The sequence below is a fragment of the Cydia amplana genome, chromosome Z (assembly GCF_948474715.1).
Source record: "Cydia amplana chromosome Z, ilCydAmpl1.1, whole genome shotgun sequence".
In the NCBI taxonomy this organism is placed as follows: domain Eukaryota; kingdom Metazoa; phylum Arthropoda; class Insecta; order Lepidoptera; family Tortricidae; genus Cydia; species Cydia amplana.
Window position 1 is genome coordinate 9001091 of NC_086096.1, and position 144179 is coordinate 9145269.

Sequence of the window (144179 nt, forward strand, 5' to 3'; positions counted from 1 at the left end):
TTCTACAAGTACGCCGGGATTAACTAAACGTATAAAAGTACTCTATAACTATAATCATCATTACGAGTGTCATTCGTTTACGATAATATTTGAATGAATGACGGTCGACGCAGACAATACTAGAGACTGTGGTGTATTGTCGCCGTCTGTCAACGAATTTTCTCAGTCTTCCTCCCATAAGTAAACAGAGCTTTGTTTTTGCATTAAAAAAATCAAGTCATGCACGTAGCGAGCATTCTAGTTCGTGCACATTTAGGCTAAGGCCTCGCGCCCCCGCGGTCAACGGAGGAGCGGCGTCTCATTCAAGCAACATACTACCTTCAGTCCGAGTACTTAAAACTATTAAGTGTACCTCGTTTTTGTGGCGCAGCTAAAGGAAGCGCAATAGGTTTGAAGTGCTTTAGTCTAAGAAAAATGTGCCTTATGCTAACGGGAGACGGACTATGGGGCGGAGTTTGGTAGAGTGGTTTAACTGGCTCCATGCAGACTGGTACGTTATCGCGAATGATCTAATTGTCACGTGATATAATTCGTCTACTTAACTCTAATTATTACTTTATCTCCCTGTATAGTGATGGCCATAAAAGTAAATTAAATAATAAGGTACCTCTCATACTATTTGCCAAGACATAATTCAAAATTGTTTTGCGGTATTACAAATGGTTAACTTTTTAATTAGTTAAGTACTTATCAAAAAATATACTAACATAATAAACATTCTTTATGAACAAACATTATTAAAGTAGGTAATATAATTTATATTATATATTCATGGTAGGTATTGTACATATTTATCACATTTACATTTACATACATACATACATATTTATCTTAGTGCTGACACTTATTACGTTTACATAACTAAGATGTGTAAGATAACCTATTTATGCGAAAGAACAATCGGGTATATGATGTAATGCAGAAATGCTATATAATTTACTCCTGTATTCTGTTGCAAAAGAGGTTAATTGCGCTATGGAAACAAATCAATTATGCACAGCAATTAACCACCTCTTTTATAACAATTTTGTAGTAGTCTCTTGTAAAATTAATTACAAAATGGTTATTCAAGAAGCGTATGCGATCGGTATAACTGAAGGTTCACTTTTATAACTGAGAATTTGAGGAGTTCCAATAGCAAAACTCTACTTAAGAGGTAAGTTATATTTAGCCTAATTTATTAATCCAAGGCACTAGTGATTAGCTCCTCGCTGCGGCTGGTTTTAGTGTAACGCGGACCGTCCGTGCGGATCGCTCCGCACCGTCAAATTGTATGAGAAAGCTGTCTGCGCGGACGGTCGTCCGCGCGGACCACTCTAAAACGCTCCCTGAACTTAATACATATTGGTCCGGTGCGGAGCGATCCGCACGGACGGTCCGCGTGACACTAAAACCAGCCTACCAGGTGTTTGGGTAACGATACTAACGATTACCATTTTAAATGTTTAATTAAAGTTCTCAAAGATGTTTTGATGTTTAGCGCTTTTGTTTATGCCACGTATTATTACCTATGTTATTTTATGCACCATAAACCATAAACTACAATTATAATATCCGAACCCAAAGCCAAATACTAATTTCCTCAATTTAAGGGGAGGGGGTGGGCTGAGACCGATATGTAATCGGTTTTCTTACAAGAAGTGAACTTTATGTATTAACCCCTTTATTTTTCTACTTCTGCCACACTCCTGTTAAACGAAGGACGGCACGGTTCGCCCTTTGCACGAAGTGTCTTCCGTATGTAGGTATTATATAAGTTGCCAGAGCGAGTCAGTTATAGTTTCAATGTGAAATAGGAAGTCATCTGGTTTATTCGCTATCTGATTTCAAGGGTTTTGTGGCAAAAATAGGACGTTTTAATCCACCACAGCTCAGGGAAAGGTTATGGTTTAAAAAACACTAGCTATGCACTAACAGTTTCCTGGATGTGTGGCAACGTTTTCACCTGTTTACTGGATCGCAATCGTTTAGGTTTAGAGTGGGTATTTCCAGCGTATAGTTTTAGCTACGTGATCGCGGAGTTTTCCCCGCTGCAGCCCGCATAATCTCACCACCTTGCCGTCACCAGACAAATTTAAATTTATAGGTAAGTAGGTATATACTTTATCCTCGTGCCGCCCACCATACAAAATTATAGCCAAGGGAGTTTGAACCTTGTTGTATTGTCATTTGGGTTGAATTTCATTTGTTCGTAAATTTTACGAGATAAATGAAATGCTACCTTCTTTGTTATTATTAAGGTTGACATTCCATCGAAACTGAGTGTACACCCTAATGTACATTGGGCGGCACGAGGTTATAATAAGGGACATGGCGGTACATTTGATGCAAATACGCAAGGTCGTTCATTATTTATAAGTCCTGAGATGTATTTATAAAACACAAAACGAGTACAATATGACACTATTACCTATACGAACATCAAACGACGATAAGTACGTCAAGTACCACTTTTTTGAGTTACTATAGAACCTGTCTTCCGACCTCAGTTTACAATTTTAATATCTTCTATGTTCTTTGCTCTCTTTCCGAGCAAAACAGAAGAGATAATAATTTTCACATCACCATGCAGCTCAAGAATGCTTCCTATACCTAATCTTTAGTCTATGCTTACATAAGATATAACTAAATTTGCTTCGCCGAGCTGATTTAGATGAGACGTTCTTTAATGTGTAAAATACTCGCGGTAGTTTTTCCGCTTACTTTTCCACGCTGCGGATACATTTTCCTTTTGCGTGTTTGCGTGAATATTATTAATTATTAATTATCAACAGTGCTGCGTAATGTTTTTAATTTTCACCTACACTCCAAAGAGAAAGTCTATTTTAAAAGAAATACGAGAAGGTGATCCAGGTTTTCCGAGCTCAATGAATTGTATATTATTATTAATTGAATTCTTGTAACAGCTGATAATGAATATTTATTGAATTATTGTACGCATTAGTCACTAGCTGTTGTTATGAACAATTCTAATGTTGCTATGTTGGTGGTAAGAAGGTTGTGATTTACATTGAGCAGCAAAGTTAATCTTTGTCACTTTCATCATGTTTTGCTTTTGACATACAACTAACTTGTTTCTTTGCACATGAGCCTGCAGCAGCTGACCCAAGCTACCAGTTTTGTGAAGCCGGCGTTGGTGTTTGTCAGAAATAATGTTAAAACGCTTTTTATCGTTATTATTTAGGTACTGCTTTTGGGGATGTTGGCATCGTCGAATTTAAGTTAAAATACACATTTTGCACTTTGACCACCGGGCTCTTTTTAAAAATGTGGCACCGCAGTTTTTTCAAAAAGTTGCATTTTCACTTGACACTTGCGATTTTTAACCCATAGATTTTGTTCGTAATATTAGGTAATACCTAAAGGACATCATAAAAATATGCCCACAACATTATTTCTAGAGACGCTCGCACAAGTCGCACATACCGTAAAACGGGGTGAGTAATAGGTTTCGCGGGGAGAGGTGGGTTATGAATGGGAGAGAAGGTTTGAGAGGGGGGGTGAAAAGGGATTTTAAGGCTACTGCTACAAAAATAATGTATTCCAATTTAAAATGGAGCTATAGTAATACGCATAATAAAAAAAATCGATCCAACAATCTTCCAAAATCACCTTTGTATGAAAACCCCTCTCACCTCAAATACGAGGCACTACGTGGTGAGGTAGGTTTTCCTCTTTATCGTCAAAGTTATGAAATGGAACTACCCAAAATAAAATAAAAACTAAAATACAAACGTCCGGAACACTATTATTCACCATTCAGTTTTCATATGTAAAAATAAAATGTTATCGAGGTTTGAATTTCAGTTTTGAACCTACTCACCCCATTTTACGGTAATCGCGTGGCTTTTTTAGGAACAATATATATATCATATCATATGCCATGCCACCACCGCTGCGAAAGCTCATGTTTGTGGCATGAATAAAGGTTACATTCCAATTGCAACGGTGTTGCTGCACATTACATTGTGATATACTTTATAATTTTTATTTCTTGCACTAATGCAGTCTGGAGCAATGATGTTCAATTGTAATGTTACGGCCAGGCCACAACATCGCGCGGTGGCGGCAGCGGCGAGCGGCGGCCATAGCTTGGAGCGAGACAGCGATCGGACCTTTCGTTTCCACCTATGGTTGCCGCCGCCGCTGCCGCCTCCGCTGCTTGCGCAATGTCGTGGCCGGGCCGTAGCTTTACGGCGACACTTACGCTAACTCCGCCTCCGAGAGCAGTTTTAGCGATCTCATGGTTATGGCTTCTGCCCCTTGTTTGCGCGTATTATATGGACACTTAATATACCTATTAGCTATGCATTTTCATTTAATGGATACGGATTTTTATTATATAGGAAGTCACGCCAGTCCCATTAAAAAAGATTGATATCAAAAGTGAACAATACGCAATTTAATTATTTACTAGCTGTTGCCCGCGACTTCGTACGCGTGGATTTGTATATTGGTGGTTATATATTCTACATTAGCTTAGAACATTATGCAGCAAATGATCGCAGTAGGACGGTTAATCATTTGTTAATTATTAATATTACAACGCATGATACTTGTCTTTCACAACCTACGAAGCTTCAAGCCCCTAACTGAATAAAATTGTTCTCGTATAATCCCTCTCAACCAGAAGATTTTCATGTCCTGTATTTAATAAAACCTACTACTTAACTACCTATTTACGAAGTTTGAAGTTCCTAGCTTTAAATCAAATTTGAACCCTATACAAACTTTCAACCCCTTTTTAACCATTATAGGGGATGAATTTTTAAAAACGCTGAAATTACTTTTCTTGTATTTTAATAATATGCCCATATACAAAGTTTACAACGATTCAAGTCCCGCACTCAAATGAATGTTTGACCTCCATACAAATCTTCAACCCCTTTTTCACCACCATGGGGATGAATTATCAAAAACTCTGAAATTAGTTTTCTTCTCTTTTGATGAAATACCTTTTTACGAAGTTTCAAGTTTGTTTGCAACTTTACAAACTTTCAACCCCCTTTCGACCCTTTAAGAGATGAATTTTAAAAACGCTGAATTTACTTTTCTCGTATTTTAATAAATTGCCATTTTACAAAGATTCAAGCCCCGCACTCACAAAAATGTTTGATCTCCATACAAACTTTTTACCCTTTTTCACCACTTTGAGAGATGAATTTTCAAAAACGCTGAAATAAGTTTTCTTCTCTTTTAATAAAAGTTCCTAGCTTAAAATAAAATGTGAACCCCATAAAAACTTTCAACCCCTTTTTAACCCTTTTAAGGGATGTACTTTTAAAAACGCTGAAATTACTTTTCTTGTATTCTAATAAATGCCTCTGTACAAAAATTCAAGCCCCGCACTCACAAAAATATCTGATCTCCATACAAACTTTCAACCACTTTTTCACCACCTTCAGATATGAATTTTCAAAAACGCTGAAATTAGTTTTTTTTTTCAGTTTTAATTTAATACCTTTTTACGAAGTTTCAAGTTCATAGCTTAAAATAAGATTTGAAACCCGTACAAACTTTCAACCCCTTTTTAACCCTGTAAGGGGATGAATTTTACAAAACGCTAAAACTACTTTTCCTGTCTTCTAATAATATCCCCAAATCCAAAGATTCAAGTCCCGCGCTCGACAAAATGTTTGATATCAATACAAACTTTCAACCCCTTTTTCACCACCTTACAGGATGAATTTTCAAAAACGCTGAAATTAGTTTTCTTGTATTTTAATTTAATACCCTTTTACGAAGTTTCAAGTTCCTAGCTTAAAATAAAATTTGATACCCGTACAAATTTTCAACCCCTTTTTAACCCTGTTAGGGGATGAATTTTACAAAACGCTGAAATTACTTTTCCTGTCTTCTAATAATATCCCCAAATATAAAGACTCAAGTCCCGCGCTCGAAAAAATGTTTGATATCAATACAAACTTTCAACCCCTTTTTCACCACCTTACAGGATGAATTTTCAAAAACGCTGAAATTAGTTTTCTTGTATTTTAATTTAATACCTTTTTACGAAGTTTCAAGTTCCTAGCTTAAAATAAAATTTGATACCCGTACAAACTTTCAACCCCTTTTTAACCCTGTTAGGGGATGAATTTTACAAAACACTGAAATTACTTTTCCTGTCTTCTAATAATATCCCCAAATACAAAGGCTCAAGTCCCGCGCTCGAAAAAATATTTGATATCCATACAAATTTTCAACCCCTTTTTCACCACGTTAGGGGATGAATTTTCAAAAACGCTGAAATTAATTTTCTTGTATTTTAATTTAATAACTTTTTACAAAGTTTCAAGTTCCTAGCTTAAAATAAAATTTGAACCCTATACGAATTTATAACCCCTTTTTAACCCTATTAGGGGATGAATTTTACAAAACGCTGAAATAACTTTTCTTATCTTCTAATAATATCCCCAAATGCAAAGATTCAAGTCCCGCGCTCGAAAAAATATTTGATATCCATACAAATTTTCAACCCCTTTTTCACCATCTTAGGAGATGAATTTTCAAAAACGCTGAAATTAGTTTTCTTGCATATTAAAAATATATCTTTTTACGAAGTTTCAAGTTCTTAGCTTAAAATAAAATTTGAACCCTATACGAATTTTCAACCCTTTTTTAACCCTGTTAGGGGATGAATTTTACAAAACGCTGAAATTACTTTTCCTGTCTTCTAATAATATCGCCAAATGCAAAGATTCAAGTCCCGCGCTCGAAAAAATATTTGATATCCATACAAACTTTCAACCCCTTTTTCACCACCTTAGGGGATGAATTTTCAAAAACGCTGAAATTAGTTTTCTTGTATTTTAATTTAACACCTTTTTGCAAAGTTTCAAGTTCCTAGATCAAAATAAAATTTGCACCCCAAGACGAACTTTCATCCCATTTTTAACCCCCTTAGGGGTTGAATTTCCAAAAACGTTGCAATTACTTTTTTTTTGTAATCGGCTATTATGCCTTTCTAAGAAGTTTCAAAGCATTTGTAATGGATTCAAACTTTCAACCCCTTTTTAACCCTGTTAGGGGATGAATTTTCAAAAACGCTGAAATAATTTTTCCTGTCTTATAATAATATCCCCATATACAAAGTTTCAAGTCCCACACTCACAAAAATATTTGATCTCCATACAAACTTTCAACCCCTTTTTCACCACCTTGGGGGATGAATTTTCAAAAACGATGAAATTAGTTTTCTTGTATTTTAATTTAATACCTTTCTGCAAAGTTTCAAGTTCCTAGATCAAAATAAAATTTGCACCCCAAGACGAACTTTCATCCCCTTTTTAACCCCCTTAGGGGTTGAATTTCCAAAAACGTTGCTATTACTTTTTTTTGTAATCGGCTATTATGCCTTTCTAAGAAGTTTCAAAGCATTTGTAATGGATTCAAACTTTCAACCCCTTTTTAACCCTGTTAGGGGATGAATTTTCAAAAACGCTGAAATTACTTTTCCTGTCTTATAATAATATCCCCATATGCAAAGTTTCAAGTCCCACACTCACAAAAATATTTGATCACCATACAAACTTTTAACCCCTTTTTCACCACCTTGGGGGATGAATTATCAAAAACGCTGAAATTAGTTTTCTTGTTTTTTAATATAATACATTTTTACAAAGTTTCAAATTCTTAGCTTAAAATAAAACTTGTTCCCCATACAACCTTTCATCCCCTTTTTAACCCCCTTAGGGGTTGAATTTTTCAAAATCGCTTCTTATCTCTTGTACACTTTATAAATGCAACCTAGTGTGCAAATTTCAACTTTCTATCTTTTGTAGTTTCGGCTCTGCGTTGATGAATCAGTCAGTCAGTCAGTCAGTCAGTCAGTCAGTCAGGACACTTGCATTTATATATATAGATTAATTAGAATTAATTACACAGCTTTACAGTATTACTATCAAAATCTATCTCGCCGCGGGATACTTAATACTACCTGTATAGTGTAGTATTTTGCTATTTCGAGACCTTTATATTTATTTAGCATTATATATATATATATGTGGAAGCTTGTAATTTGTATCTAGTAGATAAGTCTATCAACCTATGTATAGGCAGTAAGCATCCCGAATAAAATAAAAATAAAAGGGACTGCGAAAGGTGTATAACTTGTTAAGGGGGCGGGTCGAGAGTATCAGATATTACCTACCTACATCAGAATAGTATCAGATGTACCTACATGAGCGCCGAACTTGTACATGCTAGAGGCGCTTCACTTAAGAGGAAATACCTGGGCTTCAAGATTTGTAAATTTTAGGTAAATATCTCCGTCGTTCTGACGGGAGCGGCTCTTAAAATTAGTGCGATAAGGACAACTGCAGCGCTTCCCGTCTGTACGGCTTAAGCCTTGAGGCTCCAGAATGCAAGGCACGTTCGCCGAGACCATGGTACCACGTATTAATTCATTGATCGCATGGTGTCTCGGGAACCGGCTCGCAGCCCGGGAGCAGCTCAGAAGGCCTACCGCGAACCACGTTCGACGTGTTGCCTCCCTGTCACACTTACGTACGAAATTACAAGTGCGACAGAGATGCAACACGTCGAACGTGGTTCGCGGTAGGCCCTCAGGCCGTGGTGCCCATTCGCTTCCACCGCCATTCCACATACGTTTATACAGCGATGGGGCTCGCACACTTTGGAACCCAGCCGTAAGGCGACTCCTACTCTCAGGGTGTCGTTGTCCAGTAGAGTCCCCAAATGTGGCGAAGGCAGTGCCTGCAACCAGGCCCCCGATTCAGGCTCTTAAACTAAACTAAAAAGTACATTGGCGTCATACATAGTTAGGGAAATCCCCATTTTTAGGGTTCCGTACCCAAAGGGTAAAAACGGGACCCTATTACTAAGACTCCGCTGTCCGTCCGTCCGTCCGTCAGTCCGTCCGTCCGTCCGTCCGTCCGTCCGTCTGTCACCAGGCTGTATCTCGCGAACCGTGATATCTAGTCAGTTGAAATTTTCACAGATGATGTATTTCTATTGCCGCTATAACAACAAATACTAAAAACAGAATAAAATAAAGATTTAAGTGGTGCTCCCATACAACAAACGTGATTTTTGACCGAAGTTAAGCAACGTCGGGCGGGGTCAGTACTTGGATGGGTGACCGTTTTTTTGCTTGTTTTTTTTTTGCTTGTTTTGCTCTATTTTTTGTTGATGGTGCGGAACCCTCCGTGCGCGAGTCCGACTCGCACTTGGCCGGTTTTTTATACTAGAAAACTTGAGGAAGCTGTTTACTTTTTTAATTCTAAGAAGTACCGCATTGTGGGTTGATTCATCTAGACGCCCGGCAGTGTGCCCGGTCAAGTAGATAGAGCGGTTTCGCACTACGTCCGATCCGATCTCCGTCATCCAATTTTGGAAAGAAATCAGACGGATCTAGTGCGTAAATTACCTAGAAATAGTTCTACGGCTACTTTCGAAGAGACACTAATGCCGTTATTCATAAACGGTTGCTAACTTAATCAGTTGATGATCGTCATTTGTCCCTATCTGTCCTTATGCCAGCGAGAGGGACAAACGATGGTGATCAATTGATTAACTTAGCAGTCGTTTATGAATAACGCCATAAGTGTGTATTTACGTATACAAACCCCTTCCGATCCTACTTCTGAACCAGAGGGCCGACCGCAAACCACGTTCGACGTGTTGCCTCTTTGTCGTACTTGTAAATTCGAACATAAGTATGACAGGGAGGCAACACTTATCATAATAAGAAACAAAGGACTACTTTTACTAAATAGGCACTCAAACCCTTACCTGACCAGTACCTCTACCCCCAGTTTGACACTGACATTTTATTGATGCTTATGGGTGACTTTTGTTTTATGGGTAAAAAATAAATGTTTAGCATTAGCATTTGATCAATTTTGATTTATTTCGAATTACTTCCCATCCTTCTGGATTATTTGCGCAATCCCAGTAGATTGGGAGGGAGGCAAATTAATAAGGGAAGTACATAACTCAAGAGGAGAAATATTGATGGTGGTAATCTTGGTACCTTGATGAGAATAGCCATCAAGGTTAAAGGTAAAGTTAACTTGGACATTTTTTGTGGGCATGAACCAGTCTAACCGTACCATTTCGTACCTTGCCACAGTGACAAACAATAATGAAAGTCCCTAGGGACCTCATACACACTGTGACAAAGTGCCAAATGGTACTGAAATTAAATTCCTTGACCGTACCTTAAATATAATATAATACTATGGTAATATTGATAATCAATCGATTATCTTTAATGTGTGTTTTTATATTTGTTGGCATGGTAACGAAGTCATGTTTTAATTGGTCTTGTTTTAATTTGAGACACACATAAGCTCGCGTTTTTATGTTTTGCGGCCTATCTAAATATAACGGATGACTTTTAATTTGTCACGATACACAATCTAAATTGGTTCGTTTTTGTGACAAGAATAAGATTAATGAAGTAGGTATTAAATTAAGTACACTTTTTACGACCACTCCTATCAGAGCTTGACGTGATTAAAACACTTTGCGCTAGCCTGCAAAAAATATTGATTAAAAAAATCAGTAATGTTACCTTAGTTCTTAACATGGAGTCCTTCAAACTGGTTAATTAATAAGTTATAAACTTTAAAGGGGCCTACTGATTAACAGTCCGCCGGACGATATCGGCCTATCAGTTAGAACAAAAAGTTGACAGTTCCGAACAACTGACAGGCCGATTCCGTCCGACGGACTGTTAATCAGTGGGCCCCTTAACAAGATGAAAAAAATCTCGACTTATTAAGCCTAAGATATTAACCTGTGTAACGTCAAGGACTTCTAAAGTGGTCATGAGCGGTGATGCCTACGACATCAAAAAAAACTTTGTTTGTTATTTGTCCATCGTGCTTTGAGTTAGATAATATGATGTCAAAATGAGTAACGCTTTGCATGAATAAATGGTGCCCAAATGATTAATGTGGAAGCAGTGTAGGTACTTACCTACACATCTTAATTATCAATTAGTAACAAAAGACAATGTGTATATTCGAATTTTAAATAATCGGTTTTCTTAATTCAACGAAAAGATAGCTTTGAAAATCTTAAACCTATATATAATAATAGGTACTTATGTTCATTTTAAGATCCGGTAAATAGTTTTGAAGCTATTTAAAAAAATAGGTTATAATACAGAAACTAGTTCCTTACCATTTAATCCATTTACCCAATATTGGAAACGCAAGGAACCTTTGGTTTACTGAAGATCATTATTAACTATTAGGTACTTACTTTATTACACTTAACCGGTAGTAACAATGCAATCTCAAGGTTCTACAGATACGGTTATTAACTATTATTATCATTGTATTACAAGTGACATTTTATGACATTGTTCAAATACTAAATTTGCGTTGTTATTTACTTATGAATCTTATAATAGACTTGATATCCTAAGTTGATGTTTCCGTTATTACTTAGAAATAAAACACAATTAAATTAAAATGGAAACTGAACGTAGATGTTACATGGCCGTGCTATAACGAAATTGGTCATATTTCCTCTTCAACATGCTATGACATTAGGCACTTTATGTTGTCAGAATATGATGTCTAAAGTAATTATATACGTACCTATCCCTCCAGTCCAGTATGCGATTCCGATTCGTAGACTTATCAAATCCACGCTTGTTAAATTGGTTCGTTTTTAGGGTTCCGTACCCAAAGGATAAAAACGGGACCCTATTACTAAGACTCCGCTGTCCATCCTCCCGTCCGTCCGTCCGTCCGTCCGTCCGTCCGTCCGTCTGTCACCAGGCTGTATCTCACGAACCGTGATAGCTAGACAGTTGAAATTTTCACAGATGATGTATTTCTGTTGCCGCTATAACAACAAATACTAAAAACAGAATAAAATAAAGATTTAAGTGGGGCTCCCATACAACAAACGTGATTTTTGACCGAAGTTAAGCAACGTCGGGCGGGGTCAGTACTTGGATGGGTGACCGTTTTTTTGCTAATTTTGCTCTAATTTTGTTGATGGTGCGGAACCCTCCGTGCGCGAGTCCTACTCGCACTTGGCCGGTTTTTTGTGAACACGGGACTCTACGGGAACAGAGCTGCCATTCATTTTGATATTGGATCAAAACTGAAACGATGAGCCGTGCAACGTAGGTACTCGTAGTTTGACATCCAACCTCAAATATACGGGGTCAACCAAACCTTGTCAGTAAATAGGAACAAAAAGTCTATACTCATCCTTTTCTTTTGGGTGCTAGTACTAGTGTAAGACAAAGATAGTATGATTCTCTCTGTCTATGTTAGAAATCAAACAGACCTTTGACACACTATAATACCTATAGTCCACAAAGCCCTACCTACCTAGGTAGTAGGCTTTGTTTAACTAGCAATACGATAAAAAAATGTCCTAGCATTTACCGTTCAAGAAGTACCTTTATTAGGTATGCAGTCTATGTAGGTACTTACTGCTGAAACCAGTCAACCAATGAATGAGCGAGTTGTTTTAATAAGTACATATTTTTTTCCCTGGCTCTCATCCTTCAGCGTGAAAATAATAACAATTAGGTACCTGCTTACTTGTTATTTCAAGTACAATTTTGGGAATTCATGACAGGAATTTTGATTTGAAGTATTAGTCCTCCATTGGCTATTTGGAAAATGTATTTGCTATCTACGAGGGGTATTCAAAATATTCTCGGTATGAGAATGAAAACAAACAAGTACGAAAAGTTTGATATTTTTATTTTTCAATATACTCCCCCCCTATGTTCATACACTTAAAAGATCGATCAATTATTTTTTTTAATCCCTCGTAAAAATATTTTTTATCTTTCGTGTAAAAATGCTCCTCCACTGCCGCCTTCAATGCTTCATCGTCAGAAAATTTATTTCCACGCAGATCCTTTTTAAGATTGGGGAGCAAAAAGAAGTCGCTGGGGGCTAAGTCCGGACTATACGGTGGGTGAGTAACAGTTTTAAACCCACGTTCAACAATAGCTGCCTTGGCAATATGAGCAGTATGGACGGGGGCGTTGTCATGCAGAAGCAGAATACCTTTGGTTAACTTTCCTCGCCTCTTTTCTTTAATTACATCCTTTAATTGACGTAGAATGTTAGCGTAGTACTGTCCTGTGATATTTACACCTTTTTCTTTATAATCGATTAGTAATACTCCTTCACAATCCCAAAATATCGTGGCCATGACCTTGCCAGCTGAAGGGATGACCTTCAACTTCTTGGGATGAGCTGAACCCTTAATGTGCCACTGCATGGACTCTTGTTTACTCTCTGGGTCATAATGATGAACCCAGGTTTCATCTCCAGTAACTATTCTTTGCAGCACCTCATCAGGATTTTCACCGCACAGGTCAATAAAATCGGAACAACAAGCTACACGCATGTCTTTTTGAAGCCGAGTCAGCATTCGCGGAACCCATCTTGCACTTACTTTTGACATATTAAGATGGTCATGTATAATATCATGTACGGTACCAATAGAGAGATTGGTTACTTGTGCTATAGATTTTACCTTCACTCGACCATCTTCCAATATAAGTTTTTCCATTTTATCAATATTTTCTTGTGAAGTAGCTACTACAGGCCGGCCAGGTCTAGGGTCATCTTCAATACTCTCCCTTCCGCGTTTAAACTCGCTTGACCACTTTTGAATGGTAGATAAAGAAGGAGCAGACTCACGGTAAACACAATCCATTTCCTCTTTTATGGTTTTTTGATTTTTACCCTGTTTTGTCAAGAATTTTATCACGCATCGATGTTCTAATTTAGTTAACATTGTCAATTCGCACAGGATGTTCATGTTTGTTCAGCAATTGCAGAAAAACAAAAGACTATCTCGGTTCGAATTATACTTTTTTTTAATGTCAATGAATAAACCTTAGCGGCCAGTAACGAAAGAAATTTTAGAAAGGTCGTAAGATATCAATACCGAGAATATTTTGAACGCCCCTCGTATCTACAATTGCCAACTATAGGCCGAAAAGCAGTCATTTTTGAAGTGAGAACTTGTTTAGCGGTGCTGGGCACTTTTTGAGGTGGAGAAAAAATGATAAACTCGAGACAGCGTAAAACGATCACGTGACCGTAAGGGGCGTAAGGCGATCACGTGACCTCGGGATCACGGGATACTCGTTACATAATTGGACAAACTTCGCTCGATAGAAAAAAAATCCAATCATACCCTTATTTTCTACCTTAAAACTTATTTCATTTCAATATTATACTACTTGATGTATTGAAAATCACATCAAAATAAACGTCTGTAATGATCATTTTATTAATTAATACTGATCGGCGTCTTGAGAACTAAGATACAATGTTTGACGACCGGTCTGGCCTAATGGGTTGTGACACTTGTGACCCTGCCTGTGAAGCCGATGGTCCTGGGTTCGAATCCCGGTAAGGGAATTTATTTGTGTGATGAACACAAATATTTGTTCCTGAGTCATGGGTGTTTTCTGTGTATATAAGTATGTATTTATCTATATAAGTATGTATATCGTCGCCTAGCACCCATAGTACAAGCTTGGCTTAGTTTGGGACTAGATTGATTTGTGTAATATTTATTTATATTTGATGTTGATAACTTTGATAAGAATAGCTAAGTATTTTGGTGCCTTCCAAAAAGATACTCGGAAATTTTCCACTCTGTTGGCTGCTGGTTTTACAGGCAAATAGTACATCATTCTGGTTCCAAAGAGTGCTCTCACGTGTTCTGGTTCGTTAACAGGCAACAAAAACTAGCGAAAAAATGCTGGCGACATTTCCCCTTTAGATTGCATAGTGATTCATAAGCAATGAACTGGCAAGATTCGGATATAATTTAACTTCCTAGTCGTCACATTGCAAGTGCAAGTAGAAATTAGGCAGTAAGATCTATGCTAAATAAGTAATTGCTGGTAGTACCAGACTCTTTTCTCTGACAGCTAGCCACCATTATCTAGCTAGGCGTTATTCATAAACGGCTGCTAACTTAATCAGTTGTAATCGTCCTTTGTCCCTATCTGTCGTTATGTCATGGAGAGGGAGAAACGATGATCATCAGATTTGATTGACTTAGCAGACGTTTATGAATAAGGGGGAAAGTGTTTTGCGCCACTTCCACAATCGTGAATCTTCGTTCCTTCTCACAAACACAACCACTATTGCTCTTAGGGATATTTTGATTCGTATTCTCGGTATTCTGGCAAACAACATCTGCACTGCCAACTTGCCAAAGTTCCTTCGCAATGAAGTCAACGACAGACAAGTCAATTTCCTCCTTTATTTTGTCCTATAAAGGCCTAACATTTTGATGATTTGGGTATAAAAAGTGATATTTTTGACACAAAACAGATTGAAATGACAGCCAGACCAGTGCGATGCAGTAGGCAGTTGCGTTCTCGCGCGCGAGTTCATACTTGAAGTCGCGCTAGAAGTATCTAGAATCGCGCGCGAGAACGCAACTCATGCTAGCAGGCCTGATTTCAAATTCCTTTCCTTAGAAAGAGAAAATGGGTTTGCGACTTTAGCTGACGAAGGAAAAACATATGCGACTTTAGTCGGCGAAATTTAACTTTTAATAAGTGATGGGTATTAAGTAACCATAATCAGAAATCAGAACTATTCCGAGTCAAGTACGGATATGATGGTTGCACTTATCTAAGTTACAGCTTGATAATTACAGCGTATGTCTCTTTCAATCGCGCGGTGTTAAACAGTGACGTTTATTTTATCACTTGGATATCGTCACACACGTCTGCAGAAAGGACCGAGGGGTAAAGTGCGTTTTGGGATTCGATGTCACATTCATCATAGTTATACCTATTTCGGTCACTAGTCTGCTTACTACGTATGACCATCGTACGCCATGTTACAATATAGGCAGGTATAATAATATTTCCTTGTTGTATCACCAATTGTCTATGATTAAAAAAAAGCTAAAAGTCAGTTGTCAATTTATGTCATTCATTCAAATTGTTTGCGGTTTTAATGGGGTTTAATTTAAATAAGTAATATTAATAATGTCTGTACCCAGTGAGGTCCGCAAACTATTATTATTTTAAGCTCGTACATAGTTACGACAATGTGCGAAGTCGACGTGTAGCGTTGTATAACGAAAATCTGCAATGTTTACAAGTCGTAAACAAATGTAAACAAATTAGGAGGTTGGTCCTCTATGAATATTTTGATACTTAGCATTTAGCATATTTGGCATAGTACTTATAGGTATGTAATTTTTTTGGCGATGGATTAATATTACGATATTATCGAGCTAGGTCTTATTTACACTACATTACATTTTTCGCCTTGTTACAATGGTATATGGTGCGAAAGTGTAAACATATGTGTTTATCGTTGACTGTAAGTACTTTACATCGTGGTAGAAATTATGTGAGCCAGGCGCGGATCCACCGTTGTGGGCACGATGGGCATGCCCACAACCCTAAATAGTATGTCCTATCGATTCTCCGACTAAAACTACGCCGATTTTTCGCAGACGCTTTGGCAGAGGAACCTTTCACTGAATTTCATTACGTAGTTGGCATAATACTTATTGATATATGAATTAACTTTACAAGAGTGATCGTTTGGTACTTATTAACTGTCACAATTACCCGAGTAACCATTGATTGAAACACAGTAGGTATTGTGATCTATTGGTACCTATGAATTAGAAATTCTCGTAAGTTAATGTTAGCTGACAACAGAGTCCTAATTATTTGCAAGCATAAAGATTTTTTACTAACAGGGGCAATTATTTTTAGCTTATGGGGTGTTAGAAATCTTAAAAATTCACAAATATGAGTACAATTTCCTAAATTAATAACGCCAGCTTTTAATTTACAGGTGTACTTATTTAATCAATCAATCAATCAATCAATAATTTTATTTCGTCATCATAGGTGTAAATACATTAGTACAGGTGTTAGGGTGTTTTTTCAATGCAGCAGCTATGATGTACCTTTCCCTTTCCCCCTTTGCCTTTAGGAGTTATTTTTCCGCGTAGTTAGCGTTGCATTTATTTTTATATTTATCTATGTATGAAATGGTTATATGAATCAATGTTGTAAGTAACGCAATTGCTAAATCACTAATTTACCTGTAACTTTAGTACTTTTAGTAGTCTAGTCTACAAGCTCAAAATGATGAAAAATAGAGATACTGCACCCAAAAATACGTGTGATACCCACTGTGATACCTGATTCGATTCGGAATAATGTCTAGAAAATGTATTCGAAGCGCACATCAAAAATTGCTAATAATTATAAACATGAAAAAATACATAGGTAAGTTACTTTATCCATTCAGTTACATGGGTGTCCATTTGGAAATGTCCCCTTGTTTTCAAAAATATTTATTATTGTTTATTTAATGTTTAAAAGCTAAAATATTTAATTTTTTTGACAATTATCACATGTTTTGTTAATTCTAATGATTGTTATTCGTCACATGGCAGTAATACCAATAACTATTTAATAAACCTAAAAATAAGGTACGATTTTGGGGCACCTCGTAACCAAACCACCTGAAGTTCCCTTTTATGAAAAATGTTTGTTCTTAATCGGTCAATGATGATTGTTTTTAGTTTGTTTATTAACAGTTCTAAGCTTTGAACATAAAAACATTTGCTTCAAGTATGTCCTTTATTTACTACTTACATCAAAAACCATTTGTAACCAAACGGACCACAAAAAACCTCTCTCATCCTATTAAATATTAATTTTAACTGCTTTATCCTAAAAATATGACGATTCTCTTTAGTGTTTGGTAAACTAGAATATATTTACTCATAGAATTACATGAAAAAGTACCAAATAATCCAAAATATATTTTCAACTCGTCAATTGAGTCATGGTACAACTTTAAATAGAAATGTCAGGTATGGTAGGTATTTCATTTTTGGCCAGTACATTCTCATAAACTAATTTAAGATATGAAGACAAAAGAGGAGGAAATCCCCATTAAAAAAAAATTAGCTCTAGGTTAGGTACTTACTCTTTATAGTTTTCATTTAACACTAATAATAGCCCTCCGCGCGTCATTTTCAGGATGCGCACGCGGCGTGATAAGGTAAAATGTTTTTTAAGGGATTAAATATTAATTTAAAAATTTGGAAAAAATAATGGTATATGGTGTATTTTAAACATGTCAATGCAGGTTACTATTAGAAATTTCTAGACATTGTTCCGAATTCAATGAGGCATCACACGTATCTCTAGGAGTAGTATCTCTACTTTCCACCACCCTGAACTTGTCGAATAGACTATCTACTTTACGAAATCTTGAAAAAAACCGGCCAAGTGCGAATCGCACTCGCGCACGAAGAGTTCCGTACCATTACACGAGAAACGAAAAAAAAAATCACGACTAAAAGTTCCATAAACGAGAAGATTACTCTGCCAAATGAAGTTCTTACAATAATTGTTCTGCTAATAAACTCAAAAGCGAATTGAACGGTATGTGAACTAAAACTAGAAAATGTCGTCTAAAAGTTAGACGTTCGGCGAAATGTAGTCTGTTAATCGATAATCTGCGAAAAATTGCTCGGACAATCATTAGTCACATTGTTTAAGGCGTTTTGCACTTCCCTCTACACCTGCAATCTGTGGGCGCAGTATAGGCGACGGGCATATAGGGCCCTTAGGGTCCAGTACAATAATGCGTTCCGGGTGCTGATGGGGCTGCCTCGTTTTTGTAGCGCATCAGGGATGTTGGCGACGGCGCGCGTGGATTGTTTCTATACTACCATGCGTGCGCGCGCAGCATCCCTGGTGCGCCGTGTGCGTGGCAGTCCCAACACCATCCTACGAATGATAGCGGACAGGGTTGACTGTCCCTACTTGTCGCACTGTGAGGGATTGCATTCCCCCATCAGTGTTGTGTTGTTTTAAATGTTTGTACCTACTAACCCCCTAGCTTGTAAGCTCTATTAATAAAAATGTGTCCATGTGTTACACGAAATAAAAATATATATATTCATTCATTCATTAGGTATCCCCCTAATAGACTTGTGACGTCATCACGGTCTATTGAGATCGGGATGGTCGTTCAAGAGTCATGATACTCATGATTGTTCATGAGCGAGTTCGACACCTAATACTCTGACTTGTAGGTACTTGAAGATTTTTGGGTTGCTGTGACCACAACCTTTTTTGAGGGCTGGATCCGCGCCTGATGTGAGCTGACTTTGAGTGCACGTTAACGTATAGTCAACTCATTTCCTTAATTAGGTACCTTACGTGTGCACAGAAAATCAAAAATATTTTCTATTAAGTACCTATCAAAACTATAATTTCTACTACACAAAGTGTGACTAGCCCAAGATTTTTTTAATTTCCCGCCAAAAAATTGTGTAATATTTCAGTAGCCAGACTCTCAACTACTATTAACTATTATATTATAGGACATTCTTAGACAAATTGACTAAGTCCCACAGTAAGCTCAAGAAGGCTTGTGTTGTGGGTACTCAGACAACGATATATATAATATAAAAATACATAGAAAGCTCTCTTAGCGCAGACAAAAGGATGTTTTGTCTGTGTCTCTTAGTAACCGACTCAGGAACAAATATCTGTGCTCATCACACAAATAAATTCCCTTACCGGGATTCGAACCCACGACCGCGGCTTCACAGGCAGGGTCACTACCCACTAGGCCAGACCAGTCGTCATAATTGATAGTATACTCTGGCAAGCCCGCTTTGTCACTAGAAAAAGGCAGCAAATTTGAAAAAAGTACGCGAGAAATGGGGTGAAGGATAAGACAGAATATACAAATAAGATCGTGTCATATATTTTTTACGTGTTTCTATGTGTAACATATATATAATGTTAATGCAGGAGACAGTACCAGTGATCATTGATCAGTAGGTATTTAACATATTTAGAGCTAAATTGAAATTATGTATTGATTTGCGTATTGTTATATGGGCGTTACTTACGCCATCTAACATTAATGTTGAGAACTGTTTACATTCTTAGTTCAAAAAGAGTTGTTACTAGTGTAACTAGTGGGCTTGGAGTGGTTCGCTCGTTCTGTATTATTGTATTATCATTATTAAACTTGTATATTTTAAATTTTACTTAAACATATTTATGACGCTGACGTTGTTAAATAATAAAATAGAACTTCGAATGACCTCATGACCTATTGAAAAGTTATAATTTTAGTGACATCTATCGGTGTTGAAGAAAACTACAACCGTATTTAGGTGGGACTTAAACATAAAGAAGCATCACTTCTCCGCTGAAGGGCGCTAGTGTAGTTGTTTATATAGTTATACAATGTTTTGGATCTTTCTGTTTCCCCAAAAAATAGCTTTACTTGAGTTGTGTAGGCAACAAAAAAAGGAGAGTGCTTAATAAATGCAAGTAAAATATCGCGTTAGTGACAGGTGGTATCACAATGGATGATGCAGCGTATGCAATTATAAAAACAAAGTGTGGACCGTATATTAATATAAATATGTGATGATTATGAAGCTATGCCGCTACAGGGTAAGGTGCTACTATTTTAATTTATCAAGATAAAACATTTAGCAATGCATCTTAATTTAAAATAAAACATTTTTACTATAAATCTAGTCAATGTTTAAATAAATGTTATAGAAGTGTTGTATAATCTATTGTAAAAGTTCAAGTGCAGAGCGAGGTGAATGACCTCTGCGTATGATTATAGATGTTTTGGTGTTAGAGTAGGGGGCGCACGGCACGGTGCAGCCGTTGTTGTCATGGTTACCGGGCTTAGCGGCCGCGGCGCGGCTGTCTGTTACCTCTTCACGCTTAAACCGCTTTAAACCGCTGAACCGATTTAGTTGAAATTTGGTTTTCAGATATCTTGAGTCCAGGGAAAGGACATTGGATATTTTCCCAGAACTCATCCCTCAAGGGGGTGAAAAATTGTATATATTTAGATGAAACTTGGTATGGAGATAGTTTGAGCTGTGGGAAAGGATATAGAATAGTTTTTTTCCCCTAAATCATCCCTTAAGGGTGTAAATAATGGAATGGAAATTTATAGAGTGGACCAATTTGGGGGTGAAAAGAAGGATGTAATAAACAGCAGATTTGTTTTAAAATTAAGTCACCGAAATTACTATTTCCACGCAGAAGAAGTCACGGGCAAACAATAAAACCGGTAGGTCTTAATTCATGATTATACGGATGAATTCTATGTTTGCCTATGATTTATCGTCCATAGGCATAAGTACTATGGGATCTTGATCGTCGCTTTGCTACAGGTAGTTAAAAGTACATCCGTTCGGCCCCAATTTTGGGGAAAGCCATAAGCCGCGCGTGGCGCTGTCGCCACCTAGCGGCCATATCTGTGCTGATCATAACAGACGCGTTTTGTTACAGAGTGAGTCTTCTGTACTTATAGTTCGTTTTTTTAGCATTAGGAAGAACTTGCAAGAAGGTAAGCGATCTTGACATGTCTTTTAATTGAAACGCTTTTTTTAAATCAAAAACTATTACTTATGAAAGCAGAAGAATATAAATGATCGTATTCGATTCATAATTGTTACATATTTGCCGTAACTTATTTTTAAATGTGTTTTTCAATTAAAAGACACATCAAGATTATTTACCTTATTTCTAATGCTAAAAAAACGAACTATAGTAATATTATTTATTCTGTGATATAGGTACTAATTACACCTCTACCTCGCTTGATATTTACCAGGCATCTCGAATGCATCCTCTAAAACTAACCATGATCGCGTGATCCCCGAATACATATAGCTAGTATGAATCAAGAGTTCAATTTATACTAATAATGAGCTCACAGTTGATACCAAATAATTGTGAATCAAGTACCTGCATAACACCACTTACATCGCGTCACTGAAGCGTGCTGAATTCGGTCCTGGTATAAGCCTGTGACGTTTAATACGGCCTTTGAGAACTTGGCGTTTGATGCAATATGTTGGTGCTTTCATCTGTATCAAACGTGGTTACATAAATAACTTTACAGGCAGTTTTGTTTGTGGCAAACGCGGAGCAAGCTTGATAGGCGGATAGGGAACTTAGTTTTAAGACTGTAATTTCAAGTTGATACAATGTAAATTACGTGACCTAGAGATGGCAAGAAATCGAACAAATGTCTACATTTAAAGAACTTGACCAAATTTTAAAAGACTACGATTAATGTATTACAAGCTGTAAGTTACTTTTGGGGTCGTGATTCAATAAGGACTGGAGTTCATAAACACGGTCATCAATTTTGAAGGTCTGACTCAAAAAGGGTTACCTATGAACTTATAAAAATGATTGTTATCGAAATACTTTGTATTGTTTGTATACCATATTCAAGCTTCGACTTATTTAGTACAGACTTGAGTCTTCGGGATCTGAAATGTATGTACTTTTGTTTTATTAATTCTGATACTTTTGCAGCGTGTACTGCAATTTACTCGAGCGCTTGTCCACAGAACCGGCAACCATGACGGAGGCGCCCCGGCCCGGCGTGATCCGGAGCACGCAGGAGTTCATCGAGGCGTCGCCGGCCACGTCACCCATATCTACCCTATCCGGAGATGACGACTCGCCCACCGCTTCTAATACCAGGTAACTCTCAACCCTATATGAGGCGGCGGGAGTCGGGCTGATCAGCATGTAATGGTTAACGAAAGAGTGGACGACAGCAACCCTCTATCCAGAAATGACGTCTTTCTCTAGCTAACCCTTAACATCATGAAATCCACCCCGTCAGTACCGGGGATGGGTAACGATCCCCAGCAGCCATTTCGTCCTCAAAATGACGAAGACTGACCCCACATCGGTGGGGAGCGACCCGCAACAGCCGCGCAGACGGAAGGCGGATACGGCCTCTAATACCTCCCTTCAGGGAGGTATCGAATGATATCCAGTCAGTGACGTCTCTCTCTCTCTCCACTTCCAACTCGGATAACTCAAACCGTAGATAGCTCTCATGACTGAAGACGGCAACCGTGATATAAAGGAGAGCCGAGGGGTGACCCAAAGCAGGCAAGAGCCTTGTTGCCCATTTCCACTCCACCTCGGCGAAAATTCGCCCTTCGCTTTCTACGCCTGATAGTTTTCCTTAACATCAAATACGCATCATTAAAAAGGAACAACAAATGATAGGTAATGATAGACCAGGTGAGAAATAATAGGTAAGTAATATAAAACATTTATAAGAATGTATGTACCTATAAAATGTAAATAATTATAAATAAATTCATAATTATGACATAATGTAGCTTGGTTTTATGAATAAAAATGATTATGATTATGATTAGTACCTGAAACAAATGTCATAACTGTTTACTGCTAAGCGGAGAAAGCAATATCCTATAATACTACTCAATACGCAAATTCCTAGATATGATTTACTACTTTCAAGTTAAAGTCATTTCAAGTACGGAACATGCTTACAAAAGTATGTCCTATAAATAGACATGAAGTAAAGTTAGGTGTCTACCTTCATAAAATTTAATGGGTCTGCTATCGTATCAGTATGCTCTCTGTTTCTAACCCTAAACATTCATTTTATCTACTATGCTGAGGATAATGAATATCACTCGCAACTTAGTAGCGAGTTAGACGTTTTGTTTACCTTTTTCTTCAAGGCGCAGTGGACTGATGTGGGGTCAAGAGATTGCTCGTCACCAGTGGAAAATTTAATATATTTTATAATCAATACATTTTCCACGTTTTACTTTAGGAGAAAGTACATATACACGCCCTATATGCCGTTTCGAAACCATTTCAAAAATGCGCGTGCAATGCTAACTATAACTACTACAGGCCTTCATCGCACTCAGCTGACAAGAGTAGCGCTAGTCCCGTTGTCCTAGCGTCCTAGCTAAACGTCGAAAGCGAAGCGACCCATGCAAGGTATCAAATCCAAATGGAACAATGAGGAAAAAATTAGGTCTCTAATTCTGTTAATGCGAACCAGGTGGCAATTTTTGGTGAAACAAAATTACTTAAATAGGTAAATACATGAAATTTATTGTCTACTCTTCTAAAAGCAGTTTGTTAGCTGACCTGACCAAACAGTAGCGCCGGAGCCAAAACCGACTCTATGTATTTTATAACGTTAACATAGGAATCAAACTTTTTTATGTTTCGTGCATCGTCTAGTAAAAACTAGTTTTCATAGAAATAAATTTAAATTTTGATTAAATTTATGAAATACCTAAAGACGACAAGATGTGAGCGACGAAACTTTGCATTTTCCATTGGTTGTAGATACTTATATTTATAATAAAGATCAATAGTGCCATATAAATTGCCAATAATTAAAAAAAAAAAACAATTTACCTTTTACTTACTTACTTCGTATAGTAACGCCTACTATAACGCCAATCAGTTAAGTTTTGATACTCAATGAATTCCATTGAGGGAACTCTCAAATCTTGATGGGTACAGTACAGATCCAGACCTTGGGACATAGGTACCTAATACTTACTCAAAGCGCGAAACTTTTTAATTATACATACTGTTGAGCCAGACAGGAACGAGCCCTGAACAATGCTGATTCACTCATAACAAAAACTTAAAATTAAAAATGGAAAGACAAAATTATGGGCCCGATTCAGATTTTGAACTAGACATCTATTAGATGTCTATTAGACATAACCAAGATACCCAAGATACGATATCGATATTTTTAAGATCTAGCCTGTCAAATTTGACATTTCCGCGTTTCTGGAGATACTCTTGAACGATTTCCACAAGATATTATGTATTACGATATTTTAACGTAAAAGTGACATTAGTTGCCCGAATAGAGCTGCGAAATAGAACTAGTTGAAATCTAAACTACAACGTATCTTGTACATATCGTATCGTTCTCTAGTCTATCTAGAACGGATCTTGTTTTCCGAATACCGCGGTTAACTTTAATAAAAAACCGACTTCAAGAGGGATATAATTATCCCTTTGTATGCGCTAGCAACTGATATGTTTAAAGTCGCTTTTGCTAACTGAATTTAAGCTGCTGAGGTGAGAAATATATTTCAGTACTTTAAAACTTTACTTTCTTCGTGGTTTATCAAGCCGTCCACCACAGCCAGTACTTTGTGACAAAGGCTTTTCATTAAATCCTGCCAAGTGTCAAGTGAGCCGCTAAGGTACTTTGTAGCGAAACGGCAAAATATAGTTATTTGTACAACAAGAGATCAAAGTTTGATATATTTCTTCGAGTGCTTATTTTGAGTCCCGTGCAAGCGAAAGATTCTATACTCTAATCTAATTTAGAATCTTGAGCGTAGTAAGGGACTCAAAAGCGCACGAGATGTAAATAACTTTGATCTCGTGTAGTTCACAAAACTTTTCACCTCAGCAGTGAGAACATATTCAGAACCCGAAAAATGTATTCCTTCTTCATCACTTACCTCTATTCACTCATGTTTTCTTAAGATATACCAACAATTAAGTTTTCACCTCAGCAGCTCGAACAAGGGTACTTTGCTACTTCAAAACAGTGAGCAAAATCGCATTTTGCTCATTGTGTCTCACTCAGTGAGCAAAATGCGATTTTGCTCACTGTTTTTAAGTAGAAAAGTACCCTTGTTCGAGCTGCTGAGGTGAAAAATACATTGTTTAATAAAAGTGCAACCGACAAGCGGCCACAAAGGAACCCTTTTTATGTCATTCTTACTAATTTCTTTGTTAATATAGGAATTTTTTTTAATGCACAGAAACCGGCCAAAAGCACGTCGGACCACGCATTAAGTGTGCTGTTTTGTGTAGGTACCTTCACACAATACAAAAAAGCCATGCAAACAAAAGAGCGCTTCTTCACATGTTCGAAAACTGATAGCAAAGTTGCATTTTATTCGCATGTGAGGAAAAGTATTCAAATGCAAATTTTGAGTTGTTTTCTTATGTTTGTTGGTAGAATTGACTTTGAAATAATGATTTGGAATGATAAATATTTAGTAACATTCATTTGGATTTGATATTTTACAGTTAGGTAATATTATTTACAGTACATATGGGGCTACTTTTCCGCACTAGTGCGTAAAATAGCACTTTTCGTGCGATGTCGAAACTTTAAAGTGCCATATGTACTGTAAAACGTTGTTCGATACACGTGCGAATAGGTAATTCGCAACTCGTGTCGATTTAAAACACTCCCTTCGGTCGTGTTTTAATTTATCGCCACTCGTTTCGAATTTCCTCTTTTTCGCACTTGTATCGAAAATAACTATTTCTTCGCGTTGGTGTGGTGAAAAATTGTGTCTTTCACTCGGCGTCAAATTTTGTTTAACCCTCGTGCTTTGAAACCCTCGCAACGCGTAAGATTCCAATATTGGAATCTTTAGCTTGCTCGGGTGTCAATATTAGCACGAGCTGTTAAACAACAACTTTAATTCATCTACTAAAGAGCTCAACAAAAAAAATTATATCCTGTAACATCGTGCAAAACTCCATATAATGGTTATTGAGAAGTATCTAATATGGGGCATTATCTATGAAAAGGCACCTTATTGTCGATGGCGCTTACGCCGCACAGCGTCGAGCGGCATTGTATTTATATCGGAGCATCGTTAATAATGGCGTAAGCGCCATCAACAATAAGGTCCCTTTTCATAGATAACGTCACATATTACCGTCAACGCACTCTTTAAATAGTTTATGCACGCTAGCGTAACAGGTCTAGTGAAATTTACCACGCTCATTTTGAATGGGAATAAATATGTATAGGTAATAATCGTTAATTTCGATGCGGTTTGTAATGTACCTACAGGCTTCGAATTTTGCAGGTTGGCAGGTTAAATGTTAGCAAACATAGCTAACTTAGCAAACATGTTGAACCTTCTATGATTATTATAAAAATCTTTTCACACCACCTATTCGGAGAAGAGCTTTTTGTTCCCTGCTAGGAGGGATCAGAGTGGCACTTTTTCTCCCTGCTAGGAGGGATCAAAGTAACACTTTTTTGTTCTAGCACAGTATTTTTACATTTTTTGAACATTATTTTTTTAGCTTAAATAATCGGTTTAAGCATCAGATTGTATCAACACTAAGATTTTTTATTTTCCTCATACATAGTTGATGTGAAAAGCAGTATGTGTCACACGGTATCAAAATGATTTCGTCTTGGGCGTTAACACTTGAATCCCTGATTACGCTCAGGATTCAATGTACACCCTTGACGGAAATATATCATTTTGATCCCTTGTAACACAAACTACTATTGTATTTCTCTCTACAATAAGCCTCGAGTCCCAGTAGAAGCCCGGTTAGAATCCTAGTCGAAACTTATGTATGATCATAATTTAAACATTGTTTAACATATTAAGGTAACCTTTTAATTACCAATTTTGACAGCTGCCTGTCAAAATCGGCATCTAGGGGTGAAAGATATCCTCCAAATCAATAATGCTACAAAAGTATAATTAAGTTTTATGCCTTAAAGTGTAACTTCCAAACAAGCTCCAAAATATTGGAATTTTTCAAAAAAAATAATTAAAAACACGTTTATTGCATACCTTTGTACGGCAAAGTGCGGACTTATTAGAACATTTATTTTTTCCACTTAAAAATCTTTGAAGTTTCGAGAAAATGTTGATATCCTCAGCTTTAACTGATCAAATTCCATTCCAATCTAGCTGCCCACGAATCAAAACTTGCCGAGACAAATGTAATTCTCAAACATGCAATGAAATAAAAAAATACACCACTCAAAAAAACTACTTCATTTATAATATTTATAATAAAAATCCAACTTCACAACAAAAGTTTTTTAATTTTCATTCCAATTCCACCATAATTGTTTTTTTTTTACGGAAGTCGTCCGTATTTCGCGTGTGTAGTGTTCGAATAGACCTTATTAGGGCCATTATACACAATCTGATAATAAGAATCTCAATTTCTATAAATAAAATAAAGCAGAGGATTTTAAATATTGTCTATGGTCTCTGGTGACTTACGTACCTATAGGCAAAATTTGAAATTTATTCATCAACACATTGAATCATACAGATTCGTATTGTTAATATCAGTACGTTCGTGTATAACAGGCGTTAACACGGATATTTTGGTCCGATAACCATGCATTCACTAAATATATTTAAAAAAAATATAATTCGGCTGTTTAGCCTGTTCATGGACACAGACCCCATGTTTACATTAGAAATAAAAAAAAAATTACTTCCCGGCGTAGGCCTTCAATTTCGTATGAAATTCCTTTACAGTACTGGAGTTGCTCCGCCCTAAACGTGATACTTCGAAGCCTGATATAACGCCCGGAGCGACGACATTTCATTGCATGTTTGAGAAAATATAATTTTGATTTGTCAAATTAAAGATTCACAGAAACAGGAGACGTTTTTATAGGCCTCTGTGCGGCTAGAGGTTAAAGTATCATGCATCTAAAGTGAACAGGGTAAAGGGTATAGCCGGGTAAGCATGGCCAAACTGCCCTTAGCGAAAAAAACAATTTCCTTTTACTGCATTATTAACCTATGTATATGTAGTGCTTTCACCAAATATTAAGCCTCAAATGCTTCAGATTAAAAAAAAATGCAAAAAAAGAAAAATCATTTTTATTTTATTACAGCCAAAGTACTAATCCGATTTCTTTGTAATTTGGGTATGTTGTATATACAATTAAGGTCGCTTTCTGAAAAAAAAAAATGTTTAACATATATTTTTTTCAAAAATTAAAATCGGGATTAACAGTGTTAAAAACTCGAATTTGTAACATCCCATAATACCTTCTCTTCATACAAAATAACTTGTACGTTATACTAGAAAGTTATATTCCCAACGCAATTTGAATTTAGAACGCGACTTATTTCGCTGAGCGCGGACCTTAAACTCCGTGGCTGTATGCGGCTAGGGCGAACGGCATTCAGAGATTTAAAAAGCGGCCAAGTGCGAGTCGGACTCGCCCATGAAGGGTTCCGTATTTAGGCGATTTATGACGTATAAAAAAAAACTACTTACTAGATCTCGTTCAAACCAATTTTCGGTGGAAGTTTACATGGTAATGTACATCATATATTTTTTTTAGTTTTATCATTCTCTTATTTTAGAAGTTACAGGGGGCCACACACATTTTACCACTTTGGAAGTGTCTCTAGCGCAAACTATTCAGTTTAGAAAAAAATGATATTAGAAACCTCAATATCATTTTTGAAGACCTATCCATAGATACCCCACACGTATGGGTTTGATGAAAAAAACATTTTTGAGTTTCAGTTCGAAGTATGGGGAACCCCAAAAATTAATTGTTTTTTTTCTATTTTTGTGTGAAAATCTTAATGCGGTTCACAGAATACATCTACTTACCAAGTTTCAACAGTATAGTTCTTATAGTTTCGGAGAAAAGTGGCTGTGACATACGGACGGACAGACAGACGGACAGACGGACAGACAGACAGACATGACGAATCTATAAGGGTTCCGTTTTTTGCCATTTGGCTACGGCACCCTAAAAAAAGTGCGGGAACAGGAAAATAGGCACGAATTGTATACAGAGCGTTAACGATTGAAAAATGTCTGTCCCTTTGATGAATAAAATACGTCACATTCTGAATTCAAATTCGTAAAGACTGCGTTCACAATATACTTCATTCGTTTATGACTATGAAGCAATTTGCTTGTATGAAGAGAGAGTATTATGGGATGTTACAAATTCGAGTTTTTCATACTGTTAATCCCGATTTTAATTTTTGAAAAAAATATATGTTAAACATTATTAAATTCTACATAAAATATGTAAATTTGGTAACTGTCGCTATCTCGCACGTATTTTTTTTATTTTTCTGAAAATTTTCATCTCAATTTTTTACTATTATTTTAAGAGATAATTCAATATTATTTTTTTCAGAAAGCGACCTTAATTGTATATACAACATACCCAAATTACAAAGAAATCAGATTAGTACTTTGGCTGTAATAAAATAAAAATGATTTTTCTTTTTTTGCATTTTTTTTTAAATCTGAAGCATTTTAGGCTTAATATTTGGTGAAAGCACTATATATACATAGGTTAATAATCCAGTAAAAGGAAATTGTTTTTTTCGCTAAGGGCAGTTTGGCCATGCTTACCCGGCTATACCCTTTATGGGCACAGTTCAGACTTACTCGCACCTCACGAACGACCGCATTTTCCCTGCCAATTTTTAGGGTTCCGTACCCAAAGGTTAAAAAACGGGACCCTATTACTAAGACTTCGCTGTCCGTCCGTCCGTCCGTCTGTCACCTGGCTATATCTCATGAACCGCGATAGCTAGACAGTTGAAATTTTCACAAATGATGTCTCTGTTGCCGCTATAACAACAAATACTAAAAATAAAATAAGATCAATATTTAAGGGGGGCTCCCATACAACAAACACGATTTTTTTGCTCTATTTTTTGTTGATGGTGCGGAACCCTCGAGCCCGACTCGCACTTGGCCGGTTTTTTTAAGCCCGGACTTTGAGCAGTTATACCTAAAGTAAAAACAGCATTTTGTATAATAAATATAACAAAAATATGTAGGTACTATGTACACTTCTTACCTACTTACTTATACATAATAACACCTATTATTAATAACAAGTAAGTACATAGTAAGTTATTGAACAAGAGTAAAGCAAAAAATAAACCGCCTAGGATTGATAAGTAATTGTCGAATAAATAGTCCGCATGCCAAATGCAAGTTATAAAAATTAGTTTACATCTTATACCTTAAAACGAGCAATTCTTGATTTATCTCTGGGAAAACGCGCAATTTTGAGTTTTTATAATATGTTTTCCGAGCAAAGCTCGGTCTCCCAGATATTATCCCTTAAACAAGCTATGCTCATAGATAAAAGGTCCACTCGCCATCCTGACTGCTTAACAATATCTCCTGTTTTATTTATAGGTAGGTAATTCATTATTTTTAATAAACAATATCGGCAGTGTACGTTTCCAAATGAGTGTATATCCCTCAACTGAACTAAAATCATAACTAGTTACGTCTCTTAGGTACGTACTAAATAAATTCAACAAGTGTGAAAACCTGCAAACATTGTTCTCGAGTGTATAATAGCGTAGGTAGGCATTATAATACGACTTGATGTGCAACAAAATTGCAACTCTAGGCACTTGAGTCAAATAGTACACAATAACTACCAACTTACTTAGTATACTTGTCAGCAGCGACTTGCCAATTAGCAGCCAACTCTCACTAAAAATATTGATCATGCTCGACTAGGGACTCTTCACGCTTCTTAGTGGTCGCTGCAATATCGTAGGAGTGATACATACTTTAGTGCTTTAACGCTGCGCTATCGGATAAACCATTTGTTTGATTCGTTAGTACATAGGAACCCGCTTACGCGAAAACTGTTCGTTCCGATTTAATTAGTCGAAGTGCATCGCGTGTCGCAACGGCGCGGACAAGCGAAAAGTCGGCGTTGACATCTCTTAATATACAAATTAAAAGAAGTGTGAACAGTGTATGACAGCCGTTTATCAGTCGCCGGCTAACTACGTAAATACATAGTGTACGTAGGAGTGCATCGTGGCCAGATAAAGGATTTGCAGTATGTTTATGCGTTGGGGAGACGAGGCGGGCGGGGAGCCGGCAGTGCGCGCGCGAGTTGCCCGCGATGCACGCGTGCCGCCCGCCGCTGCGTAGTATTCCTTGCACCACGAGGGGCACACCATGGCCGAGTGGGCTCTCAGTCGCGAGTGGCCCGATCGGTCCTGCCAGCCTCAGTTCCAGGGCTACGACTACTTCCAGCAGCTCCCGCCGCAGCCGTTCGAGTCGCAAGCGCAGGCGTTCGCCCCGATGCAGCACTCCGGCCAGCTCCCGGGCTTCATCGCGCCCGGCATTCTGCCGGTCCAACCCAGAGGGTAAGTTGTACGTTAGCCTCCCGGGGGCGGTTTCATTCGACAGCCGGGTTTTCCCGAAGGCAATGAATTTGGAAGGAAATTTTGTCGACGTAAAAAAGGTAACTTCGTAAAGATATGATTTTTCTCTATTTTACTCCCAAATGTCAGACAATTGTTAATAATCCATTTTCTGACGGCCTTGACGTTTAATTAATATTTTTACAATTGTTTGACCGAGCGCTTACTTTAATAAACAACGTTTTTGCTATTCCATGTATGTAGGTATTTTGTATTACTTATTTGTTAATAATTACTTTCACTTCAGTCATAAAAATATAATAAGTAATAGATTTATTACGACATGTCCCATAAATTATCAGCTCTAAGTAAGTATGTACAACAGTGAATTAGGTCGTTAAGTAGTCGCTACGGTGTGGCTTAGGTATAGGTGTTTATAATTGAACGGTACCTAACAATACTATTCTAATATAGTTTGAATGTTTAGCTGGTGTTCCTAGAGTGTCTCATTACCAACGTTGTGCAGGAATGTTGTTATTTATTGACCAAGCAGAGCGAAGGTCTACCTTTCAGTTTGAACAAAAATGATTTCATAATATGTCCGGATGTTCTCTCTACAGATCGCATTTCTCAACCGATGCTCATGAAGTTTTATTGTCAATTTAGTTTTTTTTTTTCAAAATGGCGAGGTGGGGGCTATTTAGCGCAGGTCATATTGGAAATATCGTAGAGGAGAGTTTATATGAAGGGTACACGGAGAGAACATGATCACTTTAAAGTAACAGTTCATTAATCGTGTTTTTAAAGTTTGGAACAATGTCAAAATGTGTGTTAATGCCACGACTAGGCTTTTTAAAGAAAAAAAAAGGTGTGTTAAATATAATATGGTAACAAAAAATGTAAGTAATCGTTCAATGCTTGTACATTCTGAGATGAAAATCTCATTTTCCGAAAAAAGTGACTAGACATATTCTTTCCGTGTACCCTTCATGTATTATGATCACGGTGAGAAATCGGAGTGACTATAAAACAGGAAGACCATTATGAACATAGACGCGGCGTCTAGGCGAAACTGGCCAGTGCTTGTTGCCAACTCCCGCTGTTTTGTATATTTTATCACACACCATTTGGAAACAGTTATCAAATACATTATTAGGTACCACGGGAATAAATTACTAAACTTCCTCCTTAACTTTTCGTTATATTTAGGTAGATGCACGCATTTTTTTATAATGTATAATAAATTAAAATATTATAGCTTAAAACGAGCAATTCTTGTATATTTATTATTTATTATTATTTATTTAATTAATAAAGTACAGTGATATTCTTAACTATAATCATAGCCCCGCAAAACTCAACAATGAGTTTGACTGTGGGGTCATCAGTCTCTGGTTAATATGTAACTTAATGTAACTTAAAGTAGGTAAATTAATTTATATATTTCGGGGATCTCGGTAACGGTTCTATTTCGATTAAATTTGCTATATGGGGGTTTTCGGCGGCGAAAAACCGATCTAGCTAGAACTTAAATATCTCTGGTACAACGCGCATTTATAAGTTTATATATGTTTCCTGAGCAAAGCTCGGTCTCCCAGATATTATCATAAATATATATTAATGTTAGTATAATTACTTGCTAATTAATATAAAACTGAAACATTACAGAGAAAAGAGTCATTAATCATAGAATCATACAATTATCTGTTGTCATACTACTTAATTGCTAACATACCGGGTGGTCCCTGTAACAGTAGAAATAAAAACTGTAGGCTTTACTCCTCAAACTGACCTATATTTTTTTAAGCGACTTTTACAGTGAGCGTGTACTGCTCGAGCGACTTTGTATGCTACCGTAGATATAATAACTTTTACTTTATAACTCTGTTCTCGTGTAAGTGACTTGTATGTCTTTTATGAGAATAAATATCTTTAAACCTAACCTAGGTAAGTAACTTAAATATTTTGATTTTCCCTAAACTTTAAAGTACTAAGATGCAATGTATTGCGAATGTTGTAATGTTTAAACTTAAAGCCTCACAAGCAACGTCAATTACTATGATAGCGTAAGTATGAAAAATAGGAAGTCTGAAACTTAACTTTTACTTTTATGTTAAAAAGACTCCATAATTTTTAAGTTGTTAAACAGTTTATTATCGTTGTAGGAGTACAATATATCATATTTGTGGCCCTGTAACACGAGCAAATAATTATATTAGCTCGTGTTACAGGGCCCATCCGGTATGCAACTTATGTATTTAATGAGGTTTCATTTGGTAGATAAGTTAACGACTCGTAGCTTGATGGTTAGAGATAAGTAAGTGTATTAAGCACCTACTTGTTGTGAATTACTTTTTTCACTGCAACTATAGTCTGTTTTTTTTTCTTAGCCTGTTATAGTGTCCCACTGCTGGGCAAAGGCCTCTGCCCTTGATCTCCACAACTCCCGGTTTTGTGTTACTTCCGGCCAGTTACTGATCTGTATCAGTAACTGGCCGGAACATGTGTGTCTAAAGGTGACAGTCCATTTCCAACCGCAGCTGCACTACTGTTCATTTTACTATGGAAATTGACAGTAACATCGACGCGTTCAGTACCAGTAGTGCAGCTGCGGTCAGAAATGGAATGTTACCCTAAGTCGTCCCGCCATCTCTGTCTGGACCTGCCACTTCCGCGCTTCTTTTGCGGTATCCACTCAGTGGCTATTCTAGCCCACCTATCTGGATGCATGCGGCAGACTCGACGTGGATGCGTGCGTTTTTTTTACAAGCTTTTATTTGTCTTGCCCTAGTATGTATGGCAAAATTTGTTTAGCCCAGTGCGGTATCTTGCCACCGAGTGAAACACAAATATTTTCACCACACCAACGCGAGGAAAATACTTACTGTAAAATATCAAGCGAATTCAAACCAAATCCAATCCAAATGAACGTTATTAAATAATTATCATTCAAAATCATCATTTGAAAACTAAATTCAACCTGCCAACAGTGCCAACTCAAGGATACAACTCAAAATTTGCAACAGATTACTTTGCCACACATGTGGATAAATCCAACTTTCTCATCAGTTTTTGTTTCAAGAGAGCCGTTACCAGGTATTGTGGTGAAAAATACTTTGTTTGGATTTGTCAAAGATATTAAATATTTGATTATTACCTACAAATCTCAACTAGAGATGTCGATTATGGAAGTAGATTTATTTATATTTCTCACATTCGTAAGTAGGTACCCGGTGACCGTGTGGATCTGATAAAATAACCGCTTCACCCTTTACCAGGCTGCTTTTATGATAACTGGCTGTATATCTACGAGATCAAGTTCTGTTAAAGTAAATCATACTAAATTAATTGTTTATACGCATTTTTATAATCAAACTCGCACATACCGCATACAGTCCACCACTAGCTATCAAAAGGTATAGTGTGAGGGGGGGTAGAAGTATCATATTTTGAATCCAAATACACCTCTAGATAGCTAGGTGCAGAGCGTCGCGTGAACAAAAACAAAAACAAAAACAGGCGTGGGTCGGCGAAATTAATGAATTCTGAGTAACGCTTCAATCTACCTACCCCTGTGCGATTGCCGTACAAGTTGCGGTTTGTTGAAATTGCAATGTGCAATCCTACTAATCCTACTACTACTACGCAGGTACTATAACTATAAAAGTTTGTGTATTTGAATGTTTAGAAATGTAGACGTTTGTTACACAACAACGCATAAACGGCTGCAGGTAATTTAAAGCAAGTTTAGTTCGATTTTTATTAAAAAAATATATTTAAACATAAAACAAGATAAAGGAATATTTAAAATATGTCTACCAATAGTTTATTATTATATACAATTATTTTATTACGACAAAGGGGGCGTTAAGCCAGGAAATTAGAGAGGAACAAAAGGGGGTACACTACATAATTCCGAAATATTTAATGCCGAATTTTAGAATATAGAACTTTATTATTCCGATTTGTAAATGCTCGATCCATCAAAATTCCGACTGTCATAATTACGAAGGATGAAAATCACGAAGGTATATATTTCCGAATAGCAAAAAAGCCGATTTTTTTAAATTCCGAACCACATAATTCCGAATATAAAAATTCCGATAGTGATAAACACCGAATTTAACATTTTCGATTTCTGAAATCACGAATTCCGAATTGTCATTATTCCGAAATTTTGAAATCCGATTTGACGTGATTCCTATTTTAACTATCCCCATTTTTAAAATTCCGAATTTATCGAGTCGTGTTCCGCATCTGCTCCGGCGCTACGGGCAAAGCAGCCCCTTCGCCCTTGCGTATCAAAGCGCAGGCACAAATGCTCGCCTCCGCAGCTTCGGCTTGCTCGGGTCGCCGAAGGCGACCAGCCTCAGCCGCTTCGGTTCACATTGTGCTCTGCGCTTTGCTACGGCGGGCGAGGGCTGCTTCCCCTCCGCGCCTCCGGCTTTTTACATACACTCTAGGGGTAGGACAGACAAGACCACGTGGATAGTGGGGTGCTCCGATTCGGATTTTCGTTAGTTATACATATAGACTTTTAAGTCTAAGTGCGTTTAAATCTGATGAAATCTTATTTTGAAAATCACGAATTTCATTATTCCGAGTTTACAAAAGATCGAATTTCTGAATACCGAATTACTTTTTTCCGATCGGTCAATGATTTTTTCGGAATAGACAAATTCGGAAAAAATATTTTCGGACTTTTTTAAAATCGGAACTTTAAGCTTTCGTGCATATGACAATCTGATTTTAAGTTTTCGGTAATAGCATAGTCGTGATTTTCTTCTTTCGTGGTTTTCAAAGTCGTAATTTCGATATTTCGGACATATATAAAAAATCGGGATTATGAAAATCGAGGTTATGAAAGTCGGAAAAACATATTTCGGAATATTTGGGTGTTCCCGAACAAAAGGTAGTGCGCGCCGCGCGAAACTTGCGACGGAAGATTTGGGGATCACGCGGATTTTAACGTTTAAACCTCAATAACTAAGAAAGTACTTCGTCGTAGTATTTCTGTTTAAAATTTTGCTAGTCGAATCTGATGGCTATATCGCTAGCTATTTTAAGTACAATTGAATATAAATAATATAATAAAAATTAGACATGTTTTCGTGATTTTTATACGAACCAAGTAGGATAATGAGTTTTTCTTTTAAAATACTGACGTTTATAAATTATTATTTTTTGTTTAAGTATGTTTGAATATATTTAATTTGAATAAATTAAAAGCGGTTTAAAATATTTATATACAATTTTCATGGTGGCTAAAAGCCGGGTGTGTAACATAGCTATAGCTATGCCTTCGAAGTCTAACCTGGGCTATAACCGTGAAAATCGAAATTGGCAAATTGTGGGCATTTTGCTCTGTCACTCTAATTACGCCGCAATTTTCGAAAAACGGTTTTCGCGGTAGAACCTCTGTCAAAAAATGACAATATATTTAAGAATCATTTCGCTTAAAATTTACTTTTTTCTTCGCAATTGTGATTAAAAATATTGTGTGTATCGCCGGGGGTAAGAATATTGGAAACTCGGGTCTTTAATTAACACCCTCGTGTCCAATATTTCACTTAACTCCCTCGTTGTAGAATGTACTATTAAAATAGCCCTGTTATTTTTAAATAATTAATGAAAATATAGGATAGGTAGATCATTTTAATCTGATGGTTTTAAAAAGGTAAATAAAGATAGGTACCTAACCTAATATAACTGCGAGTAACATTATAAATGAATTGAAATAGAGTAGGAGTGCACTGTGCTTATGTACCTATTTAGCGGCGCAGCAAAAGCGCAACCTTGCATCGATATTTCACCAAGCAAGCAGCCAAAACAAAGCTAATCGTTAAACAAAAATATCTGTAGGTCCATAAGTTATACGTGGGCCATTTACCTACACTTTTTTTTAAATTTATGAATTTATATGTTACTTTTACTCAGAATCACGAGCTCTTTCTATCCTAATAGGAGAAAAAAAGTGTCCCAAGGTTTTTTTCCATTCCGTTATCATTTTTCATAGACTTTGTATGGCGGTTTCGGAATGGAAAGATCGAAAAATGTATGGAAATCTTAGGACACTTTTTTCTCCTATTAGGATCAAAAGAGCTCATGATTCTGAGTAGAAATAACACAAAAATCCCAATTTTGAATTAAAAGTGTAAGGGACAACTGTAAATAAAATGGCCCACGTATTGGGGCTGTACGTGACCCCATCCCCCGAAACTTAAGTCATCGTCAATAGAGGTGACAGCAGGGGTGCCATCTATTGGGTATTAGCATGTCGAGCACTAGTACCTTACCTACATCAAAATGGCGCAGTATTTACAAAACGCATGCAATAAAAGTTCAAATATGCACCGACACGCAAACTGCTAAAATCATAGCCCCCGTAGTCGGATGACAATCAACTGGTGTTCACCAAAACGAAAAAAGTAACATATTAATAATGTTGCGGTTATGTATATACATATATAATATTATGTACCTACTTATTTACATTAAATAATAGTATGCAAGCTAAGCAATAAATAAACAGTTTAAATACGTTCGTTATTATTATCCAGTGTGAGTACCGTAAAATGGGGTGAGTAGGGGCAAAACTGACATTCAAACCTCGATAACATTTTATTTTTACATATGCAAACTGAATGGTGTTATAATAAGTGTTCCGGACGTTTGTATTTTAGTTTTTATTTTATTTTGGGTAGTTCAGTTTCATAACTTTGACGATAAACAGGAAATCCCACCTCACCCCGTAGTCTCTCGTAATTGGGGTGAGATGGGATTTCATACAAAGATGATTTTGGAAGATTGTTGGATCGATTTTTTTATGAGTATACTATAGCTCCATTTTAAATTGGAATACATTATTTTTATAGCAGTAGCCTTAAAATCCCATCTCACCCCCCTTTCACCCTTCTCTCCCCATTCATAACCCAACTCTCCCCGCTAACCCAACTCACCCCATTTTACGGTCGATGTTTGTACGGAACATTAACGGGGAAACTCCGTCTCGCGCTTGACACTTTTATTAATCAAACTGATTGTGTACCACCTGCATTTGCTGCTGTTTTATTCAACGCAATTCCATCAAACGGTTTATGTCCCCGGGAAATCTACGTGCATTTCCGGTGTATTTATCTATTCCTGTTTTTGATAGATATATATAACTATTAATATGGTAAAATCTTACACAAATCGGCCTAGTCCCACAGTAAGCTCAATAAGGCTTATGTTGTGGATACTAGACGTCCATATATATCAAAACATAATTATTATAAAACAGTCTCCTGCCTTGTCTGTCTATCTGTGTGTTCGCGATAAACTTAAAAACTACTGAACGGATTTTCATGCGGGTTTTACCTATCAATAGAGTGATTCTTGAGGAGGGTTTAGATGTATAATTTGTAAAGGTTTTGTGTAAATTGCTTGAACTACCCGTGCGAAGCTGGGGCGGTTCGCTAGTAAGTAATTATAGATGGGTATATATCTATCTAATCTAATACCTTTAAACGAGCAATTCTTGTATATTTATTTATTTATATATATATTTATTTATATCTATATATATTTCGGGGATCTCGGGAACGGCTCTAACGATTTCGATGAAGTTTGCTATATGGGGGTTTTTGGGGGCGAAAAATCGATCTAGCTTGGTTTTATCTCTGGAAAAACGCGCATTTTCGAGTTTTTATATGTTTTCCGAGCAAAGCTCGGTCTCCCAGATATTGAAAACTTAAATACATAGAACACATCCATAACTCAGAAACAAATCTGTGATAAACACACAAATTTGTAACCCATTAAGCCTTGCCTTGAATAAATTTCATTATATTGCTTTTACAGCAATTTTGTTTCAGGTTTAATGCACCTAATTATATTGACAAGGCATGAAAAGCAATTACGGCGTAGCATCAACAGAGATGGAGTATAAATCCAAAACTAAATGTTATGCGGATTACTTGTATTGTATCAGGAAAATCATGGCTTTATGTGGCGCGTGTTGAAAACAATGTTAAGAGGGTATTTAACATTGATTAATCGAGAACAAACTAGTACGTAAATTAACAACAGATTGAACAATTTATTTCTATATATATACCGGGTGTGGCCTGTAATACCAGCGAAAAATTAAACTGTAGGCTGTACTCCTCATACTGACCAAGATTTGTTCAGACACTTTTAAAAATAACTTGCATTTTGATTTTTAGTCACTTTGCTGCTTTGAAGTTTATTCTGACGTAATGTACTGCGGGCTCAGCAAGGTTCCATTTTTATCGACTATCACTAGGTATGCCCGTCACTTTCGCACTTACATAGGTACTTGTTAGAACGTGACAGGCATGGTGATAAACGATAAAAATCCGACCGTGCTACTAGGGCTGATTGCGAATTTTGTTATGTTTCAGGCATGACAAGCAACGTCAATCACTATGATAATGGCGTACATTGAAGATAATATTTATTGTGTATGAAGAATAGGAATTAGTAAAATAGTATCAGTTTATTATATTATGCCAAATACCACTGCCCAGTCAATTGTAGGGCCGTGATATGAGTACGCAGAACAAGACTGTTGCTACATGCTGGGATTAGCCTGGGTCGATAAATTTTATTTCTAGGTTACAAAGTAAGACTAACTTTCTAGAATTCGTAACGCAGCTCTCGAGCCAATTCAATTAAGTGAGCAAACAAATTGTATAGAATAGACAAATGTGTAGAAGCTTTTAACAAGGTATTGTCGAAGCTGTGAATTTACAGCAACAGTTGTATCCGATCTATCATTTTAACTTGAAATAGATAGCATGTAGGTGTATCCCAGGTAATCTTTGTTCCTCTTGTAAGAATGTGTTTATCTTATCTTATCTAAAGCAAAAATGCATTAGTAGTAAACGATATCCGACACCGGGTCGTTTGCTACCGAGCGGCATATCTGTTACATCAGAAGCTATTTAGTTTGTCTCAACTACTATTACTGTACCTACTTCATCTTTATACAGTTTTACGGCTCGGCGGCAAAAAGTGCTCATTCGGGAGGACATCATCATCATCAAATAAGTTTAACTTACAAGTCTAACAACCAATTTGCAAGTAAATTTTAGTCTCGTGAAAATTATTTCCGAACATTTTAAACACTTATAAAAATTAAGCAAACGTTTTATAATTTTAAAAATACAATATTTTTTTGCTTTTATTTAATTGTCTTGTACTCATATTCAAGGAATGTTCATAGTCCATGTATGGGTTTTATATAGCCCTTTGTGACAGCATGTATACGGCGACAGTACCTGGCACGTTTGCATATAAGTATAACGTGTAACAGAACATGCATGTGCAATCTTCATCGTCTCCTCGGCGCTGGCCGCATGACCACCAGTAAATCCCCGTTCCCCAACCAATCACTCTAAGTTTGTTTACAGCTCGCCAACTCCCAGACCATCATTTCTATGCGTTTATAATTTATAAATTACCTGCTTAGATTGATCAATTAACTTCAATTTTCTTATTATGAAACAATTGTTCCTACTCTTTTGAATCATAAAGGGCCAATTAAGCCTCCAGGTAAAAATTATAGTTAACAAGCGCATTCTGTGCTAATCACTATGACATTCTAAGCATGTTTGATCAATTCGAATGTTATTTATTTTCGTCAGATAAACTTGAATTTATTTCGTAATGTTTTTTAGCAAATAAATGTACCCACAGCGTACGAGATGCTAAGCCACGTAGCTATAAGGTTGTAGTATAGCTCTGCAAATTGCAAACAGTCAAATATCTAAGGATTCTAAAACATCCAAGTATTTGTTTCAGGGGTTAGTGGACGGCCGCTTCTCCTCACAAACGTAGCCTGTTTTTTCTCTTTTACACAATTGATTGTGATTTTATCCATAGCTAATTATGCTAGCTACAAAAAGGGTCGTTTGAATTTGTTTGATTTAATATTTTTTGAGTTCTTAGGAGCGAAAACAAGCCATACAAGATTTTCAACTCTTATAATAATTAATTAGAAATCTAACAAAATATATTGAAGAGGCATCAGAGGCATGCAGGCAGCTGTGGTTTGAACACCCCAAATTACGTAAAAATATTTTCTATAATGTAAATATCTTGGAAGGAAAATGGGGACTACGTTTTTTACGAAGAATTTATTCTACCACTCATTTTCACAGCTTAATCTGTAAGCAGGTTAATAGATTAACTTTTCCATGTTTATCTTGTACTTATTGTATTGTATTGTATCGTAGCACGGGCAGATTTTCGCAACTTGGCGACTGGCTATTTTTCATAATTCATAAACTATGCTTATCTTATTTTTAAATGATTTTAATCGCTTTAAATGTAGCTTATATTTTTCTCTTTCTATTCCAAAGTATCAATAATGGAGTAATGAAGGATTAAGTCAAAATATTAGTCGAATATACTCATATGCCCTGAAATGACTTGGAATGACGCCACGCTGCCGTCGCCATGACATCCCAAATTTTACGAGTGATCAGGCGAAGATTCAGTGAGCATTAAATTAACATGCTTGTAAGACAACTTTAATTATCATCTTCCATCATCGCTATGCGCGTAATTGATGGCCAATTAACATTCGACAGTTCGCGATGGTGATGAGATGACGGCGGGTTGAAAGCGAACGTTAGGGCAGAGTTACAGTAGCCGCGGTAAATATTAAAACCGAGATTATTTTTATCGTTATTTTGGTACGAGTATTATCAATACCTATATCACACCAACGTCATAAAATTAATATATGGAGTCATGTGATCGTAATATTCGTAATCCGCGAGTAATATTTTTTGTTTGGCTGATTGCCTTGGTTACAATAGTATGTGTATCCGAATCGCAGCAACCTACATACCATTACATACAATAAATAATACAAAAACGAAATATCTCAAAATTTCTTCTTTAACTTTTAATCTTTATTCTCAACAATCGAGTGAATGCGCTGTTCGTTTCCGCTATGAAAATAATAAAATGTAAATCTGAAATTCCCCCGATAGTATTGCCATGTATTCCGCCTCCAGCGTGTTAACTGTTAACCCTTTACTGAACATTGGCAGCGTGTTTGCAAGCATACACACTGCATACGAGTACATTACATTTTAGGTACAATACATTGTAGCCTCGGCCTTTCGTGGGTCTAAAACTCGATAAAAATAAACTATCTGAAGAGGTTTTTTTAGGGCTCGAATATCCAATTATCCTTTTTCTATGGGGCTATACGAGAATTGTTTCAAATTTCAAAGTCCTACCTTCAATGGTTTAGACATTGCTTATCTGTATCATAGAGTTTGTAAGGTGAAGGACGACGGCGCCTATAGGAGAGACGGCGTGAAAGATGATGGCGTCGGGGCGTAAAGCGCAACGACGCAGTCAGTGGGTGTTCTGCCGTCGGAGAGTGTATCGCAAAAAAAGCGGCCAAGTGCGAGTCGGACTCGCCCATGAAGGGTTCCGTATTTAGGGGATTTATGACGTATTAAAAAAAACTACTTACAAGATCTCGTTCAAACCAATTTTCGGTGGAAGTTTGCATGGTGTATATCATATATTTTTTAGGGTTCCGTAGCCAAATGGCAAAAAACGGAACCCTTATGGATTCGTCATGTCTGTCTGTCTGTCTGTCTGTCTGTCCGTCTGTCTGTCCGTCCGTATAGAATAGAATAGAACCGCCGGATTATTATTATTATTATTGGGGTGGTATCGGGCCTTTGAGTGTCACGTCGACCAAGTATTGATCTATTGTGACGGCCCTTTAAAGTTCATTACTAATGCCCGTTGCATCCAGAAAATTACAGATGCTTTGGGCCGTAACGTTCTGTACCTCATAGGGTTGCAATACATGCCGCCCTAAGTAGGTACTTCTTTTTGACATTAGTGGTCCACAGGAACAGAGAATGTGCATTGCAGTCTCCTCTGACTCCTGGCAGAACCTGCATGTCGTATCTTGTTTCTTGCCAATTTGAAACATGTGCTTGTTCAACTTACAGTGTCCAGTCAGTATTCTAGTCACCGCGCAAGTTTTGTGCCTTTTGAGCCCCAGAAGCTCCTTAGCGATTTTGCTGTTGAACCCTTTGATTAGAGCTTTCGAGTGTACTTGTCCTTTAGCGAACTTCCACCAATCGATTGCTCTCTTTTTTTCTAAGTCGCTGAGCAGAGAATATGCATCCCGTTTTGTGATTCCACAGAACGGTTCTGGGCCGACCAGGGGTGTGTCTGCGCCCTTTCTTGCAAGTTCGTCTGCTTCTTCGTTTCCGTTAATGTCGGAGTGCCCTGGTACCCATCTAAGTGTGACTTTGTTGGAGTTAGCCAGTGCATTTAGGTTTGTTTTACAGTTCTGGACTAGTTTTGAGTTTGACTCAAGGGATTCTAGTGCCAGCAGAGCAGCATGGCTGTCTGAGTTGATGTAGATATGTTGGTGTCTTAGGTTTCTGTCCAGGTTAATCTCCGCACATTTGTTGATGGCGAAGACTTCTGCCTGGAAGATTGAGGCCTTTGTGCCCATGCTGACGCTAGCTCTGAGCTTAGGTCTCTCACCATAGATCCCACATCCTACATCATTTCCTTTCTTTGAACCATCCGTGTACCAGATGTGGCTTCCCTCTTCAACGTACATTTGGTTGTTAGTCCATTTGTCTCTAGGAGGTATTTCTACTGTGTACAGTTTGGTGAAATGACATTCGGTGTGCGTGCCGCGTGATAACCGCCGGATACCGCATTAAGATTTTCACACAAAAATAGAAAAAAAAAACAGTAAATTTTGGGGGTTCCCCATACTTAGAACTGAAACTCAAAAAAATTTTTTTCATCAAACCCATACGTGTGGGGTATCTATGGATAGGTCTTCAAAAATGATATTGAGGTTTCTAATATCATTTTTTTCTAAACTGAATAGTTTGCGCGAGAGACACTTCCAAAGTGGTAAAATGTGTGTCCCCCCCCCCCTGTAACTTCTAAAATAGAGAATGATAAAACTAAAAAAAATATATAATGTACATTACCATGCAAACTTCCACCGAAAATTGGTTTGAACGAGATCTAGTTAGTAGTTTTTTTTTAATACGTCATAAATCCCCTAAATACGGAACCCTTCATGGGCGAGTCCGACTCGCACTTGGCCGCTTGTTTTAGTTTTATTATTCTCTTATTTTAGGAGTTACAGGGGGGGGGGACACATTTTACCACTTTGGAAGTGTCTCTCGCGCAAACTATTCAGTTTAGAGAAAAATGATATTAGGAACCTCAATATCATTTGTGAAGACCTATCCATAGATACCCCACACGTATGGGTTTGTTGAAAATATTTTTTTTGAGTTTCAGTTCTAAGTATGGGCATATTTTTCTATTTTTGTGTAATAATCTTCATGGGGTTCACAGAATACATCTACTTACCAAGTTTCAACAGTATAGTTCTTATAGTTTCGGAACAGACAGACGGACAGACGGACAGACGAACAGACAGACAGACGGACAGACGGACAGACGGACAGACATGACGAATCCATAAGGGTTCCGTTTTTTGCCATTTGGCTACGGAACCCTAAAAAATACTACAACAATACTCCATTATGCAGTAATTTGATGCCGCAATCAAAGCGAATATGTAAATAGGTAACCAAATTTTGAAGTGAAAACTTCGTTAGCGGCGCTGGGCACTTTTTGAGGTGGGGAAAAAAATGATAAACTCGAGACGGCGTAAGGCGATCACGTGACCGTAAGATTTAGATGGCCACTCATTTAGATTGCATTTAAATCAATAAAGAAAAACTCAATGACATTAAATGAAAAAGGTTCTAATCTTGTACGGGCTGAAATACGAGGATCTCACAGTTACATTCTAACTTTATATCACTCAAATATAATTCAATAAAGCTACATCTTGATGAAATCGCTAATAAAAGTGAACTCTAGTACTGGTGAATAAAACTCAAAACATCATGACCAAATATATTTAGATGCGAGGTATGCAAGGTAACTTTACAATTTCTATTCGAATTTTAAACAATTAACGCTACAAATTTTAATTTCGAATTTTAAACAAGCTCGATTACTGACCAGCAATTTCGGAAGTACCTAAAGTTTTTCAATAGAAAGGAGGATGGGTCAATTATACATAGTGCTTCAGACATTTTGGACTAGTCATTGAGTTTTCACTTCTGTCGGCACTCCCGGAGTGCAACCCGTTGTTTTTTTTAACATAACTTATCACTAGTACATAAATTAAAGGTAATTTAGCTAATTACATAGATCCTATAGACAAGAGGAATAGTGAAGTGACACGCCATTTGATGCTTTATCGATATTACAGGCTTGCTTTCCTGAAATGCTGTGAAGAATTTTAGGCTGCATATTTAAGGTGCAGTAATGCCGTAGTTTCAGCCACCAGAGTTTTCGAAATATCGTATCGCTTTTTTAGATCATAATACGGTTGCCAAAAAACACTTAAAGCGATCTTGAAGCATTTCTCTAGTAACATCATCAATTCGAAACCTGACTTATAAACGCACCTTAAAAATTTGTAATAATTTTTGCACAAAAGCTACGATAATAGCTTCTACAAATGCGCAATTTTCTTTTTAATTTAATCGAACTTATCGATTACTTTTATTTTGTTAACACTCACTAAAAATACCAATTCTAAAACATGATATCTGCGATCACGCACATACCTACGTCTCCCTCATGCTTATACGCTTAGTGAGAGTGAGAGAATAACCTTAATCCACGGGGCCTTAAATGGTCTTTGTTGAGATGTTAAAAGGTTTAAAGATTAGAAAGAATTAAACACGCGAGAAAATTACATTAAATTGAATCAAAATGTGATTGGCGTGACACAACCCTCCAAATAATATTACTGCTTTAGATTTGCGTTTAAGATATGTATAAGTTATAGCTTACATATTTAATAGTAAAATGGTATTGTCTAGGTACATCGAGACATCTAGGTATACCTACGTCCTGAGTCTAGTCAACTCTATGAAAAATGGCGTCGCTGTGCAGGTGCGCCAACGTTGCGTCGAGCAGCAACCGTAGTGTTGACGACGCTGACGCTTGGGATACGCTCCTGTGGGGTGGCTCTAAATGTGGCTGCGGGGTAAGTGTGGCTTTCCATCACTTTGGGACCCTGTTTACACATAACATTCATTTGTGTTTATTGTGAGTTCATTTGATAATGATATAACACTAATGAATGTGTTATATCATTATCAAATGAAGGCCCGGTATGAAGGCCAGTTATAAAAACCAATACCGCAACCACCCTTACCCGAATTTAACATCAGACACAGAATTATAATGACAATGATTATCCATATTAGTTATTGCTCATTAACATTAACACGTTTATTACCTAAGTATATTACCCGTAACGATGAAACTATAAACATTAATTGATTGTAATAAAAATCCGGCCAAGTGCGAGTCGGACTCGCGCACGGAGGGTTCTGCACAATCAACAAAAAATAGAGCAAAACAAGCAAAAAAAAACAAGCAAAAAAACGGTCACCCATCCAAGTACTGACCCTGCCCGACGTTGCTTAACTTTGGTCAAAAATCACGTTTGTTGTATGGGAGTCCCACTTAAATCTTTATTTTATTCTGTTTTTAGTATTTGTTGTTATAGCGGCAACAGAAATACATCATCTGTAAAAATTTCAACTGTCTAGCTATCACGGTTCGTAAAATACAGCCTGGTGACAGACGGACGGACGGACGGACGGACAGCGGAGTCTTAGTAATAGGGTCCCGTTTTTACCCTTTGGGTACGGAACCCTAAAAACATGTACCTTAATATAATTTCAGTCCAATTTGTTCTACATTCTATAATGGAGCCATGAATTTGGGCGTTTTCTAAAATAAATATTGAAAACCTGATTCTTTCAAATCTGGACGTTCTTGGGCTCATTCTACTCAGAATCGACAGCATTCTCCATCCCGCCATTAAAAAAAGATGTCCCAAAATGTCCATTCCATTACGTCACGTTTTAGTATGAGAAAATTTTTCACTTGTATGGACGTGACGTAGTGGAATGTACAATTTTCATACAAATTTTTGTGACATATTTTTTTATCATCAGAATTGAATATGTTAGTGATTCTGAGTTGAAAGAACCCAAAAACACCAGGATCTGTGAGAATCAGGTTTTCGATATTTATTTTAGAAAAGGCCCATTTAGGTAATTTACTAATTTCCCTACAACCAATAATCGGATATGAAATGTACAACAAAGTTGCAGAAAACCTATTTTTTCCATGTGACTTGGCGATCGGCGATCGTAAACGGCGATAGCGAGTGGCGTGCTATATTTATTCTTGGCAGTGATGGCAATGAGATGCACTCTGCGTAAACGCAGACCGGGCGGCGTATGCACTCTTTTCTTTACAAAAACTCACTTAAACCTAATTAATTGGTGAGGAGACCTATTCGAACACTAAAAATCAGAATATATAACTACATATGGTGACTGTAATCTTACGAATAGTGAAAACTCGCTCGCGATTATTGGTGCGCGATGCACTGTAAGTCCGAGATGTACTTTCGAGTCGTGTCACGTTCGTATAATGTAATCATATCAATAACAAATTAAATTCTAATTTTAAACAGGATTCCGATTCAGATTTAACAACTTGTTGTGGTTTTGATCTGGTATTGATATGATCTTGACGATCGTCTTGGTGATTGCCGTGCATCTCACGCAGGACTTTCACTTCATTTCGCATTATGGCTTCCAATACCGGGATCCCGGGATCCCGAAATACCGGGATCCCGTGTGTTTTTGGTCATTTTTCAATACCGGTATTTTTAAATGCAATACCGGGATCCCGGTATTATTAAAAACAAGCGAAATGTACAGAATAAACGCTCTATATCCATTAAAATGATCAAATTCGGCTGCATTAAGAAGCCCAATACACGTCAGTTGCATCAAACTAGTACTAATCTCACTTTCATTTCATAATTTGTACTACCTATCTGAGTAGATCGGCTTGAGATAAATATCTCACGATTAATATTTCTGGAAATCACGGTAGTGACATGGATATGAACATAATTACGAATAGAGCAACGAACTGTAGTAACAGTTTTAAATTCACTAAAAAACGAACTATATGTACCAATAATCAAATCAGCATTTTTTCATATATTCTACTTAAATAAAGCAATAAAGTTCATAAAATAAGTAGTTTCAACGTTTTTCTGATTTATCAAAACATGACTTTTATAAAGTTCACAAGCAACGGCATTGTGTTATTCTGTATATTTCATTGCCACCCATTGTACCGACTAAAATAAATATGTAAGTGATGTAAGGTGTTATTATTATAAGGTACATTAAATCAGTATAATAATTATAACACTTATAAAGTGGAACTGGAAATCCGTAGCAGTGTCCGGTGTCACTTAAGTGTCCGGTGACTGTGACTAGCCGCCCTTACAATCAGCAAAATGCAAACTGTACCTAATCATTGCAGATAGCCACATTATTTGGTTGTCTATTGTCCTTTAGACTATTAAATTTATGTGGTGTGGTGTTGTGTGCCTTTTAAATACCCAATTTTTAATAAAACCCCGATATCATAATAAATATCGGGATCCCGGGATCCCGGGATTGATGAAGAGAGTTTCGGTATTAATACCGGTATTCCGCGAGGCCCGGTATTTGGAAGCCCTATTTCGCATGCAACAATCAGCGCGAGCGTGAGCGATCTTCAAGGTCGTATCAAAACCAGTTCAAACATGTAACAAGTTGTTAAATCTGAATTGGGTTCTAGGACATCTAAACTCATTAAACTCAACAAAAGAGGACATAATCCGATCATCAGCGTTCTAGTTGCATACCTAATTAATGGATGCATATCTGAAAACTGTCATATTATGAAAACTATTAAATATATTATATAATGTGTGCAATAGAAATCGTAAAAGTGAACCTGTATGTAGGTCCTACATTCCTACAATCGTCTTCAAAAATACATACATACTAACTTTAATACCATGTGATGCTGTAATTGCAGTAACACTACTATGTATATAACAATGTGCAAAAATAAAATCATTTTCTTGACAACGACTCAATACAACAATTTATATTTCAATTTCAAAAGCATGTCTCAAACTCAGCTTAAACTTTATCACTTCTCATTTTAGATTTACGAGCAAAATTAAATTTGTTACGAAATCAAATCCTCATTCTACTTTCTCTCACGTATTCAAGTTATACACGACCTTTTTTTTTTAGAGGGGAAATGCTTTACCCATACCACCCGGCGCGGGGACGAGCCGGGATGGTTATGTGGGACTCCCTGTTGTGGGCTAATGAGACCCCAGGTTTACCCACTAAAACCCCTCTGTTGCCGCCTCGCTGCTATACGGCGAGGTCCCAGGAACGCCGAAGTACTCTTCCGCAACCTCGCCAGAAGTTATACACGACCTCACTCAACATACAACTAGTACGTTTCATATATATGCCATATTATTTCAAACAATAGACCCCACAATGGTCTGATTATGCACCATAATTTATAGACGGTGGATTTCAAATACAGGTGACGTCAACAACGCACCTGCTGACAACAATGTGAGTTGAAGTTATATATACGCCGGTTGGGAATCTTAAAATACTATCTATTATAAAAATACCATAGCGGATAACTTTGAATAATCGCGTAATATTAAACAGCCTCTTGAGCGAAATTTTATGTGACGAAACATGTTCTTATTACTAGAATTAAATTCTAAAATGACCATGAGTAAGTATATCAAAGCCCAAATCCTGCTATCACGAGTCGAGTTATTTGGGTTATTTCCAGCTGTTACCTCCATGTTGTTACCCCTGGTAACAGTTGAGGGTGTATTACCATCAAATACACTTTGGTGATCCCGCTTGGCGCTTCTTAAGTACAATTCTCGGAGCAGGCAATAGGTTTTACCTACATAAATCACTGCCATAATTTATTAGTCCTAGAGCTATGACAAATTTAATTCTATTAGGGCCACTTGCACCATTAATTAACCCGGGGTTATCCGGTTAAACCTGGAGTTACCATGGTTATCAGTACAATTTGATACTGGGTTAACGGTTTAACCGGTTAACCGAGGGTTAGTGGGATGGTGCAAGTGGCGCTTAGTAAATTTTCGGCAAAACGGAATGCCTAATTGGAAATATCTATATATGTAACATAAGTAAATATTAATATGCTTGCTTAGAACGTATTTTTTTTATCTTACTCATCAATTAATCTAATAATAAGAACGCTGGTGGACGAAAAAAGCTTTTGTGTAGGCCAGGACGGAAATTATGCATTTTCTTATAATTTACCCAACCAGACAATACATATTAGGTTTATTCGGGCCCTTAAAAGCCGGTAGTTAACGTAGGTCAATGTTAATGCATCTATCTATTTCAATCCGATAAAACGGTCGGCGCAGGCGCCGGGTACTAATTTAGCTGCACTTTACTTTTAAGTCGAGTTGTGCCTATAAATATATAGTCGTACCTATCCATTTAAAGAACGTGAAACTGATTCCAGTTTATAATTCTCAGAATAGCATTTAGAAAAATTCCTTCGATACAATTGTAAAAATAATTATGAGACCTAACTACTTGTAGTTTTTTTCTGTAAACATAACACGAAAAAGAAATTACCTACCTACTCTTAACTGTCATTACAGAATCTGAAAAACTTGAAAATAAGTACCTGATGTCGCTAGCAATTATTTTAATTAAAGAAACAGCTGAACTAGTTAAAAGTCACTAATTATATTGGAAGTTAATTAACGTACCTAAATGAAATCGAAACTAGGGATAAAATAATTACACCAACAATTAACAGAGCCCGTACCATGAGTCACTAACAGTGTCAAAACTGACATTTACGCTATCGAGAACGTAATTTACTTTCTATACATCTCGTTTGCACTAATGCGACTACGAGCGAGATGTATAGAAAGTAAATTACGTTCTCGACGGCGTTTATGTCAGTGCCAAACTGATGGTAGCCGTACAGCATGGCAACGGTAAAAATTTAATTTTCGTTAATAAAAATTGTAAGTTATGTATTATGTAATATTAATTTTCTGTCCAAAAATTGACAGATCTTTTACGTTTTATATTATATCTTAATTTCAAAATATTACACTTTAAGCAAAATGTTATTGTAAAATATTTTCAGCCTTAATTACAGGCGCCATAGCCTCAAAGGGTAAGTAAAAGAGACTAGTAAAGAGTTTATTTTACCCTTTGAGGCTAAAAGTTTAACCGCTCTACATTACCCAAGTACATAACGGAAAATGTTGATAGTCACACATAACGTAAGTCAGCCGGGGTGTAAAAACTAATCATAAAAGGGGGTTGTACTTAAATCGTAGTCACAAAATGACATGATTAGTGAAATTTAATTTCTATACACCGTGTTTTTTTTATTTCCTTTAATTTCAAGGGTGCATTCCTGAGCTTAAATTAAGTAACTTTCTCAAAGACACCGATATTCTAATTAACTCCATTTCGGAGATAATCAGTAATTAATATTTTTCCTATAAGGCCTCTACAAGCGTGTACACTTGCCTTAGGGCCGGTTTACATATTGATTAGTGTTTAGAATGAGTTCATACATTTGCTACTAAACTTAAGTACAATCTCGGTCGATAGATGTTCGAAATGACATTGATATGTCACAGATTTCAATTGTTTGGTTGAGTTAAATGTAATGCCCGTGTTACAACAACGCTAAATGCTACATTTAATTACTTTTTAAACTTTTTTTTTTGTAACAAAAACAAAAAAAAAATTTTTTTTAATTAACTATGTCATTTAGTTCTCTTAAACGTACTTAACCATACTCCGAAGTTAACGGAATTCAATAAAACACGGTGTATAGGTACCTAATAGTTTTGGTTTTACAGACCTGTACAGTACCTATAGCCATATTGGTACACAAACATCATTAATATGTCACTTTTTATTAATAATTTTTTAATAAAAATCAAACAAATATATTTACAAATGTAATTCGATTCTAAAATGGGATCTGTACGGCTACCATTAGTTTGGCACTGACATAAACGCCGTCGAGAACGTAATTTATAGAAAGTAAATTACGTTCTCGATAGCGTAAATGTCAGTTTTGACACTGTCAGTGACTCATGGCTCAGTGGCTCAGATTTGGATTAAGTGTTCATACATTCATCGATCTTATCAATAACATGTTGCCAAGCAAACATGAGTTTGTCTGCTGCATTTTGTTTGAATAATAACAGTTTTAGTGTCTATTTTATTGTATAAAAAGTGTGTCAATGTCATGCGCGCTAAATGTTTATTTTTTTCGCTCTGTTTAGTTCAATATATAATTTTACGATTATCAATTGCAAGCCATAAAATTTGATTTTTGTATTTTAAAATTTGAATATTATTTTAAAAAATTAAAACGATATAAAAATGTTTAATGGATGTTAGATTGATACCCACGGAGCGAGTCGTAGGTAGGTACCGGGTATTCGGTAAAAAATATATAGGTATATTAATATTGATATGATTACGTTCCTCTGGCACCAATTTTGGTGCGAGAGGGACCTAAGGTCAATACGGGAAACTGTGGCCAGGATAGGATAGGTTTATATTGTTTACAGTTTACACATTGATTAGTGTTTTTTGTGAGTTCTGTTGCGCGAATATTTACTAAACGATGTAGATCAGTCAAATCTTACAAAAAAATCTGCTAAAAAAACAATGCGTGATGTAGTTCTGTTTTTTTTGTATGTTGTTTGGAGTCCTTAGAGGAACGTGAAACTATATTTTGCAAGCAAAAAAAAGTTGTGTTGTCATGCATGAGCGGTTGTGCCGATATTTGTCCTGAAATATTAAAAAACTAAAAATTTCATTCTAAGGAAAAAAATACCCTTTTTTAAAAGTTCCATATCTCATGAACTATTTGACATACGGCGTTGTGAATGCTTAAATTGTTCCAAATTTAATGTTCTTTCAACATTACATAGCAAGCTTTGACTAAAAACCCATAGTTTTATAATAAAAGTGCAAAAACTGAAAAAAGTCCGAATTTTTTTCAGTTTTATTGCAAATTACGAAGGGAGCACAACTTTTGTTTGCTTGCAAAACATAGTGTCACATTCCTCCGAGGACTCCAAACAACATACATAAAAATATAGAACTACATCACGCAATGTTTTTTTATTGTAAGATTTGACCGATCTAATGTGTAAACAGGTCCCAATGAGAAGGCCAGAGACACTATCCCGCATGGCATAGTAATGCGATCAAAATTCCTCCATTTTTGAGCCTCTATGCGTGACGCCTGCGTTTCAAGGCCGTCGCATTTTTTAACCCTTTAAATAAATAGCAAATATAACGATTATCATAATAATATTAATAATGTGCGAAGAGTCTCGACCAACATCTTGAGAGTCTCGCTAGGTGGTTGGATCAAGGGCCAGATGCAGAAGGCGGTATCTTGGACACGACACGGCGCGGATAGTCCGCCGGTTCCTCTCTGCGGCCCTGACCACCGGTAGCTTGGGCCCTGCCCCGCTGCCGGCGGCACCCTAGGTTAGGTTTTTTATAATGTGTTTATATGTATTTTTTATTGTTTTGTAAGTGTTTTTATATTTTACTTTTAAATTCATATTATAAAGAACCTAACGTAAGACGAAAAATAAATAAAGTGAATTTAATATTGTCACACTCTCGATACAAATTTGCTTATACTTATGCGCGTACATAGCGTTAGTCATTGTAACAATATCCTGGAGTTAATTCACTTGGGGTTTCTGTTATTATAAAAGTTCTAGTTAGGCAGAAATAACATATAATCTAACTTTAAAAGTGCCTTCGTAATAACTTCATGCAATGTGCAGTTGTGATAGTAGATTAATAAAAGTGGAGTTAAATTAACTTATTTGCATTGTAAAATTATACGCCGATTAGGTATTATTAGCTATCGATTATATGTATAAAATTGCATTGTTAGCTGCATTGATTATTTTCAGCCCTGATAATACTATTACTCATTCTGTGACAGACCTATTAGCTTATTCATATTTTTTTTTAACAATTTTGATATTCTCTAATTTAAATTTTTCTTTAATTTTTTTATCATCATCATCTTCCTCGCGTTGTCCCGGCATTTTGCCACGGCTCATGGGAGCCTGGGGTCCGCTTGACAACTAATCCCATGATTTGACGTAGGCACTAGTTTTTACGAAAGCGACTGCCATCTGACCTTCCAACCCAGAGGGTAAACTAAGCCTTATTGGGATTAGTCCGGTTTCCTCACGATGTTTTCCTTCACCGAAAAGCGACTGGTAAATATCAAATGATATTTCGTACGTAAGTTCCGAAAAACTCATTGGTACGAGCCGGGGTTTGAATCCGCGACCTCCGGATTGCAAGTCGCACGCTCTTACCGCTAGGCCACCAGCGCTTTTTCTTTAATTTTTTTATCATTGCTGAATTTATTTTAACTATAAGTTATTAAAACAGATACGATTCTGTTTTAGGTTAATCATTCATTCATCAGGTCATCAGTCGCTATCAATACTATTGCCTGATTTTTGCAGGCAACGGATACAGTCTAGAATGCATTCAGTTAGCAAGGTATTCAGTAGTTACTTTTAGTTTTATTCGTGAGAAATCGAGTTCAGAACATTGTAGTTATTATTAAACAGGATGTTTAATTACAGAGAGGTGCATGAACTGCACAAAAGGAACGTTAGAAATAGATTCCTAGCGTTGCTTCAATAGGTACCATAATTGTTTTTCATAACATAATATGAAAACTTACCTTCGGCTCTACAGGCTCAAATATGAGGCTTAGGACCGTTTGTTGGTGTGTTTAAGACGAGCTATAGTACTTACACCGTGTTGTTTTGAACTCCGTTATTTCAAGGGTAGATTTCTGAATGTATGTTAACACGTTCACTGACCCATGCCCCACATATGGGTCACGGCAAGCCTCTATTAAAAGGCCGTAAGGTTGACAGTTAACAGTTGGGACTGTGAACGTGTTAAGAAGAAAGGGGACGACCGGCTCTCCATACAAACGTAGTCCCCAATTTTTCTCTCTGTACATTGACGTTATGTAAAATATTTTTAATAAATTAGATGTCTATTAACTACAGCTATGACCCTTCTAGACTTCCCTTAAAGTTTTCTTTTTCATCTTTTTGATTAATATAAAAGCTCCAAACACATATGATAATTTAAAAATCCAAAATAATCAAACCAACGAGGCATATTAATGGTCAGTATATAATAAGTTGCTTAATATTATTTTCCATAATCTAGGGAGCAAAATTATGTTATGTTTTCAGTAGGTACATAAATGCACAGTTTAGTTTCGTTGGATTTTAAAACAAAACGAGTACAATCCTATTCGTTCTAAAACTATCGATTCTCACTGCCAATTTTTCTAGTGTGATGTCCCGCCATTTCCGTCGGAAGCATACACAAAGCCTTGACGAGTGGCGGAACCCACAGGAGGCCTTTGCCAAGCAGTGGGACACTTTTCTTTAAAATTTTCTTTCGGTAAATTGAAAGAATATGTAACAAGAATAACTTTTAAATACATAACTGGGCTGTAATAGAGGTTACTTGCTTAGTTTCACTCGTGTTGCCTATTGCATGTATCTCTAATAGTTGTCTATTTTCATAAAATAAAACACCATCTTGCAATAAACGGATATATAGCGGGCATAATACTTTATGTCATAAGTGTGCACCTTTCTATGTTATCTGTGTTTTAGATTTACACATATGAAAAAAAAAACAGATTTATTTATTGATTAAAAACATATCTTTGCATTTGCGCATTTTAAAACACCAGCACGGCTAGTACTTTCATGAAATGATATGTTGCGAATCCGGGCAAAATGGCTAGCACTAGTATACAGGGTGATTCATGAGACGTGAGCAGGACTAAGCCTACTCAATCAGTAAAATAATCGTTCACCACAATATTTAAGTAAAACAATCACGCTTTTTTCTGTTGTTATACTTTTTGGTAAGGACAAATTTAATTATCTACAATCATGGATACCCTACACCATTAAATTAACTAAGATAAAATCTTTTTAATCGTTATGACAGCACTTTCAGTATGAAGAAAATAAAATGTCACTTGATTGAGATACGATTTTTCAAAAGTAACCAGACTCCAATGACATTCAATTTGGCACTTGTTATGGATAAAACAAAGAGGGTTTTAATTTATTTACGACATTTATGGTCATAAATGTCGTAAATAAATTAAAACTTTTATTTAAACAGTATAAAATAAAGTTAATCTCACAAATACTGGTACGAAACAGTTGTTTGTAACTTACTTTATGCGTAGGCTTGATCCTGCTCTCGTCTCCTGAATCATCCTGTATTGTACCTATACTAGATAGGGTATTTCTTAGAGTCACAACACAAGCATTATTGAGTTTAATGTGGGAATAAGTTGTCGATTTGTGTAATGTTATCCAATATTTATTTATTATTTATTTATTTAGGTATATTGCACTGATGATTGGTATTTATTTAAACTAAATTTACGAGCAGTCATTACTTCATTAGGTTGGTATAAATAGTTTACGTTATCGATAACGTTAGGTATTAAGCAGATTAAGTCTAGTATCTCACCTCCCCAGCGTCTCGACAAAAAAGTGAGCGTTAACACGTTCACTGTCTTGTGTCACACATATGGGTCACGGCAAGCCTCTATTAAAAGGCCGTAAGGTAAGGTTGACAGTTAACAGTTGGGACAATGAACGTGTTAAAAACTAGGAATACAAAATTTGTACTGAGAAGTTGTTTTTTTAACAGGGAAAACCCGCGGGAGATCCGCAACAGGGCCGAAAAGCAGCGTCGTGACAAACTCAACCAGAGCATTTACGAGCTCGCCTCGATGGTGCCGCCCGTAGTGGCCTCAAGCCGGAAGATCGACAAGACCGGGGTGCTGCGCCTCACTGCGCACTTCTTGAGATCTCATCAGTACGGTACGGACTAACTCACTTTTTCATAAAACTTGTGTCTAAGGGGCTCCATACATGGTACGATTCATCTTTACAATCCGTCGTTACAGAACGATCGAAACAACGTATATCGTTAACGTTTTACTTACTGGAAAACGATATCAGAAATCGCAACAAAAACCCGTGCAATCATCAATATCGTAACGATACGAACGATGAATCGGCATCGTAAAGCTCTTTGCGATTAACGCGATTATCAAGTGATCGTACGCGCTGCATCCCTCAATTGCGTATCAATCGTAACGATCATACTGTGCTCTGTTTATTGACTGGCAATTTCGAAGCGACCGATCGTCACGATTATCGTTAAATTAATCGTACAATTTATGGAGCCCTTACCGATCCGCAACAGGGTTAAGAAAATATCGACGTGATGCGTCTAACTGCGCTCTTCTTGATGTCGCTTCGATACGGTACGGACTGTCCTTGTTTTATAAAGCTCTCGAAATATACGCAAAAGATCTGAACGTTGCACAGCGCTGAGCTGTGCAACAGCTAACTGCGCACTTTCTGAGGTCGCGTCAGTACGGTAAGGACAACCCAGAAAAAGTATAGGTACTTTGTTTAGTACTGCGTTAGTGTATGTATACGACACGCCTCCGAGCTTTTTGCTGTTCATCTCACTGTACCTATACATCTGAACGTTTTAATCATTTTAAATATGTACATGTGATAAAATAAAAAAAATAATGTGAACAAATATGATTAAGGTATTGGTTTGTTTACATTAGGTATTTGCAATTTCTATTGAACTTCACTTTACTTTATTTTAAATGTCCTTTACGAAAAATGAAAATGGTAATATGAAAGCAAGTTTTCTGTGCTTTCTATAATTTTCAATTTTCATACAGACTGTCAAAATAATACTATGTTTACCTACACACAAGTTTATTAAAATAGTATAAGTAAACAACGTTTCCAAGCAAACCTGCAGATAAGCACTTAAAAAAACATAAAAGAAGCTCTGAAACTCCTAGTATTGACCCGGTAAAGACCGTTTTATTTTGCACATCGCTCCCGATGCTTTGTACTCCTGACGTGTGCTATGATGCTCGAACAACCTTACTGAATGGCTAAAAAATGTACTCTGAATATCATGGCAACTCTTCTAAAAATTCCTGTTTGATGCCGCTTAACTTTATAATATGCTTAATATTAAAGATTAATGGCAATACTTTTATTATAGTTCGTTTTTTTTTGCATTAGAAAGAAGGTAAGCGATCTTGACATGTCTTTTAATTTAAAAACGCTTTTTAAAAATCAGTAACTTATACTTATGAAAGCAGAAGAATATAAATGATCGTATTAGATTCATAATTGTTACATATTTGCCGTGACTTATTTTTAAAACATGTTTTTCAATTAAAAGACACATTAAGATTGTTTACCTTTTTTCTAATGCTAAAAAAAACGAACTATATACATACATTGATTGCGCGGAGTTTGAAGATAGAGTTTAAGTCAAAGAAACAAACGATAACTCTATCAGTATTTTGAACGAGTTATTTAAAAACCATATAAAATATAATATATTCACTATTTTGTTGATCCTAATAACAACATCACACATCACACCACAACAAACGAAATGTCATGCTCTACAAATAGGAACTTGGAGTATGTAAAACAAATGTAAACATAATGATTTTCAGATTTGTGTAACCTGATTACGATTTTAGGAGTCTAAATACCTATGTTAGAATGTATATTTATTTTTGTCTCGCAAAGGAGGCTACATTTTTAAGGTAAAATTTCTAATTTCAAGGCTTCAGAATTTGGTAAACAGGTAGTTTTATCGCTATTTGCTCATGACCTGCCCGTATTGTTTTAAACAGTAAATAGTGTTTTAATATATTTTTACGGCGGTATTATCCTACATAGGATTCGTGTTTTCAGGAACATGCGAGGGATTTCTCGATCGAGCGACTTGTTTTTCTGTGGTATCGAATCAACGTTTGCTGTTTGCTGCGCTCGAATATCGTTTACTAAACTATTAGATTACTACTTGTAAGTTGCATAACAAACATAATTATGACTCGAGTTTGGTAATACAAATTAATTAAATTAGTGTATTGTAAGTTAGTGTGAGAGAACTAATAGAACTTAATAAATACATAAAGTTTAAACTCTTATCTTGTAACGTTTAAGTTCAAGGAGAAGTACTTAACATTTTTTTTAAATTATAAAAGTTATTTAAATTTAACGTTAAATAAAAAAATAATTAGTCGAGTATTATTGAATTACTCCCGTTCTTTATTCTACATACATTTAGCATTACTTTGTTTAAATTTTCGTACTGAGTTATTTAATTTTATGTCTTGCTACACTCTGAATACAACTTACTTCTAATAATTAAATTTTATGTTTTTGTGGGTTTATTTAGACACACTTAATTACTTCCTTCCATACCGTTACTTAGACGCAATCTACGTCTGATACGTTTTTGGAAGTACCTATATACGCAGTAGTGGCTAGAGTGATCTAGTTCCACTATATTCATTTGCAAATCTTCTAGTTTCACCACATTCCATTGTATAATTGTATATGCCGCGGAATATTACACCCATACCAATTACCCGAGTATCCGACCGAGTAGAGAAGCTGTGGCGAGTCCTTGGGCCGCTAGTGGCCGAGGGACATCCTCCGCGGCCGAGTGCTCCACGTCACCGCCGCCTCGCCGCAGGTGCGATGCGATCCATCGTTTAATTGTATACTTATGGCAGGACGCAATTTATATTTATTGCATCAATTACTTTTCTCACCTATTATTAATTAGTGATATATACATTGATAATTAACTAATAAACCAAATATTTAATGTTTTAATAGGTTTCAGCTTCCTGTCTCTTTTTAAATAATAAAATAATGTAAAAAGGAGTTCGATATTTACTTTATGAGTGATCGCACTCTATTAGATAATATAAAGTCATTGTTTTATTTTGTCGCTAGTTTATGTGGGTACATAATTAACCACCTAGTTTACATAATTAACAGTAAGTAGAGGTACTTAAGAAATGTAATACCTACATATAAATTGATATTATTAGGCATACTTTATAGGAAAAGTTCATAAATTTTGAGGGTGTGTTTTCCATAAATATAAGGCCAATGTGAATCGAATCCAAGTATTAGCAGCTCGCAACACGTGACTCCCGGCATCGAGTTCGTACGAATTGTAAGAATCGGTCTGCAATCTATGACCGCAGCGCCGTATCGCATTAGTGTCTCATCGACATAAAATATTAAAGTCCTATCGTGTACCGTAACGTGATTATGAATATCAAGCACGTGGGCAGACATGCTTTTCGCATTTAGGGTGTCAACACATGCATCGAGCGACACGCCGGTATCCTAATATATATTGTATTGCCTTCGCCAATTATATTCAAACGAAAGATGCGTCATTCTCATAGGCGAAACGGCAGCCGCGCTTTTGTATCTCATGTGGCGCCGACCTAACCTTATCCAATGCTACTTTGTAATGTCATATTGTAGATAGGTTATGTATGTAGGTACGTATTGTTTACCACTGTTCTCACAGTTAGGTTGTGCATGCATATTAGTAATAGGTGTATTGAAATTATGTGCAAATTGCAAATTAATGATTCCAAAGCTGTTATTTACTTTATCCGCAAATAGGAAGGACATCCTTACGCATGAAATATCAAAAATACCTAACTTGAATTACTTAAGTTACAGCATTTCTCATTTTGTTATACACGTGAGCGAATTTACTCGTATGCCTTATATGGGTGCGATAGAGTCGTCTTTCTGTTATTAAGACTTGTGGATAAAACCGAGAAATAATACTTCTACAAGTTAATTAGTATTAATTAGGGTAATGTGCAAATGTATAAAGTCGATATTTCGGAACAAGTTAGGTTTAGTATACTGGTGGTACTGCTTTTAATAGATAATATCTGGGAGACCGAGCTTTGCTCGGAAAACATACAAAAACTCTAAAATTAGCGTTTTCTCAGAGATAAGACCTAGCTAGATCGATTTTTCGCCCCCGAAAACCCCTATATACCAAATTTCATCGAAATCGTTAGAGCCGTTTCCGAGATCCCCGAAATATATATATATATATATAAATAAACAAGAATTGCTCGTTTAAAGGTATTAAATAAATAGATAGATAGATATGTTACTCGGTGTAACCACAGACTTGTAATTGTCGCTCGCGCTTGACAGACAGCTGAAGTGTGCGAAAGGGAAGCCCTCGCGTATATGAACATCGCATGAGTGCGAAAGAGTCAGACTACAAATGAGAAAACGTGACCATTTTGGAGTTTGACAACGGCCGCGGACGGCCAAGAGCGTATCACCGTAATTTTCAATTTGAAAAATATACACAATTTCGGAAGAAAACTATTTGATTAAGTAATACAATGAAGATAGTGTCTTGTAGTGTACCGGATTTCAGTGTCACGGGGCCAAATAAACCTAGCAAATACTCATTTCAGAGGAATTATGATTTTCCGAGCGAAATTTTCTTGACGATATTTTGTCAAATTAACAGCATAAAAAGTGTAAGAAGCCGGTTTATACAGTTAATTATAAGTTTTTCTTCCTTTGTGTGCTAATATTTTATCATATTACTCAATAATTTAAGATATTTTGTGTAAAAACATAAACGGTTACTTTACGCTAGGGCTTGACAAAATGTTCAGATGACAGTATCGATAACTTGTCGGTATATTAATAGCTATGTAATAATTTCTTCACATCATTAAGATATTAACCTTTATAACCGACTTCAAATAATAACGATTGTTATACCTTTTTGAAGGTGCACATGTTTAGCAGTAAATTTAAACTTCATTTTCCAACACAGTAAGAGTTAGACTAAGATAAGTCTGTAACGATTTTGATAGCACACGGAGTTCAAGTGTTATTTATACGTCATAATGTCGTAAATTTTAACGTTTGAAAAAAAAACCGGCCAAGTGCGAGTCGGACTCGCGTTTCAAGGGTTCCGTACATTAAGACCGACTCACGCTTGACCACATTTCTGATAGATTTTCCTGTCATCTATAGGTAAAGAACTATTTTGTGTATTTTTTTCAAAATTTTAGACCTAGTAGTTTCGAAGATAATGGGGGGGGGGGGAATGGTCATTATTTGCCTATTTTCTTGAATAACTGCGAAACTATTAATCCTAAAATTATAAAAAATATATATTTGAGATTCTTACAATGAGCTCTTTCATCTGATATGTAACACGATATAGTTTGAAAAAACTTTATTTTTTAATTTTCTCATTTACATCCCAAAAATGGCCTCCATATTTAAAATTCATTTGTTTACGTTACACGTTCATCTTTGGGTCATAAACTTACATATGTGTGCAAATTTCAACTTAATTGGTCCAGTAGTTTCGGAGAAAATAGGCTGTGATAGACGGATGGACAGACAGTTAGACAGACGCACGAGTGATCCTATTAGGGTTCCGTTTTTTCCTTTTGAGGTACGGAACCCTAAAAACGGTAATTTACAAACAAACAAACAAATTTACAAACTTATAACTAGGTAAATATAAAAATTAAGGGTAGGTATATAATTATATGCTATTAGGCCATAGGTACCCGGCTAAATGTAGTACCTAGTACGCTGCTGGCGTTTCCTCTTTGCACCGCTAGCGAAATACGCTGGATAATACGTTTAAAATAACACATTTGAAAAAGTTGTCGATAAAGCAACCAAACACCGACAGATTATTAATATGTTGTAACATGACATCACTATTTTTGATCTCACATAGACAATTTACGCACACACTTGCATTTCATTTTTGGTCGCACTTTTGAGGATTGACAGTTGTTCTTGTCTATTCTAATTCTATGGGTGTAACACACTTAGAGGACATTCAACTGATTTAACGTGTCACACGAAAATGTGAAGTGTCCGCCAATCTAAGAGTAAAATTATAAAAATGAACAAGGGATAGCCACGTCCTCTTTGTCATTCTGTTTATCAAAATAAGCCCTCGGTCTGTCATGTAGGTACCTAATTCAGAATAATGTAGGAGTTGACAGTAATTTTTCGTGTGTTGTTGTGCAGTTCAAATTAGGTTATTAACATATTTGCGAAACCCTATATATTGACTCATGATACGGGTATTAATCTCATGTAGAGCCAAGCTTTTAACGGCCCTTTTAAGCCTTTAACTTTTACACGGCCCACACCACCGTACCCTCAGATTTAACAAAGAGGCACTGACCTGAAATATGATGTTTATGTTTAGTTCAATTGATGACGGCAAAATTGAGGTTTCTACAAAGCAGACGAAAGCACTGAAACAAATACATATCCATAAGTTAAGGAAGATATCATACAATACTAACATTAGACTGTAATGGCGTTATTCATAAACGGCTGCTAACTTAATCAGTTGATGATCGTCGTTTGTCCCTATCTGTCGTTATGTCATAGAGAGGGACAAACGACGATCATCAGCTGATTAACTTAGCAGACGTTTATGAATAAGGGGGTATAAATATACACGCTAGGTACCATATTTAAGCGCCCACTGCACACAATTTGAGATTTCTAGATAGGTAACGCGTACGCGTACGTGATCTTGTATTAATGTGAACCTGATCGATTTCCACCAATCGCCTACCTGATTTTTCTGTTTATGCATCAAACATTAAAAGTAGGCAATAAAAAAATACAATAGCTGGCGCGAATGAATGGAACGACTGAGTAATTATAGCCGTAGGCGTTGTATTTACTAGGTACTTCTTTTCATCCACTTTGCACTTTACTGAAACGTTTAATGAGGTAGGTATATAGATCAGTGGTTTTCTGGTGGGCTTTTATGATTAAGGACTCATTTAGACGGCGCGCGAACTCGTATACGATTTTAGTTACATTGCGGACCAGTGAGGTTACATCAATTCAGGCGACCGAACAAATGACGCAATGTAATGAAACTCGCATGCGAGTTCTCGCACCGTCTAAATGAGCCCTAAAGGGCTCGTTTAGATGGCGCGCGAACACGTATACGATTTTAGTTACATTGCGGAACATTGACGTGACATCAATTCAGCCGACCGAACAAATGACGCAATGTAATGAAACTCGCATGCGAGTTCTCGTACCGTCTAAATGAGCCCTAAGTCTAGTTTAAACATGACACAAATCAGTTGACTATAGCCAAACCTGAAGTGTTGAAGACACACCGTAGTCAGTCACACAATAACTTTTCAGAAACCCTCTGACTCAAGCAGTATAGCGGCGTACGTCTTTTATAGCCCAATGGTTGACTTAAGTCCGCCATTTGTGCCATTTTATGTGCAGTAAATGGTAGTTATAAAAAACCTATGTAAATATAAACAGAACTTAAATCTGTATTAGGTAACTAATGTGTAACTTTAATATTATTATTATGTCAAAACTGTCAAAATGATACTAGAGTATGACCAAAGAAAGTCTGCAGCGCTAGATTAAAAGTAGTTTTTAAAAATCAGTATACGACAACACCACAGAAAATGGATTAAATAGTCTTGATACTTGTGAAATTTCTACCATATTTACCGTCTATGAAAAAATTTAGCTGTATGCACAGCTTAATTTTTATGGTAAAATAAATTTCATTCAAACAATAAAGTGTCATTCAATAGAACTTGCTATGTAAACAAAAGTTACTAGTAAATTGACATTCACTGTCAATTTTAGTATGGCGGTTTGTTTACATAGTTAGCAAGTTCTATAGAATGACACTTTAGATGTAACTATTAATATGTAGACATATACTAATATTGATAAATAATATTGGGAGAATGTGACATTTGGCTTCATCAAAATTAATAAGCTTTTGTAATATCCGCGACGGCGGTAAATAGGTACAGAGGGCCTACCGCGAACACCGAAGTTCTCAATATGCGAGCATCTTTCTCTTTTACTCCCATTAAGGCGTAATTAGATTGACAGAGAAATTGCCCGCAATTTGCGAACTAAAGTTTTCGGAAAAACGAAATAAACCATTAAAACAATACCTAAACATATATTAAAAATAAATTTTAGCTTTAACTAGTAGGTACCCATGCCGTGAGCATAAGCATGGAGGTTGTGGGTTCGAGCTCAAAACCCGGCTAGTACCAACGAGTTTCTCGAAATGTTAGAGGAAGTTCATAAGTATGCCTATACCTATTAGGTGTGTTCAATTTGCTGTGAAACCTTAGTCTAAACCAATATTATATTATCTAAGTAGGTACATATGGTGAAGTATTAAGATGTTTCATTCCACTTACCCGTCATCAACTCCAAATTTTGTAAACATTGTCGTTTTTCAGCTTGAATCGCCTCGTGCTGACTTTTTACAAGTGAAAAATTATTCGTCATGCGGCAAAGTAACTCCCGCACGCCGGTTTTGTAAGGTTTCACCATGTTTATTCCGTTCATCACAAAACACAACGAATATTTAAACGATTTTGACAAACACATACCATAGTGCATGACGTTTACTGACTGCTAAAAAACATTGCCATATGTAGTTTTTTAATTCGATGTCAAATTATTGCGCTGCAGACTTGCTTTGGTTTGACTCTATACAGGGCACAGATAATATTAGTATATGTTATTCCCATGGTTGACATTTTACAAGTCGACAATCATTCGATAATCACGCAATAATGGGTGAATAATTGATGAATGACGTTTGTAATTTTACAGTACATATGGGGCTACTTTTCCGCACTAGTGCGTAAAATAGCACTTTTTGTGCGTATGTCGAAACTTTAAAGTGCCATATGTACTGTAAAACGTTGTTCGATACACGTGCGAATACTCGCTTAACCAGCTTTATATAATTTTTAAAATATTTGACTTTCTAAAAAAACGTCCCCAGGTGAAAGTTTCAAACTATTACTCGAAACCTGGCACTCAAATTAAAAAAATTCGATCATTTCACTGCAGCACCACCTACGTTGAGCTGTAGTATGGTCGTAGTCTTACTGGCGGCCTAGCCAAGGTGACAATCGCTATCGCTTCGCCATCGAATCGCTGTCTCTCTATCACTCTTACATATTAGTGCGACAGTGACAGTTGCTTTTCGATCGCTACGGAGCGTATGCAATTGACACGTTGGCTAAGCGGCCTGAAATGTATTTGTTAATTCACAGTATTCGGTGAGACGATTGGTCGCGCGCCCACCGAGATCAACAACGCATCTGCCCAAGCGCTGTTGCAGTTTTTCAACGGGTTTTTACTGACTACCACGTACAAGGGAATCGTAGTGGTGGTGTCCCAAAATGTGCAGCAATATCTTGGCTATACTGAGGTATGTATCAAAATATATAACTTCAATACCTGGTCGTCTAACATCGTGTTTTTATTTATTTATTCGAAAACTCATTCATTTTTTATTAACCATATTACATAACCTACTTCCGCAACTTTCAACTAATCCTCCAATGTCACTTACGGTTGTTATGATGAGAACTTATTTTGTATCACTGCTTACCCACAAACAAATGTTATTAGTGGAGTCAATATAAAGTTAAAGTTACATTAATTGCACAGTCAAATGTTTCTACACGGGTGAATTATATATCATATTGAATACCCGGCTGCGAATTAACAACTTGATATCTGTTCCCGTTTTTGAGAAATAACATTTTTTTTATTTTATATTTTATACTACCTAAACAGTAATTTCACACTAGAGATTTTTTGAAGAATGGGCTATGAAGCTTACACGACTACACGGTCAAAATTTCTCCCGACAATAATATTAATTATAGATTTAATGAAAAAAACAATAACTTTGTAAGTTTTTCATGACCGAGAATATCCCACACTGAGAGAAAAGTTTACTATTGTGGTTAATAGTATTTGTTTCGATCATGTTTAATTTATCTGCCTGAGGAACTGCTATATTCGCAGAATAGCAGCATGATATTGGAAACAAACAGCAAATAATGTTCTACACAATTAATGGACACTTCTAGTTTTTTGACAGTAAGTGTACAAGTTATTGAAGAATAACATACTTATTTTTCTCGCAATTATTAAATCAATTTCCAGCATAAAAAGTCAATGAAGTATGCTGTATTTCCAGGCTTCCACAGAGGCCAAGTCAAACTTTGTTTAAGATGTCAAAAAAATATCATTTTGTTATCATTCGCCCAACCGTCTCGCTCGCACCAATACATATTTCATCTAGTACGAGTGAAATGCACGCGCGAATGATATAAAATGACATCTTTTATAACAAAGTTCGAATTAGCATCAAGGTATATTAGGAAAATATACCTTATGACATATGGCATTGCGTTAAGGTTTAATAATTCAATGCATAAAGTGTCTGTGTTTATGTGAAAAATGATAGGTGTCAATTTTTATATCTATTCACAAAACGTTTAGAATACAGGATGCACAGTCAGATATAAATAGACCCTTGAAGTCTTACAACTATCTATGATACTGGATCTCAAGCTTATTTGGTTAGTAAGTACCGTCCACCAAGTTATACTTCGAATAGCCACCCGGACAAATTCCAAAGCTAATTTCGAATTTTAAAATTTGACAATTCACGAGAAGAGTAACGTAACGTCAAAGGATATGTTTGTCCCTTTCCAACGATCCTGTCATCCGATGCTTGAGTAGAGTGAAACTAAAAGAAGCAAATGTCAGCAATTCGTAACGCTTAGTTTTTGTTAGCGTTAGCGCATCGCGACATGAGAACTAGTATGAGCCTGGCCCTCGATTACGTATAATTGCAAGGAAACTTGGGATCAAGTTATCTTAGTCAATTTAGAGCAGTTGGAATTCAACTCATTGTGAAATTTTTGAACGTTTTCAAATAATTTGTTGGATTAAGTAGTAAAAGTGTTACAGTGTGTTATATATTTGTGATCTACTTACAAGGCCCTTTCATTTGGTACCCCACATGGTATGTTTAAAAGAAAAATGGTAAAAACTTTGCGTCATAGCAACTACCCTCACCACTTTCGCGCTTGTCATCTCATATATTTGTGTTCAGGATATTATACTGAATGCACTGATACCAAATATACTCATATCCGAGACGACATGAGCGTAAATTTTTCTAGAAGACTTTTCGAGAAAAGGCCAGGCTACAATATCTTTACAGGTTGATTGATACTGAGTGTATTAACACCATGTTCACCCATATCCAAGACGATATGAACGAAAAGTAACCTAAAGCCACCCTACCAACATTTTCGTAACAATGAGAGATTATTTCTTGGAAATAATGTTGTAATATAAACTCCTTGTAGAGCACCTACCTGCGAAGAGATCGTGCTGTCAAAGTTGTTAATGATTTAATATAATATTGTTAATTAACTAAAGTTTTATTAATGCATCATTTCATTTTATACACCGCGGGATTTAATAACCCGAAAGATTTAAATCACGTATTTTTGACGACAGTACGAGTAAATAATGTTATATCAACATGGGTCCAATTATATATTTTAATTAAACTACTATTTCAGTACAAATTAAATCATATTAATTTACCGCTTCTTTGTGAACAAACCTTTATTCAGAGAGTGAGCGAGTTTAATTAATCTCAAGTAGAGAAACAGAGAGCGAGCATGACATTTCATGAATCACTCCGATATCATACGATGCACGGCGAATGCAGTGACATGTGTTCCATGACAAGAAGTGTCAAGTTATGTCTAGGATCATGTTTACGTTAAAATTATTTCAATTGATTGGCACCTCAAAATACCACAAATTGTATCAAAACTTTATTAATTACTACAACAGTAGGTATAGTGCAGTTATTATTGTTGAAACTTTGCGATAAAATCTTTTCCTTTGAGGTAACCAAAGCCATTAACCATGATTATATCCGAAAGAAATCACGCTTTTTTATTAATTTAATGAATTAGGTTTTCGAAGTGTGTACCACCGTTTTCAGCACAAAGATTTAATTTTAAACGGATTTCATTATTTAGGTTTACAAAAGTGTTCTTTATTTCTTCGGAAGCCGTTCGAATTTTTATTAATAATTCTTCTCCAGAGTTCACTGGTGTTGAGTATTCCTTCCTTATCTTTCAGAGTTCCCCATAGAAAAAAACCAATGGCGTTAAGTCGGGTGACCGGGCGGGCCAGATTAGGACGTTGCTTCCACGGCCAATCCACCTCTCAGGGTATTGTTCGTCTAGCCAATTTACGAACTTCTAGGCTGAAGTGGGTCCGTCGTGCCGGAAGCACATAGTTCTTCGGGTTTCCAAATCCGTACACAAAGTGAATATCCGCTAAATGAATTTTATTTATTACAGTCAATCAAATTTAAAGATGTTATCTTGCGCATATCTTGTGTGACATATGAAATATGTCATTTTATTGACATCAATTTCGTCATTTTCGTCAAACTATCAGCCAGTTATCATAAAGGTAAATAGTTTGTACTCTCGTGATTGAGAACAGAACAAAATTTCGGTAGTGAAACCTTTTTGTAGGATATCAAACTTAATTAAGTGAAACTGGCTAATAACCATGTAGTTAGTGCGTCTGCGTGTAAAATTAGTTGGTGGCTACGTCACGCATAAGGGTGTGTTAGAATTGAGATTTTTTTACTTGTGATTTGTTTTAAATAATTAATATCTCTTAAATTAAGGGTTTTTGGACTATGTGTTATATAACTTTATATACTCTAATTAGGCTCTAAAATCGTTGGTTTAAATCTTTCGGGTTATTAAATCCCGCGGTGTATATAACCCTATTACCCTTTGAATGACCTTTTTCACGTTTTCTACAGCAATGCAGTCGACTGCAGCAATTTTGAAGCGCGACATTGCTACCGACTGCATTACTGTGGTAAATGTCAAAATCGAAGTTCCTATCTGGATTTTGGCGTCCATTAAAAATAAATAATCAAAGGAGGTCATCGATCAAATGGGCCGGAGGACAAGCCATCGTTAACTGGTAGAGAATGCCTTATGGCATTAAGTCCGCCTCTTGTACTATAAGGTTTTTCTTTTGTGCAATAAAGATTAACCACTTTATTCATAAACTTTACGGGCCTGATTTAGTTCAATTATGTTTATCCCTTACTTACAAATACATAAGTTAAAGTGACAGATAAGGACAAACGATTATTACTATTATTAGCTAATTGAGGTTTGTAGCGCGTTTATGAATAACGGGGGTTAAAGAAATAAAATAAATACAGATGATGACAGTAATTATATACGCATTTTATTACGGAAAAAGATTTAATATTGGGTGTAAATGAAACGGGAATTGGAAATATAAAATAAAATGATATTATATTATTCATTTCCGTAAGTCAAACCATCATCTTTATTAGCATTGACATAACGCTCAACTTCGCACAAACCGTATGGTTTTTCACTAAGGAGTGATATATTCTCTTTACGCTAAACTTTATGGTGGGTAGACAAGTCTGTATACTTCTTTGGAACTAACTGCCATAGTCTGTCATAGCCATGTCATAACCTCATAGCTGACATATGTGACGTATAGGAGATACCGCAATGCATGCATGCATTGCGCGTTTTATAGGAGCTTGGCCTGAGGTGTGTTAAGTAAGCGCGCAACGCATACCGATGAAACTGGGTAAGATAGTCATGGGAGAATTAACGGTCGACCGGATCGCGAACTCTCGGCTGTTGAAGCGGAACAATCGTCTGCCGCGAACATTGAAGTGAGACGGAGATATGGAAGTCGATAAAACGTTCTCTACAGTGAATCAGTACCCGCCATTTAGGGTAATTTAAATAGCTTGGATGATTTAATAATGGTTTTATTCCATACAATATTACATATACGTGGGAGATTTTTTGTTGTTACACTAACATGAGAAAGAGATTTGAGAAAGTGAAAAACAAACCCACTGTCCATTTTCTCGAAGCAACGAAAACATTTTCAAAACAAAAATGGTTAATAGTAATTAAATGGATTAATTTACGTGAGAGATTTTTTTGTAGGATATAGTAAATATACAGAGCTTAATTAACATGTAATTGTTATGTACACATAGTTGTTATTTTTATATAAAAAAATATTTTTAATAAAGAAAATTATTGGGAGCTGGTTTTGGTGTCAAGCTGGGAGAAAATATAAATACATAATGAGTATATGTTTGAGAACTGCATATTAAAAAATCTCGAGTGTCGGATTCATGTTTTGATATATTTTTTCTATTTTAATAATAGTTTGGATTTATTAAAACCATGTGACATATTTTGTGGAGATTTTTTTTTTAATATAGTATTTGCAACATAGGTTATCACATCTCAAAAAATCTCTAGTGTGAGAATTCATGTAGAGCTCTCATACATTATGAACTGTGCTGACCCGCCTATATACGTTTGTCTATTTTTGTAACTGTTTCATAAGTAATTTTATACGTATCTTTATGATTCATATTTCAAAACATAACCAGTATGAAAACTACGAGAATGATTTGGAGTGAATTTTAGTACAGTAGGCTTAGCACAGGAGCGCTGCGACAGTATCACGTGCGCGAGATAGGCTACCGAGTGTACCGGTCTTATTCTAACTGTCAGAGATGTGAAAAATACTTTATAAAAAGTATTTAAATACAAAATACAAATACTTCCTTGATATACTATTTCAAATGCAAAATACAAAATAGTTTTTGAATTTGTATTTAAAATACAAAATACGAAATAGGTATTTTCAAAATACTTTTTAAAAATACAAATACTTTGCGATAAAAGGTACTCTGAATAGTGAATACCTAGTCTGAATTAAAAAGTATTACTCAGAATATCCGAATTGAAAAGACTCTTTATTCTTTGAAAACAGTGTGTCAATCAGTCCTCTATCTAAAGTGCAAATTTCTAGTTGTTTGCTCATATTAACCGGAAGGATGATGGTTTATAACAGACAAATTTTAAAAGCATTCATTTGTATTTGTAATGTTTTACAGCTAGTATTATGCCTCTCGTTAGTGTGATAAAAGTATTTTTTATTTTGAAAATAGAAAATAGGTCCCAAAAACTATTTCAAATAAAATACAAAATAGTTTTTTTCAAAAGGTATTTAAATACAAAATACAAAATAGGTATTTTGCATTTTGTATTTGCATTTTAAATACAAGTATTTCAAATAAGTCACATCTCTGCTAACTGTATTATTTACAGAGGGACGGGTATTCTATTACGCGGGCAAAATAATGCCGCGGCGCGCCGTTTAATACAAGGCGTGTGGCAGCCTTAAGGCTGTTTCAGTACAAGTAACATATGTTTACTCGCCGTATCTTACGGGTCACGCTAAAAAAATCCCAGGCTCATTGTGTGATTTTTTGCCGACAGTTGGAACTCCTCGGCCAGAACTTATTTACAATTACTCACAAGGACGACCACAAGACACTCCTTTACCAATTAAAGCCCAGGAGCCAAATCTTGGGGCCCAACGGGGAACTTCTGATCCCTGATCGGCCGGACGGGAAGTCACTGGTGGCTAAAGCACTTGCTGGCGAGAAAAGGCGATTCGTAGTAAGGTAGGTACGCAAAACGCCTCCAGTTACTTGGTATTTGATACCCGGCCGATGGAAGAAAGCCAAAGCCATCGCGAACGGCTCTAAATAGGAATGATAAGTTATTCTCGACTTTTAAAATGAGATTCGACGTTTATATGTACCTATATAATAATATAATATATGCCAGAATTATAATAATAAATATACCGGTTATATTGCTTACAATCAATTTATAAAGTAGATAGGTACCTTTTTTAACGGCATACCTGACGATTATAACCAAATGCTTTAGCAAATTGTTTTGCAATGACACGTGGACCATTTCGTGGCTCTACAGCGTAGTTTGTTTGTAAAACATGAAAATTGTTGTTCGGTAATAAATCAACTTTTACTATAAAAGTTTTCAGACATACAAAACGCATTTCTCATATACCGGTTACACTGTGAAGCAGATTGACCGGCCGTAAACTGAACTTTTGTAAGTAGTGTTCGATACAACGTTGTACTTAGACAACACAAATGAACAATGACTGATAATCTTTGTTAATTGTCTTACACGCGAACGTGATACTCGTTTGCTGTAATATATCAACATTTCAATTTTTTCAAGAAGAGTCGATACTTGATAGGTACTGTGACCTTATACCTAATATTTAAGCAGTAACTTTCGTATAATATAAAAACTTACTTACCTAAGTAAAATATAAGATAGGTAACTTAATTGTAATGTGAAAATTAGCGAAGTCAAAAATGCAGTCGCGTAAAGTAACGAAAGGAACTCCTCGATGGAAAAACATTAACACATCGTCTTTAACCTCATTAGAAAGGAGAATGAAGACATGCAAATTATAAGGAGTACAGTCAGCAAAAAACAAAAAGTGTGTACAAAAATATTGACAGTAACTTGTACTCGTATATATGTATAGGTGTGGTTTTTTGAACTGAGTATGACACGCGTAAGAACAATGTTAATTTATTAAAATTTCACACGACACAGGTTTAAAAAGCACACGCAGCGTTCAGAGCCAATTCAGTACGTCGCCTGCTTGGTGGAGGGTTCCTTGCGCAAGTCGGACGGCGCCTGCCGCGGGAACAACCGCTGCTGCCAGATGGTGCGCCGCGCGCGCGCCAGGGGCGACAACCCGTGCTCCAGCGGGAATGACGTCGTGAGTGCCCCTTCTTGAAGTCAGTGCCTTGTTCGTGTGCGAGTCTGATGTGGCAACCGCTGCTGCCAGATGGTGCGCCGCGCGCGCACCAGGGGCGACAACCCGTGCTCCAGCGGGAATGACGTCGTGAGTATCCCTTCTTGAAGTTAGTGCCTTGTTCGTGTTCAAGTCTGATGCGGCAACCGCTGCTGCCAGATGGTGCGCCGCGCGCGCGCCAGGGGCGACAACCCGTGCTCCAGCGGGAATGACGTCGTGAGTGCCCCTTCTTGAAGTTAGTGCCTTATTCGTGTTCAAGTCTGATGCGGCAACCGCTGCTGCCAGATGGTGCGCCGCGCGCGCACCAGGGGCGACAACCCGTGCTCCAGCGGGAATGACGTCGTGAGTACCCCTTCTTGAAGTTAGTGCCTTGTTCGTGTTCAAGTCTGATGCGGCAACCGCTGCTGCCAGATGGTGCGCCACGCGCGCGCCAGGGGCGACAACCCGTGCTCCAGCGGGAATGACGTCGTGAGTGCCCCTTCTTGAAGTTAGTGCCTTATTCGTGTTCAAGTCTGATGCGGCAACCGCTGCTGCCAGATGGTGCGCCGCACGCGCGCCAGGGGCGACAACCCGTGCTCTAGCGGGAATGACGTCGTGAGTGCCCCTTCTTGAAGTTAGTGCCTTGTTCGTGTTCAAGTCTGATGCGGCAACCGCTGCTGCCAGATGGTGCGCCGCGCGCGCGCCAGGGGCGACAACCTGTGCTTCAGCGGGAATGACGTCGTGAGTGCCCCTTCTTGAAGTCAGTGCCTTGTTCGTGTTCGAGTCTGATGTGGCAACCGCTGCTGCCAGATGGTGCGCCGCGCGCGCACCAGGGGCGACAACCCGTGCTCCAGCGGGAATGACGTCGTGAGTGCCCCTTCTTGAAGTTAGTGCCTTGTTCGTATTCAAGTCTGATGCGGCAACCGCTGCTGCCAGATGGTGCGCCGCGCGCGCGCCAGGGGCGACAACCCGTGCTCCAGCGGGAATGACTTCGTGAGTGCCCCTTCTTGAAGATAGTGCCTTGTTCGTGTTCAAGTCTGATGCGGCAACCGCTGCTGCCAGATGGTGCGCCGCGCGCGCGCCAGGGGCGATAACCCGTGCTCCAGCGGGAATGACGTCGTGAGTGCCCCTTATTGAAGTTAGTGCCTTGTTCGTGTTCGAGTCTGATGTGGCAACCGCTGCTGCCAGATAGTGCCGACAGCGGATACCGCTTGTTGAAGCTGGTACCAAATTCAAGATAGGCGTTGTAAAAATACAGCAGATGGTGCCTGCATAGGCCCAACAACAGTCAGTGCAATTTAAGCAAGTAGCAGGAATAGTAATTTATTAATAACTAAAGACAATAAAATATGTATTTTGAGTGCGATATATAATCACATATTATACCTACTTGCAAATGCATGCGTCTTTTATAATTTATAGTTCTAAGTGATGTCAAACGCGGGACAAGTTAATTACATAAAACGTAAACTACCTACATCAAATGCACTCAGACCACTCAAGCTCGCAGGCGTGCTAGTCAAAGCGTTTTCACCCCGGTAAAGTTTACATCGAACTACCGAGCATTTCATCAGAATACTTAGGTACGGGAAAGTCGTGAGACAAGTTTTTCTGGCATCTTTGTTGAGTTATTTAAGCACTTAGGACATCGTAAGCGATTTGAACTTAATAATTTAGAGATTAGGTACGTCGTAAATGAGTTAAAAAGATTTAACTCCACGCTTTTCAATTTTTTTGTACCAGTGAACCTGCAACTACACAACACACTACTGTCCAAAAATATCATAAATATCATGATCGAATGATTCGAAAATATATGTGCCAAAATAGAGTTAAATTTTATTTCAAACATTTATTCCTATGAGCTATTATGACATTCTGCGGCCTTAAAAATAAAGTCACATTTTGCTTGGTGAAATTACTTTAAAGATTGACTGACCGTTGAGTCAATCTTAGTTCATAGTTCCCCCACGTCACGCATTTTAAAGCCCATCAATGCTATATCTACTCAGACAAACAAGCTAAGTTACACATCATCTATTTATAAGAGAATAATGTGAAGAAATATTTGTTTACCCACGCTTTCTCTACTACTAAACCCGTATAAAATTTAAAATGCAATTTGAGATTTTACGATGTGGTTTTTAAAACGAAAGAGTTCCTTGTACAGCGAAAACAACTGCCATTAGGTTCCTAATTTCTTTATGATTATTGAACCGTTGTTTTTTTGGAGAAGGGAGAAGGGAGGGGTGAAGGGGGGGCGGGGGGGCATGTACATAGTGTACACTTCGGGTTAATAGCCTCTGTACTAACCAAATACATTCTTAATTTGTTCCCAAACATTTATATCACAGTCTGGCAAAAAAGAATAGAAATTAAAAAGTGGCAATACTGTAGTTATCGTCCCTTTCAAATCAATCTAAGAAAAACGGGACGACACTACAGTGTTGCCACTTTTTAATTTCTACTCTTTTTTGCCAAGCTATACAAATCGAAAATCAACCTCCAGGTATTCATCGGTATCGTGCGTCCCACAGTGGAGACGTTCAAGAAGGAGCAGCAACTGGAGCAGTTCCGCATGGAGTACCGCACTCGTCACTCCATCGACGGGCAGATCATACAATGCGAGCAACGCATCGGCCTGGTCACCGGCTACATGACCGACGAGGTGCAGGGCGTCAATGCTATGAACTTCATGCACCGCGATGACGTGCGCTGGGTCATCATAGCTCTGCGGGAAAGTAAGTGAAAAACGTTTATGTTATGTTTATTTATTGCATAAGGGTTCATTTAGACGATGTGAGAACTCGCATGCGAGTTTCATTACATTGCGGGTTTTGATCGGTTGGTTGAATTGGAAGTAACCGACAGTCCGCAACGTAACTAAAATTGCATGCGAGTTCGGGCGCCGTCGGGCTCATTTAGACGGCGCGCAAACTCGTATACGATTTTAGTTACATTGCGGACCATGGAGCCGACCATCAATTCAGCCGACCGATCAAACGACGCAATGTAATCAAACTCGCATGCGACGATGAGCCCTAATCAGCCCTAAACTCACCGTCCAATGATCTTCATATTACGCGTGACTCTTAAAAGACTCAAACCTTACCTCATTTACAAGTTACCTCTAGAGGATAGTCTTATTTTAATAAATATGTACTATATACCTACACTAAACTTGGATTGATTTGACCTCAACAGATGCTACATTGACCTGGTGTTCTATAGGTTAAGTTACTTATCGATTATTGTGATGGGTTGAAATTAATTATTATAAGTACGGTACCTACTAAGTATATCAAACTCTAGCTAATCTTTGTACACTGTGTAAACAGGGGCTATTAAATATACCTACCCCGTGTATTAAAAAACGTTTGTAATTGCACTCGGTCAGATGTACTGATACTTTTTTCTATTTAATAAAATATTTTATGTCGTATGTTAAAATTTTAGTATTTTGTAAATTTGTTTACATAATATACAAACTAAATGAAGTAATCAGTTGAACCACCTGTTATTATAATTTATAATAGACTTCAACTACAACGCCATCCATTTTGTACCATCAAAAGTGATATTAGTTACGCTCAATCCGTTCTTCTGAATCCACCTAGGGGTCATCCATTAATTACATCACACGTTTAAGGGGAGGGAGGGGGTCAAGAAAATGTGACATATTGTGACATGGGGGAGGGGAGAGACACAAACTTTGTGACGTCACTTTAACTTCATCAGTAACCGAAAATTTATTTAAATTATTTTATTCGCTGTACATTTGAAATAACAAGTTTTTAAAACGATAATCGTTTTTATTCGTTTAATTTTCTTTCCTAAGCAGTTTTGGGTTATAAAATTACTAATATTTATATCGTCAAAAATATTTTGATAAAATATTAATAATACTTAGGTACTTACTTAACTCGATTTGGCGAAAAAAATGTGACGTCACACTAGGGGGAGGGGTTTGCCAAATGTGACCAAGTGTGACAAGGAGGGGGGGGGGGGGAGTCAAAAAACCTAGAAATTCGTATGACGTAATTAATGGATGAACCCCTATAGGTATATGTACCTACAGTTTTTAACCGACTTCAAAAACAGGAGCATGTTATCAATCTGGGGGCACGGCAGTGCCCCCGCCAAGTCGAGCGCGAAGCAAACACTGCCGTACCATCCTTTACTGGAACCATTTCGCCGCATTTTCAGGCCCCTATTTGAGAACCTCTGGATAAGACCAGAACGCAGAAATTTTCGTCATCCAGTAAGCTATAATCACATACTTAAAATCCAAAATTTCAAGTCTGTAGGTCATTTAGTTCCGAAGTTAAGCGAAAGCAAAGTTTCGCATTTATGACACTCATTCATTCACTCACTCATGATCATCAGAATAGAATTAGTACTTCCCATAAACACAGAGAGCTGAAATTTGGTACAGAGTTAGGGTTTAATGGCCACATAAAAGGTAAACCTAAAAATATTGCAATATCAGTCACGTCTTAAAGATCTGAGAACTGCATAAGTAAGTTTGTAATCCCATATTAATATATGATATTACAAAGTTACTGTTGCAGTTCCTACAAATAGTAGGTAAAGTAAAGGTACACTACGATGTACGATGTGAGTATGAATGAAGATATGTTTAGTTATGATATGTGTATACATAGTATGGGTATCAGTACCCGAAAAGAAGGACTGCCTACAAAAAGAGATGAGATCCCATCAAAAACATTACATGTAAAAAGGTGCAAGTCTCGCAACGCTTTTACTACAAAAAAGTTTTGAGATGTAATGTGAAACCAAGTCGGTTATTTTAATCAGTGCCAGGGGGTGTTAAAACCGTATCAATAAGATATCTTTAATTTGTAATACATATAATGACTTGGCAATCGCACATAATGCTTTACTCGTACCGTACTCGTAAATATGTGTAATGTTCAAAGTGTTATGTTCAATTAGAATTATTTTTAATAGGTGACGATGATCCTTTTGTCATTATGCAGCCGTGCGATGGCCAAGTTATTATACGTATTACGAATTAAAGATATCTTATTGATACGGTTTTAATACCCCCTGGCACTGATTAAAATAACCGACTTGGTTTCACATTACATCTCAAATTTTTTTTGTAGTAAAAGCGTTGCGAGACTTGCACCTTTTTACATGTAATGTTTTTGATGGGATTAGACCTTTTTTATAGGCTTTTTAGGGGAACGAATTTTTGACAAAACCTTACATGTTTATTGTTTCTACAAACACTAGATGGTATCTACCGATACATAGGTATGAAAAAAGTTGTTATATACAACAGTTATCATCAACACATCTAACAAGTATCTATTCATAGATACCACTTGTTTACTGTCTGTGCATCTGGCATGTTATCACTTCAATTACTTTTGATAAACATTTTCCACATTTCCATTGCTTTGCATAACGACAAATTATAAGTACGTAGGGTCTTAGGTAACCTACAATTCACTTTATAATTTCTATGTCTAACCCCTGACATGTCATAAATACTGGAAGATTAGTACATATAAATATAATAAATATACATAGACCCTGGGTAAATATGAATTCTCACTTAAAAAATATACTCTGTCTGGTTTTCTTGATTCTTTAATTTGTTTGTTTCATGTTTTTTTTGTGTATCCTTTGTCTAATTCCTTTATTGTTATTATATAAAAATCCTAAGTATTCTATACTTACAACGACTGCATTATACACTTTGCCAGTAACATATATTATATATGTACAAACAGTACAATAAACCAGAAATCTATTATTACGCATCTACACGTTAATAATATTTTCCAATAGTGTCTTAAAAAATCCTTTTGTAGTATCACGCGTGGCCGCCTACGCGGATATCATGTTATACACTGGTATAGTCGAGAACCTGAGTATAATCGTTACGATGTGGGTTTGTTAAAACACATTTTTTCCTTTTTCCATGCTATTCGTAAGCCTCACAACCGATTTTTTTTAGTGAACGTGTCGGTTCTGTAAAATAAACAAAATGTAGAATAATTATTAAAATTTTAAACGAACCCAAAAATTAGGAGTTTGCCGGATTTGCGGAATTGTTGATGTTTATATACAAATTTGCCGACAATTTTTTTTGGCGTTTTCAAGATTTTGATCTGATGATATGATCTTGGTGAAAATCAAAGGGAACTTTAAATATAAATCGCATCTCTTTGGTTATTTTAGGTAAAGCCTGCATTTGCGTTTAAAAATAATCACTTTAGTGCATAAATTTAGTATATTTTCTATAGATATGCAATACGTGTGCACTCGTGAGCGCGTGCGCACATGTAAAAAAAAATGATCAAAACAAATTAAATTTCATATTCGTTCTTCTATGTTTTGTTTAAATTTAACTTAACTGTTAACACGATTCTTATATTTTATTTTCAAAATATTTCTATTTCAGTGTACGACCAGCACCGCCTCTACGGCGAGTCGTGTTACCGTCTCATGATGAAGAACGGCCAGTTCATATACATGAGGACCAGGGGCGCTCTCGAGGTAAAAATAAATATAATAGGTACACTAGTTAAGCGCGGGTGTAAAGGCAGGAAATTAGAAAGGAACAAAAGATATGGCGCGCCGCGCGAAACTTGCGACAGAAGATGAAAGTATACTTTTGTTTAAAGCTTTACTATTCAAATCCTTCGGCTATGACAATAGCTATTTTATACTAAAATTACATTACTATGGCAGGGTAGCGAACGACACACAGTTGAAGATGAATGAAACTTAGACATGTTCTCGTGATTTTTATCTATCGAGACAATTTTAACCTTTTAAGGTTTTAGCTAGAGTCTGCCCTTGCAAACATAGTCTAGTTAATTTCCTTGTTATTTTTTAATTGCATTTGCCCTTAAAGGAGCCCACTGATTAACAGTCCGCCGGACGGTATCGGCCTGTCAGTTAGAACAAAAAATTGTCAGTTCCGAACAACTGATAGACCGATACCGTACCGCGGACTGTTAATCAGTGGGCCCCTTAAAACATTCAATAAAATTACAAATTAGCATTAGCCCCCTCTTAATAAGTATAAACGAAGAAGACTTAAGTAACTGGGTAATTTGTAACCTAACATTTTTCATAAATAATATAATTTTATTTATTGCAAGGTTTAAATAGTTTTTTTTATAATAGGCTACATGACTAATTTTCATTTATGGTATCAATCGATCGGGTTTGTTTTTAGGATTAAATGTCTATATGGGACCCATTGCATTAAAGTAACACAAAAGTCAGAAATTGTAGTCAAAGGCCGACAGTCGCACTTCACTCGCGAAACGCCCTAAACAAAACGACAAGGGAACGTGACGTCAAGGTTTCTGGGAGCCCATCTTGTAGTATGGACAAAACAAGAAAATTGCGTTTTTGTCCGTGAAATATTGCGTTTATGTATATAGTTGCTAAACAATATTTTTTTGGATGAAATGTAAGGAATCGAACGGTACCCTTACTTTTATCGTTTTTGGAAGTTAAAAAAAACTAAAAATTTTGAAATTTTCAGGTTCTGTATTTTTGTAATTTTTCAATACGAGGGGTATTCAAAATATTCTCGGTATGAGAATGAAAACAAACAAGTACGAAAAGTTTGATATTTTTATTTTTCAATATACTCCCCCCCTATGTTCATACACTTAAAAGATCGATCAATTATTTTTTTTAATCCCTCGTAAAAATATTTTTTATCTTTCGTGTAAAAATGCTCCTCCACTGCCGCCTTCAATGCTTCATCGTCAGAAAATTTATTTCCACGCAGATCCTTTTTAAGATTGGGGAGCAAAAAGAAGTCGCTGGGGGCTAAGTCCGGACTATACGGTGGGTGAGTAACAGTTTTAAACCCACGTTCAACAATAGCTGCCTTGGCAATATGAGCAGTATGGACGGGGGCGTTGTCATGCAGAAGCAGAATACCTTTGGTTAACTTTCCTCGCCTCTTTTCTTTAATTACATTCTTTAATTGACGTAGAATGTTAGCGTAGTACTGTCCTGTGATATTTACACCTTTTTCTTTATAATCGATTAGTAATACTCCTTCACAATCCCAAAATATCGTGGCCATGACCTTGCCAGCTGAAGGGATGACCTTCAACTTCTTGGGATGAGCTGAACCCTTAATGTGCCACTGCATGGACTCTTGTTTACTCTCTGGGTCATAATGATGAACCCAGGTTTCATCTCCAGTAACTATTCTTTGCAGCACCTCATCAGGATTTTCACCGCACAGGTCAATAAAATCGGAACAACAAGCTACACGCATGTCTTTTTGAAGCCGAGTCAGCATTCGCGGAACCCATCTTGCACTTACTTTTGACATATTAAGATGGTCATGAATAATATCATGTACGGTACCAATAGAGAGATTGGTTACTTGTGCTATAGATTTTACCTTCACTCGACCATCTTCCAATATAAGTTTTTCCACTTTATCAATATTTTCTTGTGAAGTAGCTACTACAGGCCGGCCAGGTCTAGGGTCATCTTCAATACTCTCCCTTCCGCGTTTAAACTCGCTTGACCACTTTTGAATGGTAGATAAAGAAGGAGCAGACTCACGGTAAACACAATCCATTTCCTCTTTTATGGTTTTTTGATTTTTACCCTGTTTTGTCAAGAATTTTATCACGCATCGATGTTCTAATTTAGTTAACATTGTCAATTCGCACAGGATGTTCATGTTTGTTCAGCAATTGCAGAAAAAAAAAGACTATCTCGGTTCGAATTATACTTTTTTTTAATGTCAATGAATAAACCTTAGCGGCCAGTAACGAAAGAAATTTTAGAAGAGGTCGTAAGATATCAATACCGAGAATATTTTGAACGCCCCTCGTACATATTTTAATATCCACATTATTGTGATAAATTGCTCGTTTGCTATCTATTTTACTAGATTTTGTTATAAAATTCAACATGTGTCATCATCCCTATTTCTAGGTGGAGTCTGGCACCAAGGCGGTGACCAGCTTCGTTTGCACGAACACCATGATGAGCCCGGACGAGGGCCAGCACCTCATCAGGATGATGAAGAAGAAGTTCACCATGCTCGTCAACAACAACCAGGAGCCGCCGCAGGAGCCTGAGGTCACTGACGTGAGTCCTAACACTAATAGGATTATGATAAAAGGGTACTATACTACACTACTACTACTACTACTAGGGGATACTATATTTAAAATAAATTATTTTACACCATGCATGTATTTCATACCAGGAACCAGATAATTATTAGAAAAACACAGATAGGGGTTATTTTTAAACACAAGTTCTATTTAATAAATCGGATAGAAATACAAAAAGTAGGTGAGTTGACCGTGACGTCACGATGTAATGTTTCATATAAATTCCATATTAGCAAATCGTTTTGACAGTTCTAAAAAAGTATAACTGATTTGACTAGTAGGAAAATATCCTATTATAGAATTTCAAGCCAATATCTACGTAACTTTTTTCATCATTACTTCAATTACAAACGGGGTGCCGTGAAATGTGGTGACTTTAAAAAAATGGGGGTTGACTTTTAAAAAACTTTTGCTAATATTAAAAAACCACAAAATTAACATCATTCATTATTTACTCGATATCCATGTAACTAATTAGAATACTATCCATTTATATTTAGGAACCTACTACGAAACATCCCGATTTCATAATAACCCCTGCATTTCAAAGCCACCCTGTTTTATGGTATTTTATTTACTTTCCTAAGATATAAGTGACTGTTTCTAGAAAAAATGCTGTATTAATTCGATGAGTGTTGTAAATATGTCGTTTGTAATCTTAAACAATGTAAAATTCATTCAAGGTATCCGGGTTATTTTATTTTTATTTGTGGCAATCTTATCTTACACAATATTCTTCGTATTCTAAATTTATTGCGAGTCACAGTACTATTTTATGTTCAACCATCATTAAAAAGTTAGCATAAGTTGACAACAGTATTACACCATTGCAGACAAACGACGATTCAATACCGGTCGAAGATCCGAAACAGCTCGAGAAAGTCATCCTCCACCTGGTGACCAACCTGCCTTCGCCCCAGCCCGACGAGCAGGACCACAGCTTGTCGCCCGAGAGGGACGGCCCTCACGTACACTTGGCCATCATACCACCCCGCAAAGAGCGCATAGTAATGGGTATAGAGAAGATATACACCGTCATTAAAAATTTCAACAATCCCAACATCGACGAACATATTGACGTTAAGCGTATAAGAGCTTCTAGCGTAGAGGCAACCACGCCTTCCCATACTCCCCGTTTCGAGGATGCATCTCCGGAAAACACCCACGCGACGCTACCTACAATCTCGACTATCACCAATAAACATTATCGCACTAAAACAAACTTGGACGACTTTGGAGAAATATTTCAGAACCTTAAACCTGCTCTGACAAATATAGAAGAAACCCGTGAAGTAAAAACACCGACAACCTTCGCTGAATATATAGCTAAACAACCGAACAAAAAGACCAAGTTTAATTTCACAAAAACTGAAAAGGTTTGCGAAATTGTGAATCTGGAAGAACCCGGTTCTAGTTTTAGCGTCACTGGAACGAAACGCTCTATGGATTTTTCAGCTGACGACGATATTTCTAAAAAGAAGTCTGCTCAGAACGAACACGAGGAAGCAGTAAATGGACGCAGCTCTCCAACGTTAGAGAGTTTCTTCAATGACGCCAGTAAGTATAATTCCAGAGGGGCTACCGCGAAAACCGAATTTCGCAAATTGCGGGGATCTTTCTCTTTTACTCCAAAGAAGGCGTAATTAGAGTGACAGAAAAAAATGCCCGCAATATGCGAACATCGGTTTTTGCGGTAAGCCTTAATTGCTGCTCCGAACGCTATTTTTACGTACGTTCGAATCCTGAGTGCGACAAGTTTCGAATTTAAATACAAGGATTTCAGATTAATCTACACTTTAAAGTTATATTAGGTGGATATTATTAAAAAAAACTGCAGTTTATTGACTTTGTCTATCCATTTTGCCGGATAAGTGGAATATGCACGAAATGACGATTAATAAATAATTAAAATTTTATTATTTAATTTTTAACAAAAGTCAAAATACAAATCCAAAAAACAGTAACAACTTAAGACTAGCTTAAGCCTATTTCTAACGAATTGATATTAAATGATTTGGACACTGTATTTGTAACTGTTCTGATAGAATAACAATGCTAAACTATTTCTGTTTTAGTTCTAAACACACAAATTTCTCAGCTTGGTGATGCCCTGATATCTTTGGAAGATACAATCGATCCGTTCCCCGATCTTTTGGTGAGTTTGTGTTAAATTCTTACTTAAACAATCTTGAACGAAAAACATTACCTTCGATAAAAAAAAACATATCCGTAACAAAATGGGCTAGAACTCACACTGGACCTGCGTCCACGCTTTTTTTTACTATACGAGTACTTATATTAAATAGTGGGATTAATTTTCTTATCATTTACCTACATTAAGAGTTTAAACAATTCCAAGTTTTTGTTTACTTCCATTTCGTCAGGTAACAAGCAAAACTCACTAAGTACCACCACTAGTTCATAGCTATAGTGAACCATAATAGTACGAAAAGAAGGTTGTTTTTTGTTTAAATATTTTATAGTAGGTAATTAGTGACTTTTGCTTATCACCTGACGATTTGATCCTCAGAAAAACAAAATTGATACTCGTATTGAACTTTTTAATAAAAATAAAAATTAAATATAATATACAGAAATATATATTTCATGAATTAAAATGCATCATATTAAAATTATAATTAATAAAGAGTTATAATTAATTAATTATTAATAACGGGACTTATAAAATTAAACGATTTGCCCGTAAAATCGTCATGTTTATGTAAATGTCAACGTCATGTTTGTTAACTCTAAGTATCTAATTCTTAATATCACTGTAGGTGTAGATAATATAACTATGACTAAGAATGTTTATCATCTACATTAACATTAAATATGATTTGCAGATATCCCAGGACGTACAAGATATATTGGGTGGCCTAGACCCGGACGAGCAGCCGGAGCCAAATTAAAAATAAACCGTTCAGCCAAGCTGCGACACCAACCGGATCTCCTGTAAATATGACACCGTTACACGTGAAATCATATTTTCCGTGAAAGGTAATGCAAAATCGATAAATCCTGACTTTAGAGCAAGCAGATTATATGTAGATTATGTAGTTTGCTGCCGCGCACACGATATTCATATACTAGGTTCTAGGTATTGTACTCGTACATGTAACAAATGGTATGTTAAACCTGTCGTCTATTTAAATGTTTAGTCAGGGCTTGATAAGTGTACTTATAATTATGTGATATAAATACCTAAAAAAATGTTTGTAACAAGTAAATAGGGCGCATTAACATTCTGATCAAATGTAAGAGATTTTTCTCATATATACTCTGTATCTTATACAGTTTCTACTTATACACTTATCAAGACCTGACATAATCATTATTATTTAGGTCTCTGAAACGCCATGCGCCTAATGTTTTAATAATTCACACCTACCGACGATGACATAGCTTCTGAGTCCTGTAACATACTTTGGTTAGTTTTGTATGTGTAATATATTCATAACTATGTTCTTCAAAGATATTACAAACTTATGCTTATTATGCTATTTTTGTATTGAATGTACAGTTTGCTGCAGGAAAAAGTAGCCTCCATCTAACAGTTTCTATTAAAAAGGTATACATTTCTCTGTAGCTGGCCGAACTTACATTCCATGAGTGAATAATACTTTACAGCGAGTATGCGGAAGAAGGAGCATTCCACGGAAATGTCCCGTATAAACAGGATTTTTCTGGAGATCATGGGTGAACGAATTGATTACAGCGGAGAGACATGCATTTGATGGTCCCGTGGAATCCTCCAGAAATGATCAATCGAACTGAGAATTACTCTTTAATAAACATGTAAATATGTACACATATTTTACTTTCGTGTTATTTAGGAATGGCCTAAAAATCACGAATAAACACAACTAAGCATTGCGACTTGCGAAATTCCGTATACCATCGGCATATATGTATGTATTATATTCTTTACATAATTATAAGTGGGCTTTTTTGTGCGTTGTATAAATTATGCGCTTTTATGCGAAAGCTATTAACATATTCTAAGCGAAGTAATGTATTTGTTTTACGTATTTTTAAGTCTAAGATCTCTAGAATTTCAACCATGATCTTCTTCGTTGTGTTTATTGAGTAAGATCAGTAGGTATGTTTATTCGCTGAGGTTATATAGTTATATACGATTTATATTATTCGAATACTTAGTAAGTGTAGATAATTTATAGAGTAGGGTTTTATGAGCCCCAGTTTATTGGGTAGAAATAAATATTATATTTACGTAGACATCTATATTTTTGAAAAGCTAATTTATTTTTAATGTGCATGGCTATACAAGTTGTTCCATTGTCTTGTCTGTTCTGTTTATCGTAGCAAAGAAAAAATAATTTCATGTAATAAGAACGAGTGTTTCCGAGAGAGTTTGAGACAGAAAACAAGTGTATACCTAGTTTATATCTGTAAATAACTGCTTCTGCATTAATATATATGTACCTATACTTTATGCCGTAGAAATATTTTAAATGGGGAGTTAAATATATTCACCTCCTTTCAGAAACCAATTAATGAGTGGAGCTTGGATATTGAATACATATATGGCACCCACATGATTTCAATCTCTTTGGAAGAACGTAACCTGACGAAGCGGTGTAATACAAAGAAACAATAACTGAAATTGTATAATATAAGTACGTAGTTGAAGTGTAAGTAGTCTAGGTGTAGATTATGTATGGAACTCATATTTTCTACTGAACTTATGTATAGATATAATTATGTAAGTATGAATTTGAATGTGAAAGAGTATATTTTTAATCTAAACGATAGGTACCTAGTTTTTGATATAAAGAGTACCTAAAGTAAAAGTGTAGTAGCAATAAGAGTATAGGTCCGCAAAATCCGTTAGTAGCATAACTTTCGTGAACGGGTATACTTTGCCATAAGGTAAGCATTAGAATTTCGACAAGCCATGAGTGAATTTTGCACATACGTACATCCTTTTATAGGATATGGACGACTGTATCATGACACACATTTTACTTACATATACTGTGGTAAAGTACTTGTTATTATAATTGTAATCGTAACTTAAAGTATATTTCTGTCCAATCCAATCTACGCATAGTATGTATAGTAATTCCATTATCTTGGCATGTACTCAGCAAGTATATTTTTGTGTAGGTGTCTAATGGATTTTGATGAATGAGTTCATGTTCATTGTTATGAAAGAAAGTCATGTTTACTTTAACTTCATTAGTTTTATAAGTGCGGCGTGTGTAGGTTACGATTACGTTGTTTTTTGATAATGTGAGAACGAAAACTTCCTTGCGTTGTGGTGTAAATAGAATTCTCGATACCAATTCTGCCTAATACTACTCGTACCAACGTACGATGCGTTACGCAAAACGCAATTTTCCTTATGGCTCGCACATGGCGCATATATCCCGTGCAAGTTGAGGCCCGGGCTACATACGCAAAACTGCATGCTTCATTTACTCACCTATACGTTGTATATCATGCATATAACTGTCGCAAGTTACTTGCACAAACGGTACGCGCATGCCGTTCATATTACCCCGCGTTGTCCTTACTTCAGCCACGCTGGTGACCTTTTTTTGCGGGGGTAGCTTGCGGACATGCTCAAAAGTTGCTCATTAGACCAATGATATTATATAACCATAGATAGGTTATACTCATACTTGAGGCGCACAAAAAATACTTCCATATTTATTTCTGTGCCTACGAAGAAATCTGTTATTTTTGAATAGTTTTTTTGATTACATCCATCTTTGTCACACTCGTTGTTAAACATAAGGTCGTCTCTTTCTCTTTCGGTGTGCGGGAGCTCGTTAGCACGTGCACAGTTCTCGCTTGTCCAGCCGCGTCTAAAGGAAACTTGTCCAATTTGTCACAAGTTAACCGCTTCAATTTTGGAACGCCTATAACCTATCTTGAGTTTATAAATCATTGAACATTACCTACTTAAAACCTGCGCGTGTTGCGTGCGCTATTGATGAGTAAAGATAGGTTGTTGTAGGTTGTTGACGAGATATTTTGGCGCTCAAACGAAGTTTGAATTGGTGCCTTTCACCCGATTTAAACACTCTACTGTTCACTAATTGAATACGTAATACATATATTTCTTGAGGGTACTTTCAATTAACAATTTAGGTTTAAGATCCTTATTTATGGAATCGAAAGTAAAATATCAGAACGAATATTATACACAAAATCCATTTAAAATCTAATTTTCATTGTTAAAAATAACAAAATATTAAAAAATGAACTTGGAAAGTAAAGTGAGCCACTTTCAGAGCATGAGAAATGAAGAAGACATTATATATCTATAGGTACCTAAGTAGGTACCTACTTTTGGCCTCTTACTTATATGTAACTACTGCAATGCCGTTAGGTGCGTAATAATCATATCAAAGCTTTTTACTCAATAAAAATACTGAATGAACTCATGGATGGAAAAGGGGTTAGGAGCTTGAAAGTTACGCCAATAAACTAAGCTTCCACTCAGGAGTGTGTTCAAATAACACAACGAAATTATTTTCTAAATAAAAACACGTGCGAGTCTAATTCAACTTAAAAACTTTATTTACACAACTATGTATCTGGTCAAGCAAATCTCGTCAGTAAAAAAAGGCGCGATGTTCAAATTTTCTATGGGATGATATCCCTTCGCGCCTACATTTTTCAAATTTGCCGCCTTTTTCTACTGACAAGATCTGCTTGACCAAGTATAGGTAATCGAATCTGCGAGCGGTTTAAGGTGAAGTGTAGCTGAACGTAAGGAGGTAGGTTACTATTTAGTAAGGCCCAAGATACACTTATAAGTTAGCCTGACCAGTAATATATGATAATTGTCAAGAGGGCGCTGTTATTCTCATGTATAGGGTGACAATTCAGTGTAGTATGAAAAAATTAGTTCCAGTGAAATTCCGCAACATGGCGCACCCTCAATAGATCCTGGTTCACCTATACGTAAGTAGACTAAGTAGGGACACAGGTACAGTAGAATCCGCTTATAATAACATCGAAGGGAACTGACAAACACGTCATACTAACCGGATGTCATATAGGTAAAACATATTTGTACAACTTCTTATTTTTGTTAAGTTTTCCAAATTAATCTCAAATTCCTTTGTGAGAGACCAGTTTTATTAAACTTGTAACAAATATCAACTTGTCACTGAGAATCAAAATTAAAATACCTTACACGCCACGAACGCACCTAACGTCCTCGCAGGGAAAGACGTGGTGACGGTCACGAAAACCAGCGAAGGTGTCAGTATAACCGGACATAATTTCATGGAAATAGGATTTTTAGGTCATAGTAAGGATATTAAGCGGTTTGTCACTATAAGCGAAGTCATCTTATCCGAATTTGTCACAAAGAGTTTTGTATGAAAACCAAACTTCGCACAGTAATTACGTCATAGTAAGCGGTTGGTCAGTATAAGCGGAGTCATAATAAACGGATTCTACTGTATATTACAGAATGAGAGATGAATATCGTTGTCTCATTCTAACAAATAGTTTGTCCCTACTTATGTACTTAAGTAAACCTTACAAGTGTATCTTGCGCCACAGTATGTCCATGATCTCAAACCTTCCAGTGTACAACAAATTATCATTTATTTTAATAGATGGGGAACATTATTAAAAGCCATATTTTAGAAGACACAGACACTCATAAAATAAGATCTTATACTAGGTATATGACTATATGTACAGAAACAATACCTTCATACTGATATCCAGAATTAGAAAAGGTAAACTATACTTCGTTTTTATAGCATTAGAAAAAGCATATATGATCATTCACATTTTTTTCGTTTCAACATTTTTTTCGTAATGGTTACTTTTTTTTTCTTTAAAAAGATCTATAATTTAGTACGAGTATACTTCTAAGATTTCTTGGATATTGCGGTAGGGCTGATTTAGACGGCGCGCGAACTCGCATGCGATTTTAGTTACATTGCGGACTGTTGGTTACGTCCAATTCAACCGACCGATCAAAAACCGCAATGTAATGAATCTCGCATGCGAGTTCTCGTATCGTCCAAATGAGCCCAAATCTCAGGAAATAGGGTACTCGCCCGCCCGTAACTGTCAGTTTATTTTTCCTTATTCTGTATACGAGTTTCATACTGTACTTATACATACTGAGAGCCTACCGTTCAACGTTCAACGTGTTGCCTCTCTGTCGGCTCTGTCGCACTTGTAAATTCGTACGTAAGTGTGACAGGGAGGCAACACGTCGAACGTGGTTCACGTTAGGCCCTCTGCAGTCGAAATAATTTTGATCACTTACGCAACGCTATGAGAGAAGGTAGAGTGAAGCTAACAATGCTATTAGTGGAGTCTGACCAAGCTGTGTCAATGTCTAATTAACCGACTTTTTATGTTTGTTACTCCATATCTCCGTCATTACTAGACCGATTTTGAAAATTCTTTTTTCGATTGTATGCATACAGATTGGTCCCGTTTTTATCAAAACTCAGTTCTGATGATGGAATCCATGAGGAATCGAGGGAACTCCTCAAATCTTAAAGGCATACATATAGTGATTTTTTCTGTATTAAAAGATCCATATTAAATTATCTATTTTTAATTCTCCCCATCTACTTTAAAATACAAAACTTAGTAATAGTTATACCTAGGGTATTTACGCGTGTAAGAATGTATACGGTGTATATATTTAGATTATGTTATTTTCTGAATTTGTCTACGTAATGATATCGCAGGTACACAACTACTCGTACAGTCACCACCAATTATAGCGAATTCTCTAATAGCACTTTTGAACTCGAACTGAGGAGATATAGGTATATCTACTTATATTTATGCAAAAGTATTATTTATGATCAGATAGTTTTGGCGAGTTGTGTTATCCGCTACTATTGAAGTTGACAGAGCAGTTAAAATCAAACCACTCAGGTTTTAATCCATCAATTGTATATTGTAAACGTTTGCTATAAATATTCGTATTAGTTAATTTCCTTGCGAATGTGTTTACCAGTTGCCGAACGATATTAAATATATTTTTGAGCATGGTACCACTTGTAGCAAATAAAGTTGGTATGCATTACAGGTTATTGATTAGTTTTTCAATTTATTTTCAATTTTCACGTTATTTGAAAAGTCAATTTGTTCGTAGGTATTAGATAGGTGTTGATATTGAGACTAATTATGGCTGAACAATTATTTTTGTGCGCACTTTTTCATTATCCTTTTTGACATTAGTTTAAGTGGTTAACTTAAATATGTCTTATAACAACAATAGATTATGGATTTAATATTGTTTTAAATGTCTTTTTAAAACTTGGTGTTTAATATTTATGGACATGTCAATTTTACACTTCTATACACCCAGTCCAGGAGTAAATAGTTTTATAACAGTGCCATCTAGTTTTAAACATTTTTCTGCATAAATAGATTTACCTCTTTTATACAGTAAAATGACCTGCAGTACGAATACAAGGGTTGTGTACTATTCTGCACATGAATTAAATCTCTATTTACAAGGTCCCAATGTGTTAATGACTTGAACCAAAATTATTCACAAAAATATGCTATATATACCTACGTTACTGCTACTACCCCAAAATTTATAAAATAAGTGTTTTATGCTTGTCCTTTTTGTAAGGGCTTGAACTTTGTTGTTTCCATACTAGGAAGGATATAATTCCGATTGGGAAGTCAGGCCAGTCCGGCGGCTTATTAAAAGCATTTTTTATTAATCGTGGTTAAAAATCTGTGCCTTCTTATTTCTGGCTACGTACAGGAGTCGGGCAGACTTTCCAAACGGAACTATACAAGCACAATAAATAAGTAGCAAGAGTACCATTCTACAGGGGAATTCGGGAGAGATGAGCAAGACCAACGAGTTAATAGAACCTGTACCATAGCAATTAGGTTTTATTCCTTCAACTTTAAAAAAGTTAAGTTTAATTCTCTACAATCATCGTCACCCTGCAATAAGGAATTAACGTAAAATTAACGATAAAACTTCATTAACTGATATGAAAACATTTTATGAAGGAAGGAATTTATCACACTTCTGTAATAGACTATATTTCAAAAGTAACCAGACTATTGCCTATCTTCCGCTATAAATTGCATGATGAGTATCGTATAATATGAAAGTATTTTATATAGAACCATATATGTATATGCACGTCATAAAACATTTAAAACATATTGTTTTTAACCCTTTACCGCATACGAAGCCATATTCAACTCTATTGAGAGCTATTAAAGTTCAAATTTAAACAAATATTTATCCGATTTGCAAGACCGATGTGATCCCATACTAGTAGGTACGAAACAGTAGCTTATAATTTGCTCTATCTGTAGGCTTGATTCTGCTCACGTCTCCTGAATCACCTGTTTAATGTTGACATTAATGTTTTGGATCTATAACTATTAAAACGGTGCCAAATATTTCATGCACGTCAGACGGTAAAATCTAGTCAAAGATAACAGAAAATATCAGAATACGAATTATAACAACGTACACGCTAACAATGCTTAGTCAAATGCGTTACAAAAAATGGTAATAACTAAACATAAAACGCAATTATTTTTTATTTATTTCAACATAAATCTCTTACGATTCACGATACCGAAGGAATGGATAGGTAAATCGGAAAACTTTTGGTATTAGTCCAGTCATAGAAGTAGATGACGTGCATGAAAAATAAAATAATTATGCATATCGTGAGACTGAGTATTTTAGTGGATATGTTCTATAAGTTTAGCAGCTAGAGTCCCCTCTGGGGCTGTTATTTAATCCTTGAAAATTATTATTAAAATTAAGTAAATAAAGACTTTTACATTTTATACTCTCTAGGTGAGGTAACTAAAATTATTTTTTTCGAGTTAAGTCTTGAATGAGGTTTTTTTTTATGTAGATACCTAAATTTAAAGGTTGACTCACGTAACGATCTTCTCATTTTGCCAATTTCGTAAGATATCCCAAATATCCCAATATAAATTCAAAATGGCGGCAGTCCAAGTCACACACATCGCAGATTTTTTAAATGTTGTGTCTACTCCGTGATTTCGACTATTTAGTCGCACCATTTTCTTGCACTCGGACAGGGTACGGTCAAGCCGATGTGAAATAATTTAAATGACTCATGAGTGTCACAAGACTCGCGCCGAGCGTGGTTTGGGTTGTCGTTACGTGACTCTTCCTCAACACATGTGTATACTGTCGTACGTGTAAGCACGCAATTATAGGTAGGTATTTATGTACATAGTTTTATGTTTTTTATTACTGAATAAATGTAGAAAAGTATGTATTTTGTAAACAACGTGTATTTATGGACTGGAAAAATATAGTTTTTTTTATGATGTTTACATACCTTTTCCTACCTACGCACACTACCACTCATAAGTATTTGCCCACTCTGTTTTACACGACACAGGCTTCTACAGGCTTGTATATTAAATGAGACTTCACTAACAGTGTGCCATTTATAGGGATATATTAGTTAGATTTCAATTAGATATTCGTCAAATGGACAAATACCTAAGAGGTAGTGTATATGTTGTCATTTTTATATAGGGTATTTCTCACTTTGTATAATGTTCTTTAAAAACTGACTTGGAACAAGTTACGTTCATAATAATTACGTATTTGATCGTCTTATTGGCAATTCGGAGCACATTAAATCAGTTGAAAAGATCTATATACATAGGTAATACATATTTTGATATTTAGTGATATGCAAGTAGGTGCAGAACTGCTTCGTAGTCTATGTTGCCATGAATATACTTGTTTTAGTTCTAGTTTGTGGGTAGATTACTATGTGTATGTGTATTAAGATTCTATAGTTTCTGTAATAGCATAAAAATAATAGTGTCGCAATCCCAGTCAGGTCATTTAAAAAGGACTTAATAGGTACTTGATCATTTGAAAAGGTTGGGCCGGTACGTCTATGTTCTTTAACTAGGTATATAGTTACTACAATTAACTATGCATGTTATGGATAAAATGAACCACCTATCTATTACGGTTAAGTATCAGCGTTTTCCAAAAAAAGTGTACATTTCATTCATGTCTTCAAAATATTGACTTTTTGGGCTCATTTTACTCAGAATCATTTGCACATTCACGCCTCATACATGAAAAATAGTGTCCCAAAATTTCGTATGTTTTTTTTTTCCAGTGCGTCACGTTCATACAAATAAAAAAAATTTTCATACAAGAATGTGACAATCTGGAAAGGAAATCTTTGGAAAACGCTCATCTAGCAAGGGATAGCCTTTCAAAGGTCACACGAATAGAAGGTGTGGGCATACGTGTTTATCGTACGCCGCTCAGACGAGTGAACGCGACAGCATAGGACGTCCCGACCGCACAACAGAGCGGGATGCAGATCCGTATCCAATATAGCAGCCACGTTAACTACACTAGGTTCCAAACATTATTTATTACATTAAAATTTATGCAAAAACTTTCAAACTATACGTGGATCGCAAAAGTCACAAATAAGTTTTGAGATATGCAAAACCAACCTGAGAATATAAATGACATTAAAACACTAATGATGTTTCACAAATTACTATAGAAATCAATTTTGTTTTGACTAGATCTACCCAATCAATATTGGACGCGCTTTCCTGATGGCCCGTGCAAAGCCTCGCCGCTAAAGGTTTTAGTCTAAACTTAGTTAACTCTGAAACACTATTGCACTTAGTCTTAGTAGGTACGCCATCAACGACACCCCATGCTCACACCATAGGGTTGAAGCGAAAAAAAAAATTCACGCCCGCTTTACGTGTAGGGACGGCACAAAAAAAATATTTTTTAGATTTTATTTTACCATTTTGTCGGATTGATTGATTACAGCTTGACCAAATTGCAGCTTTTTATCACTTACAATCATCGAGCAAAGCCTCTGACAGACAAATAGACAGACACGGCAAAACTATAAAGGAAGGGTTCCCAGTTGACTACGGAACCCTGAAAATGTAGACTGAATTCTTTAAAAAACATGTGTGAGAGGCAGCCAATGTTGGAAAAAAGCTACTATTTTAGCTGACTTTGTTAATTTTAGTAGCTTACAGATGTGCTGGCCTATTTATTGAATAGGTATCTCAAATCTTATTAAGTGACCTATGTAGCAACGATGTTAATGTTTACAGGTGTTATCATTTTGATTGATGTAATAAAACAAATAAATGACTAACAAATTAGTTTTATTTTTTAATTACTAGTTTTTTCGACTACCTGACAAGTGACAACACATCAAGATATCGTGCTTATTTCCGACCAGTAAGTCCATATTTCTAATTTTACAACAAGAGCCTGACATGTAGGCTTTTGATAGTTAATATCATTTTTGAGCACCTTGATTATAACTGCTAGTGTTCCAACGAACGAAGCTATGTCATAGGGACAATTCTGTACACTAGCTGAATAAATGTGCTGAAATAAATGTCATTTGTAACTTCGCAAAGTTATAAATCACAGTTCGATAACTAACCAAACTTCGTGAATCAGTGGTTTAGATTTCCCAAACAACATTAAAGTTTAGAGATCACATGTCCTTAATTCACTAAAGAATATGACTATATGATATGACCTACGTAACATCTTGATTTGGATATTGCACATTGCAATAGTTCACGCGACCAACAACAGGTTTTCTTTATAGTCTCCTAAGCCCCGATGTCCTTGTAAGAGGACAAATTCAAAAACTATAAATACTATAATGGAATAAAATACGGTTCCAAATTCAATATTGCAAAAATGATTCTGGGACTTAGGAGGTTAGACATAAAATCATTACTTACTTTCTATTAAAATTTAGAATCCCGTGACGTGTTGTTCAGATTATTTTAAACGTCTAGCTCGCTAAGCTACTTTTGAGTTTAAGTCTTAAATCACGTAAGGTTTCAATCTAATTACAACCTTTAATAAACCAAATAGAGTCAGACCAAGAAAAGTCTGCAGCAGATTTGATAGCCCACGCAGTGCAAGTGTTATTTTAAACGTCAAACTTCTATGAAATTATGACGTGTAAATAACACTTGCACTGCGTGGGCTATCAAATCCGCTGCAGACTTTTATTGGTCCGACTCTAGGTGGCTTTTATTTTGTTTCATTGCTTTCCCAAACAACTTCTAATTAAAAATAGGAAAATTGTGTATGATAGGCGTTGTTCTCATGATGCGAAGGAAGCCTTTCACAAAACATAGTCAATCACAAATTCAAGGGGATCATACACTTTTGTCTCAAAAAATGTGTGTAACACTGTATGATGTATAAAGTTTATCTTAGGGGGTAATATACATACTTATCTACTTAATAAATGTACATATGGTATCTACATTCCAAAATAATGTATTTACAAAATAACTAAGTTATCTAGCCCTTTAAAATATCGGACCTAATAAAGTATAATATTCCTTAATCACCAAATGAAGGGTACCTACACGACCAGACATGTCTTTCGCGGTTTGAAAGAAACGATGTACATATTGACATAATTAACCATATAACTATAGTATGTAGGTGTTTTTAAAATGAAAAAAAGGAGTTATATTTATAATTACAGAGGTAACAGAAGCTTAAAAGCTCTACATTTTGAGATTAAAATCTCATTTTTGATAAAAAAAATTACCTACTAGACATGTTCTTTCCATGTACCCTTCAAATATAATGTGAGGAAAAGAGAGCAAAATTATAGCGGCAAACATATCTTGGAGCCAACCAGAACTTACTTACACTCACTTTTCAAAAATAATTATAGAGTGAAGTAATTTAATTGAAATAGGCAAACCGTTGGTAATTGAGTTTATGGTATCTTCAATATCTTCATCATCATCATTGGCTGCAACAGCATCTGTTGTGGATGTTTGTTGCGGCGCTTGTGGGTTTACGGGGTCCGTAAACATATAGGCTGTGGATGGATGGATGGCTACAGAGTCCTATAGCAGCGCGGTATTTCTTGCCAGAACGATCGCACACAAAACGTGAGTCCGCAGGAGGTGATAGAGCACGACGAATACGTTTCTGCCTAAGGTTCTCCAGCCAGTCAACATCGTGTTTTGAAGTTCCTACTTTAATCGGTTCGAATGCCAAAACTCTTCATGTCACGTGTACAGGAGTCCTTAACACATATTCACTACCAGACAAAAAACGGCGCACTACCCCAGAAACCGGTCGTCTATAGCTGTGTATAAAACAACCCGCCCAGCGGGTTGTCCGGCATCTGAGCAAAGTTCACGAGTGCCCACCAGGCGGGTTCTCGGTAGTCAAAGTGTTAAACCGTAGAGTTGCATGCCCAACAGGTCTTTTCACGTGTATCTGACCCCGCATTGCTTTTCGTGGTAGACTTGGTAGAAATCTTCTCTGCTTTAACATAGCAGTTAAGCTGCAGCAATGCGTTCTTGAAAGTAGGTACTAGCAGTAGGTCGGTACCTTAAAACCGATTCTACGATAAATAAAAAAAGCTTAAATACTATAGTTAACTCATTCATAAACTACTCAAAATTGAAATAAAAACAATGACTTTTCAAACAAATAACGGTTACGTAGTGCGTCGCCTTTTTATTTCAGCATCTGTACAGCTAACCTGCAACAGTTGAAAAAAGTGTATTTGTAAATGAAGGATACTGTTAAGAAAATACAGATAGCTGCAAAATTTGTTTTATTATTGTACGTCCGTGACAAGAAGGAACCAATATAATCTCCTCTTTTTCATGAATAGGAAAATAGAAAAGGCCAAATACCAAAAAGTGTTGCCAAAGCTCGAAAGTTAACGAGTTCCTACTCAATATAGGACTCGGGGAATGTGAGCAACAGCCATGGTTTATTAGGTGGAAAAAAAAATTGTATCAATTGTGGAAACATATAGCAGCAACTTTACCTCAGTTCTCGACCACCGCTGCTGCAGGCACTCCTGCTTGAGCTGCTCGGTGGCCTCGCTCAGCCACACTCGGTCCTGCTTCACGCCCTCTTTGTTGTTCTTCAAGAAATAGCGGCAGTTACCTCAGTTCACGACCATCGCTGCTGCAGGCGCTCGCGCCCCTGCGTGAACAGTTCCGACTCCTGCTTGAGCTGCTCGGTGGCCTCGCTCAGCCACACTCGGTCCTGCTTCACGCCCTCTTTGTTGTTCTTCAAGAAATAGCGGCAGTTACCTCAGTTCACGACCACCGCTGCTGCAGGCGCTCGCGCTCCTGCGTGAGCAGTTCCGACTCCTGCTTGAGCTGCTCGGTGGCCTCGCTCAGCCACTCCCGGTCCTGCTTCACGCCCTCTTTGTTGTTCTTCAAGAAATAGCGGCAGTTACCTCAGTTCACGACCATCGCTGCTGCAGGCGCTCGCGCCCCTGCGTGAACAGTTCCGACTCCTGCTTGAGCTGCTCGGTGGCCTCGCTCAGCCACACTCGGTCCTGCTTCACGCCCTATTTGCTGTTCTTCAAGAAATAGCGGCAGTTACCTCAGTTCACGACCACCGCTGCTGCAGGCGCTCGCGCTCCTGCGTGAACAGTTCCGACTCCTGCTTGAGCTGCTCGGTGGCCTCGCTCAGCCACACTCGGTCCTGCTTCACGCCCTATTTGTTGTTCTTCAAGAAATAGCGGCAGTTACCTCAGTTCACGACCACCGCTGCTGCAGGCGCTCGCGCTCCTGCGTGAGCAGTTCCGACTCCTGCTTGAGCCGCTCGGTGGCCTCGCTCAGCCACACTCGGTCCTGCTTAACGCCCTCTTTGTTGGTCTTCATCTTCGTCAGTACGAACACCATATCTAAAATTTATTTAATGTCATATACCTATGTATTTTCATCTTCGTGAAATTAAAATATATGCGATATAATTATGAGTATATACTCCAAGTAGCAGGAATCATAAGTTTCTACATATATGTAAGTACATCCAACTTTCATATCGTTTTTACTATGTTTTAATGATTGGCTATTTACTTATAGGGGGATTTATCATTAGGTACTTTATAAATGATTCTCTCACGTAATAATTATCCAATTCTAGTGAAGGAGTTTGTTTCATAAAGTTGAGCAACCATTTAAAGATTTTAAAGCAATGGTGCATAAGAGTGTCAATTCTTGCGTAAAATTAATAAATTCTATTTCGCAAATACCGAGCATATTGCAGCTTCCCTACGTTGCATAATGCCATTGAAATTGTTTAGCATAACCTGACAAGTGTAAGTTACTTGGATACTGGAAGGACTAAACCACCTAAATATTACAAAAGTTTCTCTTCGCTGGCACCGGTATGAACACAGCTCTATACTTCCCAGATAGATGTAGCATAGTTATTAAGTAAAGTCCTCTTTCTTGCTTCCTACTCAAAAAGGATGAATGGATGGATGAAAAGGATGACCGTTTTCTACATGATTTCTATGACGGGGGTGATCACGTGATCCATTTTAGAAAACTGAAGTGTCGGACACTTCGGTTCAGACCCGGATTGTACTAGCATGTCAATGAGTAATTCTTACAAGTGCGCTACAGAGTACCACACCGCGAGTCATGTCGTTGCGTCCCACACTACTTTATGCTGTGTATGTACAACATTCCCTCTTTAACCTAGTTTTTCTGGACGTTAGTGGTGGCGAGCGGCAAGGTGATCTACGCAGGTACTCTCAGGCCTCTCGCATAATCTATCTTGCCCACTTGCACCATCCCTCTAACCCAGGGTTAAGCGGTTAAACCGTTAATATAATATCAAATTGTACTGGTAACCATGGTAACTCCTGATTTAACCGGTTAACCCCGGGTTATTGAAATGGTGCAAGTGGCGCTTAGTATCCAAAACGCACGACCGCGGTCATGACTGATCGTCACAAGAAATTTATCGAGAAACCTCAAGCCGTTGTTATGCCTGATATTGGAGGATCTGGTGGGTATAATCTGTGGGTATTAATGAATAAGTAAGCAAGACGCACGTATCGCTGGAGCTGGCTTTCGCCGCACTAATTTTACAAATCGCTATGCAAATTTACCTGCTCACTCGCGTTGCAGGTGCTAGTTGCATATTTAATATAGCTAACTGAAATATTGCAACCTAAAGGGCAAGTATATCGTAATATTTGTAAGGTACTTTGAGAATGCTAATACATTAAATGCTTTACTGACCAGGCAAGGTAATGATGCTCGGTACTTTAGGAAAATATAATTAAGGATGACTCACGTTAGACCGAGCCGTGTCCGGGCCGGAGCTTCCGGAGCTTAGTTTTCTACGGAAAGCATCACGTGATCACCGGTCATGTGTCATAGAAAAGTAAGCTCTGGAAGCTCCAGCCCGGACACGGCCCGGTCTAACGTGAGTCATCCTTTAATGTGTTACTGGCATTCAGCAATTTTACTGCTCATTACTCATTTATTTTTATTTTATTTTAGACTTAGGTAGGTATACGTTGGAGGGCATAATGCCCCCTTATGGCCTGAGTCGGAAACATAAACTGTACATTGACACTTCATGCCAAAGCAAGTGCTGCCCCCTACAACGATCTCATCAACCGTTTCATAATTATTCATTTGTTAAATAAGTCATTTCAAAGGCTTCTAACTTGTTTGTAACGCTTGCCTAATATTTTGGAACACCTGGCCGGAAGCTTAATTTTGCAAAATTTATAAGGTAAACGTACTAATCCTCGACATGCTAATGCCCAATAGATGACACCCTGCTGTCACCTCTATTGACAATGACTTAAGTTTCAAGATGACATGTACTGGTACCGCGTCGAGCACGTACGTTTACCTTACTTAAGTATTTTCGCCTTTGAGCCAAGGCGATGTTCTGATTATGGTTAGGAATATACAGCACACTCGTACTGTATATTCCTAACCATAATATCAGAACATCAATAATACGCCATGTGAATTTTAAAATAATATGGTCAAAAAAATCTACGTATCTAAATAAAATAAAAATAATCATCGTTATTAAAATAAAATGCATGTGAAAACAACGCATAATTTTGAATTTTACACATTAATATTACAAACTCTATTAAGAGTTTAAAAACTGAGACAATTCTTAAAGGCGAAAACTACAAAGACAAGGGTTTGTTAACACTACATTAGACTGTAATACCTAAAGTGTCATTCAATAGAACTTGCGAACTATGTAAACAAAAGTTACTAGTCATTTGACATTTAGTGTCAATTTTAGTATGGCGGTTTGTTTACATAGTTAGCAAGTTCTATTGAATGACACTTTAGTGTCCCATGTACATCACTGCTGCCTGCAGGCCTAATTAGCAAGGTAAATGGAAGGTAGCTATATAAATACAACAAGTAAACAATAATTACTTCTACGAAGTCTCTAAGTAAGTACGTTTCATAGACTAATTAGTTCGTTGCTAAAATGCCAATAATACAGCTGGAAAATAAAAAGCAAGAGGAATGAAATATTCAAACTGTAGAAAGCGTTTACCTATTATATACTTTAATATTATATAACATTTATAACACTTTAAACTCTCGCGTTTTGTACACACATGTATTTAATTTCTTTATGTCTTTCCGTGACCACAGGGTGCAACTCAGCTGAAACGTCGGAATTTAAGGTAAAAACAATGAAATTATATCGCGTAGACCCGTTTGTGAAATTAAATATGTGTACTTTAATATTATTATATTCAGTAACAAAGGGGCTTTAAAAAATACTTTAAACATAAATAAATTAAAATAAAACCTAAAATAATAGAAACTTACCTACAAAATAAAATAAAAACATAATCACCCCACTATACTCCCTTATGAGCACAGTGTGATGAAAAAAAAATCTTGTTTAATTTAATCAAATCACACCACACCATTAAAACCTATAAGTAAGTAACTGATTTATAATTGACTAGCTACCCGCCCCGGCTTCGCACGGGTTACACAAAACCCCTAAACCTTCCTCAAGAACCACCCTACTGATTAGTGAAAACCGCATGAAAATCCGTTCGGTAGTTTTTCAGTTTATCGCGAACATACATTCAAACAGACAGAGGCGGCGGGAGACTTTGTTTTATAAGGTGTAGTGATTGCATCTATTTTCATTTTATAGCAAAAATATTATTACTAATAAATTAAAGAAAGTAGCGCACTATGTAAAAATGTAGGTAAATCAATAAGTATAATATAATACTTTTTTAATTACCAGGTATGGCCGGGAGATTTGAGACGTGGTTGACACATTTAATGCAATACCTATTTATATTTGCGCTAGTCGATGGTCGATGAACTTCCAGGTGGCAGATAAATTTAAAAATATTATTTTTTAATTTGTTTAATTTTACCACCATTTAGCCTCCTAAGGCCCAGCCATACAAACGAAACATTCAAAATTTGCCACTGAAATTTGAACCTAAATTGTAGGAAATAGAGTTGGTTTTGCGTTGATTGAAAATTGAACGAAACAAAGCAAAAGCGACTGTTCCAATTGAACATGGTTTAAATTACAACGAACTGAATAGGTACTATACGTAGGGCCTTAGGAGGTTAGGGACATTGTACAGTCAGCAGCAGAAATTGCTAAGCGGGCCAGGTATTCAAAATGATCTTGAGGCGACTTTATTGTTTAGAAATTAGGAGCGTGTCAAGGTAATTTTGAACAATTCACCAGCTTAACAGCTTTTGCTGCTGACTGTACCAAACTTGCACGCCATGCATTACTACGATAACTTAGTGTAAGGCCTGAGTGGACGCTCGAGTTGGGCGTGCAGCTGGGCGGGGCGTGCGGCGTGCATGTTAAACAAATGCAAACGTATAGGAGCGGCCTTAGTGCACGCTGCTCAAATTACTTGTGAGCCCGACGCCACGCTGCACGCCCCGCCGAACGCTCCGCTTCGAGCGTTCACTCAGGCCTTACACTTACGGTCTAGCTCGAAGTACAAAGCTTCGTGTAGCAGCAAATCCAAGTTGGGGAAGTCATCAGGCAGCAGCAGCTTCTTGTTGCGTAGGAAGTTGAGGATGTGCCGGAACATGCCGCCGTCGCGGTCGATGAAGTAGTGCTGCTTCAGCGTATCTAGCACTATGGGGATGGTTCCGTTGAACATCTTCCCAAGCCTCGACTCGGGGTAGCTGTAATGGATGAAGAAATAGCTCAATATTTTAAGCTTCCCTATATATCCTATATTGGAATACCCTCCTCCAATTGAGGGGGATCTAAATCTTCTCGGGGCAGAGGTGTAGGGTTGGAGCCGGTGTAACTTTATTTCAGCGCATTGTAATTATGCCTACTTGAATAAACATTTTTTATCTTTATCTTTATCTTCGAACGCTAATATTTCATCACACTGCTTTCGTTTGGTAGACTCTTTTTGCATTCGTTTCAAAGCTATACATACCATTATTTAGGTAGGTACAGTCAGCAGCTGAAGTTGCGTCAAGATGATTTTGAACACCTCGCCCGCTTAGCAACTATTGCTGCTGACCAACTGCTGACTGTATGTAATCATTTATTACTATTAGAGTACAACATCTTGATATGTTGTGTTCGTTCAATGTTAGTTATAAAGTATTAACAACACAGATAGCATTGCATCGATTCGACTCAACGAACCTGTTCGAACTATTGGCATCAATAGATAGCAAAATTGTAAAGCTATAATGTAGGTTGCAGGCTGGTGATAAGGACAAGTTAATTGTTTTTAATCTACTTCACAAGGTATAATCTTAAATAATAGCGTAGGTACGTATTTAAAAATTTCGTAGGTATTTAAAAAATCTCCTCTAGGTATCTGGTACATATACTATGGTATATGGTATGGCAGGTATATGGTAGTTGATACGTATCCTGTGAAAACGGAGCCCATGATTTATCGCACAATGGTGCGATGTCAGGTAATGACCTGACAACATTACTTAAAGGAACTGGGACATAAAAAATGTCCAACATGGTGCTTACTTTCATTACAGCAAGAGAGAGGTGATTTGCCCGTTCCGCTTGTAAATTTATTGTTCGATTGATTTTGTCGAAGCGAAAACATGAGTAACGGTCTCTTACAGATATACAATTGGCAGGATATTTATTTTTGTGCCCTCAAGTGAGTTGATTAAAAGAACCGAACGGGGGCGGGCTGCGGGCGGCGGCACGGCCGGAGCGGAGCCCAGCGCCCGCGGCGGCACCGCCGGCTCCTCGCTCGCTCGCTCGCAGGAACAACACTCCCCGCAGATAAAACGTGCTTATTTACTACCATACCTACCCACGCACATACCCCTATATAAAACATGTACCGTAAAATGGGGTGAGTAGGCGCGAAACTGGCATTCAAACCTCGATAACATTTTATTTTTACATATGCAAACTGAATGGTGTATATAATAAGTGTTCCGGACGTTTGTATTTTAGTTTTTATCTTATTTTGGGTAGTTCCATTTCATAACTTTGACGATAAAGAGGAAAACCCACCTCACCCCGTAGTGCCTCGTATTTGGGGTGAGAGGGCTTTTCATACAAAGGTGATTTTGGAAGAATGTTGGATCGATTTTTTTTTATTATGCGTATTACTATAGCTCCATTTTAAATTGGAATACATTATTTTTGTAGCAGTAGCCTTAAAATCCCTTCTCACCCCCCTCTCAAACCTTCTCTCCCCATTCATAACCCACCTCTCCCCGCGAAACCTACTCACCCCATTTTACGGTACAACGTGACTTCACTTGAATCTCACAGCAATCGAAAGGAAATTATAATCACATGCGACTGCCAAGAGAGCGCAAGAGCGAAATTTAACATTTAGCGTAGGTACATAATCAAATTCAAAAAGAGGCAATAATTGGTAAGTGAGTTTAGTTACTCACTTATGGTCTATGTCGCTATATTGAGTGCTAGATTTTTTTTTTCACTGATCTTAGTATGACTAACTGCTGGAGAATGCCTCGAGTCATGAAATCGCTACCTATGTGTACTTTTTAGGGTTCCGTACCCCAAACGAAAAAAATGGAACCCTTATAGGATCACTCGTGCGTCTGTCTATCTGTCTCTCCGACCATTCCCCTGAAACTACTGGGTCTAACATTTTGAAAAAAAAAAACACCCCATCCCATACATTTTGTCAGGGATGTAACGGTTAGACGTTACTGAAACACGACTTAAGTCGCGCTTTAAGGTGCACAGTTAAGTGAAAATGCCCACTTACGCGGTAAGCGTCTCCAACGATGAGGTGTATATGGTGCCGCCGACGTCGATGTGCACGGGCGCGTTGAACTTGGTGGTGGGCGCCACTCGCGGGATCCCGGCGATCGGCTTCTTGTCCATGGAGCTGCCGTCCGGCGCGGGGCTGCCCGGCTTCACGGGTAGCATCCTCGACTGGAGAACAAAAAAACTCAATCACTATTGCAAAATGTCTGCAGCACTATGTATAATAGAGGTTAACGCCATCTAGCGTTATTTCGTCGCATTACTTGAAACCCCTAAGCACATCACTGTTAGTACTCGAGTTATATTAATACCAGTTAGAGGGAAACTCACTAGATGGCATTTAAATCAATAAAGAAAAACTCAATGACATTGAAGTAACAGTTTTTCGATCAGGTCACGTGTCCGTCTTACGTCTTACGGTCACGTGACACCTGTTACGAATTTAACATTTTTTCCCCATCACAAAAAGTGCACAGCGCCGCTAAAGAACTTTTCACTTTAATAACAAATTTTGTAAGACACGAATTAACCACAGTTCGGCTGCAAGTCGTCTAAAAGAATTAAACATTCATTAATTGGTATCCATATAAGTAAAATAAGTTTTTAACAATTTAAAAAACCAAAGACTGTGTGGAAATATTCTACTATACAGAGGTAACGAGTAATGACTATGGTGGGATTCGCGGTAGACAAAACTTTAGATATTATAAAACAGCAATCATATCGGCTCACCCATTTGGGTGCTACGACGCCACGAAAGCAGACTCAGATCCACACAAATTCACACATTAAACTTAGGTATAATTTTTTAACGTCCACAAAAATCTAGAGATTCATAATTATATCACACTGAAGTATTAATAAACAGCATGGATACGGTGACACATATCATCTCCATACAATTTATAAAACGCAAAATCTCTCAAAATTGTATTGAGATAAAACTATAACGCACACCCACATAGGTATTAATTCGTTTGTTTAGAGTTGCATTCAGGTAGTACGTTACACAACACATAAAGTCTTCAAATATGTAGATACAGCCGTCTTGGGGAAACCACTGGAACGAGTAAGTAGTAATATTGCTGCGTCGACACACTTCTCATCTGGGACTTTCTAGGCGAATAGGTAATGGTTATTCGCAACACTCATCTACAACTAACTGTCGTAATTAACCTTTTAACCGCCAGTAATTTTTGATCGAGCGTTCTCGTACTTCTCGTGTCGCCACCGACAATAATTGTACCACGCAGAGTAAGGTTGGCATAGTTACGGGAGTTATAAATGTGCTGTAAAAAACAGATCTTTGTCTTATTTATCAGGCTGTGGCGAAATGAGCTGGATATGTAATGTCTTATACGAGTATATCAGACTCTGGCGGTTAAAGGGTTAAATGAGAAGAACGTCCGACATCTTGACTTGACTTTGTTAACGAACTATGTAACCTTCATAAGTTCTGTATTTTTTATAGAGCAAATGGGTAGGCGTGTTTCTCTAATTAAATAATTAAGACATTTTCCTTTGACTCATTAGTCAAAAACACTGAGATTCGTTTATACACAGTTTTTATTGAATTCCGTTAACTTAGGCCTTAGGGCTAAGTAAGTGAATTTAAGTAAACTGAATATTAAATTTTCAGAAAATTTGTTTTTTTGAAGTGAAAACTTCTTTAGCGGCGCTGAGCACTTTTGAGGTGGGGAAAAAATGATACACTCGAGACAGCGTAAGGCGATCACGTGACCATAAGGGGCGTAAGGCGATCACGTGACCGTAAGCCCCGTAAGGTGGCCATTCATAATTTAAATGGCGTTTAAATCAATAAAGAAAAACTCAATGTTATTTGACATTTATGTTGCGGACTCCTTTTCAAGACTCTTTACCTATGTTCAAATAATTTGACGTTGTCATGGCAGTATGTAAATAAACATGTCAATGAAAAAGTATGATCTTATTTGAGATTGATAATAATATATAATAAATAAATAGAATACCTCCGCTAAACCTATGTATCGTGCTACTGGGCGTCGGTAACATAGTGAGGTGAGTTTTCACTTCTATCGGCACTCCCGGAGTGCAACCGTTGTTGCTTGTTTTCTATTTCAGTATGTAATTACAGTCCCTAAGGCAAGTTTATACGCTCGGAAGGGCCTTATCAATCTTATCAAATTAATTTAAACTATTGAATGTCTTAAAAATTTAATTAATTAGAATACGGGTGTCTTTAATAAATCAACTTAATTTAAACTTAGGAAATTAACTGAGTTGAATAAATGTTGAAAATGTGCGTTGTTTAATTTATTAACGAACAGCGATGGTGTACTTTCAGTAAAAGGGAAATTTTCAATAAAAACAAACACATTCACATCGTGTAAGTCCTGAATTATTTTAGAAAAAAGTCGAACATTTAACCATAGAGAAATTAAATGACTTATTGAGTTATGTATTCCACTGTGATTTACCCAACGTACGAATGTTCATTAGGGTCTACATTAACCCTTATAAATTTGTTCATATCGACATTATCGACTAAAATAAACGCTGTCATTAAGAAAACCGTTAACAGCGGAACCCAGTAGCAGGTCGCATACAGGTTTAAATACGCGTTGAACTCGGTAGCGGGAGGACGCACCCGTCTGGTTTCATTATAAACACGCCGCCGGCTGTGTGGCTAGCGACGTCGACTAAATACCCACAAGGAATGCCGACTCAGCCGCGAGAACCACACGCAACTAGCAGATCGTGCCCGATACGCCGCACGTCACTGTTAACGCTTTAATAAGTTGCTAAACAATAATCCTAAAGCCGCCCAATTCGGGCCTGAACGATCACTAAAATTACCAAAACAAGCGATGCAACAGATACGAATATTTGTATTCGCCGAATAATGAGCCTTTGAGAATGTATTCGCGGTATATTCGTTAAAAAGGTACGTCGTATATGGTCAGTTAGTAAGTAATTATTTTAGTCACGTGTGATTTCATGAATTTCGGATCCCTATTGGGAAAATGACTGTACATTTTTCACATTTTTGGGATTTTTCACACAAATCGGGGGATGCAGTAATTCTCCTTAGGAAAATAAAACTGTTTTCTGCCAATATGTCAAATGGCAATTCCAACGCTTGTTTATCTATCTCTTCCACCGTGTGGAAAAGCGACATGAAAAAAAAAGGTTTTCAATAAAGCTGTCTGACGATATAGGGAAGCGAATGCACTGCAAATCAAATTAAGAAGATTATTAAGTAATTAAGGATCCAATGAATTCCTTAAATAATTATAAACCATAGCGCTACTAAATATGATATTACATAATCTCACTTGACAAACAGCATATAGATGTGCCTGTTCGTCTTACAAATGCATAAATCTACACGTGAAAAGACCTCAGGTGTGAATCCAGGGAGATAGCCCGCCGCCAGGCGGCTGCGCGGGAGATGCATTCGAGAGATAAAAAATTATTGAAGTTGGACTTCGTCCGGCAAAGGCCCTCGGGGCTAGAGGCTTGGCAGTGCAGTCCCCAATGAAAAACAAGGTAGAACTATAGCTTATACCCTCGGCATAAAGTACAAGCCTAGCTGTAAGGGGCTTTCTGAGAGCACCTGCAACGGTGGCGTGTACTAGTGACATTGTGGACGGACTTCCCGCGAGAAAACATTTGCGAGGCCTTTTTGCCTGAAAATGCGTGCGTTAGGTTACACGGCTCATGTTATGATAGCTTAGTCTAGTGGTAGTTTTGGTAAAAAAAATGCATTACATGTATATTATTATCATGTATACAAACTATATTTATTTCGATATTTTTGTGTATAGACTTAATTACCTATTTGATACCACTGTGCATAGAATAATTTTCCTAAGAATTTTTGTGACATTTCATATTTCTATAGTCACTAAAAATCGGTATATGTTTTAAGTATCATAATTGGAACGTTGATTCAGTTAATGCCCGATTAAGTCATAATGTGTCTGTCGACTGTGCAAATCCACAGAGAAGCCTTACACATTGAAATTGATTCGCAATTTCTATTCTAATTTTTCGTTATTTTGGTTTACACCGTAAGTATATTCAAATCCATTTTTTTCTTTAAATGCAAGGTATTCTGACACATTATAGATATATGTAGCAATTACACATACATGTAGTGTAAAGGTCCCTGGGACGCTGTGGCCTCAGGCTTGTTCATAAACTATTGATAAAACGGAAAGGGCGCTCAGCGCCGCGGGCCGCGCCGTCGGCCGCACATTGTGTTGGGCACCGTCTATTGTGCCCGCCGTAATACTAGCCTTCTACGACCACGAACGTTTCATATTAAAAAATCTTAATGCCAAATTTCTAGAATAAAGCACATTATGGTGGTATGCTAGTCTTTACATGGTTGCGTCTTATTCGTTTACAATTAACTGAGCGTTTTCCAAAAAAAGTGTACATTTCATTCATGTCTTCAAAATATAGACTTCTTGGGCTCATTTTACTCAGAATCATTTGTACATTCACGCCTCATACATAAAAAAATGTGTCCAAAAATTTCCTTTCCTGATCGTCACATTCTTGTATGATTTTTTTTTATTTGTATGAACGTGACGCACTGGAAAAAAAAATTTTCATACAAAATTTTGGGACACATTTTTTCATGTATGAGGCGTGAATGTACAAATGATTCTGAGTAAAATGAGCCCAAGAAGTCAATATTTTGAAGACATGAATGAAATGTACACTTTTTTTGGAAAACGCTCAACTACTACTTAGTACGTTACCTACAAAGGAACTTGTAAGTCTTGTAACATTATTTTACGTACCTGGGAGACCGAGCTTGACTCGGAAACATAAAATCTCATTGCGCGTTTTCCCAGAGATAAGACCTAGGTAGATCAATTTTTCGACACGGAAAACCCCATAAAGTTCTGGGACCTGAGTGCGTAGCCAACATCCAGAATCGTTTTACACCCCGTTAATGAAACGCAACTGTTGTCGCGCTAATAAGGGCTATAACCGCGAAAATCGAACTTCGCAAATTGCGGGCATTTCTCTCTGTCACTCTAATTACGCCTTCATTGGAGTAAAAGAGAAAGATCCGCGCAAGTTGCGAAAAACGGTTTTCGTAGTAGCCCCTAAGTTTGTATGGTATAGTGATAGAGAGACACAAACCGTTTTGTTCGTAGCGCAAGCAATTGTCACCTTGACACCCTGTACTGACTATTTAATCGGCTTTTTGTCGCAGATTTTTACAAGCTTTCCGCTTGTGCTACCGTTGTAAGTATGCACACTAAATTTTCAACCAAGTTACAGGTTCGAATTTAAACTGTTGTGAGACATACTAACATTGAATAATTTTACGGTTTAGACTCACTTGTTTCCTAGGCTAGGGTGTATTGCCTAGGCTCTCCGAAACATGTCGCGCGAGTGGCTTAAAACAAGTGAGTCTAAACCGTAAAATTATTCAAAGTTACAAGTTTGTATATTATTTAGTTACATATGTTACCTTACTAAGTGACATATATTATCACGAGATCGATAATCTTTAAACGCATCGTGACACCAACAAAAAATAATATTTGAGTACTTCGTACCTGTTAAGTATCCAATACTTAGGACGCTACAATAGCGGGGCCTACTGTATAAATATTTTTTCTGTGGTCTGTGAATGGTCGTACGTACCGAATGCAAGTGGACATTTTCAGAAAAAAGTGTACCATATGTGTATATGGTAGGTAATTTTTATCGAAATAGCATTACCTTTTGGGTTTTCTCTACTAATCGCGAGGACTATCGATTTAAAAAGTCAAAAAAGTGTCCGCCAACAAAATGTCAGTTTTGTGGCATTTTTACATAAGTAGAGTCTGTGCGGAAAGAGAAGAGTCGTAAAATGTATTGGGACCCATACATTTCACGACTCTTCTCTTTCCGCACAGACTCTACCTACTTTTGTGTGGACAGTTACAAAAGTGACAATCCAATATTTGTATGAAAAACTAGGGACACTTTTTTTTTTCTTTTAATAAATAAGTAGTCCTCATGATTCCGAGTCGAAGTAATAACCCAAGAGTTGTTAGTTTATCGGAAAAAGTAAATGGTACACTTTTATTTGTGGCTCAAAGGCGACTATTAAATATGCAGACATATAATAGAATTTGTTTTTCGAACTTGTAGCTGTGGAATAAAATTCAAAATTGTATACATATTTCTAGAATGAAGTGTATCTGGGCGCGCTTGGCGCCCGCAGCCAGTAATTACAAATTTGAATGGATGCCTGGAAGGGTCGCGCCCGCGGCGGCGCCTCGAGCGCGGCTGTTGGAGCCGGCTCACCCGACTTTAGTTTTTGTTCCATGTACCAACGTATCTCCTCTAGCGATCGTGTATACATATAGAAACACTATACGTTTTTAACGCTGCTGATAGATGTATTCTCAATCGGATTTAGTAGTGCATTAGCGCTGTAAAGGCTTTGAATTAATTTACCTACTTGTCAATCAAATTACTTATTTTTTTACTAACAGTTATTAGGCCAATCAAATTAGATAAAACACGTTTTAAGGAATGAATTCGGCGAAAGCTGGCGTGATACCGCTCTGGACCGAGCAAAGTGGCGTGCTCTTGTGTTGGAGGCCAAGACTCATTTTATGTCATCGCGCCAGCCAAGTAAGTAAGTAATAAGGAATGAATTCGCAGCACGAAACGATTTCCAGCTTGCTGTGACATAATTCCTCGAGAAAATCTTATTTGATTGGCCTATATACACTTTTAATTTGTTAGTAGTTCGGCGGTATGTAGGTAGTATACAATATCAATGGACAAAAGAGCCAATAATTTAATTGATCCTTAGCTTTACCGTATCTACTTATAAAAAACAAGGTAGGTACAGTAGCATTGAAATAAACCGTCACAAAGAAGGTACACAGAATAGGACTCTATTGTCGCGGCGTTAGGGTGATTATTCAGATATTTTGAACCAACCTGTGTCATCCCTACAGATATATTTATGGCAACTGTACAATCGTACAAAACCGAGCTGGTATTAAAATTTCACAATGCTGAGCCAATTTTTTGGATTGATTTATGTCATGCACAGAAATGGTCAGAATTGAACATTCAAAAGCGAGGAAGTTGGTAAGTACTGACAGAATAACGGCGTCGAATACTTATATATCTACATATATAATTACGAGTAAATACATAGGTAAATAGTCGACGTAAAAGATATGTTTACATTTTTCGCCTTATTACAAAGGAGTAAGGAGTATTAGGTGTAAAAGTATAAATATATCTTTGACGTCGACTGTCCCTATCTTTTCTATGGTTTCTTAAATTGTAATATTAGACAAGGATCAGAAGTAAAACTGCTGTCTAACAATTATGCATACGACACTCTTCTAGAGATCCCGGTCTATATAGACAGTTTCCATAAGCAAATAGATACGTACGCCACGTACGGCTACCACGAGCTTGTCACTGACCTGACACTATCAAATATTCGCTAACGTCTGCGTAACTTGGCGTAACTTATAAGTACTTTCTATTGTATCTCGCTCGCACTAATGTGCAAGTACTAACGAGACATAGAAACTGTTACGCACGCTAGCAAATTTATCAGTGACAAGCTCGTGGTAGGCATACTGATGGTTTGAATTTAAACTATCACTAACTAAACTTTAGCTTGAGCTTTAATAATCATTATACCTACCTACAGTTTTTACATGCATTCCGTTATAAGATAACGAAAAAATTCCCGCTTAATACTTAAACGTAAATGATGTGAAGACCATGGGCCATGTGCTACATCACGATCTTACCATCGCCGTGGGCCTCTACGGATACTGCACGGAAGTACGACCCAAGTCAAAGATATGTATACATCTTTCATTCTTATATCAACGGAGCAAGGCACAAACGCCTCAACGGAATCTTTGATGTCAACAGTACCTTATGTAAATACATCCGAACGTTGGGAGGTCATAAACTATTATTTAGCTACAATGCTTACACGATACATACATATACGATAAGCAAATTATTATTATAAGAGTCTCGATTCTGTATCGATATAGGTACCCTTCGTTTAAATCTAATTCAGTTCGATGTAACAGGATCTGAACGGTACATGGTGTAACGAATGAGTTGGAAGGCGACAGACACCGTTAATTAATACAATTTCTTAGCGACTAAAAATCAGATGTTTCACCCCACAGAAACTACATGGGCATAAAGTCTCATATACCCTACATGTATGTAATTATGATATAAAAATTCTATCTACTTAATCGTATAATATACATAAGTATCTTATACATAATATGCATTTGATGAAAATTAAATATTAAAATTATAACATAATTTCGTAGTGCTACCGTTTTTAAATTATTTAACAGCAGTGTGAGGCCGAAAATGGTTTTTTAGGTAAATGTTTCCACCTGTTAACATCTTAACAATAAGGGTTTCAGTCGTAGTTAAATCATAGAGAAAAAAATACATAGAGTGCTCACTCCATACATCAGTTTTAGTACCAAAAAGACTATTAGCATCTAGCATCGAGTAGCGGAACTATCAGTACTGCTACTTGACAATAGATGTAGCACCGACCAGAAAGTTTTATCTCAACAGCATAAGACTTTCCGGTCGGTGCTACATCTATTGTCAAGTAGCAGTACTGATAGTTCCGCTACTCGATGCTAGATGTAGACACTGAAATTAATAGTCTGAACTGATGTATGGAGTGAGCACTCGTGTCTTACTATATTTCTCTATGGTTAAATGTAGGCGGCTTAGCCAAGAGTCAGGGAGTTTCGCTAGGTAGGTACGCAAGGAGTGGGCGCGGGCGGCGTAGCCCGCAGCGCGGCGCCGCCGCGGGCGCGCTCCGGCGATATTATGGCACACCTAACGCTCGCTACCTCGGGCTACCCCAACGGGCTCTCATCTACAGAACAATCATTTCGAAAAATATTTGTTATCCCCTTAGGCAGCTTCACCTAAAACTTTACGCCGCTGCTTATCATTATTCCGTTGCCACGATATTACGAACGTGTTTATTGGAGAAAACCTGAGAAAACCGAGACAGCATTCGATCTTCTCACGCTTGCTTCCTTACGAAGATTTTAACAAAAAAAAAAACAAAATAGACAGTACAGTGATCCCCACACTAGGCTCAGCCTGTAACGTGGGAATCTTAGAGAAATTGTAACACATTTAGGTAGTGGGGTTGAGCCTCTGCCTCCCGAACTAAATAGGCTAAGCCTGACTCGGGAGTCAGTCAGTGATTTTATCACAAATCTACTAGAAACAGAAGTGGCTATACGAACCAGGTATCTATAAATATTAAATACAGATGTACACACACGCTCTTATTTTTATAATAACAAGACCGCTTGGTGTTCATATTTTCATATCATTGTAAAAACAACGTCTGGTTAGCAACTTCTGCTTGACTTGACCACACAATCAAACACGTACAGTCACCTGCAATAATATGTTACTCTTCGAAGGCCGCAAAAATATGTGACACGCTCTTATGGCTCTACAAATAAGATCGTGTCAGATAATTATGCGACCTTCGTTGTGTAACATAATATTGCAGGTGACTGTACTATAATATCCTTCCTTCTTAACAAGTCAGTTAAAAAGGTTAGGTAGTATTTTATTCTCATATACTATTCCACGATTCTTCTCTTTCCGGACAATTGGTATTTCCGTTTTTTACAGAAGGTTTGAACTTCGATTTAGATACAATTTTGAATATTGAAAATTTAATGTAGGTACCTACTCAAAATTAGGAACATTATCCGGACATAAAGTATCCTCAGTAAAATGTTTGACATTTTTTACTTAGTGTTTATCACGTGTTTAGCCAACATAAAGATAACAAGTTTATTTTAATTGTAAAAAGCTTTTTTTTTATCTGGCCCTTTCATGCAACTTCCTCCTAATTGTCCCCTGTACGGATATGATGGTCGTTCTTGTCTACGTGACAGCGTGATAAAACGGTGTCCGTCACTTTCTTTCCCACGGTGTTAAACAGTGACAGTTATTTTATCACGTGGATAAAGATGGATAAAGCTATCCATAATAGGCTGGCTGAACTAGTTAAGTTGCGCCAAACCCTCTGTAGTCATAATCATATTTCATGCGCTAATATTTTATTGTACAGTCGCCATCACGGCCCATCAGATATAACGTAGCGACTGAGGTGCTCAAACATATCTGAACACGCACTCTAACGCCTTGACAATAGAAGCATATTCAGATATTTGTGAGCCTTGGCCGCTCCGATATTTCTGATGGCGACTGTACTTATCTTGAGTTACGTTCATCAATCCGTGGTAAATGGTGCAATCGGCCCTAAATATTTAATTAACATATCAGTACATAAAATACCTAATATAGAATTTCATTCAGGCATGAATCTATAAAATGTGCTCTTCGGGGTAATCATTTGTCGCCCGCCAATTTTTGGTCCCTACTTAAAGTTAGTTCGTATCCAATCAAAGGAATAGCAAATAATCTGTCGTCGATAAATTCTATCCAGGTTCGGCACAATAGGTATAGTTAAAAGTCCTTATGATATCGGTATAAATATCCATACTAGCAGACTCTGTAGACTTCGAACTGAACATTAAATATTATAGAATCCCACCAAAAACTATTTCATGTAAAGTGTGGCCATATGGCTCGCACTGTCAAAAAGTTATCAGATCTCATGTAGAGCTATGTTCTAACACTTCTAACTCCTCTACATACCAACCCTAACTCTACCAGCCCGAACTTCACAAACTCCACACCTTAGTCAAAATACGTGGCTTGGCGTTTCGTTTGAGCGAAAACGTTATTAAAAAACATTAGAACACGACACCCTGCATTTTGGGGGTAAAATTAAATGGCAAATAAATACAATCGCACAGAACTATAAGCAATAACAAATTATTAAAATTACGAGATACAAATGTAGGTATCGTGTCACCGCTACGAATATTTATTCAATTTTGTATAACTTATTGTAGGTACTTTAATATTACGGTCGGTGGCAGTCAAGAGCTTAATTTGAATTTAAATTCCAAGCGTAGGCAAAAAAGCATATTCAACAGAGTAGTATAAAAATTGGATATAATAAATACAAAACGTCAGATTTTCGCAGTAAGATATTTGTACTTTTGCATAATATTTAAAGCAGGTACGTAATTAAATTTTGTCTCGATAACAAGCTGCCTCAATTCATTATTAAAAAAATAATCTACTTAAGTCTAAAACAAGTGAAAATAATAATATAGTTAGCCGGTTACCTTGTTTGTGAGGCTTGTTTCAAGTCCGGTAAAACGCACGACGGCAATACAGTCGGCACGGCAATCGCTCGACCACACGGCACGGGGCTGGCGAATGTACTAACTCGAGACCTTCACAACTTCGCGTTCGCGCCAACCCCTTCTGAGGGGCTACCGGGAAAACCGAAATTCGCAAATTGCGGGGATCTTTCTCTGTTACTCCAATGAAGGCGTAATAAGAGTGACAGAGAAAAATGCCCGCAATTTGCGAACTTCGATTTTCGCGGTTATAGCCCAGAGCTTTTGTATGGTGTTGCCAACGCGGACGCCATAGTTTCCTCGATGCTTATTGTTTTTTTAATGCGGTACTTAGGCTAGTATTGTGTAATTTAAAAATAATGTAAGGCCGAGATACACTTGTAGGTTTTACTTACGTAAGTAGGGACACAGCTATACTACAGAATGAGATGAATATCGTTATCTCATTCCAACAAATAGCTTTGTCCCTACTTACGTAAGTAATACATACTTACAAGTGTATCTCGGACCTTATAGGTAGTATTACACCCATTAAAATAATCCTCTTTTTGGAACAGTAATGTAATGTAAACCTACCTACCTACACGATAGAGTTAGCAGCGATGTTGATTCGAAATCACAACATATTAGTAATGTTTAGGTTACAATACTTGGGGACAAAAAATATGTTCCTGATTTAGGAATCTTGTGTAGAAAAGAGAACTTATAGTGTACCTTTTAGTGTAATACTTAGTATGGACGATTTCAAAACATTCTATATTTTTTACGTCACCTAGGCCCGTAAGTGGGATTTTCTGCCCGGTACGCGAGAAGAAAATCTCACTTCCTGGCCAAGGCAAGACGTAAAACTTTAGACAAACCACGGGCGGTAATTCATAAAGCCCCAGATCGCATATTTATGGCCTCGGTTCGGGCCACAAACACCTGCGATCTAGAGCATTCACGAATTCACCTCCCTGGGTATGTAATGTACTATTAACTACTTATACAGATTTTATAACAGTTCGGTACACTTAAGGTGCTGACCTCTTTTTCTCTTCTTCGTCTTGGTCGATGTTCCGTGTATAGAGTTAAGGGTAACTTTCAAGTTTTAGCCTGTTTTTGTGCCTCCAAGATTGCAAAATTCCTATATGAAAAAAACCCGGATACTTAGGTAACTTAGCCAGACCAGGAATATATTATCATTTCATTTTAGTATAAAAATTTAGGTCCAATGAAATTCCGCAATATGGCGCGTGATCATTTTATTACTGGTCAGGCTTTACCATATTTATTGTACTTGTATGGGAATCGAAATTTTCCTGTAAAAAACATCCTAAAGTTTCCTTTTTTCCTAAATATTCCAACTTTTAGGAAACTTTCCGCAATTGGCATATTTATAAAAACCGGTGCGAGTCGGACTCGCCCACGGGGGGTTCCGTACTTTTTAGTATTTGTTGTTATAGCGGCAACGTTATACGTCATCTGTGAAAATTTCAACTGTCTAGCTATCACGGTTCATGACATACAGACAGAGCGACGGACGGAGGAGTCGTAGTAATAAGGTCCAGTTTTTACCCTTTGGGTACGGAACCCTAAAACCAAGGTAGAGTTGGACCAAGAAAAGTCTGCAACTATTTTCATAGCATACGCAGAGTGTAATTTATAAGTACGTCATAATTTCATAGAAGTTTGATGTTTAATATGTATAACACTTGCACTGTGTGTGCTATCAAAATCGTTGCAGAATTTTTTTAGTCTTGGTCCGTGTAGAGCAGTCTTCCAGGTGGTTAGGAACTCGAATAAATAAAAAGAAAATACGTATTTCTAAATTGGTTTTACTATATTAACAATATATTATAATAATAATTACTTTATTTACACTCATACCACAGAATGCCTTTCTAATAACAGCAGCCCTAGTAGCACGGTCGCGTTTTTATCGTTTATCACCATGCCTGTCACGTTCTAACTAGTATGTAAGTGCGAAAGTGACGGGCATAGTGATAGTCGATAAAAATGGAACCGTGCTGAGCCCGCAGTAGTACTTAACAGTAGGCGGCCAGTAACTCACTTCTGGTTTTATTAAAAAATAAATTCATCTTACCCCTCTCAACCCCCCCAATTTCCCCTTAAAATAAAAAATAAGCGGTTTTAACTTCTTTACAACATAAGTGTTGCTAATGGCTACAACTGTTCCAAATTTTAGGTATCTACGTCAAATTTTATATTAATATACATATATTATGTTTAGAGGCTGATCTCACATAATATAAATATATTATTATATCTCTTATAGGTTTAGTTAGATATACGAACTTACGTTTTTTTTTTGGAAGGGTTTCTACGGAAGACCAGCGTCAAGGTACTCATAAGATACCTTGACACCAAGCTGAGTGGAAACCTTTTCAGCGACATTTTAAACCTTTTTTGTGACCAGTTTTTGTAAAATGTTGTATAAGTCCTGAATAAATTTTATTCTATTCTATTCTAGATGGTCTCTGAGAAAACGTATTTGCAAAACCGAAGTGATTCCATAAGCTTAGTGTCTCGTGAATAAAGTTTTGGACGGAACACTAAAATTTGAAGTATTTTACCTAATAACAGATTCAGTTATTAAAACAAATGCTCTTTCTTAAATAAATTATTCAACGTCTATGTAAACCTAACCCAACACTGGCACCAGATTATTTCGTATGGAACTGTTTTTGCAATGTAACAATAGAATGGATAGTTTTAAGTAAGCATGTATGTGTAATGTGTATTTTTCGGTTTTTATTTTATTTTATTGTAATAGTAGTATATATAAGTTTAATATGTAAGAATTTTTGCTGTATTAACTATTTTATAAATTTTACAATGTAGTAGTTGATATTTTGTTTATCAAAATCGGGACAGTAGTTTTCACATTACATTAACGTCCCGTTTAAAAATGTGGCCTGATTTGCAATATGTCGTTTTACCAAAATGTCCATTCCGTTTCTATTTTGTTGAAAAAAAGTACTTATATAAATAAATCGATTTTGTAGAGTAAGTATAGCTAAGAACTTTATTTAAGTTTTTAGTTTTCATGACCATGACTTTATATCAACTGAGACAAACTTTTTTGCAAACGGCTAGCTTGCATAAGGGCTCCTGGTAACCAATGGAGTTATATACATGCTAATTATCTTAATATAATATATAAATTAAATAATAAACTTAATTTACTTTCCGCTGCTGTAGAATCTGAAACAGAGAAAAAAAGACATAAAATATCATCTATGAGAAACCTGTTTGACTGAACAGTTTATAAAAATACTTATAAATATAGGATTATTTTACTAACATACTGAAACAGTTTACATAAAAAATTAAAATGCATTGTGAGTTTTAGTCTAAGTAAACTTTTCACTGATTTAAACTTTCACGATTTTTACACATTATTAAATTGTACAACGGGTCTTAATCGCGTATTTAAGATTTAAAATTTACTTCTTGCAGATAAATCTTAAAACTCAAATATGCGATTAAGTCCCGTTGTACAATTTAATAATAAGTAAACTTTTTTCTATTTAAGTACCTACTCTACTCTATTCTCTATAAAACGTAGGTATATCGGTGTAGAGTTACATAATATTCCACTGTTGTAGCGTCATATCTAAATAGGTATAAGCCAATTCAATTTCAAGTCAATTTTCAGTCAAGTAAATTTTAATCAACATCATGGGTATAGGCTACAATTTAGAGATGAGCCGAATATTCGGTAATTATTCGGTATTCGGCATATTTTTCAATGTACGTATTCGGCCGAATAGTTCGGGTCGCACTGCCGAATATTTATTGAATAAACAATTTTATTAAGGGCTACCGCTAGCTTACGCGCGCATTCGCGATCAGAGGGCCTACCACGAAGACCGAAGTTGGCAGATGGCGGGCATCTTTCTTTTATACTCCAATTAACGTGACATAATTAGGGTGACAGAGAAAGATTCCTGCAATTTGCTATATAACTTCTGCGTTCACGGTAGGCCCCCAGGCAAGAGAAGGTTCCGTTTATTTTCATACAATTTCCCGGTCGGTTGGAGAAGGGGAAGGATAAAAACACGTGAACAAACACAAACTTGTTTTCAGCTTTATAGGCAGTTTTAGCTCAACCGAATATTCGGCCGAATATTCGTATTCGGCAAGTCCGAGACCAACCCCCATATTCGGCCCGTCTCTAGGCTACATTTTAACGGTTCTAATCCGAACCATTTCTACCTTTGTAAATATTTGTTTGTTTTGAACCGTTTACTATTATCACATTTAATAATCAGAGTCGCCTTTAAGAGCTTACCCCTCTGCCGAAAACCTTACACAATTCTGCAAACTTTTCCTGTTTGTTTTGTAAGGTGTGGCAATAAAGATTTTTTTTTTGTATGGACTGACGTTTATCCATACATTTGACGTAAAAATCGGCAGACTGTTTTGTCAGGAACTAATTATACTTTATAAGGGTAACATTCCATTTCTGACCGCAGCTGCACTACTGGTACTGAACGCGTCGCTGTTACTGTCAATTTCCATAGTAAAATGAACAGTAGTGCAGCTGCGGTTGGAAATGGACTGTCACCTTAAGTATAATTAAGTTCACGGTTTTGTATAGAAAATGACTGAGAAGGCGTCTACTAAATGCTCTAAAGGCGCCCACTGATGATCTGTCCGCCGGACGATATCGGCCTGTCAGTTATACTTGGTCAACCAAATCTTGTCAGTAAAAAAAGGCGCGAAATTCAAATTTTCTATAGGACGATATCCCTTCGCGCCTACATTTTTCAAATTTGCCGCCTTTTTCTACTGACAAGATTTGGTTGACCATCTATATTTGGAACTCTCACTTTTTGCGTTTAACTGTAGCAAGTTATAACTGGAATTATTCTTATTTGCGTCATTTGACACATTATGACTGACGTATATAGAGATGTAACTAACCCAAATCGATTGTCACAGCAAGCGATTACGATTGGATGGCACCTAGACTGAGGTATCGAATTGTGACGTTTAATGAATTTTTATTTGAGATTTAAATAAAGCTAGAATTATATGGTTAATAAATAATAATAAGATATAATAAATTTAATAATGCCTTGTTATAAATATCTAATAACTATTGTAATATGAATGATTTATAACAAAATTTACCTAGAAATAATAATGTTTAAAAATTGTACGTGTAAAATGTATATTTTATGAATAAAACATTGAATTGAATTTAATTATTGCGACCTAAAATTAAATATTTATATCGATTTACTTAGACGACTACCGATTCATAACGGTGGTGTCCGGCCAACCCTAAATTAAAAAAAAAGACGTGGAACGTAAACGTTCGCAGTCCAATTGTCTTCCTTTGTAATTTCGACGTGCAAGATAGTTTACGTTCTATTGCTGTTGTCAGTGTCATGTGTCAAATGACGCAAATACGAGTGCACAAAGTTATAGTAGTAATTTGAGCCAATATTACCATTAGGAGTAACAGCATTTATAGCCCAGGTATTGTCCATTTGGACACAGATTCGGCAGCTGTGACAAGTTCTCAGGGTCGCATTCGCTGGTGGGGAGACACAGACCCCCTTGCCGGACGCACGGTTCTTGTCGAGGTTCTGTCGATAAACAGTTTTTTTTTATTATTTAAAAAAATAGCTTCGTCTGCGTGGAATGGTAATGATGATTGATAGTTAATTAGAATACCGGTGTCTTTGAGAAATTAACTTAATATTCTTAATATAAGCTCAAGAAAGCACGCGTAAAATTAAAGGGGTTAAAATAATTTACTAAGTTTACGTAGTACACGTGTACCGTAGACTTAAGTATTTCACATTCAGTTGGCAACATCAATTAAATTTAATACAACCAGTGTTACTGTGTAGAAGTTAGTCTAAATATTTGGTACTAAAATTACTAGAAAAATATTTAAAAGAAAATTTTAACCATAGCAAATGAGTCTTAAATATAAATTCATATTTAATTAATTTGATAAACGAATATGTTAAGTTTAATCAGTACAGAAATCGTATTGTCTGTTACGAATAAATTTTAATAAGATTATTTGGCGAATTTTGTTTTAGTTAAATCAGAGTACATACTCATTTTTTTATTCAATATTTAACTTAAAAGATAATATTAAAAAAAACATTAATACTAACTATGAATTAAATCAGAGTTACTTAGGCCCACTTGCACCATTCCACTAACCCGGGGTTAACCGATTAAACATGGAGTTATCATGGTTACTAGTAGAATTTGACACTGGGTTACCGGTTTAACTGCTTAACTCCGGGTTAGTGGGATGCTGCCAGACGCCCTTACAGTTTTTTTTATCCCATTTTTTTGTTACCTACATAGTGCAAAAATCTGCTAAAACTGCTAAGTGGTTATTATCTTTGACCTTCGTAGTATATAATCGTAGTTGGAACTATCAAGTAAAAGACCTGTTTTAATGTCTCTAATTTGATATGCATTAATTGGCGCTTCGCTTAACCTTCGTTATTATGTAGAGCTATAAAATTAACCACTTTGATGTTACCTATTAATTATTTTCCTTGTATTATGTATTATTTTTGGTTATTCGCTTTTGCGCAATCGCTTACATAAGTAAATGTACTTATATTGCACACGTTTAAGAACAATTTATTGGTCCCAATATGTTTAGTATACAGAGATTTTTTTTATTATTACTTTGTTAGCGTTTTATCCATAGTATAATTATTATGAATACGAAAGTAACTTTCTCTGTCTGTTACCTATTTACGCTTTTATCGCTGAAACGATTTAGATGAAATTTCGTATCGGAAAATAGTTTTCATCCCGGAAACCGGAAAGGGGGTAAAAACAGGGGTGGAAATTATTATGGAAGTGGTATATGGATATACTAATTCTACGCAGACAAAGTCGCAAGCGGAAGCCACTAATTTATATAAAAAACTATTAACGCGTAATATACCAGTATTGACATACCTACTAGGTACAGTCAACTGTAAAAATATGGGTGCATGGAAGTTACTCACAAATATGCCCCATAGTTCTTAATTCGCTGACAGAGCTAAGAAAGAGCTATGGGACATATTTTAGAGTATGATGAGTGCACCCATATTTTTACTCTTGACTGTACGTTTGAGGTACCTAATGCAGAGCAGCAGATGTTTAGGAAACTTTGCGTCTAATGAAGTTCCACCGTTCCAAGTATGAATTACCTACACATAGGAGAGTGTGGTGGTATGTATGAATACATGCATGCAATACATGAATGAATTCTTCTCAAAGTGGTAACATAATGACTTACCAATAAATACGACTATATTCGCTGGTTTCGCCACAGGTGTTGGCGTCACAGTAACCAAAAGGAGAGCACAGAGCACTAGAGCTTTTAGATACATGTTTGCTTAATGTTTACAATTTTATAGAAGATAGTCCGGGCGCGATGTGACAGTACGCGGGTTCTCTCAAGATTCGACCGGAGCGGCGGGGATCGACGCTTAAATACCAGTGCGTGATTATTGATAAACGGTCACGAGTAGACGTACCAAGCACAAAACAAAACACGATTACATAATGTGGGGAATCCTGCACGCATGAATTTCGGGGAATTTCAGCCCTAGGGATTTAATATATGTTTACGCACCCATGTGCTCGTGGTACACCCTCCGTACTAATAGACGTACTTAGATGACAATAAGATGAGGTTTTTCTACTTCCTAAAGCCATTTCTGTACATAATAATCAAATATTAATGCGCTAAATTACTATAATATTACTTAAATGTAAAAAGAGTAAGTAAAAGGAAGAATTAAAAAGGTCCATTTTTTTGGGAAGAGTGTCCGTAGCTCTTGTGTAGATAAATATTGCCGTCTACGACCGTCTCGACTTGAGCAGTTAGGAACAGAATCACAGACAGAGCTAATGCTAAACTCGAGCAGACCAGAACCAGATCAGGTGTATAACAAGTGGAAGTTCCTTCCTAACAAAAGCTGTCAAAAAGTGACATCCCGCTTGTATTAAGGCCCATTTAGACGATGCGAGAACTCGCATGCGAGTTTCATTACATTGCGGGTTCTGATCGGTCGGTTGAATTGGACGTAACCAACAGTCCGCAATGTAACTGAAATCGCATACGAGTTCGCGCGCCGTCTAAATCAGCCCTTACGTCCAAGTTACAAGCTTTTGAGAAACGGGCCCCAGCTCTATATTATGAGAGTTTTCCATAAAATTAACCAAATTTCCAAACATACTAACAAACATACAAAAATCCAGACAGCATAAAATGACACCAAATTCAGTCGATCCATATTCAAGTTTTTCTCGAATATAACGCTGATTAATTAATTTATTATTTATTTTATTTATTCCAAAATATGATAGGTATGCCTTGTTTTTTAGGGTTCCGTACCCAAAGGGTAAAAAACGGGACCCTATTACTAAGACTTCGCTGTCCGTCCGTCCGTCTGTCACCAGGCTGTATCTCATGAACCGCGATAGCTATACAGTTGAAATTTTCACAAATAATGTAGGTATCTCTGTTACCGCTATAACAACAAATACTAAAAATAAAATAAAATGGGAGCCCCCATTAAATATTTATATTTAAGGGGGGCTCCCATACAACAAACATGATTTTTTTGCTCTATTTTTTGTTGATGGTGAGGAACCCTTCGTGCGCGAGTCCGACTCGCACTTGGCCGGTTTTTATAAACCCAAGATATGTAACAGCTAGGCGTGTTTAAAATCTTTCCGTTACAAATACGCGGCATTTAACGCGTAATAGTTGTCTCGATTTATCTCATTAAGTATTTTTCACAGGAAATCGTATCTAACAAAACATATAAATCTAAATACCCTTGCCCTCCTGATCTCCGAAGGACACTACACGTACCGCTGGCAAATTTTAAAACATACCTACGCGATAAAACAATCGCTAAAGCGTGTAAACAAATACGTAAGTACATATGCTCGTGATATCGGTGACACTATTAACTGACGATTTGTAAACCTTCCCGCAACAATAACGGTTCACTCATGGTTAATTAAGAGAGTTGGCTGTGAGTACACGCGACGCATTGTTTTATGAAATGAAGGTCGTTGGGAAAAGATCGGACACCGGAACTTAAGCGACAAGTTGTTACATTTTCAGGGAATGTTCTACTACAAAAATATACATACTTATACCGATTTCTCCAAACGTGTTTAAAATGGATAGACGTCGGGCCTAGCTTACCCTCTGGGTTGGAAGGTCAGATGGCAGTCGCTTTCGTAAAAACTAGTGCCCACGCCAATTATTGGGATTAGTTGCCAAGCGGACCCCAGGCTCCCATGAGCCGTGGCAAAAATGCCGGGACAACGCGAGGAAGATGATGAGGTATCGTCGAATATGCCAGCTTTTGGGAATCTAATTTGATTAACAAGGGTGTGTTAAAGTTTATAGGTACCAATCATATAGCCAGAATCATTAAAAGGGCATAACAAGAAGAAGCCTGCCTTGCAGCGGTATTGATAATATCCCGTCAAAAACGTAACACGTAAAAAAAGAATTGTCACCTATAAACGGCCCATTAAGTTAATTATCAACACGTTAAATTGATATAAAGTTAATGCGATTGTGGTGCCTGTGGTTTTTGTGTTTTATAGTCTTAATACTAATTTGGTTCAAGCTAGTATGTATTCTTGACGTACCTTAGAATATTGATGAGTAAGCGAGTGACAAAATTAAGGAACTTTGATATACATCCGTTACTTAAAGTTTTACATACAATGCACGATCTTAACACATGAAGATAAGACCCTGAAATGTAGAGAAAGATAGAATAGAATAGAATATAATTTATTCGTAAGCACAAACAAACGTTCAAAGATCATATTGCGGAAGAACTTTCGTATATGTACATTATTCACATTTAACGACTTATACACGGACGAAGTCACGGTCGAGGGTAGTTTATTCCACAAAAATATACACACAATATAGTCAATATAATTATACATACGATCCTATTGCCATATGCCAATGTCATTACTGTCATTTAGGTGTAACTTGCTGTAACATGTTAGACACGCATTAAGAGCCCACCAACGTGCACACTACTAAATAATCGTGATTATTTAAATTTAACGAAAGATATTTAAAAAAGGGGGCCGCTACGTACTGTATCTTGTATTACTTTCTATGTTGCTGGATTCATCAATCTATGCGTCCTAAGTTAAAACGGCCGTTTTTGTTTTGAGTTCATAGATAGACGAATCCAGCAACATCTAGAAACTAGTTTGATGTATTCAAAAGGTACTTTAATACAAGATACAGTAAGTAGCGGCCCCGTTTTTTAAGGGCCACCCCACATCTAGCGTCTTTCGAGCGTCGGCGTCTCGTCGGCGTCGACAACTCTATGGCCGCTGCTCGACGCAACGTCGACGCAACGTCATTTTCCATAGCGCTGACCGACGCCGACGCCCGAAAGACGCTAAATGTGGGGTGGCCCTTAGCAGTAGCGCTAGTGTGCACGTTGATGGACTCTTAAGTTCCTAGGCCTATCGTCTTCTTAGAAATTAGATTGACGCAATCAATTCAACACATGTGTTTCGACAACAGTGCGCCTCAATTATTTTCATGTTTGATCATGACCTTGTCACAATTTGTTTATCGGCGCTGCCTGACCCGCCGGTGACCCCACGCTTGTGACGACTATTTTGTATGAGGTAACCATGATCGAGCTGCCGTTCCAAGAATACGAACTATTTTTGTGGAACTAAATTGCACTTTAACATATTTTAATCGTAGAACTGTTTTCACGAATGTTTCCACTGTTACCTTATACTGATTGTGCAATATCTAACTGCGTAGTTAAGTTGTTGTTGTTTTAAATAAAAGTCAAACTCCAATAATAACAACAACTGATTATTTAGACTCGTCTATTTACTTCGTTGTGCCTTTCAATGAAACGGTTATTTCAGGAACTAACTGAGTGCACTGGAGTCATTAAGTGTGACCTGCAATAAAGAGTCCAACGTAAGTAAAATTACTGGAAGAAAGTAAAAATCATAGCGATCATTTTAGCTACTAAAGCAAACATGATGAGCATTACTATATCACAATATTCAAAACAGAACAGAACTCTAGATGAAATTACCTCTACATTCTGTTTTATGGCTCCTCTACACGATGGGCCAACGCCGGCCACTCCAAGGAACGCATTTATGCGTTAGAGGGTGCAAGTGATATTGCTATCTCATTCAACCGCAAGGCTGCGTCCCTTGGAGTGGTCGGCGTTGGCCCATCGTGTAGAGGAGCCATTAAAAGAATGTAGTAGCTAACTTCACTTGTAATCGATTTTAAACTTTGCAAGTATTTACTTATAGTATGTACGATAATTTGGTACCATCGAGCTAGAAGATGGATAGGGCTTATCGTTCTGAACTTCTGACGAGTAACGTCCTCTTCTTAAGGGCATTAAGTACAGAGCAGGACTAAACAAGTGTGTTTGTAAAAATTAAATTATTGGTTGAAACCATATTGAAAGTTATTTAATTTTATTACGAGTTAACCCAAATACGAAAATGGCAAGATGATGTTGATGTGTCTACAAATATGATATGACAAATCAAATTTCAACTGAGTCGCTTAACTTCAAATTAGGGTAAATACATCTGTCAGATTATACGATTTTGGTATTAAGAAAAGGTAATAGGGTAGATATTTGCTGAGAGGGTCGAATGGAATGTATGGATAGGTACCAATAGGTACCCGAGTTTGAAGTTAAGCGCTACAACTGCCATTAAGGCCTTGCAATTTTTAGTCGTGTGCAACCTTGGAGGATATAATCAAACGGAGACGCCATGTCTGTAATTTTCTGTACAAAACAGTCTGCCGATTTTTGCGGGGGAGGGGAACGTCAAATGTATGCGTAACGTAAAAATAGCCATGTCAGATAAACGTCAGTCCATACATTGTGTATGACCGTTGGCCGCCTATTTTCGACAGAGGGGAAAGCCTGTTAATGGCTACTCCGTTTAGTTGTATCCTCCAAGTGTGCAACTGTGCACGGAGGTGTTCCGTGTCACGGGCTAGAGGTTTCTGCGTTTCTTGTAAGTACGTCGCTTTAAAACTCTTGTTTGTCTACCGTTGATATTTCTTAGCTGGCCGATGTGCTGTCAAATCGATGGCAGGCAAGTCATAGTCAAGAGGTGACATTGACATCATACACAATCTGTGTTTATTATTATGTTTTCGAAATTAATGCAGTAATATAGTAATATCCTTCAAAACTCCTAAAACATTGTAAAAAGATTAACATGTAACTTTTCCTTACAAACCTTATTTTGCTTATAAAATTATAATCAATGACTGCCATTGATTATTCAATCGTTAGATCTTGGTGAGCGGTTCATTAACTTGGGACTTTCGGATGAGGAAGTTCGATCCAGCGCCCTTTGGTACCTAATTAATACTTATTATTTGCAATAATATTCCAGCTAAGCTTAGGAACGTCAAATGTATTTTAAATGACCCTTGAAATGTTTGCATGATGTATGATTTTTACAATATTTTACTGGGATTTATGTCTACTAGCGGCGCGTCTAAAAATAGTACAGTCAGCAGCAATAGTTGCTAAGCGGGCGAGGTGTTCAAAATTACCTTGACGCGCTCTTATTCTCTTAACAATAAAGTCGCGTCAAGATCATTGTGTACTGTACCTACCTATAAATGTCATGAGGAAGCCGGAACTAATCACGCTTACGTTTTCTTCACGAGCCACAGTAAAAATCAAGAAATTAGAAAAAGCCGCTGGGAATCGAGTTATATGGCTTCCGTCACTGGTACCATCGCCCACACTGTTACTGTCCACCGGTGGGCCTTATAACAAAAGGCATAAGGTCCACCGATGGACAGTTAAGAGTGTTGCCGTTTATACGCATAGGTACAACTAGTTGCACACAATTATTTCGTTGGATTAAAACAAGAAGTAAGATTAAACGTAGTTTATTATTAATATTATTTATTTATTCATGAACAATATGACAATTGTATTTGAATGTAACTACATACTAAGTTCCTTAAATCTTAGTTAAGTAGGTACTTAGGTATTTCTGTGGTTTCCAGTTCTAATAATTATTCTTATTTACAGTATCATGCCAGAATTTTCCCAAGCACGTGATGAACATGCGCGCCAAAAAGAGCTTTTTGAAAACTCATACTCTGGAAAACTATTTTTTAATAGAAAAGAAATACAACCTGTTGGGTTAGGCGTTTGTCATTCCAAAGAAATAAATTTATATAAAAAATGGCAACAACATCAAGAAAGCTGTTCTCAAGCAGTTCTCTATGAAGTCGGAAGCACGAGTGGCCACATCAAAAGGTTAAAATCTGAAATCATTCAAGCGGTACCGTTCACCTTGTCAGCGAAGAAACGCCAACCAGAAACAATACACGAAAGAAGTAGTAATAATAAAGTAATCACGAAATGGTTGCAAAAAGCAGACGAGATGGAAATTTTAAGACAGTCATTCATGCCTTCATGCACAGTTACGCCTAGGTTCTGTACAACTGATTCATCTAATCTCTTGGGTATTATTACTCCTATAAGATCATGTGAGTCCTATTCTGTCAACGCTTTCCCGATGTATTCACTAACAGACGTTGATAAACCCTATTCAATAAGTTGTGCCCGATCACATTCTTTCCATGACAGTTATACAATTAAAACAGCACAACAAAAAACAACCTACAGACTTGTCTCACAGGTATCGATTATAAAGAACTCATTTTTAGATCTGCACTTACATAAAAATGTCCACCAAGTTCCGATAAGTTATAGGGACAACAAAAGAAGATACGTCGTTAAGCAACAAAGGCTACAAAAAAAGAAGTTACACAGAAAGCAAAACTCGAATTCTGACTTTATAATTCAAAGCCCTTATGATAAAGTTAGGAAGACTCATTCACGTCGCCTTTCAGCTCCAGAAACCAATAGTACACCCTACGCGAAAACAGTGGCCGTATACACTGTGTTTAACCAAAAGCCTACTAAGATAGAGCCTCGAAATGGTTTAGGATCAAATATGGGTGACGGACGACCAATGTACGGAAATAATGCTCCGTTTGCCCCTATACCAAGAAATTACTCTCCTACCCATATGGCAAGAATGGGACGTGATGAAGATGGTTGTATTTGTATGTATATTCCCCAGGAACCATATTATTATGAACGTTTCCGAATGGGTAATTCTGAAGGCGGTGGATTTTTGAAAAGGTACTTTCGCATATTGCTGAAGGAACAGAAAAGGCATTATGGTAAAGCGCGTTCCAAGCCCAATCCATATTCTTACGCGAGTGGCAGTGCTAACTATATTCCACCAACCCACATGGATTCTCAGTACGGGTATAATAACGCCAGTTACAATTTTCGTGGAAACGATGTATCATGTCAATGCAAGTGGAAACAAAGGCGAGAGCAAAGACCAGATAGAGATATTTTTTGTAAAGATAGAGGAACCACTTGTTATGCTCCCAAGGGGCCAGGAGTACTGAGTAATAGCAGCAACCCTGCAAACGTTCCAAATTCCCAAATAAAAGACAAGAATACAGTTAATATTGGATCAAACTTTAGTTTTCAAGTGGGTGTTTACAAAAGATGTCTCGATAACCGACCTGCGCCCTACAGTTACCCATATTCAAATAATTATTATTCTTATAATAATAATATGCCTGCCTATGACCCGGTAATCCCGTACATGCAAAGCTCGCAACCGTGCATAGATGAACCCAAGTCAGCGTCCGGGTTCAGTGGTATGCTCAGATGTCGTGAACCAAACCTTGAGGCTAGCGGCATGCAAAACACAGGCCTTGAAGGGGAAAATGTCTGTAATTCTAACGAGAAAGGATTAAAAACACCATCGTGGAGTCAGTTTATAAAATCGCAATTCGAAAGAAGTGATTTATGTTGTAATAATCAACCCAAGTCATACTGTAAACCTAAAAAGAATAAAGCCGTACGTTGCCGTTGTGACAAAAAACCAAAGGTAATAGGATGTACTGATCAGCAGAGCAGCGTAGGAATTATTTGTTCTCGAAGCACATCTGGTCAATCTACATCTACGGAACACAAATCTAACAAAGTAAAGAACTCTGGGTGTAATTGTATTAATGCACCTGAAGGCATTCTTGCTACGTGCAAAAAAAAAAAGAGTCGTAGTGAAGAATGTAGTAAATGTTGTGGTGAAGAAAGTAGCAAATCTAAAAGAAAAAAATGTTGTTGCTGTAAAACCTCTGACGCTAAGAATAGTAACGATAAAAGTTGTTGTTGCAATAAAACTTCACAAACTATATTTAGTAGTATAGTTCGACCAATGAGTATGCTTTTACAGAAAATCGGTTTCAGATTTAACCCCGCCAAACAGAGCACTTGTGATAATGGCAAAACGCAACGATGTTCATGTGATGATTCTACTATAAAAAAGATTTTTAGCTCTCAATTGGCGCCCTCCGCAACGCAGCTGACTAAAGCACAACAATGTGGATGCATCGATAATTACAATATGAAAAAAAAGTTTCGCAGATTGTTATTATATAATACCGTACGACCAAAACCAATATGCTGTTCATGTGTGACGTATGATCAAAATTCAAGAAGCATTGGAACCGGCGAAGACGACTACCGTAAAGTCCCGTCATGTCGTCGCGCCCGAGTACCGGACGGGAGCCAGGGCGATGGCTACGCTTTGAAGAAGTTTGTGTCGAAATTAATTAATCCAGAAAAATGTTGTACTACAATGTTTTACACTACGTTTAATCCTCAGAATCAAAGCGAAGTTGGTGTACAGCACATCGGGAGGGTCGGACCTGATGAAAGAGTAGGAAGAGAAACTGTCTGTAGAAATCAAGGCGTCGAGTGTCCAAGATCTAAACCATTAACAATGAAAGACTGTGAAAATGCCGCAAATGTTTTGCAGCAGGATTCTGACCGAAGAGCAGTGCGTCTTGGATCGAGTTGCAGCTTTTGTTTTGAGTTTCAAAAAGGTGCGCCCCCACCGAAGTATCTTCCCTATCCTCCCTCAAGGTCAGCCCCTCTAGCCCTCCCACCAAGGTCAGCTCCTTACGCCAAGACAGCTACGAACAGCGCCTCTCCAGAGGGAGACAATATTTGCTGTCCAAAAAAGACACCGTGCCCATCTCGGCCACCCATTATGAAAAAGGCATTGACATACTTCTTGGCTCAGAAAAAGTGCTTGAGGAGTACTGGAACCTGTCAAAAATGTAATAAGTGCGTTAAGGTTCCTCTTATAAAACAGGGTTTCGCGCACTTAATATTGAAGGATAAAAAACCAGTAACAAACTTAAATGCTAGAACCTGTCAAAGAACGAACACCCTCCAGCCGAACCGTAAACTTATAGTTCGTAAACCGGCCGCCGGATTTAAGGGTAAAAGGCCTAATTGTGACCCCTATGTTTGTTTAAAGCGAATTAATCAGCGTAAATGTTGCAATGCAAAATGAATTCAAAGAACCATAGGTCTATAACCGCCAAAATCGAAGTTCGCAAATTGCGGGCATTTTTCTCCGTCACTCTTATTACGCCTTTATGGAGTAAAAGAAAAAGATCCCCGCAATTTGCGAATTTCGGTCTTCGCAGTAGCCCCTCTAAACACAAACTTCAAAAGTCTTCGTTATTTCAGTGTTCGGTACAGTCAGAGAGACTATTAGCTTAGTATCTCTGCATATCAAATGTATGCAACGGTGAAAACAATAGTTTTGCTGTCTGTACTCTGTATAAAAAGTACAGTTTATAACTTATAAGTAACCTTATAGACTTAGACGTTGTAATTTGAATTTCTACGGTTGAGTTAAGTATTCTGTTCAGTTAGCATAAAACAAAAATATTAAGGAATTAAACTAGAAAATACTGGTAATGGTAATATATAAAAGATGACGTTTGAGAGAGTTTTTGTTCTGGCTTATGTTAGCGTGCCGTCTGTTGACTATAGATGGTCAAACCAATTTGTTAGTAAATAGGTACAAAAAAAACTATACTCGTCCTTTTCTTTTGGGTGCTCGTACTAGTGTAAGACAAAGATAGTATGACTCTCTCCATCTATGTTTGAAATAAAACAGTCCTTTGACACACTGTACCTATCTGCTGTTGTGAATAAACTTGTTGTCATTGTTTTCACTCACTTATATTTGTTTATTTTGTAATAAAGTTTTTAATGTGGCGGTTTTGTTTTACTTTCTTTATTTTTCTATTATGTACCTATAGTACAGAGCCCGTAGGTACCATGAGTCACTGAAAGTGTCATAAACTGACATATACGCTATCGAGAACGTAATTTACTTTCTATACATCTCGTTTGCACTTATATGCGAGTACGAGCGAGATGTACCTATAGAAAGTAAATTACGTTCTCGATGGCGTTTATGTCAGTGCCGAACTGATGGTAGCCGTACTGGGTTCTCTATTGTTTCGTTTCCCAAATATGTAGTTTTAAGTCATAATGTATTGTTTGCCCGCATTTTCGTTAGTTATAGTTCATTTGGTTCAGAAACGCGTCACTTTTCAGGATTAACATACCTATTCTAAAATAGTTATTTACGATACAAGTGCGGAAAAGAGGCAATTCGAAACAAGTGGCGATAAATTTGACCGACACGAGTCGCGAATTACCTATTCGCACGTGTACTTATCGTACAACGTTTTACGTTATGGCACTTTAAACTTTAGACATACGCACTGAAAGTGCTATTTCCCGCACTAGTTCGGGGAAGTAGGACCATATGTACTGTAAATATGTTTTAATAATTAGTGGCGTAAGAGTGGCGTTATTCATAAACGGCTGCTAACTTATTCAGTTGATGATTGTCGTTTGTCCCTATCTGTCGGTATGCCATAGAGAGGGACAAACGACGATCATCGGCCGATTAACTTCGCAGAATAACGCCGTTAGTATATAACCTACTTATATTTGTTTAAATTTCAAATTAGTTTGACGTTTGAAATTAACGTCAACATAGTCCTTACATTCTCAATTACCTATCAATCGTTTATCAATGGAATAACAAATAAATTATAGTATAATAATATATTATTTAACATGTAATTCATTCCGCGTTGTCTTCGCCTCAGTTTTAAAATAATTTTCATACCGCAATCATGTAAATCAACTGCACCTAATAGTTTTATATCGTTTTGCCTCTCGCCGAAATGGAATTTTAATGGGGTTTCCTTATGCTGTCCGGTAAGATTATTTAATATAACAATTTAATTATACTATATATTATAATATATAAAAACCTTAGCTAGAAATCTTAAAATAAGTCGCTTTAATAGAAAGGTGGGAAGGGGTGAGCCATATACCCAAAGGAGCTATATACCTATACAATAAAGCTAAAAATATGAAAATTGCTTCTAAAAATGCGCAATTGCAAAATTTTTTAGGGTTCCGTACCTCAAAAGGAAAAAACTGATGCATTATAGGATCACTCGAGCCGAGCGTCTGTCTGTCCGACCATCCCCATAGTTCTTTACCCATAGATGCCAGGAAAACCTATTAGAAATGTGCAGTCAAGCGTGAGTCGGACTTAATGTACGGAACCCTTGGAACGCGAGTCCGAGTCGCCCTTGCCCGGTTTTTTTTGTTACAACTTACAAGAAATTAACATTCAACAAGAAGATATCCAAATTGCTCGCGCTTACGCTCAGTGAGAGTGAGAGAACACTAACCTACAGGGCCGTAAGACGTACCTACTAGGGTTTGCAATCCGGATCCGGAATGTATGACATTATCCGGATCTGGATCCGGATCCGCGGATCTTCCCATACATTTCGGATCCGTCGTGCAAACCCTAGTACCTACATACCTATTTACTTCTAATGGCCCAATTCGAACAATGCTTATAAGATGTCACAGCGATACGATACCGATCTATCACTGTCAAAAGTGACATTTCTTCAACCAAAAACGTCACTTTTTAAAGTTTTAGTTCGGAAAATGCTTATCTATAAGTATCTATAGGTATCTATGAGAAATTTTGGAATTGGGCCGTTACCTAGTCTTCTGTGACTTATTCGTGACAGGATAATTTCCTTTCCCACGTAGGTAGGTACACATAAAGTGGCATGCTATGGAACTTGCTAACATTATTATACTTACTTTACTCTTTGTTGCTATGTAAACAAACCGCCATATTGAAAATGTCTCTGAATGATGATTGCAATATGGCGGTTTGTTTACCTCATAGAAGGTAATAGCATCCTATAGAAGTGGTCTACGCGTGCCTCCGTGAGTGACAAAACATATAAATTCGACCAATCATCCATACTAATTTATGGTGGGGAATAAAGAAAAATGTGAGACTGTGACAAGGACAAACAATAATAGCGCTTTCGCTGCTACTCCTACTGAAAGATACATAAGACTATCCCGTTCTGTCAGTTATCCCCACCACTCATGCCCAATCCAGTTTAATACTAGATTCATAGTTTACCTACATAGTTAGCAAGTTCCATAGAATAACACAATTTACTCACACAGTTGTGAAAATGTGCAAGTCGCGCACTCGCGTGTAAACACTAGGAAATCGGCGGGTTATAAAATCACAGTTAATTATTAGCGTCCCCAACTTTGTCTACCTCTCAACATGTACCTTACCGTAACTGCCTCCTTTTTTCACAGGTAAACTTCGGCATGTGGATTCATATGCTGACCGGACGCACGACTAATATGATTTTTGTCTGTCTTTGAATATCTTCCTAGTACGTATTCAATTGTATTATAAAATATTTAAACTAAACTTTAAACCAGTTTTCTGTTTAAACCACTGTTTAAACTTTAAACCACGACTACCACGAGAAAGACAGCCACAGACTTTAATTATTAGGCCATTAACAGTTTGCATTACACCAAATTAGCGTCAACCCTAAACTCCATTTTATTATCGAATTTTTAGGTGCAGAATGTCCGAAGAATCAGAAACACGGCAACAAGTTATTTATGATGACCAAAAAATTGCAAGTATCGTCAAGGTAGCTGATAGGAATGTACATGGAATCATGGAACTTGGTGACTTACCTATTTGTGATAGTGCTCATTATAAGTATTATAACACTTATGACAACATACGAGACGAAGGTGGCTGCGATGTGACACAAATATCTAAAGGGAATGCAGCTCACCGGCAACGTGGAGAGATATTTTCAGGTCCAGCAGAACGTCGCAAGAACATATCAAAGGTCGCGCTAGGCGTTATAACTGAATTGCATCAAGAAAAACCTCTACTAAAAACAGATCAACAAATTAAGCAAACCTTGAAGCACATAACTACGAAATATTTACAGACAGTCAAACGTTTTACATCAAATCTCAAAAATACGGCAGCTAAAAGAAGTTTCTTAAAATGCACACATAGAGAAATTAACACGCAAACTATATCAAGTTTTATTCCAGTTTCTTTAAGGGGAAAAATTTCCAAGAAAAACAATTTGCATTCACCGATAAGAAATTTCATTAGGATTCATCTTAGAGATCGATGCAAAATATCTGAGAAAAACACAGCCATTGGCATGCTTTTAAAGTTAAAGCTCTCCTTTAAGTCATATATTACCGGTTTTATTATGAAATCTGAAACTTCAAACAAATTGAAAAGATGTAACCATATGTGTTACGAACAACAGCCAGTTATTTTCAATTATATTTTTCCTTATCGATGCAGTTCATCTGAGAGTATAGACGAAAGTGATGAACGACCGGAAAGTTCTTATGAGTTGGACGATAGTTCAACAATCATTTTGACATCCGATTCTTCTACTGAATCTTTCAGTGACTTACAAGAAACTCGACACCAAGCTCAAATACGAATTGGTATGCCAATTGTCGATGTCGAACCTTGCGTAAGAAATATGTCTATGTATAATAACTATAATGCGTACAGATCCGATGACGTTTTCATCCGTCATTTAAACCTAGACACTAAAATGAATGGTATCAAAACATTACGACGAGTTACACTTAAAAGGCATCACAAACGTGTTATAAGTAAATCATACAGACAGAGTTTTAACAAAAAGTACCACACATATTTCGCTGAAATTAGTTACATAAACCAAGTATTGGGCCTATCCCCAGCATGTCGTCAAGGAGTTGGCATTGGGTCAACTTGGGACGTTAGTATTGACTTCGGAAGAAGCCCGACTCAAGACTTATCTGCACACGGTGGTGAAATCCCTAGTCTAGGTCAAATAGACGGCATTAAAACGGGAGCGGGTCACACATTACCCCAATATCAATGTCCACCTGGTGTATGCACAACAAGTAAATGTAATCCAAAAAAATGCTATAAACGAATAAAAAAATCTGCACCTTACGGCAGTCATGCTTCATCTCAAGCGAGAAAGGATAAATTTCGTGGCCAAAGAAGTTTAAGAAAGAGATCAAATGGAGTTGGAAGAGGAACCAAGGGTGTCATTGATCATATATCGTTACAGCCGGCGGGACAGCCTCATCGCCAGAAAATTCGTATAGAATCAAAAACTGGTTTTAATGTAAAGTTTTATAAAGAATCTCCTCTAGTTGCGCATTCTATCAATCGAGCGTCAAATAGAGATAGTTATAATAAAATAGAGAAGAGCAAAAAGCTAAAACATAATAGAGCAAGAAGAAAGCATAAGGCGTTAAAAACATGTCCTCCCGGTATATGTGATCCTATAAATTGTAAGTCCAGAGATTGCTATCAACATCTTATTACTGACCCTTATTTATCAAGCAGTACACATGGCGGCAGCCAAGTTGGCACACAGTCTAGAAAAATTAAAGGATACCACCAAAGAGCAGGACGAGAAACGTTTTATAAGGAGAAGGGTACACTAAGTATGCCTAGATCTAAAATGCACTTAAACATGCCTACCCGGCAAGCAGTGCGTATTGGTTCAAAGTGCAGTTTCAATATTGAGTTTTACAGAAGTATGCCCCAAAACAATATTGTAATGAATGGATATGACCAGGGAGATACTTCTGCTCGGGAACAGACGGGCTCTAAAAAAAAATCAAAGTCCATCAAAAAGTATAAATGTGAACCCGGTGTCTGTATTCCTGGTCAATGTAACGCAAACACATGTTTTCAGCAATTAAAGTATACACACAGTCAATCTGGTAGTTCAAAAGGAACATCTCAGGGAAGCCAAGCTTCAACCAAGAAAAAGAGACTAGAAATGGAGAACTCAACTTTCTATAAAGATAAGGGTTCATCAAGTATACCAAGGCCGAAGACGTCACTTCACATGCCAAATCGGCAAGCAGTTCGAATCGGATCGAAGTGTAGTTTTAACATTGAGTTTTACAGAAGCATGCCCCAAAATAGATACATGATGAATAGGCATGACCAGGATGATAGTGGAATAAGACGCAAGCCAAGTTCCCAATGTGAGCCTGGTGTATGTATTCCTGGTAAATGTAATACAAATGACTGCTTTCGAATATTGAAAGCTAAACACAAAACTTCTGGTGTAGATAGTTCTCTAACAGGTAATATGTCGCAAGGTAGCCAAGCATCCACTAATACACGCAAAAAAAGACAAGCGCTTAAAGCAGAGGAAGCAACTTTCTACAAAGACAAGGCATTGTCAAGCATGCCAAGGGCTAAGACATCACTGCACCTACCCAATAGGCAAGCAGTTCGGATTGGATCGAAGTGCAGTTTTAACATTGAGTTTTACAGGAGCATGCCGTACAACAGATTTGGGATGAATGAATATAATCAGGGTGACAGTGGAAAAATACTCCAGCCAAGATTGCAATGTGAACCTGGCGTATGTATTCCTGGTAAATGTAATGCAAATGATTGCTTTTTAACATTAAAAGCTAAAACCAGATTATCTGGTAGCTCGCTTACTGGAAGTTCAAATGTTATGTCACAGAGCAGCCAGGCAGCCACTAAAACCCGACAATTACTCCCTGAAAAATCAACTTACTACAGAGATAAAGGCGTGTCTAGCAAGCCTATTCCCAAAAACCAGTATAAACCTCATCGGCAAGCAGTTCGCATTGCATCCAAATGCAGTTTCAACATTGAATTTTACAAAAGCATGCCCCAAAACTATTTTATGACGCATGATTCATCTGGCAATTTTTCACCAAATAGTTACCGCCAGGGTGATGATACTTATTCACCATCCCCACACAAGGCAGCCACTGAAAATAAAAATAAATGCAATCCTGAAACTGATTGTGTTTCTGGTAAATGTGATCCACGTGATTGCTATAAACGAATAAAATCTACTCCTACGAGCTTCGTTACTGACACGTCATATACTGGTAGTTCAATCGGCAGCAACCCAGTTGCCACTCAGTCAAGCAAATTAAAAGGACGACAGTTAAGAGCAGGAAAAGAAAAAATCTTTAAAGAAAAGGGTATTTCGAGTATTCCAAGGCATAAGCAAACGCTGCATTTACCAAATAGGCAAGCAGTACGCATTGGTTCAAATTGTAGTTTTAACGTTGAATTTTACAAAGCCATGCCTCATATGAGCCCTGTAATGAGTGGACAAAGTTATGAACCGGTGGTAAACTTACCAAATAATTTATACGCAGGTTCAAATCAAAAACAAATAAGGGGTTATCAGTACAGTGAACAATATAACCAGGGTGATATACCAGTACAGTTCAAGGCGGCCACAGAAAGAAAACGCCGAACATCAAACATGTTACAATGCCACCCCGGGGTCTGTATTCCTGGAAAATGTGACTCCAGGGAATGCTATCAACGAATAAGATCTACAAACATTGTCCCCGGTACTGAGGGTTTTTATACTGATAGTTCATACGCTACATCGCGAAGCAGCCAATTCTCCACAACAAAGCGTAAGAACAAAAGACCAGAGCTTAGTGCAGGTAATGCAACTTTCTATAGAGACAGAGGTGCATCAAGTATGACAAACCCCAAGACACCAATGCATAAGTTAAATCGTCAAGCGGTTCGCATTGGGTCCACGTGTAGTTTTAACATAGACTTTTATAAAAAAATGCCCCATGCTCCCGGAAAAGCCATGCCTCATTTCAAACAAAGCAGACAGTATCCGGAACAAAATTACCTGTCAAGTACTGAAACTGACGGAAATCAGTCGGTCAGTGCGGTTCAAAAAATAGCTGATACGGGAAAAAAGGTCACGACAAAAAAGAAACAAATAACTAAAGAACAATACAAGCAGGACAGGACCAGGAAACTGGACAAAGACCAAGGTGATGTAAAAAGGAAGGCAATGAAAGGAAAATCTATGCAAACTAAAAAATCATTGCCCAAAACAATCAATAATCTAAAGCAAAATGAACAAGGTGATGCAAGTACAGAAGTTACGCCGAAAACTGAAAAAAAGCTAAAAAAGTCAATAGAAAAGACCACACAAAAACGAAAATCGACAATATTGCAGGACCAAGGTGATGCAGACATGCAGACTGACATAAAAACAAAACGCCGAATTACCGATCAAGGTGATAAAGGTCTTGAGTATGAACTCGGTGTATCTATTCCAAATAAATGTGACCCAAATTTATGCTTTTTAAGGGACAAAGATAAAGGCACTAGCACGGACATATCCTTAACTACATCCTCAAAGCACCTTAAAAGCACACCAATCAGCGGTGCGTCTAAGTCGACGAGCGTCAACTTGGACAAAGGAGAGGAAGCAGGACAAGCAAGAGCATTGCCTGTGCATAAAAATAAGGGTACATCAAAAATTACAATTGACAATAATAAGGATAATATCGATATAATTCAGCCTATTGCGACAATTCAAACTTCAGGCCAAACTAAAAAAAATAAAAAAGCATTGCCTGATGTGCATAAAAATAAGGGTACATCAAAAATTACAATTGACAAGAATAAGGATAATATCGATATAATTCAGCCTTTGGCGACATTGCAAACACCAGGCCAAATTAAAAAAATAAATAAAAATGCAATTCGATTTGGATCCAGCTGTAGTTTTAATATTAACCTTTACAAAGAAAAACCCCTATCTGGAGCTGAAGTGAACGCCATACGGTCGGCTACTATTTTATCACAAGATTTGCAAAAAAGAGAAGTGAAGGAAGAAAGAAGGAGTTTTATGTCATCATTAAAAAAATATTGCTGTAAATTAATGGGTAATCTTAAACAAACCACATCCAACAACCAATATACAAATACAAGACGGAGCCAGACAAAAGGACTTGAATGCGTGCCTGGTAATTCTGACAAATGTTGTCGTAACGACTGTCCAACAATAGTGAAACTTATAGACACAGGTATTGGTACCTCCCAACCGGGTCCGAAGTGTAACGTGCCAAGTTGCAGCGCCAACGCCTCTACTCAATCCCGCAGGTACCCACCACTGCAACAAGCAGCAAGATTTGGTCCTTCCAGAGCAACAACTGGCTTCCGCAATATGCCTTTATATAATAATTATATACCATTAGGGCCTAATATGGGTTACGGAGATAATTTCAATGGAGGCCAGCCATGCCATATAATAAGAGAACAAGCCATCGTAATAGGTTCCGGTTGTGGATTTAATTTAAACTTCTTCAAAAAGCCTAAAAGATGAGTCTTCTAAAGTATAAGAAATATTTATTTGCAATATTGTTATTGCATATTGCAGTTTCTTTAATCATTTAATATGGTTAAAGTCGCTAGAGTTAGACCAAGCTGATTTGGCAGCAATTTTGATAGCCCAGAGTTGACGTTTAAAACAACACAATATACATGTAATTAAATATGTCGTGCAGTAAACCCACAGACCTGTCATTGTCGCGCTCGCGCTTGAAGTAAACCAGTATTTACTACCTAAATATGAAGATTTAATGTAATCACCAGTGATCGTACTTTTTCTATAATTTTTAGCACATTTTGACGAATCAGGAATCCGACGAAACAGGAATACGACGAACCAGGAACAAACCGCTTCGCGGGGCTCCTATTTCTGGGCGGTTTGCCCTTCGGGCATCTGAAGCTACCTAACGAACCTAACCTACCTACCTATTGATTTAGTGTGATATTCGTGAAAACATTACACTTTGGGGAAAAGCGTAGGTAGGTATTTAGGTAGGTTAGGTTCGTTAGATAGCTTCACGTGCCCGAAGGGCAAACCGCCCAGAAATAGCGGCTTCGCGGGGCTCCGTCTAGTTAAATTGAGGATTAATATATTAATATATCTATTAAGACTACATTTTCTCATTAGATCAATTTTATTAAACAGCAGATCAATCGAGAAAAAAATATCTCAGTAGATACATGATGGATCT

The 144179-nt window shown here is 37.0% G+C and overlaps 2 protein-coding genes across 5 annotated transcripts; one reads left to right on the forward strand and one right to left on the reverse strand.

Annotated features, from left to right (window-relative positions):
- The first annotated feature begins 22356 nt into the window (after positions 1-22356).
- On the forward strand, positions 22357-88375 carry LOC134661453 (basic helix-loop-helix ARNT-like protein 1). 3 transcript variants are annotated; one of them, XR_010097958.1, is made up of 12 exons: positions 22357-22525; positions 57588-57760; positions 66925-67082; positions 73087-73274; positions 74251-74419; positions 76944-77175; positions 80871-80965; positions 83396-83551; positions 84414-85137; positions 85656-85735; positions 86427-86580; positions 88088-88375. XR_010097958.1 is itself a non-coding variant. In XM_063517550.1 (11 exons), the coding sequence occupies exons 1-11, from the start codon at positions 31580-31582 to the stop codon at positions 86490-86492; spliced, it is 2232 nt and encodes a 743-aa protein (XP_063373620.1). In that variant the 5' UTR covers positions 31252-31579; the 3' UTR covers positions 86493-86612. The 3 variants fall into 3 exon arrangements, 1 of the variants encoding a protein (XP_063373620.1); XR_010097957.1 differs by lacking the exon at positions 22357-22525 and adding an exon at positions 31252-31770; XM_063517550.1 differs by lacking the exons at positions 22357-22525; positions 88088-88375 and adding an exon at positions 31252-31770 and having other exon boundaries at positions 86427-86612.
- Positions 88376-99014: 10639 nt separating this feature from the next.
- On the reverse strand, positions 99015-118028 carry LOC134660998 (BTB/POZ domain-containing protein Tiwaz). 2 transcript variants are annotated; one of them, XM_063516894.1, is made up of 5 exons: positions 117916-118028; positions 106650-106819; positions 104384-104589; positions 99697-100298; positions 99015-99131 (listed from the first exon to the last, which is right to left on the reverse strand). In XM_063516894.1, the coding sequence occupies exons 2-4, from the start codon at positions 106811-106813 to the stop codon at positions 100150-100152; spliced, it is 519 nt and encodes a 172-aa protein (XP_063372964.1). In that variant the 5' UTR covers positions 106814-106819; positions 117916-118028; the 3' UTR covers positions 99015-99131; positions 99697-100149. The 2 variants fall into 2 exon arrangements, with proteins under 2 accessions (XP_063372964.1, XP_063372963.1); XM_063516893.1 differs by having other exon boundaries at positions 99548-100298.
- Between the last annotated feature and the right edge of the window lie 26151 nt (positions 118029-144179).

What these genes read in the sequence shown, in the direction of transcription:
- LOC134661453 (XM_063517550.1), top strand. Translation starts at nt 31,580, where the DNA reads ATGGCCGAGTGGGCTCTCAGTCGCGAGTGGCCCGATCGGTCCTGCCAG. An exon ending in GCTCCAGCGGGAATGACGTC is followed by an intron (nt 74,420 to 76,943) that starts GTGAGTGCCCCT and finishes ATCAACCTCCAG; the next exon opens with GTATTCATCGGTATCGTGCG. An exon ending in GGACCAGGGGCGCTCTCGAG is followed by an intron (nt 80,966 to 83,395) that starts GTAAAAATAAAT and finishes CCCTATTTCTAG; the next exon opens with GTGGAGTCTGGCACCAAGGC.
- LOC134660998 (XM_063516894.1), bottom strand. Translation starts at nt 106,813, where the DNA reads ATGCTACCCGTGAAGCCGGGCAGCCCCGCGCCGGACGGCAGCTCCATG. An exon ending in TCGTTGGAGACGCTTACCGC is followed by an intron (nt 104,590 to 106,649) that starts GTAAGTGGGCAT and finishes CATCCATTACAG; the next exon opens with CTACCCCGAGTCGAGGCTTG. An exon ending in TTTGTACTTCGAGCTAGACC is followed by an intron (nt 100,299 to 104,383) that starts GTAAGTGTAAGG and finishes AATAAATTTTAG; the next exon opens with ATATGGTGTTCGTACTGACG.